Below are 144,179 nucleotides of genomic sequence, written 5' to 3'. Positions count from 1 at the left end.
CCGCCATCGACAGGCAATGCAGCGTGCGGCTGATCTCCAGTGCCTCGACCTCGGCGTCTGTCAGGGCCATCTCGTGTGGCGGGCCCCCTCCTGTGCATGCCCTATCGCGTGCGTTCCTGGCCCTCTTCTCCTGTGAGGGCAAAACACAAAAACGTTATTGAGTGATGATTACAATGTGAGACGCTTCAAGCATTGGTGTGATTGGGTTGAACGTGTGCCAGATGGATGGGAGGATGCGTGTGCCACATGGCCATCCCATTGTATGGGCATTGGGGTGTGTGGTAGTGGTCGAGTGGGGACAGGGACGGTGGGTACGTGCAGGCACTGTGAGGATGATAGTTGGGTGGCTGTGAGGATTGGTGCGGGAGCGCAGTACTGTCAGTGGAGATGGGGTTGTGAGGTGTTTGAGGTGATGTGGAAGACGGAGTGATGCAGAATGCGTTAGTGTACTCACTTTTCCGGACCTGGTGAGGTCATTGAATCTCTTGCGGCACTGAATCCAAGTGCGGGTGGTGTTTCCCCTGCTTGTGACCTCTGCGGCCACCTCCTCCCATGCCCTCTTGGTGGCGCTGGCAGGGCACCTCCTTCCATCCGTGGGGAACAGCGTCTCCCTCCTCATGCGGACCCCGTCCAGCAGCACCTGGAGGGCGTGGTCCGTGAAACGGGGAGCAGCCTTACCCCTGTGCTCCTCCATCCTTGATGGAGTGTAGTTTGTGGCTGGAGGGGCTTTGGTGGACTGCCCCTTTAAATAGAGCGCAACCATCGCTCAGACGTCAATGCGCATGCGCAGGCCGCCGGCACGCAGCTGAGAAGCGCGGAACCCGTAACTGCCGGCTAATCACATCAATCATCCCGCGATCGCGTGCGCAACGCACTCAATTTGGCCGGCGCGTTTTCCTCGAGCCCGCCCGACCACCCGCTGCCAACCCGCACCCCTGGTAAAATCGGGCCCTAAGTGTCACAAAACATATTTGAAACTTCTTTATCTGAATGCACGTAGCATTCGTAACAAAATGGACGAGTTAACGGCACAAATAACTACGTATGGGTATGATCTTGTGGCCATTACAGAAACATGGCTGCAGGGTGACAACGACTGGGAATTAAATATGCCAGGGTATTTAACAATCAGGAAGGACAGGCAGGAAGGAAGGGGAGGTGGGGTGGCTATGTTAATAAGGGAAGGAATCACTGTAATACAGAGAAAAGATATTGGGACAAAGGATCAGGATAATGAAACAGTTTGGGTAGAGATAAGGAATAATAAGGGGAAAAAAACACTCGTGGGCGTAGTATATAGGCCTCCTAATAGTTGCAACTCTGCTGGAAGAAGTATTAATCAGGAAATAGTCGGGGCATGTAATAAGGGAACAGCTATAATTATGGGGGATTTTAACTATCATATTAACTGGACAAATCAAATTGGGCAGGGCAGCCTTGAGGAAGAGAGTATTAGGGATGGATTTCTTGAGCAGTATGTAACTGATCCTACAAGGGGGCAAGCAACCTTGGACCTGGTCCTGTGTAATGAGCCAGGATTAATTAATAATGTCCTAGTTAAGGATCGCCTTGGAATGAGTGACCATAACATGGTTACATTCTATATCCAATTAGAGGGTGAGAAGGTTGGTTCTCAAACAAGCGTACTGAGCTTGAATAAAGGAGACTATGATGGTATGAGAGCGGAATTGATTAAAGTGGACTGGGAAAATAGATTAACGGGTAAGATGGTACATGAGCAGTGGTGTTCATTTAAGGAGTTATTTTACAACTTTCAAAAAATATATATTCCACTGAGGAAAAAAGGGTGTAAAAGAAATGACAGCCATCCGTGGCTAAGTAAAGAAATTAAGGACAGTATCCGACTAAAAACAAGGACATATAAGGTAGCCAAACTTAGTGGGAGGATAGAAGATTGGGAAGTCTTCAAAAGACAGCAAAAAGTAACGAAAGGATTGATTAAGCAGGGGAAGATAGATTATGACAGTAAATTAGCAAAAAATATAAAAACAGATAGCAAGAGTTTCTACAGTTATATAAAAAGAAAAAGGGTGGCTAAGGCAAACGTAGGTCCTTTAGAGGCTGAGACTGGGAAATTAATGGTGGGAAACATGGAGATGGCAAAAATGCTGAACAAATATTTTGTTTCAGTCTTTCCGGTAGAGGACACTAAGAATATCCCAACACTGGACAAACAGGGGGCTCTAGAGGGGGAGGAGCTAAATACGATTAAAATCACTAAGGAATTGGTACTCAGTAAATTAATGGGACTCAAGGCGAATAAATCCCTTGGACCTGATGGCTTACATCCTAGGGTCTTGAGGGAAGTGGCAGCAGGGATTGTGGATGCTTTGGTAATAATTTTCCAAAATTCTCTGGACTCGGCAAAGATCCCGGCAGATTGGAAAACTGCCAATGTAACACCCTTATTTAAAAAGGGTAGTCGGCAGAAGGCTGGAAATTATAGACCAGTTAGCCTAACATCTGTGGTGGGTAAAATTTTGGAGTGTATTATTAAGGAGACAGTAGCAGAATATTTGGATAAACATAATTTAATAGGACAAAGTCAGCATGGCTTTACAAAGGGGAAGTCATGTCTGACAAATTTGCTTGAGTTCTTTGAGGATATAACGTACAGGGTGGATAAAGGGGAACCAGTGGACGGAGTGTATTTAGACTTCCAGAAGGCATTCGACAAGGTGCCACATAAAAAATTATTGCTCAAGATAAAGAATCACTGGATTGGGGGTAATATTCTGGCATGGGTGGAGGATTGGTTATCTAACAGGAAGCAGAGAGTTGGGATAAATGGTTCATTCTCGGACTGGCACCCTGTCGCCAGTGGAGTTCCGCAGGGGTCGGTGCTGGGTCCCCAACTCTTTACAATCTATATTAACGATTTGGAGGAGGGGGCCGAGTGTAACATATCAAAGTTTGCAGATGATACAAAGATGGGAGGGAAAGTAGAGAGTGAGGAGGACATAAAAAACCTACAAGGGGATATAGACAGGCTGGGTGAGTGGGCGGAGATTTGGCAGATGCAATACAATATTGGAAAATGTGAGGTTATGCACTTTAGCAGGAAAAATCAGAGAGCAAGTTATTATCTTAATGGCAAGAAACTGGAAAGTACTGCAGTACAAAGGGATCTGGGGGTCCTAGTGCAAGAAAATCAAAAGGTTAGTATGCAGGTGCAGCAGGTGATCAAGAAGGCCAACGGAATGATGGCTTTTATTGCTCGGGGGATAGAATATAAAAACAGGGAGGTATTGCTGCAGTTATATAAGGTATTGGTGAGACCGCACCTGGAATACTGCATACAGTTTTGGTGTCCATACTTAAGAAAAGACACACTTGCTCTCGAGGCAGTACAAAGAAGGTTCACTCGGTTAATCCCGGGGATGAGGGGGTGGACATATGAGGAGAGGTTGAGTAGATTGGGACTCTACTCATTGGAGTTCAGAAGAATGAGAGGCGATCTTATTGAAACATATAAGATTGTGAAGGGGCTTGATCGGGTGGATGCGGTAAGGATGTTCCCAAGGATGGGTGAAACTAGAACTAGGGGGCATAATCTTAGAATAAGGGGCTGCTCTTTCAAAACTGAGATGAGGAGAAACTTCTTCACTCAGAGGGTGGTAGGTCTGTGGAATTTGCTGCCCCAGGAAGCTGTGGAAGCTACATCATTAAATAAATTTAAAACAGAAATAGACAGTTTCCTAGAAGTAAAGGGAATTAGGGGTTACGGGGAGCGGGCAGGAAATTGGACATGAATTTAGATTTGAGGTTAGGATCAGATCAGCCATGATCTTATTAAATGGCGGAGCAGGCTCGAGGGGCCGATTGGCCTACTCCTGCTCCTATTTCTTATGTTCTTATGTTCTTATGAGAGGCGTTCAGGGGGGGGTCTTGCTGGAGGGAGGGAGGGGGTGGGGTGAAGAGTCCAAGGCTGGGGAGGGGCGCTCAGAGGGTCTTGCCGGAGGGAGGGAGAGTCCAGGTCCGGGGATGAGCGCTCAGGGAGGGTCTTGCCGGAGGGAACGGAGGGGGGAGAGTCCAGGGCTGGGGAGGGGCACTCAGGGGGGGTCTTGCCGGAGGGAAGGGAAGGGGGAAGGGAGAGAGTCCAGGGCCGGGGAGGGGCACTCAGGGGGGGTCTTGCCGGAGGGAAGGGAAGGGGGGAGGGGGAGAGTCCAGGGCCGGGGAGGGGCACTCAGGGGGGGTCTTGCCGGAGGGAAGGGAAGGGGGGAGGGGGAGAGTCCAGGGCCGGGGAGGGGCACTCAGGGAGGGTCTTGCCGGAGGGAAGGGAAGGGGGGAGGGGGAGAGTCCAGGGCCGGGGAGGGGCACTCAGGGGGGGTCTTGCCGGAGGGAAGGGAAGGGGGGAGGGGGAGAGTCCAGGGCCGGGGAGGCCACGACTCTTCTTGTAGGACCCGGGGCAGGAGGAATACTTCTGCCCCTCCTGGCCCCACAAAGCAAAGTTACCGTCTCCAGACCAGCTGCCGAGCTGCTTCTGCATCGACGGTGATTCCCCACTCAGTCCCGGTTAAAACTGGGGTCCTAGTGACGGAATAGGAGCCCAATTTAAATAAATGTGTGAGGCTGCCACCTGCTTTAGGCGTCCGCCTTATCTGCCTGAAAAACCCTCCGGGTGAACATTGCAAACGGACATTGGCTGGGATCTGAGTGAGTCAGTAACCTGCTCGTCTTTAACTGCCCACCAAGTGGGTAGGGTGAAAATCGATCGACCATACTGTCTCCTTATCTCCGTTTCTGCATGTCTGTCTTTCTCTCTTCTCCTGTGTTTCTTTGTGAGTGAATGTTTTTCGGGCGCAGAACGGGGAAAAAAAGCACCAATTTGGCGGGGCTTTGTCCCGGGCCTGAACACTGCCTGAAGTACGTCCGACCCCATATTGGCTTGGCCAATATATAGGTGTCCCTGGCGACCGTCATGCATACGTTAATCAGGGGCCTAACACCAGTTTCACGGCCCCTATCTAAAATGCGGCATGACCAGGCAAACCGGCCTAACCAGCAGGCTATAAAGAGCCTTCAGGATGCTGCCAACAGAAATGGTATGTTTTGAATTTCAATTCACCTTAATGTTGAGGCAGGAGGAGCAGGCCTGCTCCACAGCAATAATGCGAGCTCCTATCGGCACACAATCACCCCACTCCTGTCCCCCTTCCCTCTCTCCCAGGACCGACCTCACAGCCGCTGTCCGTGTCGCAGCCAATCCAAATTGGTGTTCTCGAAACGGCCACATTGCATCAGGACGTCCGATCATCGTCCACAGCTCGCCGGAATTACGTTGATGAGGCCTGAGGCCCAAATTCAGACGAGCCTCGGGCCTTCGGCTTCTGTCATGATTTGTCCCTCTCACTCCCTCCTCTTCACATTTGTCTCTCTCACTCCCTCCTCTTCCCCTTTCTCTCTCTCACTCCCTCCTCTTCCCCTTTGTCTCTCTCACTCCCTCCTCTTCCCCTTTGTCTCTCTCACTCCCTCCTCTTCCCCTTTCTCTCTCTCACTCCCTCCTCTTCCCCTTTCTCTCTCTCACTCCCTCCTCTTCCCATTTGTCTCTCTCACTCCCTCCTCTTCCCCTTTGTCTCTCTCACTCCCTCCTCTTCCCCTTTCTCTCTCTCACTCTCTCCTCTTCCCCTTTGTCTCTCTCACTCCCTTCTCTTCTCCTTTGTCTCTCTCACTCCCTTCTCTTCTCCTTTGTCTCTCTCCCTTCCCCCCTCTTCCCCTTTGTCTCTCTCACTCCCCCCTCTTCCCCTTTGTCTCTCTCACTCCCCCCTCTTCCCCTTTGTCTCTCTCCCCCCTCTTCCCCTTTGTCTCTCTCACTCCCTCTTCTTCCCCTTTCTCTCTCACTCCCCCCTCTTCCCCTTTGTCTCTCTCACTCCCCCCTCTTCCCCTTTGTCTCTCTCCCTTCCCCCTCTTCCTCTTTTGTCTCTCTCCCTTCCCCCTCTTCCCCTTTGTCTCTCTCCCTCCCCCCTCTTCCCCTTTGTCTCTCTCCCTTCCCCCTCTTCCCCTTTGTCTCTCTCCCTTCCCCCTCTTCCCCTTTGTCTCTCTCCCCCCCCTCTCTTCCCCTTTGTCTCTCTCCCCCCTCTTCCCCTTTGTCTCTCTCACTCCCTCTTCTTCCCCTTTCTCTCTCACTCCCCCCTCTTCCCCTTTGTCTCTCTCCCCCCTCTTCCCCTTTGTCTCTCTCACTCCCCCCTCTTCCCCTTTGTCTCTCTCCCTTCCCCCTCTTCCTCTTTTGTCTCTCTCCCTTCCCCCTCTTCCCCTTTGTCTCTCTCCCTTCCCCCTCTTCCCCTTTGTCTCTCTCCCTTCCCCCTCTTCCCCTTTGTCTCTCTCACTCCCTCCTCTTCCTCTCTCTCACTCCCTCCTCTTCCCCTTTTTCTCTCTCACTCCCTCCTCTTCCTCTCTCTCACTCCCTCCTCTTCCCCTTTGTCTCTCTCCCTTCCCCCTCTTCCCCTTTTTCTCTCTCCCTTCCCCCTCTTCCTCTTTGTCTCTCTCACTCCTTCCTCTTCCCCTTTCTCTCTCACTCCCTCCTCTTCCCCTTTCTCTCTCACTCCCTCCTCTTCTCCTTTCTCTCTCACTTCCTTCACTCTCTTCTACTTTTGTTTCCTTCTCGCTCAACTCCAATTCTCTTCACTTTTGTCTTTCTCTTTTTCTCCTCTCCTTTTCCTGTTCTGTTTTCACCTCTCTCTCCCACTTTGTTTTGTGTATTAATTAATTCATTTACTGCTGTCAGTGTTGTCGGGGAGAGACTGCAGGGATGGTTCTGTCTCATGCCAATGATATGAAGAGAGAATTGTAACATTTTGTTTGTGTGTTGGAATCCATCTCCACTGGAATATATTATTCACACGACTAATGAACATGAATTAACAAATTAAACACCATGTTAAAATAATCACCACAATGCTGTCTGAGCCGATTTGCTGGGAGTTTTTGACACTGATCGATGAATTGACCGAGCAAGCCCCAGCCTTTGGTTCAGTCAAGCCTGGGTAATGTGTTTGATAATATGCACAAGGAGAATTACAAAGTTCTCGTTGGGTCACTGAAGAGAATAAATGAACAGCACAGACCACAGATCTCAGCTGATGGGATTTGTCAGGCCATCGGTCTTTTTCAGACGGTTAACGACAGGATCTTCGGCTGATGAGTACGTGCTTTCGTTACACGAGAAACAGTCATTTACATGTCTTCGGAGATCATCTATGAGTAAAACCGCTTGGCACCAAGAGTACAGGAGAAACTTAAAGTCACTGCATTAACGGTGTGCTTTCTCCGAACAAACTGCCCTTCCCACCTGAGGCAGAATTTATTCTTAATGCAGGTTCGGTGAAAAATACCTCACAAAATCACTGCGTGTATTTAGCAGATTTGACAACATTTATTTTGTATAAAGATTCTGGGGTAGGAATTGCATATGCTGTCCTGCCGGCACGAACCGGGCACAAGGTACAATCCCTGCACCGGAATGGATTGGCCTGGCCTGATCGAAATTGAGTCTCAGGCTTTATTTAAACTAGGCCGGCGAGCTGCAGACAGACACCTGCTGCACGATTATCCACTGTGACCATGACAGCCACAGACAGTGCTGTCCATGCCCTGGTGCGAGGCTCGAGTTCTGGCTGCAGCAGGTGATATAGCTCGGTGACAGCCTCCTTGGTGAAGCAAAGGCGCCTGAGACATTGCTGCTCAGTGAAGCTAATGTAGGAGAGGTGCTCCCTGAAGACCCACTGTGGGTACGGCCTCCTGCACACTGCCCTCCTCCTCCCTCGTTGCTTCTGCTCTCTCCCCTCTTCTTTGTTACTCCCCCTCGTCCTCCAGCCCCGAGGGCAGCCCTACCAGATCATCAATGATTAAAGTCACACCGTTTGAAAGCAAAAACAGTCCAGCACCAGGAAAAACTTCTCAGAAGTCAGAAAACAGGCACACGTCATATGTCCAGTAAGATTCAATCCTGTAGGAGCAACTGCTCTGTTTAAAGAGTGGTTCTAATAGCTCACCAGGCCATAAGCCTTTGTAATCGTGTTCTTCATCCTGGTCTCCGTTTCCAATTGATGGCAACATCCATTTGTATCTTTCATGTCCACTGTAGCCATTTTTGGGCTTTCAGGTTATCTTATCAAAAGATCGGGGGTGTCTGGAGGTCTTTGTTTCACTCCCCCTGCAGGGTCCCGATGTCTAGGGTGGTGGCCAGGCTATCAAATGCAGTTTCCTCATTGTTCAGTATAGGCAAGGACACAAATATCTCCAAGAGAAAGCTATCAATTACTACTCTCAACTATACTTTCCTGACTTTCACTGGATTGTACATTTATACCAGATTGATATCTTTTGGTAAATCATGACCAGGTGATTTATTTACCCATAATCACCCAGAGTGATGACTTTAGAGAAATTCCCATTGGATGGTGTAATTTCCCAGTTTCTATCCTCAATCACTCGCTCTGATCCAATTTTACACATCCCGTTATATTACCATATTATCTCATTCATGGGCCTCGGAGCAACTTTACGGTCCAACATAATATTTACAGTCTGGTCCAATATCCCAATTACATTTTTTTGTTTGTTTTACTTAAATTCTTCCTGGATCCGCTTTTCATTATCGCAATCCGAGAGCAGGATTGTCGGACTGACAGGACTTGTACAATTTTATTTCCCCCACAAAATACTTTCTTCATTGATACACAGCCTGGAACAGGAACCATTTAGACTGGACTCCTCATATTTTAAAATATAATTTGATTATCCCCTTAAATTACAGGTAAATTTTCCCTTCTCGAGTGCTTGAACAGCAACTCAGATCAATTTATCTTATCAATTCCAATTTCAGAAACAAATTATGTCCAGGCTTTGTGGTTTTACAGTGGAGACAGAAGAGCTTGTAATTACTTTCGGCAAAACGTTTTCTAAAGAGGAAAAGCAACTTGATCAAGGCTAATGATTGCTTTTCCTTCTCTGTGTAATTTTGAATTTTTGATAGGGCTTAAGTCTTGGTCCAAACCGTCACCCCACTGTGAGATTTGATATCTGCCGCTCTCTGCAGATAAGGTCATAAATTCTTCACACCACTGGGTGTTTCTGCACCAACATTCCTCCAGCAAAGGTCGCTCCGTGAAGCTTTGTGAAGCCATTTTTATGTCAAAGAACTACTCTCGGTAATCCTGCACCATCAACATTCACGCAATCCCAGAAACTCAAGGTCCCCTGTTTAAAAAATACACAGGAAATCCATTGTGGTTCTTCTTGAGAGCCCAAGGGGTTAAAAACAACAAACAATTCATTAACTTTCACTCTTTATCCCAGGACCAGACTCATGTTTTCATGAATTTCATAAGATTACCTCACTCGAGGAGGAATAGTCAGCAAAGGGACCACAAGATTATGCCCAATCTTTCCTTCTATCACATTGGGAAATAGAGTCATAGAGTTATACAGCACATCGTGTCCGCGCCGGCCATCAGCCCTGTCTACTCTAATCCCATATGGCATTTCAAGTGCTCATCCAAATGCTTCTTGAATGTTGTGAGGGTTCCTGCCTCCACAACCCTTTCAGGCAGTGAGTTCCAGACTCCAACCACCCTCTGGGTGAAAAAGTTCTTTCTCAAATCCCCTCTAAACCTCCCGCCTTTTACCTTGAATCTATGTCCCCTTGTTATAGAACCCTCAACGAAGGGAAAAAGCTCCTTAGTATCCATCCTATCTGTGCCCCTCATAATTTTGTACACCTCAATCATGTCCCCCCTCAGCCTCCTCTGCTCCAAGGAAAACAAACCCAATCTTCCCAGTCTCTCTTCATAGCTGAAGCGCTCCAGCCCTGGTAACATCCTGGTGAATCTCCTCTGCACCCTCTCCAAAGCGATCACATCCTTCCTGTAGTGTGGCGACCAGAACTGCACACAGTACTCCAGCTGTGGCCACAGGAAGGATGTGATCGCTTTGGAGAGGGTCCACTTACTTTAAGAAACTTATTTTAAATAAATACAAAGGATGTTGCTTTCTGAATTAAAACAGATGTCGGTGTCCTTAGAAAGGGTTAACTTCTTTGCAGAAATATAAATGACTCACGCAGCATGCGTCAACGCAGCATTCGCATAAATCTTTTTTAAAACTTTCATGTCAGGGAAGATAATATTTTAGTTCATTCACCTTATTTTTAGTTGGTCCAACATTTCCAGATGGTTGTCATAGAAATAGGCGATTAAGTTTTGTTTCTACCACTTTTAATCAAGGACACGTTAGCCTCCATAGCGAAACAAAATCTTTGTAACGTTATACAAAAGAGAACACAAAACAAACATTGCGAAAAGAAAGCACTAACACAGGCTTTTAAAACAAAAGACACATTCTGCAGCTGGTAACACTCTACTGATTTTTACATAATTCCTTTACAGCTTCTGTCTGCTGTGAAAGGACTCATATCTTAACTCCTCATCGTCCTGCACAATTTCTTTCCCTCATCTCTTTTGCTCAGAACATAAACTATTCGGGGTGCTCGTCATGGTTATTTCTTTCTCTTTCTCTCTCTCTCCATCTCTCTCTCTCTGACTGTCTCTCTCCGTCTCTCCGTCTTTGTCTCTCTCTTTCTCTGTTTCTCGACACTAGTTATTTTTAAACCTTTAAAACTTGGGCCCACTCAGTTAGCGGATTTCTCCTGTTACTGTCGCAACTATGGGTTGTTAATCCATCAAAAATAATCTCTGCTTGATTCGAGCCCGAGTGGTTATAAAATAGCAAGTTGAATAGATTGACTTACAACAGAATTACACTACAACTGTCTTCAATGTTACATTCAACAGTTATTACAGTGTACAACTGTCTACAGATTACATTAATGACAAACAATCAATACAAGCTGATCTGTCTGTGTATCCATGTACATCAGACCTGACCTCCACGGATTGCCTGTGGCCATGGACTTAAGACCGTTCCCTCTTGAGAGTTCTAACTTTTTGGAGGGAGCGTGCCCTATCTTCAGACTATTCGGCTGCGTTGTTCTGTATGTAAGCACTGCTGGCCTTATCTCCTGGTTGTAAACCATCAAACTGTGCTGACTCTCCAAAAACCACCAAGGATTGTTCAATGTCTCAGTCTTTATGTAGCCTTTTATCGTTATCAGGGATGTTTGTACCAGGTTAGGACACCCGGTCGCGTGAATCTTGCTGGTTTTCACTATTCAATGCCTCAGCACTCTTTCAGTGATCTCTTGGGTTTCTGTAAGTTATTTTCCTCAGAGATACTGACCTTTGCCCTCCTATTTTCTACGCTTGTTTTAATCCATATTCTTACAGATATCATTGAGAGTTCCACTTAGATTGTCGAACAGAACTGTCCCTTTTTAAATCCATGCTGTTTGTTTCTTATCAAGCTGCCTTTTTACAGGTCCTTCTCTAGACTACTCTGTTGAATTGCTTCCATTATTTGCTCACCCTTGCTGTTAGTAATGGGCCTGGGTCAGATTTGTGCCCTATTTTAAATGTTCTGCTATGTTTCTTTGCTTGCTGCCAGTCCTCAGTATTATTGCCCATTCCCACAGCACACATCAGAATGGTAGTTACATGTATTTAGTTTTGTAAATTCTGTCACATATTAAGAGAGTAACTTGAGTTGTACACTTTAAATTAATTGGATTTGCCCCAGCCTGATAATTGGCTTAATCGGTGATTTTAGTTCATCGGCATAAAGCCTTTCGCTAACCGTTCAAACCTACAGTGAAGCTTTTGAATTGATGTTAATACAGCTCAAAATAGCCTCACTAAACCTTCATGAAAACTGCCAGTTTTCTGGTCAGGGCATGGGAGGATTCTTGCCCCTCGGTAGGAAACAGTCACAAAGGGCTCGGGATTGGACCAGGTAAAGCTCCTCAGAAACTGTCAAGAGGGCTTGTGGTTGTTTTCCCTCATCTACTTCCAAATTAGCCATGTTGCAAAAGGGAGGGGAGGTGGGGCAGTGATAAACACAGCTCCCATCACTCACTGTATGACACTAGCACCATTCAACAACAAGGACTGAAGCAGGAAAACCAATCCTTATTCAAAAAGAATCACAAATAAAATTCTTCCTTGACAATATCGCTCTTTAACTTTAAGCGAGAAAGTCCCCAAATGGCTCTCATTAAGTAATAGGACCGGATTTTTACAGGAAATCTGTGCACAGAGACACCTGACATCAACTTGCATGTGATTTACGTTGTTGCATTCTCTTTTGGTGCAGATAAGCCATGCAGAAAGTTCAGGTGCAGTGTGGGGCAAAGGGATTATTGACCATTTTTTCTCTGCATCCATTTTTTGGGTGCCATTCGAGATTACACATGAACAGAGGTACGGCCAGACGATAAAAGACCAAGGCCAACCAGTTCACCTTCCACCATCCTGGTAGTCTCATGATATAACAATGGATTTGTTGATTAATCATAGCGATCAATCTCCATCAATTAGTCTCCAACAGACCCAGACATGAGTCGGGGAGATTGCAAACCAGTCATTATTTTCCTCGTTTTGGGAGGTGGCATAATCTAACATCTGATGTTAATATATTCACTATAATACTCTCATTCATTTGCTTGTTCATCTATTGTTAAATAATTCTCTGTTCAAGTCTAAACCAAAGTCTGAGGAGGATCCTGCTGAGCACAGGATAGATCCCGTAGCAAAAGCAATGCTAAAGAAAGGTTTTTCTGTTTGTAATCCTAGGCACACCTTCAAAACGTATCTAGATCTCAGAGCCAATAAAGATGCTAAGACTCACCTATGACAGAGTCTGAAATACAGAAGCCAAAATATCCAGAGATCAAAAGGCAGAAAATACCCAAAAACTTACCAGCCATTTAAAAGGTAAATGGACCAGTTCTCTGATAGGAGGGAGTTAGGGTCAGACCCGAACTAACCCTGCATCCCATAATAGTCTATGGGCAGATTGTCCTCTTCTGTGCTGGGAATTGATAGCTGGGCTGTGCACAAGGCCTTATCACAAGGCAAGGCCTTATCACAAGCAGCACATGGTTTTCAGTCCATTTATCTGCTATAAAGATTCCGCCCCCCCCCCCAGCTCCTAACCCCACGCACTGAAGAGGAAACTGCTCAATAATATTTGAATAAGGGGGGTCATTTTAACCTAACCCACCCCGGCGGGAATCTGACAGGATCGGATTGGCCCCCCACATTACACCGCCATTGGAAAGTAAAACAAAAACGGGGCCGGGTGTCAAATGGGGCAGGGTGTAAAGCAGGCCTGGGTATAAATCAGAGTGGGGTGCAAAACAAGCAGGGTGTAAATTGGAGTGGGTGTAAAACGGGTGGGGTGTACATTGGGTGGGTGTACATCGGGCGGGGTGTACATCGGGTGGGTGTACATCGGGTGGGGTATAAATCGGGTGGGTGTACATCGGGTGGAGTGTAAATCGGGTGGGTGTACATCAGGTGGGTGTACATCGGGTGGGTGTGAATCGGGTGGGTGTACATCGGGTGGAGTGTAAATCAGGTGGGTGTACATCAGGTGGGTGTACATCAGGTGGGTGTATATCGGGCGGGGTGTAAATCGGGTGGGTGTACATCAGGTGGGTGTACATCAGGTGGGTGTGAATCGGGCGGGGTGTGAATCGGGCGGGGTGTGAATCGGGTGGGTGTACATCGGCTGGTTGTACATCGGGCGGGGTGTGAATCGGGCGGGGTGTAAATCGGGCGGGGTGTAAATCGGGCGGGGTGTACATCGGGCGGGGTGTACATCGGGCGGGGTGTAAATTGGGTGGGCGTACATTGGCGGGGTGTACATCGGGTGGGTGTCCATCGGGCAGGGTGTACATCGGGCAGGGTGTACATCGGGCGGGGTGTGAATCGGGCGGGGTGTAAATCGGGCGGGGTGTACATCTGGTGGGTGTACATCGGGCGGGCGTACATTGGGCGGGGTGTAAATTGGGTGGGCGTACATTGGCGGGGTGTACATCGGGTGGGTGTACATCGGGCAGGGTGTACATTGGGTGGGTGTACATTGGGTGGGGTGTAAATCAGGTGGGTGTAAATCAGGTGGGGTGTAAAACGGGCAGGGTGTAAATCAGGCGGGGTGTAAAACGGGCAGGGTGTAAATCAGGCGGGGTGTAAAACGGGCAGGGTGTAAATCAGGCGGGGTGTAAAACGGGCAGGGTGTAAAATGGAGCGGGCTGTAAATCAGGGCGGGTGTAAATCGGGCAGGTGTAAAATGGAGCGGGCTGTAAATCAGGGCGGGTGTAAATCAGGGCGGGTGTAAATCAGGGCGGGTGTAAATCGGGCAGGTGTAAAACTAGCGGGGTGTGAAATGGACGGGGTGTAAATCGGGCAGGTTATAAAACGGGCGGTCGATCCAATCCCTTCAGTTTCCCACCAGGCAGGTTAGGTTAAAATTAACCCCCAAGGTATATGATGGAGAAAATGTTTTCAGGGTTTCATGGCAAAGAACAGAAAGTTTCCTGTAAACTTGGGCATTCAATGCTGGTTAATACCAATAGCCACCCACTTTATCACAAAGAATGCTCCAGTTGCCTCGTCAGCATGTCCAGTACTGGTAAGGAAAGAAGGAGCTATGGTATGTCTATTTCATGCGGATGGTGCATTTCTTGTTCTTGAGATAAGTTTAAGTCGAAGGGGTATAATAATAGAACATCTTTACTGAAACTTGAGGTATTAAACTGTAGACCACAGAAGCAGCTGAGAAATGCTGGTAGCCAAAGTGTAAACAATAATCATTATATGATGTTTCACCTCTATTTTAGTATAGGAACAGGAGTAGGCCTTTCAGCCCCTTGAGCCTGTTCCGCCATTCAATGAGATCATGGCTGATCTGTATTTTACCCGCCTTTGCTCTGTATCCATTGATATCCTGACCCAACAAAAATCTATCGATCTCAGTCTTGAAAATTTCAGCATTCACAGTTTTTTGGGAGAGAGTTCTAGATTTCCACTCCCCTTTGTGCAAAAAAATGCTTCCTGACACCACGCCTGGGCGGCCTCGCTCCAATTTTAAGGTTATGCCCCCTTGTTCTGGATTCCCCCACCAGAGGAAATAGTTTCTCTGTATCTACCTTATTAAATCCCTTTATCATTTTATACACCTTGATTAGATCACCCCTCAACCTTCTAAACTCAAGGGAATACAAACCAAATTTATGCAACCTGTCTTCATAATTTAACCCTTTTAGCCCCGGTATCATTCTGGTGAATCTGCGCTGCACCCCCTGCAAGGCCAATCTATCCTTCCCGAGGCGCGGTGCCCAGAACTGAACGCAGTCTCCAGATGGGGTCTGACCAAGTGTCTGAACAACTGAAGCATCACTTCCTCACTTTTGTATTCCAATCTCTTTGGATAACTTACTCTTTTAAATTGGGATGAGAAAAAAAATTGTCCAGTTTAATACAGATTGTGCGATACTCAATTCAAACTAAGTTGAAAGATAATTTGTTTTATTGTCACCATATGGACTGTAAAGCATCTCTTGCAATAAATAGCGAGCATATGTCTTTATTCAAAGCTTGATAAAAGTTTAGTAAAGTCATATATACAAAAAACTAATAGTTAAAATGAAGCTAAATCCTTCTCACCGCCCATTGCGATTTATTGGCTTCTTAATCATATTGTAAAATCCGATGTTACTTCCATAGATCAGTAGGTAGAAAACCTAGAATTTGAAAACCGAAACATGCAAGTTGATTTTTCAGACTTTGTTAGCTTTAGAAAAATCCAATAACTGAGCTGTAAATGGCATTACTGGTCGGCCAATGAAAGTGAAGAAGCTGCTGTACCTGGTGCTGAGGAGATGCAGGGCTGACAGCCACTTACATCCTGTAGCTCAGAATGCAAATTCCAAAGTGCAATTTCAACCAAGAATTGAAAGAGCAAGGGCTCGATGTTACCAGGCCTGCGGGTTTCCGGCGGGTTGGGTTTCGGGAGCGTGGTCAACACGCTCGGTGAAATTAGTGGGTTGCCCGCGTGATCGTAGCAGGCAGCCCACTAATAGGAATCAATTACCTGCTCCTCCGGGGTCCACGCTGCTGGTCTGCGCGTCGGGCGGGCTGCGCATGCGCATGCGCAGTACGATCTGTCAGCTGGAGGCTCTCTAGTTAAAGGGGCAGTCCTCCACTGACAGATGCTGCAACCAATGGAACAAATTTCAGCATGGAGCAGCCCAGGGGGAAGGCTGCTCCCAGTTTAATGATGCCTCACCCCAGGTATCATCAGATGGGGTGAGGAGGAGGGCCTACTGCACATATGTGATGCATGCCACAGGGCATGCATCACATATGTGCAGTAGGCAGCGTAAGGCAAATGTTTTGTGAGCATGAAGGGGGTGCACAAGGGTGTCTGAGGGTTTGTCATGGGTGTTACCCATATTGAATTTCAGAGCAACAAACAGCACACATTATATTGACACCACCACTGCCATGTCTCCGCGAATACTGTCTGTTGTGTCCAATAATGCCCGCTCCTGGGTATCACTATGAGGACCCACCACTGATGCCACCCATCGTGTTACTGCAGAGTAGGTGCAGGTGTATTTGCAGGGCTCGTCCGCGCAGACGACTGAGAGACATCGGCGGTGTAGCCGGCTGCACCCTGGAAGGATGCGGAGGAGAAGTTGTGGAGGGCAGTGGTGACTTTGACAGCGACAGGTAAGCAGTTGGTGCTGGGGCCAGCCAGGAGCCGCTCGGCATGCAAGAGCCTGCAGATCTCCACGACTACATGTCGAGCGAATCTGCGCCTCCGAGTGCACTGCTGCTCGAAGAGGTCCGGGGAGCTGCGCCTCGGTCTGTGGACCCTGTGGCGAGGGTAGTGCCCTCTGCGATGCGTCTCTCTCTGCGGTAGCCCTCCCTCCTGCTGTGCAGGTGGGCGTGCAACAACACCGTGTTGGGGGGCTCCACGTCTCTGTGGCGGACGGCGTGGACTGCGAGGCTGCTGGGGCTGGTCATGCTGTTCGTCCTCCGAGGGTGTCCACGCACCACCCATCTGGCAGGTGTTGGTCTGAGGGGTTGTGCAGGGTAGGTGGGTGGTTCCTCGGACTGGGGCTGCGGCTTCGTGTCGGTCTGTCCTCTGGCTTGGTGGGGGGTGGTGGGGGGGCAGGGGTTGCCCTATGTGACGCGGTGGCCTCCTGCGTGGGTGAGGGCTCTCCCCCGTGGGGTGCACCTTGGCACCTGCCACAGGCTGCTGGCTGCAACACGCCTGGTTGGAGAGAGACTGTTTCCCCCAGTGTGTGAAACAGTCTGCGATGCAGGTAAAATCCCACACTTCCTCTTTTGACAGCTGATTCAGCTCATTAACTGACCTCAACGAGCAAGTTAAGTACTCTCAAGTGGAACCCCGCTGGCTTTAATTGCCTGCGGGATTCCCACCAGCGGGGGCCACGCACGCAGCCCCGCACGTCATCGGGGAACCCGGAAGTGGTCGGGATCGCGGCGCGATCCGGTCACGTGACCTCATATCGGGATTTTCGGGGCCCCCCCGCTGGAAACCCGCAGGAAACCCGACCCTAAAATCGAGCCCCAAGTGTCAGGCTAGAATGCACAAAGTAGACATTGTGCTGAGTGAGGTAGGAGCAATTAGATGGAAAATAAAATATGTGTATTGCATTCACACTAGATAATTAACAGACTGACACACCAAAAGTAACATAATATAGAAAAATACAACTTAATTCCAGTAACTAACACACAGTTTGATGTTCCCTTTGGTAAAGTGATCTTAGTGCACTTATCACTATTCACACTGGTGGAATTTTGCACAGTATAAATGAATTGAAATAGAATGATACGATTACTATAATAGTAACTTTCAAAAGGAAATTAGGTAAATACTTGAAGGGAAAAAATTTACAGGACTATGGGGAAAGAGCAGGGGAATGGGACTAATTGGATAGCTCTTTCAAAGAGCCGGCACAGGCACGATGGGCCGAATGTCCTCCTTCTGTTCTGTACCTACTATGATACTATAATACTAAATAAAACATTGACATTGCCTGTGCCATTTTATGTGCAAATTGGCTGCCACATTGCCTACATTAGAACAGTGACTACACTTCAAAGTGCTTCATTGGCTGTAAAGTGCTTTGAGACGTCCTGAGGTTGTGAAAGGCGCGATATAAATGCAAGTCTTTTTCCTTCTATTGAACAAATGTCGTGATTGGGGAACTTAGGAAATGTAGGGGGAACTGCAGGTTGCTTTATGGGCTATAAATTGAGCTGCGTGGTGCCTGTTGTGCAGGCGCAACGCGGCCTCCTAAGGACACAAAATGGCGTCCGTAATGTGCAAGCACACTTCTAGCGTGATATGCGCCGGACTCCATATTGGTAAAAGCGTTCACGCACGTGCAAGTAACAAACACCGGCAGCATGTAAAGCAGGCAGAATACGCAGTAGATCAGTGTGCAACGCTGATTTAAAGGGACTGAGGTGATTTTGGAACTCCACGCTCCAGCCAATGCACTGTCTTAACCTCGCACAGCTGAACAGGTCCTAAACAACATGGAGGCCCACCCACCACCGCTATTTAAAGGGATCATGCAGGAGTTACAGGTCAACTGCTGGATTATTGCTTCTGGCTGCTGATGCATTTGTACCTGTCTTTGGAGGTTTCCTATACTTGAATACGAGGACTAGGGGACATAGCCTAAAAATTAGAACCAGGACTTGCAGGAGTGAAGTTAGGAAACGCTTTTACATGCAAAGGGTGGTAGAAGTTTGCAGAGCTCTTCTGCAAACGGCAATTGATGCCAGCTCAATTGTTAATTTTAAATTTGTGATAGACTTTTGTTAACCAAAGGTAATAAGGGATATGGAATCAGGGGGAAAACTCTCCAGTGGCTGGAGTCATACCTAGCACAAAGGAAGATGGTAGCGGTTGTTGGAGGCCAATCATCTCAGCCCCAGGACATTGCTGCAGGACTTCCTAGGCCCAACCATCTTTAGCTGCTTCATCAATGACCTTCCCTCCATCATAAGGTCAGAAATGGGGATGTTTGCTGATGATTGCACAATGTTCAGTTCAATTCGCAACCCCTCAGATAATGAAGCCGTCCGTGCCCGCATGCAGCAAGACCTGGACAACATCCAAGCTTGGGCTGATAAGTGGCAATTAACATTTTTCTTTATTCATCCACGGGATGCGGGCATCGCTGCCAAGGCCAGCATTTATTGCCTATCCCTAATTGCCCTTGAGGAGGTGGTGGTGAGCCGCCTTCTTGAACCGCTGCAGTCCGTGTGGTGACGGTTCTCCCACAGTGCTGTTAGGAAGGGAGTTCCAGGATTTTGACCCAGCGACAATAAAGGAACGGTGATATATTTCCAAGTTGGGATGGTGTGTGACTTGGAGGGGAACGTGCAGGTGGTGTTGTTCCCATGTGCCTGCTGCTCTTGTCCTTCTAGGTGGTAGAAGTCGTGGGTTTGTGAGGTGCTGTCGAAGAAGCCTTGGCGAGTTGCTGCAGTGCATCCTGTGGATGGTACACACTGCAGCCACAGTGCGCCGGTGGTGGAGGGAGTGAATGTATAGGGTGGTGGATGGGGTGCCAATCAAGCTGGCTGCTTTGTCCTGGTTGGTGTCGAGCTTCTTGAATGTTGTTGGAGCTGCACTCATCCAGGCAAGTGGAGAGTATTCCATCACACTCCTGACTTGTGCCTTGTAGATGGTGGAAAGGTTTTGGGGAATCAGGAGGTGAGTCACTCGCCGCAGAATACCCAGCCTCTGATCTGCTCTTGTAGCTACAGTATTTATATGGCTGGTCCAGTTAAGTTTCTGGTCAATGGTGACCCCCAGGATGTTGATGGTGGGGGATTCGGCGATGGTAATGCCGTTGAATGTCAAGGAGAGGTGGTTAGACTCTCTCTTGTTGGAGATGGTCATTGCCTGGCACTTGTCTGGCGCGAATGTTACTTGCCACTTATCAGCCCAAGCCTGGATGTTGTCCAGGTCTTGCTGCATGCGGGCAGGGACTGCTTCATTATTTGAGGGGTTGCGAATGGAACTGAACACTGTGCAATCATCAGCGAACATCCCCATTTCTCACCTTATGATGGAGGGAAGATCATTGATGAAGCAGCTGGAGATGGTTGGTCCCACGACACTGCCCTGAGGAACTCTGAATTTGTGCCAGACGAGTGCCAGGCAATGCACATCTCCAACAAGAGAGAGTCTAACCACCTCCCCTTGACATTCAACAGCATTACCATCGCCGAATCCCCCACCATCAATATCCTGGGGGTTACCATTGACCAGAAACTTAACTGGACCAGTCACATAAATACTGTGTCTACGAGAGCAGTCAGAGGCTGGGTATTCTGGGCGTGTGACTCACCTCCTGACTCCCCAAAGCCTTTCCACTATCTACAAGGCACAAGTCAGGAGTGTGATGGAATACTCTCCACTTGTCTGGATGAGTGCAGCTCCAACAACCCTCAAGAAGCTCGACACCATCCAGGACAAAGCAGCCCACTTGATTGGCACCCCATCCACCACCCTAAACATTCACTCCCTTCACCACCAGCGCACTGTGGCTGCAGTGTGTACCATCCACAGGATGCACTGCAGCAACTCGCCAAGGCTTCTTCAACAGCACCTCCCAAACCTGCGATCTCTACCACCTAGAAGGACAAGGGCAGCAGGCACATGGGAACAACACCACCTGCACGTTCCCCTCCAAGTCACACACCATCCCAACTTGGAAATATATCGCCGTTCCTTCACCGTCGCTGGGTCAAAATCCTGGAACTCCCTTCCTAACAGCACTGTGGGAGAACCTTCACCACACGGACTGCAGCGGTTCAAGAAGGCGGCTCACCACCACCTTCTCGAGGGCAATTAGGGATGGGCAATAAATGCCGGCCTTGTCACTGACGCCCACATCCCATGAACGAATAAAGAAAAAGGGCGGGTATATGGAGTTGGTCACATCAACCACGATCTCAATGAATGGCGGAACAGGCTCGAGGGGCTAAATGGCCTACTCCTGTTTCTATTTTCCTATGTTCCTATAATAAAGTTTCAATACTCTACAGGCAGTGAGCAGGCTAGCTGACAGGCAACAGCAAGGGCACTGGTGGAGTGGCAGGGGTGGGACAGGAATGCTGTAATTCTGAGAGAGGACAGCGGGTTCATGTTCCATGGAGCCACTGCCACTCGCTGCCTCCTGTTATGCGCCACTTTCGCCTGCAAGAAAGCAGGACGTGTGTCGGTGAGTGTATTGCAAAATGTTTGGGTGATGTGGCTCTCATGATTGAATAGCTGCCTTTGTGTGTGACCTGTGAGTTGTGGGTGTGCAGCTTGCAACAGTGGTAATGTGTGAGGGTGAGAGGAAGCATCTGATTGGAAGAGTTGAGTACTGATTGAGAGAGTTTGTTGGTAGATGGGTGATGGGGGGTGTAGTGTGTGGAGCAGTGGATGCGGCTAGTGGTGCAGTTGGTAGGAGACGCCACTTGACAGTTGACCTCACTCACCTTGACCACTCGTGTCAAAGCATTGAGCTTCTTCCTGCACTGCATCCATGTTCGTGGTGCTATGCGCCTGGCATTGACTTCGTCCCCTACTGCCACCCACTGCCTTAGGAGCATATGTCTGGAGGGCCTCTTTCCCCCTCACCCTGGATATAGGATGTCCCTCCTTCTGTCCACCTCCTGCACCAAGGCCTCTAGTGCATCATCAGAGAATCTTGGTGCACGCTCTCTCGCAGGCCTGGTACAAACTCAGATCGGCAGATTGCTGAGGTCTGGCGTGCAGATTGGAGGATGTGGGATTTAGTAATGCGCAGCCTTCATTCAATGTTTTAACAAAACTCAACAGTTTGTAAACGTAGGGACGGGACCTGCACCTGTGTTTTACATGTGCGATGTCTGATCTCCGTTCAGACTCCGTGTGGATCCGTATCTTATATTTTGCAAATAAGAGGTGCAGGCTGCCTTTAAGAGGTGCAGGCTGCCTTTAAGAGGTGCTAGCCTTTCGCGATATCGGGGCCTCCTGCTGGTGAGCAGCCACTCAACAGCGCAGGTAGGGCTGGCTGGACGCAGCAATCAGGTAAATCATCAGGCAGCACGAATGTTACCTGCTGCCTGCATCTCAACGACAGGGCGCTTGTTAATCTCGCACCGTGATCCCCGCGCCCGTTTTCGGGGGTTATCCAATATAACCCCAATGTGTTTAGTTGTGCCTAGAATGGTGTATGTTCCATTTAAAATATCTTTGACAAAATGAAATTACCATTTATGCATAGTAAAAGTGACAATATATTCAAACTGCCAATTTGTTTTGAATGATTGCACGCAGTGAGAGACTTCAATTTGTTTTTGTCTCAGTAGTTTGAAATCACCCCTTGGCACTTGTGCACTTTGTATGTTTCAATCCCGAGTGCCCCCTCCTCTCGCTGAGGGGTAACAGCAGTGCTTGATGCTGAGTCACCAGTCATTCAGAAGACCCACTGTCTACATGTGTGACCGACTCTCCTGTACTAGGAGTGCCCTGCGCTCTGCTCACTCGGGCTCATTGCTTTCTGAGGCGGGGCATGCAGCCATTAATCAATAACTCCCACTACGTTACGGTCACTCAACGGCTCTTGTGCTGCTCCACTGCTGGAGCTGTTTCCTCACTCGGCCCAATGATGTGTCTCAGGGTAAAACACTCAGCCTCTGTGAGGTCTCCAAATGCCTCCCTGAAAGTTCTCGAAACATTATCTAAGTGAGTTTTCACTGTTGGATATGGGACCCTAAATCAGCTACAGCAGTGGTGTCTTTAACTCGTGTGTTACTGCAGTTACCTGTAGTGTTGCTGTATGTTCAGGGTATGGTGTCAGTGCAGTCCATTATACATCCATCACTAACACTGTCGTGGGTATCAAGCCAAGTGCCTCCTCCACATAATCCATGTGTTTTAACAGTAGGTCCACCATGTCTGTATCGCGGGGCATCTGCCCCGTTACCTGCTGACCCCTGTGCAGTCACCACCTCTGGCAAACCTCCACTAGGATAAGGTGCTGCCTTATCTTAATCTCTAAATAATTTGATATAAAGTGGAGGTACCTGTGCTGCCAATGACTGCTGTAAGTGTGGGCAATGACACTTAGTGCTGTGGTCATTGTTCATCTGTGAGTTGAGCAGATGGGATATTATTGGTCCATTTGAGCATTCTATTTTCATTACATGGACCTTTGCACAGTCAGTGTATTTGGTTATATTGATGTAACGTATGGCACAAACTAGAGACTGTGGGCGCTAAATTGGGCCGTGTAGTGCCCGTTGTTTCGGCGCTACACGGCCTCTCCGATATCTAAGCTGGCGTGTATCCAGCGTGACGTGCGCCGGACGTCATCTTGGTATAGGAGTTAGTGCAGGTTGGAATCATGTAAAGAAGGGAGAAAATTGCTTCAATCAGTGAGCAACGCTGATTTAAAGTGATAGACACCATTTTGGGACTTAACGCACAGTCTTAACCCTGACCATCTGAACGTATCTTAGAATGCCTGGAGGACCCCCCACCAGCTCTATTTAAAGGGACCACACAGGATTTACAGGTTAGTGGCTGGATTATTGCTTCTGGCTGCCGAGACATTTGTAACTGTTTTTGGAGGTCTCCTAGACTTGAATACTAGGACACGGGGACATGGCCTAACCTTTAGAGCCAGGACATGCAGGAGTGAAGTTAGGAAATGCTTCTACACACAAAGGGTGGGAGACGTTTGGAATGCTCTTCTGCAAACGGCAGTTGATGCTAGCTCACTTGTGAAAGTTAAATCTGAGATTGATAGATTTCTGTGAACCAAAGGTATTAAGGGATATGGGGCTAAGTCGGGTATATGGAGTTAGGTCACAGGTCCACCATGATCTAATTGAATGGCGGAACAGGCTCGAGGGGCTAAATGCCACTGCCACTTGTCACCTCCTGTTATGCGCCACCTTCTCCTGTAAGAAAGCGGGACGTGTGCCTGGGTGATGTGCCTGTCATGGTTGAATAGCTGCCAGTGTGTGTGGCCTGTGAGTTATGGGTGGGCACCTTGAAACAGTGGTAATGTGTAAGGATGAGAGGAAGCATCTGATTGGAAGAGTTGAGGACTGATGGAAAGAGTTTGTTGGTATGTGGGTGATGGGGGTGTAGTGTGTGGAGCAGTTGGTGGGAGACACCACTTGACAGTTGACCTCACTCACCTTGATCACTCATGTCAAAGCATTGAACTTCTTCCTGCACTGCATCCGTGTTCATGATGCTGTGCGCCTGGCATTGACTTCTTTCCCCGCTGCCTCCCACTGACTTTTGGATATATGTCTGGAGGGCCTCTTGCCCCCCTGTGGATATAGGATGTCCATCTTTCTGTCCACCTCTTGCACCAAGGTCTCACAGCATCAGCACAGAACCTTGGTGCACGCACTCTCGCAGGCCTGGTACAAACTCAGATTGGTGAGGTTGGGCGTGCAGATTGGAGGATGTGGGATTTAGTAGTGCACAACCTTTATTCAATGCATTATTCAAGTCTTACATTAAATATAACAAATGTACAAATACGTCACAGGTGTTAATGTTTATCAAGCTCAATACGCTTGCTATTTCAATGAATAATTCAACAGTTTGTAAACATAAGGATGGGACCTGTATCTGTGTTTTACGTGCGCGATATCTGATCTCCATTCAGACTCCATGCAGACCCTTACCTTATATTTTGCTAATAGGAGGTGCAGGTTGCCTTTAAGAGGTGCGTGCAACTCACATGATATCTGGACCCTCCCCCGAAGGTGAGAAGTACGAACCTGGTGAGACCATCACAGTTTGGTCCCGATGCTGCGCTGCGATCAGTGACCAGGCAGCACGAATCTCACGTGCTGCCTGCATCGGAACCACCAGGCGTGGGTTAGTCACGCACTGCGATGCCTATGCCCAGATTCGGGGGTTAACCAATTTAACCCCCAAGGTTCCCAAAGCTCTCCACCAATGGGGTTTTCCTCGCCTCATGTCTGGGTCTGTTGGAGACTCATTGATAGAGATTGATTGTCATGATTAGTCAACAACTCCATTATCGTTGTATCATGTGACGACCAGGATGGTAGTGTAGATGGAGCTTGGTCTTTTATCGCCAGCAATTCCTATGTTCCATCTTAAAACAAAAGTTTTTTACACACCAAAACTGGCTGGACAATATCTTCATTTATGGACATGGAGCAGGTACATACGGCAATTTTCTTTCATACCAACTAAAGGATTTGAATTACATGAAAAAAAAGACTGCAAAATCCCATATATCCACCATCTTGATTTGGGTTCACTATTTTCTACAAAGTAAAGGAATAAATCCTTTATTTGGAAATAGAGGAAAATATGCCTCAAAATTTAATCTGCAGGAAGATGACTAAGGCACTGGCAATCTAAAGAAAGAACTTCACCTATATAGTATTGATTATGTCCTCAGGATGTCCCAAAGTGATTCACAGTCAATTACTTCTGAAGTGCAGCCAGTCTGCTCACAGCAGTGAGATAAATGACCCATTATTCTGTTGTTTGGTGGTGTTGGTTGAGGGGCTTTGGTAGAAGTCCCCTACTCCTCTTTGAATCGTACTGTGAGATCTTTTACATCCACTCAAACAGGCACACAGGGCCTTGAGTTAAGGTCTCATCCAAAAGACACTGGGGGGTGAAAATTGTCTTCAGCGATAGTGCGAAACGGGCGACAGCGAATCGGCAGCCTATTTTACACCTCACCCGGATTTCATTTCCATTGATGATTTACCTGCTCTGGAGGAGATGATGACAGTTCGACAGGGGACAAGTACTTTTCTTAATTTATTATGACAAGTAGTAGGAATTACTATTTCGCAAATTATAAATGTAGCCACTTCTGGAAGCTGCATTATGCGGCAATAAGTGAAAATTGTTGTCTCTAGGGAAAAAATAACAAGTGGTGTTCCAGTGGTATCTGTTCTGGGATCCCTGTCGTCGAAATGATTTGTGAATGAAATGGAACAGGATACCTGTAGTAGTATTAAATTTGCCAATGAAATGAGACTGTGTAGGAAGGATAAGAATGGAAAAGAGATTGATGATTAACTTCAGAGAGATTGGGCCAATTATGTCGATAGAAAGAGAGATGACAGATGGATTTTCATGTGAATGAATGTTAGGTAATGGATATAGGAAGAGTTAACAGTAAACATGTCTAACATGAGATGCTCAAAAGGCAATGGGGGAGGGGGATAATTTTGACTTTATGCAATAGTTTAAAATGGGTGATTGCGAATCAGCAGCCCGTTTTATATATCTCCCAATTTTTATTTCCATAGAAGTCACTAACTCCATCAAAAACAGATTATCTGATCATTATCACACTGCTGTTTGTGGGATCTTGCTGTGCACAAATTGACTGCTGCATTTCCTACATTACAACAGTAGCTACACTTCAAAAGTATTTCATTGGTGGAAAACGCTTTGGGACGTCCTGACATCATGGAAAGCTCGATATAAATGCCAGTCTTTCTTTTACATCACTAATGAAAGCAATAACTAGAATCAATGGGTGCTGTGTATTATACGTAATTCACATAGTATTAATCAACTTAGATTGAGAATACAGATGTTTGACTTATAGGGAGAGGTTGGATAGACTGAGACTTTTTTCCCTGGAGAGTAGGAGGTTTAGGGGTGATCTTATAGAAGTCTATAAAATAATGAGGGGCATAGATAAGGTAGATAGTCAAAATCTTTTCCCAAAGGTAGAGGAGTCTATAACGTGGGGGAAAAGATTTAAGGTGAGAGGGGAGAGATACAAAAGGGTCCAGAGGGGCAATTTTTTCACTGAAAGGGTGGTGAGTGTCTGGAACGAGCTGCCAGAGGCAGTAGTAGAGGCGGGTACAATTTTGTCTTTTAAAAAGCATTTGGACAGTTACATGGGTAAGATGGGTATAGAGGGATATGGGCCAAGTGCAGGCAATTGGGACTAGCGTAGTGGTATAAACTGGGCGACATGGACATGTTGGGCCGAAGGGCCTGTTTCCATGTTGTAAACTTCTATGATTCTATGATTTAAATCTGACAGGTGCAAGTAAAATTCTTCCTTACCGAATATTCAATGCGATACTCATAAAGAGGGAATGGTATTATGAAAATCTCTGACAGTAAGTCAATTGCTGTAGATTTTTGATAATGTAGTTTCGTTTTTACAAATAAAAACATAAGAAAGAAAAGTCAAGGATGAGAAAAGGCCATTCGTCCCATCAAAGCCCATCCCTGCAGTATCCTACCTCTCCCACCTTAGTGTCTTTGAGTCTCCCTGAAGTGTTTTGACTCTTTCTCTGCCTGTGAGATTATTTCAAACATTTATCATTCTTCGATAAAAGCTCTTTCTGGTAACTTCTTTAAATTTACTTGTCACTAAATTAAATTTATGCTCTCTGGTTCTACGCTCCTGACTCACGTGCAAGTAATAATCTAGATTTACCTTAATCTATCAATTATATTTAATGTTTTATATATCTTGATAGTTCCCCATTAATCATCATATTTTCATGCTGTAGAACTTTATATTTTCCAGTCTTTCCTCATAACTCAACGCCTTTACACTTGTTCCTCATCTCTGTACCTGTTCTGATTCCTGTGCATCTTTCTGGGGGAGTGCTGACCAAACCTGAACATAGGACTACAGGTCTGTATATAGCCTTACATTTCTTCATCGGTTTACATACAAATTTAAATACAATATATACAACTTGTTTTTGGATCCCAAGAATTTACATCTTTACTGGTAGCAAAACCATATTTGCAATAAACAATATTTTTCCAGGCATAATTTAGCTAATTTACCACTAAAACAAGTAAATAGGAACAAAGGAATAGGAGGAGGCCATTCAGCCCCTCGAGCCTGTTCCGTTATTCAATGAGATCATGGCTGATCTCTACCCTAACTCCATTACCTGCTTTAGCTCCATATCCCTTAATACCTTTGGCTAGCAAAAATCTCCGATTTAAGATTATGAATTGAGCGAGCATCGACTGCTTTTTGTGGGAGAGAGTTCCACACTTCAACCACCCTTTGTGTTTCCGACCTTCTCTCCTGAATGGCCTGGCTCTGATTTTAAGATTATGTCCCCTTGTCCTAGACTCCCCCACCAGCAGAAAAATTGTTCTCTATCTACCCTATCGATTCCTTTCAAAATCCAAAAAACATAATCAAATCACCCCTTAACCTTCTATGTTCCAGTTTATGTAATCTCTCCTCATAATCTAACCCTTGAAATCCTGGTAACATTCTGGTGACTCTGCACTGCACTCCTTCCAAGGCCAGTATATCCTTCCTATGGTGCGGTGTCCAGAACTGTACACAGTACTCCAGATGTAGTCTAACCAGGACTTTCTATAGCTGTAACAAAACTTCCTCCCCTTTACATTCTCGCCCTCTAGGTATAAAGGCTAACATTCTATTGGCCTTTTTGATTATTTTTTGTACCTGACTACTTCATTTTAGTGAACTGTGTATATGGACCCCATAATCTCTTTTGACCTCCACTATTCCTAGCTTTTCACCATTTAAAAAGTACTCAGATCTATCTTTTTGAACTCCATCTGCCACAGTTTTGCCCACTTATTTAATCCATCAATGTCCCTTTGTAATTTTATGCACCTGTCTACACTATTTATTACGCCACCAATCTTTGTGTCATCGGCAAATTTGGATATTTGGCTCTCTATTGTGTTATCTATGTCATTAATAAATATAGTGAACAGTTGAGGCCCCAGCACAGATCCTTGTGGGACATCACTAGTCACTTCCTTCCAATTCGAGTACATATCCATTATCCCTACTCTCTCTTCTACCGCCGAACCAATCTCCTGACCAGGTCAATAATTTGCCTTCAATTCTATGAGCATTAATTTTAGCTACCAGTCTCTTATGTGGAATCTTATCGAATGCTTTCTGGAAGTCTATATAAACTACATCCATAGACATTCCCCTGTTTACTACTTTAGTTACTTCCTCAAAAAATTTCATAGAATCATAGAAAGGTTACAGCACGGAAGGAGGCCATTCGGCCCATCGAGTCCGGGCTGGCTCTATGCAAGAGCAATCCAGCTAGTCCAACTTCCCCACCCTATCCCCGTAACCCTGCAAACTTTTTCCATTCAAGTACTCATCCAGTTCCCTTTTGAAGGCCATGATTGAATCTGCCTTCACCACCCTCTCGGGCAGTGCATTCCAGATCATAACCACTCGCTGTGTAAAAAAGTTTCTCCTCATGTCACCTTTGGTTCTTTTGCCGATCACCTTAAATCTATGTCCTCTGGTTCTTGAACCTTCCGTCAATGGGAACAGTTTCTCTCTATCTACTCTGTCTAGACCCTTCATGATTTTAAATACCTCAATCAAATCTCCTCACAACCATCTCTGTTCTAAGGAGAACAACCCCAGCTTCTCCAGTTTATCCACGTAACTAAAGTCCCTCATCCCTGCAATCATTCTAGCAAATCTTTTCTGCACCCTCTCTAAGGTCCTCACATCTTTCCTAAAGTGGGGTGCTCAGAACTGGACACAATATTCCAGTTGTGGCCAAACCAGTGTTTTATAAATTTAATTGGGTTTGTTAGACATGACCTACCTTTTACAAATCTATATTGGCTTGGATCAACTCAAATTTCTGACCTTGATGATTGCACAGTGTTCAGTTCCATTCGCAACCCCTCAGATAATGAAGCAGTCCATGCCCGCATGCAGCAAGACCTGGACAACATCCAGGCTTGGGCTGATAAGTGGCAAGTAACATTCGCGCCTCACAAGTGCCAGGCAATGACCATCTCCAACAAGAGAGAGCCTAAACACCTCCCCTTGACATTCAACGGCATTACCATCGCCGAATCCCCCACCATCAACATCCTGGGGGTCACCATTGACCAGAAACTTAACTGGACCAGCCACATAAATACTGTGGCTACAAGAGCAGGTCAGAGGCTGGGTATTCTGTGGCAAGTGACTCACCTCCTGACTCCCCAAAGCCTTTCCACCATCTACAAGGCACAAGTCAGGAGTGTGATGGAATACTCTCCACTTGCCTGGATGAGTGCAGCTCCAACAACACTCAAGAAGCTCGACACCATCCAGGACAAAGCAGCCCACTTGATTGGCACCCCATCCACCACCCTAAACATTCACTCCCTTCACCACTGGTGCACCGTGGCTGCAGAGTGTGCCATCCACAGGATGCACTGCAGCAACGCGCCAAGGCTTCTTCGACAGCACCTCCCAAACCAGCGACCTCTACCACCTAGTAGGACAAGGGCAGCAGGCACATGGGAACAACACCACCTGCACGTTCCCCTCCAAGTCACACACCATCCCAACTTGGAAATATATCGCCGTTCCTTCATCGTCGCTGGGTCAAAATCCTGGAACTCCCTTCCGAACAGCACTGTGGGAGAACCTTCACCACACTGACTGCAGCGGTTCAAGAAGGCGGCTCACCACCACCTTCTCAAGGGCAATTAGGGATGGGCAATAAATGCCGGCCTCGCCAGCAACGCCCACATCCCATGAATGAAGAAAAAAAAATTCTCTAAGTGCTTAGTCACTCTGTCCTTAATTATAGATTCCAATAACTTCCAATGAGGAACAAATTGAATGAATTGCAGGCGCAAATTCAACTTAGAGGGTGCGATATAGTAGCCATTACTGAGTCATGGCTGCAAGATGGTCAGGACTGGGAACTGAATATACCAGGTTATAAGGTCTATAGGAAGGATAGGGAAACTGGTAGAGGGGGAGGAGTAGCCTTAGTGATTAAGGGTGAAATTCAGTGATAAGATAGGATATAATGAGGCAGTGGAGACTTTATGGGTAGGATTAAGAAATAGAAAAGCATTTAAGACTGTAGTGGGAGTTGTGTATAAGCCCCCTGATAGCAGCTATGAAATGGCAGAATGTATAAATGCAGAGATTAGACAAGCATGTAGCAATGGCAGAGTGGTTTTAATGGGGGATTTTAACTTTCATATTGACTGGGATAAGCAGACGAGCTCATGTCAGAAAGGTAGCGAATTTTTTGAGTGTGTTCAGGGCAGCTTTCTGCAATAATATGTCCTAGAACCAACAAGTTTAGATTTAATAATGTGTAATGAGCCAGATTTAGTTAACAGCCTAACGGTGCGTGAACATTTATCAAATAGCGATCATAATATGATCAGGTTCAATGTTGTGTTTGAAAGGGAGAAAACCACATCAGCTGCTAAGATTCTAAATTTAGGTAAGGCCGACTTCAAGGGGATGAGACAGAGACTGTCCACAGTGAACTGGGGAAATCTGTTAATGGGTAAAATGACAGAAGATCAGTAGGAGGTGTTCAAAAAAGAATTTGACGTGATGCAGAACTAATTTATACCCTAAGGGGCAAGAGCTCCACTTGCCAAAAAAAACAGCCATGGACAACAAAAGAGGCAAGGGACAACATGAAACTAAAAGAGAAACCAGATAAAAATGCAAAAATAGCACAGAAGTGCTGGACATGTTAAATAATTACTTTGCGTCAGTATTTACAGTAGAGGAGGAGGATAGCATGCCAGACACCCCAAGGAAATTAATTTTGAATCAGGGATGGGGATTCACTATAATTAACGTAAGCAAATTAACAGTAATGAAGAAAATAATTGCACTAAAGAATGACAAATCCCAGGACCAGATGGTTTCCATCCCAGGGTTTTAAAGGAAGTAGGTGAGAACATTGCAGATAGCCTAACTCAATTCAAGAACCGTTCCTTTAGATTTGAAAATTGTACATGTCACTCTGCTATTTAAGAAAGGTGAGGGGGGGAAACTAAGGAATTATAGACCAGCTAACCTAACATCTGGTGTTGGGAAATTACTAGAGTCTATAATTAAGGATAGAGTGACTGAACACCGTGAAAATTTTCAGCTGATCAGAGAGAGCGAGCGTGGATGTGTAAAGGGTAGGTCATGCCTGACGAACCTGATTGATTTTTTTGAAGAGGTGACTAAAGTAGTGGTTAGGGGAATGTCTATGGATGTTGTTTATATGGACTTCCAGAAAGCATTTGATAAAGTCCCTCATAAGAGACTGTTAGCTAAAGTTGAAGCTCATGGAATTGAGGGCAAATTATTGACCTGGTTAGGAAATTGGCTGAGCAGCAGCAGACTGAGAGTAGGGATAATGGGCAGGTACTCAAATTGGCAGAATGTGACTAGTGGTGTCTCACAGGGGCCTCAACTATTCATTGTATTTATTAACGACTTAGATGACGGGAGAGAGCCACATATCCAAGTTTGCCAATGACACAAAGATAGGCAGCATTGTAAACAGTATAGATGGAAGCGTAAAATTACAGAGAGATATTAATAGATTAAGTGAATGGACAAAACTGTGGCAAATGGATTTCAATGTCGGCAAATGTGAGGTCATCCACTTTGGACCGATAAAGGATAGATCAGAGTACTTTCTAAATGATGAAAAGCTTGAAACAGTGGAAATCCAAAGAGACTGAGGGGTCCATGTACATAGATCATTAAAATGTCATGGATAGGAACAGAAAATAATCAAAAAGGCTAATGGAATGCTGGCCTTTATATCTAGAGGACTAGAATACAAGGGGATAAAAGTTCTGCTACAGCTATACAAAGCCCTGGTTAGACCATGCCTGGAGTACTGTGTTCAGTTCTAGGCACCGCACCTTAGGAAGGATATATTGTCCTCGGAGGGAGTGCAGCGTAGATTTATTAGAATGATACCTGGACTCCAAGGGTTAAATTACGAGGAGAGATTATACAAAGTAGGGTTGTATTTCCTAGAATTTATAAGATTAAGCGGTGAATTGATTGAAATTTTCAAGATATTAAGAGGAACTGATGGGGTAGATAGAGAGAAACTATTTCCGCTGGTTGGGGAGTCTAGGACTAGGGGACAGAGCCTAAAAATTAGAGCCAGGACTTTCAGGAGTGAAGTTAGGAAACACTTCTCCACACAAAGGGTGGTAGAAGTTTGGAACTCTCTTCCACAAATGGCAGTTGATGCTAGCTCAATTGTTAATTTTAAATCTGAGATTGAGAGATTTTTGTATTAAGGGATATGGGGCTAAGGCGGTTTTATGGAGTTAGGTCACAGATCAGCCATGATCTCATTGAACAGGCTCAAGAGGCTAAATGGCCTACTTTTATGTGTGTTAAAATTGGATAGCCATGTGATGAAGGTTAGACTACTAGGGCCTGGTCTTCAGTTGTTCCCACACTTTTATTCACAGAGATTCCCCTTACACACACCCGAGATAAGCTCTCCTATAAAAAGGATACAAGAGAGGCTCCAATTGATACCCATCACTTGAATACAATTAACACTTATTGATATAAATCATACAATTAACAATGTTCCTATAATCCCCACAACAGATGTTAGACTAACAGGTCTATAATTTCCTGGTGCTCGATATTAGGAGAGAGGCGGGTTGGCAGCGGGGGATCATAGGCTGTCAGCTGGAGGAGCCCTATTTAAAGGGGCAGTCCTCCACTGACTGATGCTGCAGAACGGAGCCAAAATTACAGCATGGAGCAGCCCAGGGGGAAGGCTGCTCCCAGGTTTAATGATGCCTCACTCCAGGTCCAACTGGATGGGGTGAGGAGGAGGGGGAGGACAGAGATCTTCTCCCCGGCGGGCGGGAGGAAGTGGACTGCCTCTGCCACCACGAAGGCCTGGCTCGAGGTGGCAGAGGAGGTCACCAGCACCACCAACATATCGCCCACCTGCATACAGTGCGGGAGGCACTTCAATGACCAATGAGTAAGTGAGTACACTTACTCATTCCCCTACACTCCGTCTGCCACATCACCGCCCCCACCCCACATCTCCTTCTGCACTGTCAACACTACTCTGTCACATCACCCCTCACACCCACTCAAAGCTCATCCTCATCTTACCTGCACTTACTCACCTCGCCAGTACTCATCCCGCCACTACCACTCAACCCAATCCTCATACAATCTCATGGCTCCGTCTCATACTCACCCTCTCATGCATCTCTTTCACAGTCAGCCTCACTCAACCTGCCACTACCTGTGCTGCAGCCACAGGGCATGCATTACATATGTGCAGTAGGAAGCGTAAGGCAAACGTGTCGTGAGCATGAAGGGGATGCACAAGGGTGTTTGAGGGTTTGTCATGGTCTTTATTTATATTTGATTTCTGACCAACTCACATTACATATTATATTGGCACCACTACTGCCACGTCTTTGCAAACCTTGTCTGGCTTGTGCAATAATGCCCTTTCCTGAGGATCACCATGAAGACCCACAACTGATGCCACCCATTGTGTCACTGCAGAGTGGGTGTAGGTGTATTTGCAGGGCTCTTTTGTGCAGACGACTGAGAGATGTTGGCGATGTCCCCGGTGGCACCCTGGAAGGATGCAGAGGAGAAGTTGTTGAGGGCAGTGGTGACTTTGACAGCGACAGGTAAGAAGATGGTGCTCGGGCCAGCCAGGAGCAGCTCGGCATGAAGGAGGCTGCAGATGTCCATGACTGCATGTCGAGTGACTCTGAGCCTCCATGTGCACTGCTGCTCAGAGAAGTCCAGGAAGCTGAGCCTCAGTCTATAGACCCTGTGGTGAGGGTAGTGCCCTCTGCGATGCATCTCTCTCTGCGGTTGCCCTCCCTCCTGCTGTGCAGGTGGATGTGTCACAGCACTGTGTTGTGGAGCTCCACGTGTCAGAGTTGGACGGGGTGGCCGGTGAGGCTGGTGATGCTGTTCGTCCTCCGAGGAGGTCATGACTGCAGCTACGGCGGCCCCCAGGAAGATGTACATCTGAGGAGGTCCGCAAGGTAGGTACATGTGTCTGGACACCAGGGTAAGTGTGCACGTTTGTGAATTTTAGTGTTAGGAGGAGGGTGGTGGAGGTCAAACTTTGTCCAAAGCGATAGAATGGCCTCCTGCAATGAGTGAGGGTCTCCCCTCCACCTGTCAAATGGACCTTTGCAGCTGCCACAGGCTGGTGGCTGCAACACGTCTGTTTCAACTGGGAGTGTTTCCCCCAGTACGGGAACAGTCTCAGTTGATATGAAAATCGCACCCCTCCTAAAATATCCTCCCAATCAGGTCTGCTAACGACTTGAACTATCAATTTAATTGCCTTAAGTTGGATCTCGCTGGCTTTAATTGCCGGCGGGGGTTCCGCATGCGGGGTCTGTGCGCGCATCTAAGCGCGTCACTGGGGAACCCGGAAGTGGGCGGGTTGGAGCCGGGCTCTGGACCCGCCCCGGGAATCCCCGATTTTCGGAGCCCCCCCACCACGAACCTACCCGCTCAGACGTCCAAAAATTGAGCCCCTGGGTTCTCTCTCTCACCTTTCTTAAATAATGGAGTTACATTTGCAATTTTCCAATCTAAAGGGGCAATTCCTGAATCTAGGGAGCTTTGGAGGATTCCACTTCCTTTATAAACCTGGGGTGGAACCCATAAGGTCCTGGGGATTGGTCAGTCTTTAGTGCCATTATTTTTTCTAATACTGTTTTCTTGCTTACGTTAACTTTAGTGTGTTCCAGTCCTTGATTCATTGTTAGTTTCCCTGGAATGTCGGGTATATTATCCTCTTCCTCTACTGTGAAGACTGACACAAAGTCATTATTCAACAAATCTACCATTTCCTTATTTTCATTTGCAATATTACCCATGTCTGTTTTTTAAAGGGCCCACGTTACCCCTGACTACACTTTTTCTCCTAATATAACAATAACACTTTTTGTGTTAATCTTGATATCCCTCGCAAGTTTCTTTTCATATTTCCTTTTTGCAGCTCTTACAACCTTTTTTTGTCTTCCTTTGCTGTTCTTTATATTTCTTCCAGTCCCCTGGATCTACACTATTCTTTGCATTATTGTATGCTTTGTCCTTTAGTTTTATGTTATCTCTCACCTCTTCTGTCGACCATGGCTGTTTTATTTGATAAGTAGAACTCTTGCCCCTTAGGCGTGTGTACTGGTCCTGTATTAAGCTAAATTCTTTTTTGAACACCTCCCACTGTTCATCTGTAGTTTTATCCAGTAACAAGTTTTGACCAGTTTGCTGTTGTCAGTCTCTGTCTCATCCTGTTAAAGTTAGCCTTACCAAAATCTCCTTTTCAGATTTAACATTGTTCCCTTACTGTTAGATTATTAACTAAGTCTGACTTATGAATCTAGCATGGCCGGTCCTCTTGTTGGTTCTAGAATATATTGCTCCAGAAAACTATCTAGAATGCACTCAAGAAATTCACTTCCTTTCTGACTTGAGCTACTCTGCTCCTCCCAACCTAAAATATCAAGAGTCTTGTGTATTGCTCACACTTCCTGTAATTGTAACACTTACTTCCTGTCATGCTTATCCTGTCATGTATTTTTCTCATGCTTTTATTTGGCCCAGTTTCTTCAAACCATTTAAAAACCACATACAGCATTAATTTTTCAGAGAGAGAGCACAAGTCAGAAACAGTGAGTCAGCTAAAGAGAGAGAAAGAAGAGAGAAATAAAGACTTGCATTTATATAGCACCTTTCACATCCACAGTCTCAAAGCGCTTTACAGGTAATGAAGTACCTTTGAAGTGTAGTCACTGTTGTAATGTAGGAAACACGGCAGCCAATTTGTGCACAGCAAGATCCCACAAACAGCAATGTGATAATGACCAGATAATCTGTCTTGGTGATATTGGTTGAGGGAAAACTATTGCTTAGGGCACTGGGGAGAACTCCTCTGCTCTTCTTCGAAATAGTGCCGTGGAATCTTTTACATCCGCCTCAGAGGGCAGACGGGGCCTCAGTTTAACATCGCATCCAAAAAACAGCACCTCTGACAGTGCAGCACTCCCTCAGTACTGTACTGGAATGTCAGCCTAGATTACCTACTCAAGTCTCTGAAGTGGGATTTGAACACATGACCTTTGGACTCAGAAATACCAACTGAGCCAAGGCTGGCAGAGAGAGGTGCAAAGAGGCTGTTAAACCTCCTGTAATTTATTTTGTTAGAATTCAGAAACAGTTCCTCTTTATTGCCTTTTTATAAATTCTTGGAATTTGAAAACAATAACTGTAAATAAAATATTTTATTCTTCTCATTATCTTTCAGTCAGGAAATGGTTAATTCTTAAATACTAACTTTTAAATTTTGCCTGTTAGGTAAGTTTCTGGTAGGACAGTTTCCAGTGGACAGTGTTTCAGCTGATAAGCTAAACGCTCCAAGTTAACTCTGTTTAAGGCAAGTGATAACTCGTGTGTAGGTATCGTGGGCCCCTGTAATTGTGTCCAGGTGAATAACTTGATTGGTAGTTCAATCAATGGGTTGTTATCCTTGTTAAAACTGAAGTCCAGCTAATGGACGAGATGATACTTTGAAACATGTGGATTTTCACGCAGCCAGAGTGAAAGAAAGGTCTCAAAAGAGGGGTGTTGGAGTAGGTAGTTCAGAGTTCGACAAGGCCTGGCCAACTGATAAACCTTCGAATTCAAAACCTGTGATGCAATGAATTCTCTGGTAACTAGTACTGTAAATATCTTAAGTATATGTGTAATTATTATTAGTAATGGTTATCATTGTATATGTTTAATTATTGGTAATAATGGTTATCATTGTATATGTTTAATTATTGGTAATAATGGTTATCATTGTATGCTTAATTCCAATAAATGCCTTTAAACCTTATGATCTTGTGGAATAACTTATAAACTTATAAGTAAGAACATCCATTCCCTAACATTTGCTCCTGTTGTAAAATGATTTCTGAGCTCTTTCTCATTATCCAGACAAATCAGAATTGAATTCTGAAGTTTTCAGGTAAAAGTTTCACGGACACTAAGACTGATTCCAGGCAGCGTGTTTGAATCTGAAAGAGCAAACATTTCACTGAAACTATCACTAATTTCGGGCGACTGAGGTGTGCCATTTCACACCAGAAACATTCTAATTAATATTGCTGTGTGGGTATGTGAGAGGATGGAGAGGGAATCCTGGAGCCATTTTCTTGAGGAGCAATGATTCAGATGGAAACTGCTACTGACCCCTGTCACTGTGCTGCCAAACTTCAGGACCCCCATCCCAGTTCTACCAAACCCTAAATCCACCCCCAACTCAGCACTTCCAAAATACAGGACCCCCCCTCACTAATGCTAAGCCCATGACCCCTCGCCAATCCTGCGGAATGCCAGATAGCTACCTTCAGCCTGGTACATATTGCCTACCATTTTGCTGTGTACTCTGTGTTTTAAAATTGGTAAGAGGTCAAATTGAGTACATGTTTAATAGAACATAGTCCTTACCCGGTCTGGCCTATATGTGACTCCAGACCCACAGCAATGTGGTTGATTCTTAATTGCCCTCTGAAATGGCCTAGCAAGCCACTCAATCTTGCTACAAAAAGTCATAATAAGAATAAAAACGGACGGACCACACGGCATCGGACCACTAGGCACCGGACACGACAAAGGCAAATCAAGCCCTGTCGACCCTGCAAAGTCCTCCTCACTAACATCTGGGGAATGTGCCAAAATTGGGAGAGCTGTCCCACAGACTAGTCAAGCAACAGTCTGACATAGCCATACTCACAGAATCATACCTTTCAGCCAATGTCCCAGACTCTTCCATCACCATCCCTGGGTATGTCCTGTCCCACCGGCAGGACAGACCCACCAGAGGTGGCGGTACAGTGATATACAGTCAGGAGGGAGTGGCCCTGGGAGTCCTCAACGTTGACTCTGGACCCCATGAAATCTCATGGCATCAGGTCAAACATGGGCAAGGAAACCTCCTGCTGATTACCACCTACCGTCCTCCCTCAGCTGATGAATCAGTCCTCCTCCATGTTGAACACCGCTTGGAGGAAGCACTGAGGGTAGCAAGGGCACAGAATGTACTCTGGGTGGGGGACTTCAATGTCCATCACCAAGAGTGGCTTGGTAGCACCACGACTGGCCAAGCTGGCCGAGTCCTGAAGTACATAGCTGCCAGACTGGGCCTGTGGCAGGTGGTGAGCGAACCAACATGAGGGAAAAACTTACTTGACCTCGTCCTCACCAATCAACCTGTCGCAAATGCATCTGTCAATGACAGTATTGGTCGGAGTGACCACCGCACAGTCCTCGTGGAGACGAAGTCCCATCTTCGCACTGAGGACACCATCCAACGTGTTGTGTGGCACTATCACTGTGCTGAATGGGATAGATTCAGAACAGATCTAGTAGCTCAAAACAGGGCATCCATGAGGCTCTGTGGGCCATCAGCAGCAGCAGAATTGTATTCCAGCACAATCTGTAACCTGATGGCCCGGCATATTCCTCACTCGACCATTACCAACAAGCCAGGGGATCAACCCTGGTTCAATGAGGAGTGTAGAAGAGCATGCCAGGAGCAGCACCAGGCGTACCTGAAAATGAGGTGCCAACCTTGTGAAGCTATAACTCAGGACTACATGCATGCTAAATAGTGGAAGCAACATGCTATAGACAGAGCTAAGCGATTCCACAACCAACGGATCAGATCAAAGCTCTGCAGTCCTGCCACATCCAGTCGTGAATGGTGGTGGACAATTAAACAACTAACAGGAGGAGGAGGCTCTGTAAACATCCCCATCCTCAATGATGGCGGAGTCCAGCACGTGAGTGCAAAAGACAAGGCTGAAGCGTTTGCAACCATCTTCAGCCAGAAGTGCCGAGTGGATGATCCATCTCGGCCTCCTCCCGATATCCCCACCATCACAGAAGTCAGTCTTCAGCCAATTCGATTCACTCCACGTGATATGAAGAAACGGCTGAGTGCACTGGATACAGCAAAGGCTATGGGCCCCGACAACATCCCAGCTGTAGTGCTGAAGACTTGTGCTCCAGAACTAGCTGCGCCTCTAGCCAAGCTGTTCCAGTACAGCTACAACACTGGCATCTACCCGACAATGTGGAAAATTGCCCAGGTATGTCCTGTCCACAAAAAGCAGGACAAATCCAATCCAGCCAATTACCGCCCCATCAGTCTACTCTCAATCATCAGCAAAGTGATGGAAGGTATCGTCGACAGTGCTATCAAGCGGCACTTACTCACCAATAACCTGCTCACCGATGCTCAGTTTGGGTTCCGCCAGGACCATTCGGCTCCAGACCTCATTACAGCCTTGGTTCAAACATGGACAAAAGAGCTGAATTCCAGAGGTGAGGTGAGAGTAACTGCCCTTGACATCAAGGCAGCATTTGACCGAGTGTGGCACCAAGGAGCCCGAGTAAAATTGAAGTCAATGGGAATCAGGGGGAAAACTGTCCAGTGGCTGGAGTCATACCTAGCACAATGGAAGATGGTAGTGGTTGTTCGAGGCCAATCATCTCAGCCCCAGGACATCGCTGCAGGAGTTCCTCAGGGCAGTGTCCTAGGCCCAACCATCTTCAGCTGCTTCATCAATGACCTTCCCTCCATCATAGGGTAAGAAATGTGGATGTTCGCTGATGATTGCACAGTGTTCAGTTCCATTCGCAACCCCTCAGATAATGAAGCAGTCCATGCCCGCATGCAGCAAGACCTGGACAACATCCAGGCTTGGGCTGATAAGTGGTGTTGGCCCAAATTGACTCTTCCTCTGTGTACTAAGCCAAAACCGTTAACCGGTGACTTCCGGTCAACAGTGGCAAGTAACTTTCACGCCAGACAAGTGCCAGGCAATGACCATCTCCAACAAGAGAGAGTCTAACCACCTTCCCTTGACATTCAACGGCATTACCATCACTGAATCCCCCACCATCAACATCCTGGGGGTCACCATTGACCAGAAACTTAACTGGACCAGCCACATAAATAGAATGGCTACAAGAGCAGGTCAGAGGCTGGGTATTCTGCGGCGAGTGACTCACCTCCTGACTCCCCAAAGCCTTTCCACCATCTACAAGGCACAAGTCAGGAGTGTGATGGAATACTCTCCACTTGCCTGGATGAGTGCAGCTCCAACAACACTCAAGAAGCTCGACACCATCCAGGACAAAGCAGCCCGCTTGATTGGCACCCCATCCACCACCCTAAACATTCACTCCATTCACCACCGGCGCACTGTGGCTGCAGTGTGCACCATCCACAGGATGCACTGCAGCAACTCGCCAAGGCTTCTTCGACAGCACCTCCCAAACCCACGACCTCTACCACCTAGAAGGACAAGTGCAGCAGGTACATGGGAACAACACCACCTGCACGTTCCCCTCCAAGTCACACATCATCCTGACTTGGAAATATATCGCTGTTCCTTCATTGTCGCTGGGTCAAAATCCTGGAACTCCCTACCTAACAGCACTGTGGGAGAACCTTCACCACACGGACTGCAGCGGTTCAAGAAGCCGGCTCACCACCACCTTCTCAAGGGCAATTAGGGATGGGCAATAAATGCTGGCCTTGGCAGCAACACCCACATACCATGAACGAATAAAAAAAAATAATGCCACTAATTTTTTAAAAATTTATTCTCGGGATGTGGGCATCGCTGGCAAGGCCAGCATTTATTTTCCTTCCCTCGTTGCCCCGAGAAGGTGGTGGTGGGTCTTCCCCTTGAATCTCTGCAGTCCGTGTGGTGTTGATGGTTCCACAATGGCGTTGGGTGTGGATTTCCAGGATATTGACCCAGTGATGGCGATGTCAGGATATTGTGTGTCCTGGAAGGGAATGTAGAGGTGATGTTCCCATGACATTGCTGCTCTTATCCTTATTGGTGGTAAAGGTCACAGCGGAGTGAGGTGCTGTTGAAGTAAGCATGATGAGTGGCTACAGTGCCTCCTGTAGATCGTACATACATGGTGGACGGGCTGGATATTGAGTCCAGTGGCAGGTGTACCTATGAAGTGAACTACTCTGTCCCAGATGGTGTCCAGATGTTTGAGTGTTGTTGTGGCTGCACCCATCCAGGTAGGTGGGTATTCCATTGCACTCCTAACGTCAGCCTTGAGGATGGTGCAGAGGATTTGAGGGATCACGAAATGTTACTCGTCACAGATTACACTGTCTCTACCCTGCTTGTGTTGATATGTCTGGTCCAGTTGAGCTTCTGGTCTTTGATGACCCTAAGATGTGGGTGGTGGGGGACTCAGCAATGGTGGCGCTATTGAAGTTCAGATGGGAGATAACTGGGCTTTCTCTTGTTTGAGATGGTCATTACCTGGAATTGATGTGTCGGGAATGTTATCTGCCGCTCATCAGCACAAAGCTGGATGGATGTCATCCAGGTCCTGCTGAAGGCTGGGATAGGCTGCTTCATTATCAGAGGAGATGTGATAAGGGCTGAAAACTTTTTAATCATCAGCGAACAGCCCCACTCCTTCTAACAAAGGGAAGGTCATTGATGAAGCATCTGAAGATAGTTGGGCCGAGGACGTATCCCTGAGAAACTCCTGCAGTGATGTCCTGAGGCTATGATGATTGGCCTCCAACAACCACAACCATCTTCCTTTGAATTGGCAATGACTCCAGCCAGTGGAGGGTTTTCCCATTGAGCTCTATTGACCAGTTGTTTTTCAGACTGGAGGGAAGTTACAGTGGTGTTCCCCAGAGGTCAGTATTAGGACCACTACTCTTTTTGATATATATTAATGACTTGGGTATAGAGGGCACGATTTCAAAGTTTGCAGGTGACAGGAAACTCGGAATGTAGTAAACAATGTGGAGGATAGCAACAGACTTCAGAAGGACATAGGCAGACTGGTGAAATGGGCAGACACATGGCAGGTAAAATTTAATACAGGGAAGTGTGAAGTAACACATTTTGGTAGGAAGAATGGGGAGAGGCAAAATAAACTAAATGGTACAATTTTAAAGGGGGTGCAGGAACAGAGAGACCTGGGGATGTGTGTACACAAATCTTTGAAAGTGGCAGGACAAGTTGAGGAGGCTGTTAAAAAAGGATATGGGATCCTGGGCTTAGAGTTATGCTAAACCTTTATAAAACACTGGTTAGGCCTCAGCTGGAGTATTGTGTTCAATTCTGGGCACCACACTTTAGGAAGGATGTCAAGGCCTTGGAGAGGGTGCAGAAGAGATTTACTAGAATGGTACCAGGGATGAGGGACTTCAGTTATGTGGAGAGACTGGAGAAGCTGGGGTTGTTCTCCTTAGAACAGAGAAGGTTAAGGGGAGATTTGATAGAGGTGTTCAAAATCATGAACAGTTTTGATAGAATAAATAAGGAGAAACTGTTTCCACTGGTAGAAGGGTCGGTAACCAGAGGTCACAGATTTAAGGTGATCGGCAAAAGAGCCAGAGGCAACATGAGGAAACATTTTTTTACACAGTGAGTTGTTACGATCGGGAATGCGCTGCCTGAAAGGGTGGTGGAAGCAGATTCAATAGTAACTTTCAAAAGGGAATTGGATAAATACTTGAAGGGAAAAGAATTACAGGGTTGTAGGGAAAGAGCAGGGGAATAGGACTAATTGGATAGCTCAACGAAGAGCCAGCACAGGAACGATGGGCTGAATGGCCTCCTTCAGTGTTTATCATATTATGATATTATGATAAGTTAGTCAAAGATGAGTTGCCGTTCAGAAATCCGTGCTGACTTTCATTTATTAGAGCTCATATTTTTTCAAGTGCCAATTAATTTTGTCCTGGATTATTGTCTCTAAAAGTTTCCCCACCACCGACGTTAGGCTGACTGGCCTGTAGTTGCCGGGTTTATCCCTCTCCACTTTTTTGAAGAGGGTTGTAACATTTGCAATCCTCCAGTCCTACGGCACCTCTCACATATCCAAGGAGGATTGGAAGATTGTGGTCAGAGCCTCAGCAATTTCCACCCTTACTTCCCTCAGTAACCTAGGATGCATTCCATCTAGACCCACCTACTTTTCTACTTTGAGTATTGCCAACCTTTTAAGTACCTCTTCTCTATCTATTTTTATCCTCTCCAATATCACTACTACCTCCTCCTTTACTGCGATATTGGCAGCATCCTCTTCTCTAGTGAAGACCGATGCAAAGTATTCATTTAGTGCCTCAGCCATACCCTCTACCTCCACAAGAAGATCTCCTTTTCTGTCCTTAATCGGCCCCACCCTTCCTTTGACTACCCTTTTACTATTTATATGTTTGTAAAAGACTTTTGGGTTCCCTTTTATGTTAACCACCAATCCATTCTCATACTCTCTCTTTGCCCCTCTTATTCCTGTTTTTAGATCTCCTCTGTACTTTCTGTATTCAGTCTGGTTCCCTATGAACTTTACACTTGTCATAATTGTCCTTTTTCTGTTTCATTTTAGAACATAAGAACATAAGAAATAGGAGCAGGAGTAGGCCAATCGGCCCCTCGAGCCTGCTCCGCCATTCAATAAGATCATGGCTGATCTGATCCTAACCTCAAATCTAAATTCATGTCCAATTTCCTGCCCGCTCCCCGTAACCCCTAATTCCCTTTACTTCTAGGAAACTGTCGATTTCTGTTTTAAATTTATTTAATGATGTAGCTCTATATCTCTATATCTTTAATCATCCAGGGAGCTCTAGCTTTGGATGCCATTCCTTTCCTCCTTGTGGGAATGTGTCTACTCTGTACCCGAACCATCTCCTCCTTGAAGGCCTCCCATTGTTCAATTACTGTTTTCCCTACCAATTTTTGATTCCACTCCACCTGGGTCAGATCCCTTTTTAACTCACTGAAATTTACCCTCCTCCAGTTAAGTATTTTTACACTTGATTGATCCTTGTTCTTTTCCATAACTATTCTAAACCTGATGATATTATGATCACTGTTCCCCAAATGCTCCCCCACTGAAACATGCTCCACTTGCCCCAATTCATTCCCCAGAACTAGATCCAGCACTGCTTCCTTCCTGATTGGGCTGGAAACTGATGAAGAAAGTTCTTTTGTACACATTTCAGGAATTCCTCCCCCTCTTTGCCCTTTACACTGTTACTGTCCCAGTCTATATTGGGATAATTGAAGTCAGCCATTATCACCACTCTATAGTTCTTGCATCTTTCTGTAATTTGCCTGCAAATTTGCTCCTCTATCTCCTTCCCACTATTTGGTGGCCTATAGTATATACCCAATAGCATAATAGCTCCTCTATTATTCCTTAATTCTAACCAAATAGATTCTGTCTTTTACCCCTCAACTACATCGTCCCTTTCCAGTGCCATAAATAGTTTCTTTGATCAATACTGCCGCTGCCACCTCCACCCCCCTTTCCTTTCCTTCCCTATCTTTCCTGAATATCTTGTAGCCAGGAATATTAAGTACCCAATCCTCCACTTCTTTGAGCCTGGTCTCTGTTATTCCCACTATATCATAGTCCCATGTGGTGACATGAGCCTGCAGCTCACCAGCCTTATTTACCAGGCTACCTGTATTTACACACATGCACTCCAATCTCAGCTTAGACTGCCTGGCATTTGCCCCCTGTCTGATCCCTCCTATTTCTGAACTATTCTTTATTCCAATGCTACTTGTCCCTCCCAGTCCTCTGTGCGCCTTGTTTCTCCTCTACTATTTCATCCTGGTGCACATCCCCCTGCCAAACTAGTTTAAACCCTCCCCCACAGCACTGGTTAACCTCCCCACTGGGACATTGGTCCTAGCTCTGTTGATGTCCAACTCGTCCATCTTGTTCCACTTATCACGGTGGTAGTGCCACACAAGATATTAGAGGATTTACAGTTTTAACTAAAAACAGAATCATAGAATTCCACCCAAAAAATATGGATAAATCTCCCAGAAAAATGTAATAAAAACACAATTTGACTTATTCAGTCACCCTAAATCAGACAATAGCTGCTGTGTTACTTGGTTCAGCATCCCTGTTGTTATAAAACATCACCAAGGGAGATCTATGTATAGAGACACGAGACAAAATTCTATGGGTAAATTTAATCATGCTTTTGTGCAAGGAAAATGGATTCTGAACCAACATAGTAGATATTAGGAGGGGTGATCAAAAAGTTTTGCCAAAGACGTGGATTTTAAGGAGGGTTTTAAAGGAGAAGAGGGAGGCAGAGGGTTTAGTGACAGAGTTCCAGAGAGTGGGGTCAAGACATCTGAAGACACATCCACAGCAATGATGGGGTGAAGGGAGGGGGGGATGCACCAGAGGGTGGGGTCAGAAGAATGGAGAGTTCGGGAGTGGGGTGGGGGAATCGCTGTTAGGCTGGTGGAGATTACAGAGATAGGGAGAGGTGAGGCCATGGCTGGATTTAAACACAAAGACAAGAATTTTAAATTTGCGACATTGGGGGACCAGTAGGTCAGAGAGAATGGTTGTGATGGGCGAGCATGACTTGGCATCGGACAGGACAGCTGAATGTGTGGATGAGATGATGTCCATGGAGAGTGGTGAATGGGAGACTGGCCAGGAGAGCATTGGAACAGTCCAGTCTGGAGGTGACTAAAGTATGAATGAGGGTTTCAGCAGCAGAGGCCGGGGCAGAGGCAGGGGCGGAGACGGGCGATGTTATGGAGGCGGAAGTAGGTGGTCTTTGTGATGAAGTGTATATAGGTTGAGAAGCTCAGCTCAGGGTTGATAGAATGCCGCAATTGTGAACAGTCTGGTTCAACCTGAGGCAATGACAAGAGGAGAATTTACTTTGTGACTGGGACGTTAGACGATTGTTACAGAAAGGTCAAGGAGGATGTGGTCACAGTCGCATAGAACCATTTTTATTCAAAAAAATAAATAAAGCCCTTTCTTGACAGACTGACCTCCTCTTTTCCTCCCTTTCCTCCTTTCTGAACCCTCCACAAAACCCACCTATCTGCCCAAGCTTTTGATCACCCTCCTAATGACTCTTACTGTCACTTTAAGAGTGAAAGTTCCTAAGCAGCAACTCAGGAAGTAGTAGCACCTAGATTCTTTGGGGATTGGGGCCGAGGTGGGTGGGAGAGGGGGGGTGGGGGGTGTGCGGGGGAGCAGTCTGCTCCTTATCTGCACCCAGTGCTATTACAAGAAATCTGTGTACAGAGCCCCCTGACCACCGTTTTCATGTGATTCACATTGCCATGCCCACTTCAGGTGTACATACCAGAACATCGATGGAGGAAGTTGAGGCACAGCACTATTCAGGTGCAGAAAGGGGGTAGAAGGACTGCCACCAATTCTTCCATTGCACTGCACCCATTTTTTCGGTGCTATTTGGGAGTCGGACAGAGAAAAAGTAACCTTTGCCTGTCTTCTTTCTATGCTTTTTATTATATTGTCGGTATTAATTTGGACGCTTGCTGTACCTGTGATAAATTCAGGGCATGATTTCAATTTTATTTTCTCCAAGTAAATCAGAACTCTCCAGATGCAGCCCAAGCTGTCAGAAGTGGTTTGGTGGGAAGTCTGTGATATTCCAAGTTCCGTGAAGCGACCGTCTACTGTAAACACCAAACATCAACTTCAAGATCCCTATCTGGATTGATTGCAGCAAGGTCTCTTTACTCACAATCAGTGTCTTGTATAACCAGGTGAAATATGACAGCCCACTGAAGTCAATGCATCATTCAGTTATACCAGAGCAATAGTCCAAAACACACTGGGGCATTGAAAAACCAGCCAAAGGTTTTCGAACTAAACTTTGTAAATTGGACGATTTCTAAATGAATGACTGTGTGCCGATGTCTGATCCCTTATGTGTGTGTCAGCCTTGGTTTAGTGGCGGCCCTCTCACCTTTGAGTCAGAAGGTTGTGGGTTTAAATCCCACTCCAAAGACTTGAGCACATAATCCAGGCTGACACTTCAGTGCAGTACTGAGGGAGTGCTGCACTGTCAGAGGTGCCGTCTTTCACATGAGGCGTTAAACCGAGGCCCCATCTGCCCTCTCAGGTGGATGTAAAAGATCCCATGGCACTATTCAAAGAAGAGCAGGAGAGTTCTCCCCAGTGTCCTGGCCAATATTTATCCCTCAACCAACATCATTAAAGCAGATTATCTGGTCATTATTATAATGCTGTTTGTGGGATCTTGCTGTGCGCAAATTGGCTGTCGTGTTTCCTACATTACAACAGTGACTAAACTTCAAAAATACTTCATTTCTTAGGACATCCTGAGGTCATGAAAAATGCTATGTAAATGCAGGCTTTTCTTTCTTCGCTTCTGTACACTTGTTAGTATTCTCACCAAATACCGAAGAGTGAATCTGTGGCATTATTGGCAAATCCAATTTTGAGTGGAAGCAGATTCAATAATAACTTTCAAAATGAAATTGGACATATATTTGAAAAGGAAGAATTTTCAGGGCTATGGGGAAAAAGCAGGGGTGTGGGACTAACTGGATTTTCAAAGAGCCGGCACAGGCATGATGGGCCGAACGGCCTCCTTCTTCACTGTATGATTCTATGAGTGCTAATGGTTATACAAAATACAGGGTCACGATGCTGTCATTGAGAAGTTACAACCATATAATTTTTTGTTAGATCAACAGCAAAAAAATGTCCTTACTCCAAAATTGAAATGTGAATGTTTGAAACATTTTTTCTCACAGGTCCAAATGCACATATTTTAAAGAAATGCCGGATAAATGGAAATACATTGATATTCACTGGAAACTTCATTTGGCAGGGAATTCAAAAGATAGTTCAAGATATTAGGCGCTAAATTGGGCCGTGTAGCGCCCGTTGTTTCGGCGCTACACGGCCTCTCCGACATCCAAGATGGTGTTTTGGATGAGCACGCACGTTTCCTGCGTGACATGCGCCAGACGCCATCTTGGTATATGAGTTTGCTCAGGCGCAGATAACGAACGCTGGAATCATGTAAAGTAGGGAGAAAATGGCTTCAATCAGTGAGCAACGCTGATTTAAAGTGATAGACACCATTTTGGGACTTAACGCTCAACTCAACGCACAGTCTTAACCCCGACCATCTGAACGTGTCTCAGAGTGCCTGCAGGACCCCCCACCGGCGCTATTTAAAGGGACCATGCAGGATTTACAGGTTAGTGGCCGGATTATTGCTTCTGGCTGCAGAGACATTTGTAACTGTTTATCGAGGTCTCCTAGACTTCAATACTAGGACACGGGGACATAGCCTAACATTTAGAGCCAGGACGTGCAGGAGTGAAGTTAGGAAATGCTTCTACACACAAAGGGTGGGAGACGTTTGGAATGCTCTTCTGCAGACGGCAGTTGATGCTAGCTCACTTGTGAATGTTAAATCTGAGATTGATAGATTTCTGTGAACCAAGGGTATTAAGGGATATGGGGCTAAGGCGGGTATATGGAGTTAGGTCACAGGTCAGCCATGATCTCATTGAATGGTGGAACAGGCTCGAGGGGCTGAATGCCACTGCCACTTGCCGCCTCTTGATATGCGCCACCTTCTCCTGCAAGAAAGCGGGACGTGTGTCTGGGTGATGTGCCTGTCATGGTTGAATAGCTGCCAGTGTGTGTGGCCTGTGAGTTGCGGGTGGGCGGCTTGAAACAGTGGTAATGTGTAAGGGTGAGAGGAAGCATCTGATTGGAAGAGTTGAGTACTGATGGAAAGAGTTTGTTGGTATGTGGGTGATGGGGGTGTAGTGTGTGGTGCAGTTGGTAGGAGACACCACTTGACAGTTGACCTCACTCACCTTGACCACTCATGTCAAAGCATTGAGCTTCTTCCTGCACTGCGTCCATGTCCATGATGCTGTGCGTCTGGCATTGACTTCGTCCCCCGCTGCCTCCCACTGTCTTTTGAGTATATGCCTGGAGGGCCTCTTGCCCCCACCCCCCTGTGGATATAGGATGTCCCTCCTTCTGTCCACCTCTTGCACCCAAGGTCTCTCGTGCATCAGCAGAGAATCTTGGTGCATGCACTCTCTCAGGCCTGGTACCAACTCAGATCAGCAGATTGGTGAGGTCTGGCGTGCAGATTGAAGGATGTAGGATTTAGTAGTGTGTAACTTTTATTCAATGTTTTAACTTAACTCATCAGTGTGTAAACATAGGGATGGGATCTGCATCTGTGTTTTACGTGTGCGATGTCTGATCTCTATTCAGACTCCGTGCAGACAGTAGACTGTTATTTTCAGCAAATAACAGGTACCAGCTACCTTTAAGAGATTTCTAAGAAACATCCTCCCTTTAAGAGATTGAGCTCCCCCTGGTGGTGGAAAGTGCAAATTGCATTGATTCCATGTGTAAGGCCCGGAATAGAACACTGATTGCAGGTAAGTGCTCCCTTGGGTCCAAACTTGCGTCCCGTCTGCCCAGGGTCCGTCGGGCGCAGGGAGTTAACGCATCGCGCTACCGTCGCCCAGAACGGACCATTATCCAATTATTCCCCCTATATGTTGCCTTGTATTGTCTGTGCAGATGTGACCACTGACTCGTTCACAATGATGGACACAGATTGTGTACCAAAAACATTCGCAACATTTCTCAAGTGTGGCGTAATCCTCGAGTACAGCGTAAACGGGTTTCCTCCGCACTTCCAGCGAAGCTATGAAGCTCCGAGGAGATTCACGGCCAATGATTTGGATGTAGGGAGTGGAGTCCAGATTTGCCGAAGATATTAAAATAGGAGGAACAGTAAATAATTCTGAAGACCAAAGGAAGCTGCAAAAGGATTTTGAAAAGATGGGAGAATGGACAAAATGGCCGCAGATGGAATTCAATGTCACTAAGAGTGAGATGGTTTGCAGATGATACAAGAATTGGCCATGTGGTTGATAGTGAGGAGGAAAGCTGTGGACTGCAGGAAGATATCAATGGACTGGTCAGGTGGGCAGAAAAGTGGCAAATGGAGTTCAATCCAGAGAAATGTGAGTTAATGCATTTGGGGAGGGCAAACAAGGCAAAGGAATACACAATAAATGGGAGGATACTGAGAGGTGCAGAGGAAGTGAGGGACCTTGGAGTACATGTCCACAGATCCCTGAAGGTAGCAGGACAGGTTGATAAGGTGGTTAAGAAGGCATATGGGATACTTTCCTTTATTAGGCGAGGCATAGAATATAAGAGCAGGGATGTTATGCTGGAACTGTATAAAACACTAGTTAGGCCACAGCTAGAGTACTAAGTACAGTTCTGGTCACCACATTACAGGAAGGATGTGATTGCCCTAGAGAGGGTACAGAGGAGATTTACGAGGATGTTGCCAGGACTGGAGAATTTTAGCTATGAGAAAAGATTGGATAGGCTGGGGTTGTTTTCTTTGGAACAGAGGAGGCTGAGGGAAGATTTAATTGAGGTGTACAAAATTATGAAGTGACTAGATAGAGTGGATCTATTTCCCTTAGCAGAGGGGTCAGTGATCAGGGGGCATAGATTTAAAGTAATTGGTGGAAGGATTAGAGGGGAGCTGAGGAGAATTTTTTCACCCAGAGGGTGGCGGGGGTCTGGAACTCACTGCCTGAGAGGGTGGTAGAGGCAGAAACCCTCAACTCATTTACAAAATACCTGGATGTACACTTGTGTACAGGGCTACGGACCAAGTGCTGGAAAGTGGGATTAAGCTGGATAACTCTTTTTCGGCCGGCACGGACACGATGGGCCGAATGGTCTCCTCCTGTGCCATAACTTTCTCTGATTGTATGATTGTATGAAAGGGGTAAGGCTGGGTTATATGGAAGAGCAGAGGGATTTGGGGGTTCAAATTCACAAGTTATTAAAAACAGCACCACAAGTGGACACAGCCATAGAAAAAGTTAATGGAATGGTGGAATACTGGGTGTTGTGGGGCGGTATAGAATATGAATCTATACTGGGGCCTCAATGTATTCGTGCCCCAAACTGAAGCACGCAGTGACGGCCGTCAGAACGGAGGGGCCCGCTGTCCTCAGAGAATTCATCCTCAGGCCTCGTCATCATAATTCAGGCGAGCTGAGATCACCAATCAGGTGTCCCGACACTGCTCGACAGTCAATTTCACCTGGTGCCGAGGCCCACGTGTAAGTTCGGAGTGGGGTCGGGGGCGGAGGGGGAGAGGCGATTGGGAGGGGGGGCGAGGGCAGATCGGGAGCAGCCTCCAGTTGTTTTATGGAGCCAGGTGGAGCTTTCTTACTGCTTCCCACTCCACAAAAAAACAGGAGTCTCATTTCAATATTCAGATAAGGCATACGTTCATTTCAGGCAGCCGCCAGGGTCGCCTATAAAAAAGGCCCCAGCCAACTTTGCAGTGGCTGGAACGGCCGTGTGGATCGGGCTCAAGCCCCTGCCCTGCTAAATTGTCGTTGCTCCTCTTGTATGTCCATAAAACAGGAGCAGTGATGTTGAATTTAGGCCTCATAAAACCTTAGTAAGACCACAGTTGGAGTACAATGTGCAGTATTGGGCCCGAGGCTATAGGAAGGATATTGAGACAGTAGGGAGCGTACAGCACAGATTCACCAGGATGCTGCCTGATATGGGGAAATACAAATACAAAGAGAGACTCGAAATACTGGGGCTGTTTTCATTAGCATAGCAATTTTATTTTAAATTCACAAGCTTTCGGAGGCTTCCTCCTTCGTCAGGTAAACGAAGGAGGAAGCCTCCGAAAGCTTATGAATTTAAAATAAAATTGCTGGACTATAACTTGGTGTTGTAAAATTGTTTACAATTGTCAACCCCAGTCCATCACCGGCATCTCCACTTCATTAGCATAGGGGAGATTACAGGGTGATTTGATAGAAGCGTTTAAAATTGTGAAGGGTTGGGACAGGGTAGATAGAAACAGAGGCCGAGAAATTGGACTTGCGCCCAAAATGGACAGTAAGTTCATTGAAGTGATTGCTCCATGCACCAATCCTAGCCAACCTGAGGCCAGACCGGGCCTGATGTGAAATAAGGCGAGCTGCGGATGCCAATCGTGTGTCCTGATGCAGCTCGCTGGTCATGGCCTGCTGAATTCTGGTCGGCTCCGATGCTGAAGCAGCCCACAGGTAGGTCCTGGGAGGGGAGGGGGAGTGGAGAGAAGACGTGAGGTGGAATGGAGGAGGGGGCAGCTTGGGCTGGAAGCAGCTCACAGTATATTTGTAGGCCCAGAAGAAGCTCTCCTGCTTCTCCTTGTTCCACAGAAATGAAACTTTGAAAAGGTTTAGTGCCCATTCCTTGAGCAGCCTCTAGTACCCTTTAGGGACTGCTGCTTCTGCTGCTCCAGACCTGGTACAGCTGCAGGGCACAAGCTCTGCCCATTTGTACACAGATTTTGTTTGGGGTCCTGCACCCAGTACTGGCAGATCACCAACGCTCAGTACTGGCAGATCACCGACCCCCAGTACTGGCAGATTACCAACGCCCAGTACTGGCAGATCACCAACGCTCAGTACGGGCAGATCACCGACCCCCAGTACTGGCAGATCACCGACGCCCAGTACTGGCAGATCACCGACCCCCAGTACTGGCAGATCACCAACGCCCAGTAATGGCAGATCACCGTTCTCTCAGTACTGGCAGATTACCGACCCCCAGTACTGGCAGATCACCGACCCCCAGTACAGACAGATCACCGACCCCCAGTACTGGCAGATCACCAACGCCCAGTACTGGCAGATCACCGACCCCCAGTACTGGCAGATCACCGACCCCCAGTACAGACAAATCACCGACCCCCAGTACTGGCAGATCACCGACCACCAGTACTGGCAGATCAATGACCCCCAGTACTGGCAGATCACCGACCCCCAGTACAGACAGATCACCGACCCCCAGGACTGGCAGATCACCGTTCTCCCAGTACTGACAGATCACCGACCCCCAGTACTGGCAGATCAACGACCCCCAGTACTGGCAGATCACCGACCCCCAGTACTGGCAGATCACTGACCCCCAGTACTGGCAGATCACCGTTCTCCCAGTACTGACAGATCACCGTTCTCCCAGTACTGGCAGATCACCGTTCTCTCAGTACTGAAAGATCACCGTTCTCCCAGTACTGGCAGATCACCGTTCTCCCAGTACTGGCAGATCACCGACCCCCAGTACTGGCAGATCACCGACCCCCAGGACTGAGAGATTACCATTCTCCCAGTGCTGACAGATCACCGACCCCCAGTACTGGCAGATCACCGACCTCCAGTACTGACAGATCACCGTTCTCTCAGTACTGACAGATCACCGTTCTCTCAGTACTGACAGATCACCGACCCCCAGTACTGGCAGATCACCGTTCTCTCAGTACTGACAGATCACCGACCCCCAGTACTGGCAGATCACCGACCCCCAGTACTGACAGATCACCGTTCTCCCAGTACTGACGGATCACCGTTCTCCCAGTACTGACAGATCACCATTCTCCCAGTACTGACGGATCACCGTTCTCTCAGTACTGACAGATCACCATTCTCCCAGCACTGACAGATCACCATTCTCCCAGTACTGACAGATCACCGTTCTCCCAGTACTGACAGATCACCATTCTCCCAGTACTGACAGATCACCATTCTCCCAGTACTGACAGATCACCGTTCTCCCAGTACTGACCGATCACCATTCTCCCAGCACTGACAGATCACCATTCTCCCAGTACTGACAGATCACCGTTCTCCCAGTACTGACAGATCACCATTCTCCCAGTACTGACAGATCACCGTTCTCCCAGTACTGACAGATCACCGTTCTCCCAGTACTGACGGATCACCGTTCTCCCAGTACTGACAGATCACCGTTCTCCCAGTACTGACGGATCACCGTTGTCCCAGTACTGACAGATCACCGTTCTCCCAGTACTGACGGATCACCGTTCTCCCAGTACTGACAGATCAGCATTCTCCCAGTACTGACAGATCAACATTCTCCCAGTACTGACGGATCACCGTTCTCCCAGTACTGACGGATCACCGTTCTCCCAGTACTGACAGATCACCGTTCTCCCAGTACTGACAGATCACCGTTCTCCCAGTACTGACAGATCACTGTTCTCCCAGTACTGACGGATCACCGTTCTCCCAGTACTGACAGATTACCGTTCTCCCAGTACTGACAGATCACCGTTCTCCCAGTACTGACAGATCACCGTTCTCTCAGTACTGGCAGATCACCGTTCTCTCAGTACTGACAGATCACCGTTCTCCCAGTACTGGCAGATCACCGTTCTCCCAGTACTGACAGATCACCGTTCTCTCAGTACTGGCAGATCACCGTTCTCCCAGTACTGACAGATCAACATTCTCCCAGTACTGGCAGATCACCGTTCTCCCAGTACTGACAGATCACCGTTCTCCCAGTACTGACAGATCACCGTTCTCCCAGTACTGACAGATCACCGTTCTCTCAGTACTGGCAGATCACCGTTCTCTCAGTACTGACAGATCACCGTTCTCCCAGTACTGACAGATCACCGTTCTCCCAGTACTGGCAGATCACCGTTCTCTCAGTACTGACCGATCACCGTTCTCTCAGTACTGACAGATCACCGTTCTCCCAGTACTGACAGATCACCGTTCTCTCAGTACTGACCGATCACCGTTCTCTCAGTACTGACAGATCACCGTTCTCCCAGTACTGACAGATCACCGTTCTCCCAGTACTGAAATATCACCGTTCCCCCAGTACTGACAGATCACCGTTCTCTCAGTACTGACAGATCACCGACACCCAGTACTGGCAGATCACCGACACCCAGTACTGACAGATCACCGACACCCAGTACTGACAGATCACCGTTCTCCCAGTACTGACAGATCACCGACACCCAGTACTGGCAGATCACCGTTCTCCCAGTACTGACAGATCACCGTTCTCTCAGTACTGACAGATCACCGTTCTCCCAGTACTGACAGATCACCATTCTCCCAGGACTGACGGATCACCGTTCTCTCAGTACTGACAGATCACCGTTCTCCCAGTACTGACAGATCACCGTTCTCCCAGTACTAACAGATCACCGACACCCAGCACTGGCAGATCACCGACACCCAGTACTGACAGATTACTGTTCTCCCAGTACTGACAGATCACCGTTCTCTCAGTACTGACAGATCACCGTTCTCCCAGTACTGAGAGATCACCGTTCTCCCAGTACTGACAGATCACCGTTCTCCCAGTACTGACAGATCACCGTTCTCCCAGTACTGGCAGATCACCGTTCTCTCAGTACTGACAGATCACCGTTCTCCCAGTACTGGCAGATCACCGTTCTCTCAGTACTGACAGATCACCGACACCCAGCACTGGCAGATCACCGACATCCAGTACTGACAGATCACCGTTCTGCCAGTACTGGCAGATCACCGTTCTCCCAGTACTGACAGATCACCGTTCTCCCTGTACTGACAGATCACCGTTCTCCCAGTACTGACAGATCACCGTTCCCCCAGTACTGACGGATCACCGTTCTCCCAGTACTGACAGATCACCGTTCTCTCAGGACTGACAGATCACCGTTCCCCCAGTACTGACGGATCACCGTTCTCTCAGGACTGACAGATCACCGTTCCCCCAGTACTGACAGATCACCGTTCTCTCAGGACTGACAGATCACCGTTCTCCCAGTACTGACAGATCACCGTTCTCCCAGTATTGACAGATCACCATTCTCCCAGTAATGACGGATCACCGTTCTCCCAGTACTGACAGATCACCGTTCTCCCAGTACTGACAGATCACCGTTCTCCCAGTACTGACAGATCACCGGTCTCCCAGTACTGACAGATAACCGTTCTCCCAGTACTGACAGATCACCGACACCCAGTACTGACAGATTACTGTTCTCCCAGTACTGACAGATCACCGTTCTCTCAGTACTGACAGATCACCGTTCTCCCAGTACTGACAGATCACCATTCTCCCAGCACTGACAGATCACCGTTCTCCCAGTACTGACAGATCACCGTTCTCCCAGTACTGACAGATCACCGTTCTCCCAGTACTGACAGATCACCGTTCTCCCAGTACTGGCAGATCACCGTTCTCTCAGTACTGACAGATCACCGTTCTCCCAGTACTGGCAGATCACCGTTCTCTCAGTACTGACAGATCATCGACACCCAGCACTGGCAGATCACCGACACCCAGTACTGACAGATCACCGTTCTCCCAGTACTGGCAGATCACCGTTCCCCCAGTACTGACAGATCACCGTTCTCCCTGTACTGACAGATCACCGTTCTCCCAGTACTGACAGATCACCGTTCCCCCAGTACTGACGGATCACCGTTCTCTCAGGACTGACAGATCACCGTTCCCCCAGTACTGACAGATCACCGTTCTCTGAGGACTGACAGATCACCGTTCTCCCAGTACTGACAGATCACCGTTCTCCCAGTACTGACGGATCACCGTTCTCCCAGTACTGACGGATCACCGTTCTCCCAGTACTGACGGATCACCGTTCTCCCAGTACTGGCAGATCACCGTTCTCCCAGTACTGGCAGATCACCATTCTCCCAGTACTGACAGATCACCGTTCTCTCAGTAATGACAGATCACCGTTCTCCCAGTACTGGCAGATCACCGTTCTCCCAGTACTGACAGATCACCGTTCCCCCAGTACTGACGGATCACCGTTCTCTCAGGACTGACAGATCACCGTTCTCCCAGTACTGACAGATCACCGTTCCCCCAGTACTGACGGATCACCGTTCTCTCAGGACTGACAGATCACCGTTCCCCCAGTACTGACAGATCACCGTTCTCTCAGGACTGACAGATCACCGTTCCCCCAGTACTGACAGATCACCGTTCCCTCAGGACTGACAGATCACCGTTCTCCCAGTACTGACAGATCACCGTTCTCCCAGTACTGACGGATCACCGTTCTCTCAGGACTGACAGATCACCGTTCCCCCAGTACTGACAGATCACCGTTCTCTCAGGACTGACAGATCACCGTTCCCCCAGTACTGACAGATCACCGTTCTCTCAGGACTGACAGATCACCGTTCTCCCAGTACTGACGGATCACCGTTCTCCCAGTACTGACAGATCACCGTTCCCCAGTACTGGTGGATCACCATTCTCCCAGTACTGGCAGATCACCGTTCTCCCAGGACTGACGGATCACCGTTCTCCCAGTACTGACGGATCACCGTTCTCCCAGTACTGACAGATCACCGTTCTCCCAGTACTGGTGGATCACCATTCTCCCAGTACTGGCTGATTACCGTTCTCCCAGTACTGACGGATCACCATTCTCCCAGTACTGACGGATCACCGTTCTCCCAGTACTGACAGATCACCGTTCTCCCAGTACTGGCAGATCACCGTTCTCCCTGTACTGGCAGATCACCGTTCTCCCAGTACTGACAGATCACCGTTCTCTCAGTACTGACAGATCACCATTCTCCCAGTACTGACAGATCACCGTTCTCCCAGTACTGACAGATCACGGTTCTCCCAGTACTGGCCGATCACCGTTCTCTAAGTACTGGCAGATCACCATTCTCCCAGTACTGACAGATCACCATTCTCCCAGTACTGGCAGATCACCGACCCCCAGTACTGACAGATCACCGTTCTCCCAGTACTGACAGATCACCGTTCTCCCAGTACTGACAGATCACCGTTCTCCCAGTATTGACAGATCACCGTTCTCTCAGTACTGACAGATCACCGTTCCCCCAGTACTGACAGATCACCGACCCCCAGTACTGACAGATCAACATTCTCCCAGTACTGACAGATCACCGTTCTCTCAGTACTGACAGATCACCGTTCTCCCAGTACTGAAAGATCACCGTTCTCCCAGTACTGGTGGATCACCGTTCTCCCAGTACTGACAGATCACCGTTCTCTCAGTACTGACAGATCACCGTTCTCTCAGTACTGACAGATCACCGTTCTCCCAGTACTGACAGATCACCGTTCTCCCAGTACTGGCAGATCACCGTTCTCCCAGTACTGACAGATCACCATTCTCCCAGTAGTGGCAGATCACCGTTCTCCCAGTACTGGCAGATCACCGTTCTCCCAGTACTGGCAGATCACCGATCCCCAGTACTGGCAGATCACCGCCCCCCAGTACTGGCAGATCACCGTTCTCCCAGTACTGGCAGATCACCGACCCCCAGGACTGAGAGATCACCGTTCTCCCAGTACTGGTGGATCACCATTCTCCCAGTACTGGCTGATTACCGTTCTCCCAGTACTGACGGATCACCATTCTCCCAGTACTGACGGATCACCGTTCTCCCAGTACTGACAGATCACCGTTCTCCCAGTACTGGCAGATCACCGTTCTCCCTGTACTGGCAGATCACCGTTCTCCCAGTACTGACAGATCACCGTTCTCTCAGTACTGACAGATCACCGTTCTCCCAGTACTGACAGATCACCGTTCTCCCAGTACTGACAGATCACGGTTCTCCCAGTACTGGCCGATCACCGTTCTCTCAGTACTGGCAGATCACCATTCTCCCAGTACTGACAGATCACCATTCTCCCAGTACTGGCAGATCACCGACCCCCAGTACTGACAGATCACCGTTCTCCCAGTACTGACAGATCACCGTTCTCCCAGTACTGACAGATCACCGTTCTCCCAGTATTGACAGATCACCGTTCTCTCAGTACTGACAGATCACCGTTCCCCCAGTACTGACAGATCACCGACCCCCAGTACTGACAGATCAACATTCTCCCAGTACTGACAGATCACCGTTCTCTCAGTACTGACAGATCACCGTTCTCCCAGTACTGAAAGATCACCGTTCTCCCAGTACTGGTGGATCACCGTTCTCCCAGTACTGACAGATCACCGTTCTCTCAGTACTGACAGATCACCATTCTCTCAGTACTGACAGATCACCGTTCTCCCAGTACTGACAGATCACCGTTCTCCCAGTACTGGCAGATCACCGTTCTCCCAGTACTGACAGATCACCATTCTCCCAGTAGTGGCAGATCACCGTTCTCCCAGTACTGGCAGATCACCGTTCTCCCAGTACTGGCAGATCACCGATCCCCAGTACTGGCAGATCACCGCCCCCCAGTACTGGCAGATCACCGTTCTCCCAGTACTGGCAGATCACCGACCCCCAGGACTGAGAGATTACCGTTCACCCAGTACTGGCAGATCACCAACCCCCAGTACTGGCAGATCACCGACCTCCAGTACTGACAGATCACCGTTCTCCCAGTACTGACAGATCACCGTTCTCCCAGTACTGGCAGATCACCATTCTCCCAGTACTGGCAGATCACCGTTCTCCCAGTACTGACAGATCACCGTTCTCCAAGTATGAAAGATCACCGTTCTCCCAGTACTGACAGATCACCGACACCCAGGAGTGACAGATTACCGTTCTCCCAGTACTGACAGATCACCATTCTCCCAGTACTGACAGATCACCGTTCTCCCAGTACTGACAGATCACCATTCTCCCAGTACTGACAGATCACCATTCTCCCAGTACTGACAGATCACCGACACCCAGTACTGACAGATTACCGTTCTCCCAGTACTGACAGATCACCATTCTCCCAGTACTGACAGATCACCGTTCTCCCAGTACTGACAGATCACCGACACCCAGTACTGACAGATTACTGTTCTCCCAGTACTGACAGATCACCGTTCTCTCAGTACTGACAGATCACCGTTCTCCCAGTACTGACAGATCACCATTCTCCCAGTACTGACGGATCACCGTTCTCTCAGTACTGACAGATCACCGTTCTCCCAGTACTGACAGATCACCGTTCTCCCAGTACTGACAGATCACCGTTCTCCCAGTACTGACAGATCACCGTTCTCCCAGTACTGGCAGATCACCGTTCTCCCAGTACTGACAGATCACCGTTCTCCCAGTACTGACAGATCACCATTCTCCCAGTACTGACGGATCACCGTTCTCTCAGTACTGACAGATCACCGTTCTCCCAGTACTGACAGATCACCGTTCTCCCAGTACTGGCAGATCACCGTTCTCTCAGTACTGACAGATCACCGTTCTCCCAGTACTGGCAGATCACCGTTCTCTCAGTACTGACAGATCACCGACACCCAGCACTGGCAGATCACCGACATCCAGTACTGACAGATCACCGTTCTGCCAGTACTGGCAGATCACCGTTCCCACAGTACTGACAGATCACCGATCTCCCTGTACTGACAGATCACCGTTCTCCCAGTACTGACAGATCACCGTTCCCCCAGTACTGACGGATCACCGTTCTCCCAGTACTGACAGATCACCGTTCTCTCAGGACTGACAGATCACCGTTCCCCCAGTACTGACGGATCACCGTTCTCTCAGGACTGACAGATCACCGTTCCCCCAGTACTGACAGATCACCGTTCTCTCAGGACTGACAGATCACCGTTCTCCCAGTACTGACAGATCACCGTTCTCCCAGTATTGACAGATCACCATTCTCCCAGTAATGACGGATCACCGTTCTCCCAGTACTGACAGATCACCGTTCTCCCTGTACTGACAGATCACCGTTCTCCCAGTACTGACAGATCACCGTTCTCCCAGTACTGATAGATCACCGTTCTCCCAGTACTGACAGATCACCGACACCCAGTACTGACAGATTACTGTTCTCCCAGTACTGACAGATCACCGTTCTCTCAGTACTGACAGATCACCGTTCTCCCAGTACTGACAGATCACCATTCTCCCAGCACTGCCAGATCACCGTTCTCCCAGTACTGACAGATCACCGTTCTCCCAGTACTGACAGATCACCGTTCTCCCAGTACTGACAGATCACCGTTCTCCCAGTACTGGCAGATCACCGTTCTCTCAGTACTGACAGATCACCGTTCTCCCAGTACTGGCAGATCACCGTTCTCTCAGTACTGACAGATCACCGACACCCAGCACTGGCAGATCACCGACACCCAGTCCTGACAGATCACCGTTCTCACAGTACTGGCAGATCACCGTTCCCCCAGTACTGACAGATCACCGTTCTCCCTGTACTGACAGATCACCGTTCTCCCAGTACTGACAGATCACCGTTCCCCCAGTACTGACGGATCACCGTTCTCTCAGGACTGACAGATCATCGCTCCCCCAGTACTGACAGATCACCGTTCTCTGAGGACTGACAGATCACCGTTCTCCCAGTACTGACAGATCACCGTTCTCCCAGTACTGACAGATCACCGTTCTCCCAGTACTGACGGATCACCGTTCTCCCAGTACTGACGGATCACCGTTCTCCCAGTACTGGCAGATCACCATTCTCCCAGTACTGGCAGATCACCATTCTCCGAGTACTGACAGATCACCGTTCTCTCAGTACTGACAGATCACCGTTCTCCCAGTACTGGCAGATCACCGTTCCCCCAGTACTGACGGATCACCGTTCTCCCAGTACTGACAGATCACCGTTCCCCCAGTACTGACGGATCACCGTTCTCTCAGGACTGACAGATCACCGTTCCCCCAGTACTGACAGATCACCGTTCTCTCAGGACTGACAGATCACCGTTCCCCCAGTACTGACAGATCACCGTTCCCTCAGGACTGACAGATCACCGTTCTCCCAGTACTGACAGATCACCGTTCTCCCAGTACTGACAGATCACCGTTCTCTCAGTACTGACAGATCACCGTTCTCCCAGTACTGACAGATCACCATTCTCCCAGTACTGACGGATCACCGTTCTCTCAGTACTGACAGATCACCGTTCTCCCAGTACTGACAGATCACCGTTCTCCCAGTACTGACAGATCACCGTTCTCCCAGTACTGACAGATCACCATTCTCCCAGTACTGGCAGATCACCGTTCTCTCAGTACTGACAGATCACCGTTCTCCCAGTACTGGCAGATCACCGTTCTCTCAGTACTGACAGATCACCGACACCCAGCACTGGCAGATCACCGACATCCAGTACTGACGGATCACCGTTCTCTCAGTACTGACAGATCACCGTTCTCCCAGTACTGACAGATCACCGTTCTCCCAGTACTGACAGATCACCATTCTCCCAGTACTGACAGATCACCGACACCCAGTACTGACAGATTACTGTTCTCCCAGTACTGACAGATCACCGTTCTCTCAGTACTGACAGATCACCATTCTCCCAGTACTGACAGATCACCATTCTCCCAGCACTGCCAGATCACCGTTCTCCCAGTACTGACAGATCACCGTTCTCCCAGTACTGACAGATCACCGTTCTCCCAGTACTGACAGATCACCGTTCTCCCAGCACTGGCAGATCACCGTTCTCTCAGTACTGACAGATCACCGTTCTCCCAGTACTGGCAGATCACCGTTCTCTCAGTACTGACAGATCACCGACACCCAGCACTGGCAGATCACCGACACCCAGTCCTGACAGATCACCGTTCTCACAGTACTGGCAGATCACCGTTCCCCCAGTACTGACAGATCACCGTTCTCCCTGTACTGACAGATCACCGTTCTCCCAGTACTGACAGATCACCGTTCCCCCAGTACTGACGGATCACCGTTCTCTCAGGACTGACAGATCATCGCTCCCCCAGTACTGACAGATCACCGTTCTCTGAGGACTGACAGATCACCGTTCTCCCAGTACTGACAGATCACCGTTCTCCCAGTACTGACAGATCACCGTTCTCCCAGTACTGACGGATCACCGTTCTCCCAGTACTGACGGATCACCGTTCTCCCAGTACTGGCAGATCACCATTCTCCCAGTACTGGCAGATCACCATTCTCCGAGTACTGACAGATCACCGTTCTCTCAGTACTGACAGATCACCGTTCTCCCAGTACTGGCAGATCACCGTTCCCCCAGTACTGACGGATCACCGTTCTCCCAGTACTGACAGATCACCGTTCCCCCAGTACTGACGGATCACCGTTCTCTCAGGACTGACAGATCACCGTTCCCCCAGTACTGACAGATCACCGTTCTCTCAGGACTGACAGATCACCGTTCCCCCAGTACTGACAGATCACCGTTCCCTCAGGACTGACAGATCACCGTTCGCCCAGTACTGACAGATCACCGTTCTCCCAGTACTGACAGATCACCGTTCTCTCAGTACTGACAGATCACCGTTCTCCCAGTACTGACAGATCACCATTCTCCCAGTACTGACGGATCACCGTTCTCTCACTACTGACAGATCACCGTTCTCCCAGTACTGACAGATCACCGTTCTCCCAGTACTGACAGATCACCGTTCTCCCAGTACTGACAGATCACCATTCTCCCAGTACTGGCAGATCACCGTTCTCTCAGTACTGACAGATCACCGTTCTCCCAGTACTGGCAGATCACCGTTCTCTCAGTACTGACAGATCACCGACACCCAGCACTGGCAGATCACCGACATCCAGAACTGACAGATCACCGTTCTGCCAGTACTGGCAGATCACCGTTCCCCCAGTACTGACAGATCACCGTTCTCCCTGTACTGACAGATCACCGTTCTCCCAGTACTGACAGATCACCGTTCCCCCAGTACTGACGGATCACCGTTCTCCCAGTACTGACAGATCACCGTTCTCTCAGGACTGACAGATCACCGTTCCCCCAGTACTGACGGATCACCGTTCTCTCAGGACTGACAGATCACCGTTCCCCCAGTACTGACAGATCACCGTTCTCTCAGGACTGACAGATCACTGTTCTCCCAGTACTGACAGATCACCGTTCTCCCAGTATTGACAGATCACCATTCTCCCAGTAATGACGGATCACCGTTCTCCCAGTACTGACAGATCACCGTTCTCCCAGTACTGACAGATCACCGTTCTCCCAGTACTGACAGATCACCGTTCTCCCAGTACTGACAGATCACCGTTCTCCCAGTACTGACAGATCACCGACACCCAGTACTGACAGATTACTGTTCTCCCAGTACTGACAGATCACCGTTCTCTCAGTACTGACAGATCACCGTTCTCCCAGTACTGACAGATCACCGTTCTCCCAGTACTGACAGATCACCTTTCTCCCAGTACTGACGGATCACCGTTCTCTCAGTACTGACAGATCACCGTTCTCCCAGTACTGACAGATCAACGTTCTCCCAGTACTGGCAGATCACCGTTCTCTCAGTACTGACAGATCACCGTTCTCCCAGTACTGGCAGATCACCGTTCTCTCAGTACTGACAGATCACCGACACCCAGCACTGGCAGATCACCGTTCTCTCAGTACTGACAGATCACCGACACCCAGCACTGGCAGATCACCGACACCCAGTCCTGACAGATCACCGTTCTCACAGTACTGGCAGATCACCGTTCCCCCAGTACTGACAGATCACCGTTCTCCCTGTACTGACAGATCACCGTTCTCCCAGTACTGACAGATCACCGTTCCCCCAGTACTGACGGATCACCGTTCTCTCAGGACTGACAGATCATCGCTCCCCCAGTACTGACAGATCACCGTTCTCTGAGGACTGACAGATCACCGTTCTCCCAGTACTGACAGATCACCGTTCTCCCAGTACTGACAGATCACCGTTCTCCCAGTACTGACGGATCACCGTTCTCCCAGTACTGACGGATCACCGTTCTCCCAGTACTGGCAGATCACCATTCTCCCAGTACTGGCAGATCACCATTCTCCGAGTACTGACAGATCACCGTTCTCTCAGTACTGACAGATCACCGTTCTCCCAGTACTGGCAGATCACCGTTCCCCCAGTACTGACGGATCACCGTTCTCCCAGTACTGACAGATCACCGTTCCCCCAGTACTGACGGATCACCGTTCTCTCAGGACTGACAGATCACCGTTCCCCCAGTACTGACAGATCACCGTTCTCTCAGGACTGACAGATCACCGTTCCCCCAGTACTGACAGATCACCGTTCCCTCAGGACTGACAGATCACCGTTCTCCCAGTACTGACAGATCACCGTTCTCCCAGTACTGACAGATCACCGTTCTCTCAGTACTGACAGATCACCGTTCTCCCAGTACTGACAGATCACCATTCTCCCAGTACTGACGGATCACCGTTCTCTCAGTACTGACAGATCACCGTTCTCCCAGTACTGACAGATCACCGTTCTCCCAGTACTGACAGATCACCGTTCTCCCAGTACTGACAGATCACCATTCTCCCAGTACTGGCAGATCACCGTTCTCTCAGTACTGACAGATCACCGTTCTCCCAGTACTGGCAGATCACCGTTCTCTCAGTACTGACAGATCACCGACACCCAGCACTGGCAGATCACCGACATCCAGTACTGACGGATCACCGTTCTCTCAGTACTGACAGATCACCGTTCTCCCAGTACTGACAGATCACCGTTCTCCCAGGACTGACAGATCACCGTTCTCCCAGTACTGACAGATCACCATTCTCCCAGTACTGACAGATCACCGACACCCAGTACTGACAGATTACTGTTCTCCCAGTACTGACAGATCACCGTTCTCTCAGTACTGACAGATCACCGTTCTCCCAGTACTGACAGATCACCATTCTCCCAGCACTGCCAGATCACCGTTCTCCCAGTACTGACAGATCACCGTTCTCCCAGTACTGACAGATCACCGTTCTCCCAGTACTGACAGATCACCGTTCTCCCAGTACTGGCAGATCACCGTTCTCTCAGTACTGACAGATCACCGTTCTCCCAGTACTGGCAGATCACCGTTCTCTCAGTACTGACAGATCACCGACACCCAGCACTGGCAGATCACCGACACCCAGTCCTGACAGATCACCGTTCTCACAGTACTGGCAGATCACCGTTCCCCCAGTACTGACAGATCACCGTTCTCCCTGTACTGACAGATCACCGTTCTCCCAGTACTGACAGATCACCGTTCCCCCAGTACTGACGGATCACCGTTCTCTCAGGACTGACAGATCATCGCTCCCCCAGTACTGACAGATCACCGTTCTCTGAGGACTGACAGATCACCGTTCTCCCAGTACTGACAGATCACCGTTCTCCCAGTACTGACAGATCACCGTTCTCCCAGTACTGACGGATCACCGTTCTCCCAGTACTGACGGATCACCGTTCTCCCAGTACTGGCAGATCACCATTCTCCCAGTACTGGCAGATCACCATTCTCCGAGTACTGACAGATCACCGTTCTCTCAGTACTGACAGATCACCGTTCTCCCAGTACTGGCAGATCACCGTTCCCCCAGTACTGACGGATCACCGTTCTCCCAGTACTGACAGATCACCGTTCCCCCAGTACTGACGGATCACCGTTCTCTCAGGACTGACAGATCACCGTTCCCCCAGTACTGACAGATCACCGTTCTCTCAGGACTGACAGATCACCGTTCCCCCAGTACTGACAGATCACCGTTCCCTCAGGACTGACAGATCACCGTTCGCCCAGTACTGACAGATCACCGTTCTCCCAGTACTGACAGATCACCGTTCTCTCAGTACTGACAGATCACCGTTCTCCCAGTACTGACAGATCACCATTCTCCCAGTACTGACGGATCACCGTTCTCTCAGTACTGACAGATCACCGTTCTCCCAGTACTGACAGATCACCGTTCTCCCAGTACTGACAGATCACCGTTCTCCCAGTACTGACAGATCACCATTCTCCCAGTACTGGCAGATCACCGTTCTCTCAGTACTGACAGATCACCGTTCTCCCAGTACTGGCAGATCACCGTTCTCTCAGTACTGACAGATCACCGACACCCAGCACTGGCAGATCACCGACATCCAGAACTGACAGATCACCGTTCTGCCAGTACTGGCAGATCACCGTTCCCCCAGTACTGACAGATCACCGTTCTCCCTGTACTGACAGATCACCGTTCTCCCAGTACTGACAGATCACCGTTCCCCCAGTACTGACGGATCACCGTTCTCCCAGTACTGACAGATCACCGTTCTCTCAGGACTGACAGATCACCGTTCCCCCAGTACTGACGGATCACCGTTCTCTCAGGACTGACAGATCACCGTTCCCCCAGTACTGACAGATCACCGTTCTCTCAGGACTGACAGATCACTGTTCTCCCAGTACTGACAGATCACCGTTCTCCCAGTATTGACAGATCACCATTCTCCCAGTAATGACGGATCACCGTTCTCCCAGTACTGACAGATCACCGTTCTCCCAGTACTGACAGATCACCGTTCTCCCAGTACTGACAGATCACCGTTCTCCCAGTACTGACAGATCACCGTTCTCCCAGTACTGACAGATCACCGACACCCAGTACTGACAGATTACTGTTCTCCCAGTACTGACAGATCACCGTTCTCTCAGTACTGACAGATCACCGTTCTCCCAGTACTGACAGATCACCGTTCTCCCAGTACTGACAGATCACCATTCTCCCAGTACTGACGGATCACCGTTCTCTCAGTACTGACAGATCACCGTTCTCCCAGTACTGACAGATCAACGTTCTCCCAGTACTGGCAGATCACCGTTCTCTCAGTACTGACAGATCACCGTTCTCCCAGTACTGGCAGATCACCGTTCTCTCAGTACTGACAGATCACCGACACCCAGCACTGGCAGATCACCGACATCCAGTACTGACAGATCACCGTTCTGCCAGTCCTGGCAGATCACCGTTCCCCCAGTACTGACAGATCACCGATCTCCCTGTACTGACAGATCACCGTTCTCCCAGTACTGACAGATCACCGTTCCCCCAGTACTGACGGATCACCGTTCTCCCAGTACTGACAGATCACCGTTCTCTCAGGACTGACAGATCACCGTTCCCCCAGTACTGACGGATCACCGTTCTCTCAGGACTGACAGATCACCGTTCCCCCAGTACTGACAGATCACCGTTCTCTCAGGACTGACAGATCATCGTTCTCCCAGTACTGACAGATCACCGTTCTCCCAGTATTGACAGATCACCATTCTCCCAGTAATGACGGATCACCGTTCTCCCAGTACTGACAGATCACCGTTCTCCCTGTACTGACAGATCACCGTTCTCCCCATACTGACAGATCACCGTTCTCCCAGTACTGACAGATCACCGACACCCAGTACTGACAGATTACTGTTCTCCCAGTACTGACAGATCACCGTTCTCTCAGTACTGACAGATCACCGTTCTCCCAGTACTGACAGATCACCATTCTCCCAGCACTGACAGATCACCGTTCTCCCAGTACTGACAGATCACCGTTCTCCCAGTACTGACAGATCACCGTTCTCCCAGTACTGACAGATCACCGTTCTCCCAGTACTGGCAGATCACCGTTCTCTCAGTACTGACAGATCACCGTTCTCCCAGTACTGGCAGATCACCGTTCTCTCAGTACTGACAGATCACCGACACCCAGCACTGGCAGATCACCGACACCCAGTCCTGACAGATCACCGTTCTCACAGTACTGGCAGATCACCGTTCCCCCAGTACTGACAGATCACCGTTCTCCCTGTACTGACAGATCACCGTTCTCCCAGTACTGACAGATCACCGTTCTCCCAGTACTGACAGATCACCGTTCTCCCAGTACTGACGGATCACCGTTCTCTCAGGACTGACAGATCACCGCTCCCCCAGTACTGACAGATCACCGTTCTCTGAGGACTGACAGATCACCGTTCTCCCAGTACTGACAGATCACCGTTCTCCCAGTACTGACAGATCACCGTTCTCCCAGTACTGAAGGATCACCGTTCTCCCAGTACTGACGGATCACCGTTCTCCCAGTACTGGCAGATCACCATTCTCCCAGTACTGGCAGATCACCATTCTCCTAGTACTGACAGATCACCGTTCTCTCAGTACTGACAGATCACCGTTCTCCCAGTACTGGCAGATCACCGTTCCCCCAGTACTGACGGATCACCGTTCTCTCAGGACTGACAGATCACCGTTCCCCCAGTACTGACAGATCACCGTTCTCTCAGGACTGACAGATCACCGTTCCCCCAGTACTGACAGATCACCGTTCCCTCAGGACTGACAGATCACCGTTCTCCCAGTACTGACAGATCACCGTTCTCCCAGTACTGACAGATCACCGACACCCAGTACTGACAGATTACTGTTCTCCCAGTACTGACAGATCACCGTTCTCTCAGTACTGACAGATCACCGTTCTCCCAGTACTGACAGATCACCATTCTCCCAGTACTGACGGATCACCGTTCTCTCAGTACTGACAGATCACCGTTCTCCCAGTACTGACAGATCACCGTTCTCCCAGTACTGACAGATCACCGTTCTCCCAGTACTGACAGATCACCGTTCTCCCAGTACTGGCAGATCACCGTTCTCTCAGTACTGACAGATCACCGTTCTCCCAGTACTGGCAGATCACCGTTCTCTCAGTACTGACAGATCACCGACACCCAGCACTGGCAGATCACCGACATCCAGTACTGACAGATCACCGTTCTGCCAGTACTGGCAGATCACCGTTCCCCCAGTACTGACAGATCACCGTTCTCCCTGTACTGACAGATCACCGTTCTCCCAGTACTGATAGATCACCGTTCCCCCAGTACTGACGGATCACCGTTCTCCCAGTCCTGACAGATCACCGTTCTCTCAGGACTGACAGATCACCGTTCCCCCAGTACTGACGGATCACCGTTCTCTCAGGACTGACAGATCACCGTTCCCCCAGTACTGACAGATCACCGTTCTCTCAGGACTGACAGATCACCGTTCTCCCAGTACTGACAGATCACCGTTCTCCCAGTATTGACAGATCACCATTCTCCCAGTAATGACGGATCACCGTTCTCCCAGTACTGACAGATCACCGTTCTCCCAGTACTGACAGATCACCGTTCTCCCAGTACTGACAGATCACCGTTCTCCCAGTACTGACAGATCACCGTTCTCCCAGTACTGACAGATCACCGACACCCAGTACTGACAGATTACTGTTCTCCCAGTACTGACAGATCACCGTTCTCTCAGTACTGACAGATCACCGTTCTCCCAGTACTGACAGATCACCGTTCTCCCAGCACTGACAGATCACCGTTCTCCCAGTACTGACAGATCACCGTTCTCCCAGTACTGACAGATCACCGTTCTCTCAGTACTGACAGATCACCGTTCTCCCAGTACTGGCAGATCACCGTTCTCTCAGTACTGACAGATCACCGACACCCAGCACTGGCAGATCACCGACACCCAGTACTGACAGATCACCGTTCTCCCAGTACTGGCAGATCACCGTTCCCCCAGTACTGACAGATCACCGTTCTCCCTGTACTGACAGATCACCGTTCTCCCAGTACTGACAGATCACCGTTCCCCCAGTACTGACGGATCACCGTTCTCTCAGGACTGACAGATCACCGTTCCCCCAGTACTGACAGATCACCGTTCTCTGAGGACTGACAGATCACCGTTCTCCCAGTACTGACAGATCACCGTTCTCCCAGTACTGACAGATCACCGTTCTCCCAGTACTGACGGATCACCGTTCTCCCAGTACTGACGGATCACCGTTCTCCCAGTACTGGCAGATCACCATTCTCCCAGTACCGGCAGATCACCATTCTCCCAGTACTGACAGATCACCGTTCTCTCAGTACTGACAGATCACCGTTCTCCCAGTACTGGCAGATCACCGTTCCCCCAGTACTGACGGATCACCGTTCTCTCAGGACTGACAGATCACCGTTCTCCCAGTACTGACAGATCACCATTCTCCCAGCACTGACAGATCACCGTTCTCCCAGTACTGACAGATCACCGTTCTCCCAGTACTGACAGATCACCGTTCTCCCAGTACTGACAGATCACCGTTCTCCCAGTACTGGCAGATCACCGTTCTCTCAGTACTGACAGATCACCGTTCTCCCAGTACTGGCAGATCACTGTTCTCTCAGTACTGACAGATCACCGACACCCAGCACTGGCAGATCACCGACACCCAGTACTGACAGATCACCGTTCTCCCAGTACTGGCAGATCACCGTTCCCCCAGTACTGACAGATCACCGTTCTCCCTGTACTGACAGATCACCGTTCTCCCAGTACTGACAGATCACCGTTCTCCCAGTACTGACAGATCACCGTTCTCCCAGTACTGACGGATCACCGTTCCCCCAGTACTGACAGATCACCGTTCTCCCAGTACTGACAGATCACCGTTCCCCCAGTACTGACGGATCACCGTTCTCTCAGGACTGACAGATCACCGTTCCCCCAGTACTGACAGATCACCGTTCTCTGAGGACTGACAGATCACCGTTCTCCCAGTACTGACGGATCACCGTTCTCTGAGGACTGACAGATCACCGTTCTCCCAGTACTGACGGATCACCGTTCTCTGAGGACTGACAGATCACCGTTCCCCCAGTACTGACAGATCACCGTTCTCTGAGGACTGACAGATCACCGTTCCCCCAGTACTGACAGATCACCGTTCTCTGAGGACTGACAGATCACCGTTCTCCCAGTACTGACAGATCACCGTTCTCTGAAGACTGACGGATCACCGTTCTCTCAGTACTGACGGATCACCGTTCTCCCAGTACTGGCAGATCACCATTCTCCCAGTACTGGCAGATCACCGTTCTCTCAGTACTGACAGATCACCGTTCTCCCAGTACTGGCAGATCACCGTTCCCCCAGTACTGACGGATCACCGTTCTCTCATGACTGACAGATCACCGTTCCCCCAGTACTGACAGATCACCGTTCTCTCAGGACTGACAGATCACCGTTCCCCCAGTACTGACAGATCACCGTTCCCTCAGGACTGACAGATCACCGTTCTCCCAGTACTGACAGATCACCGTTCTCCCAGTACTGACGGATCACCGTTCTCTCAGGACTGACAGATCACCGTTCCCCCAGTACTGACAGGTCACCGTTCTCTCAGGACTGACAGATCACCGTTCCCCCAGTACTGACAGATCACCGTTCTCTCAGGACTGACAGATCACCGTTCTCCCAGTACTGACAGATCACCGTTCTCCCAGTACTGACAGATCACCGTTCCCCAGTACTGGTGGATCACCATTCTCCCAGTACTGGCAGATCACCGTTCTCCCAGTACTGACGGATCACCGTTCTCCCAGTACTGACGGATCACCGTTCTCCCAGTACTGACAGATCTCCGTTCTCCCAGTACTGGTGGATCACCATTCTCCCAGTACTGGCAGATCACCGTTCTCCCAGTACTGACGGATGACCATTCTCCCAGTACTGACGGATCACCGTTCTCCCAGTACTGACAGATCACCGTTCTCCCAGTACTGGCAGATCACCGTTCTCCCTGTACTGGCAGATCACCGTTCTCCCAGTACTGACAGATCACCGTTCTCTCAGTACTGACAGATCACCGTTCTCCCAGTACTGACAGATCACCGTTCTCCCAGTACTGACAGATCACGGTTCTCCCAGTACTGGCCGATCACCGTTCTCTCAGTACTGGCAGATCACCATTCTCCCAGTACTGACAGATCACCATTCTCCCAGTACTGGCAGATCACCGTTCCCCCAGTACTGATGGATCACCGTTCTCCCAGTACTGACAGATCACTGTTCTCCCAGTACTGACAGATCACCGTTCTCCCAGTACTGATGGATCACCGTTCTCCCAGTACTGGCAGATCACCGTTCTCCCAGTACTGACAGATCACTGTTCTCCCAGTACTGACAGATCACCGTTCTCCCAGTACTGGCAGATCACCGTTCTCCCAGTACTGGCAGATCACCATTCTCCCAGTACTGACAGATCACCACTCTCCCAGTACTGACAGATCACCGTTCTCCCAGTACTGATGGATCACCGTTCTCTCAGTACTGACAGATCACCGTTCTCTCAGTACTGACAGATCACCGTTCTCCCAGTACTGACGGATCACCGTTCTCCCAGTACTGATGGATCACCATTCTCCCAGTACTGACAGATCAGCATTCTCCCAGTACTGACAGATCACCGTTCTCCCAGTACTAACAGATCACTGTTCTCCCAGTACTGACAGTTCACCGACCCCCAGTACTGACAGATCAACATTCTCCCAGTACTGACAGATCACCGTTCTCTCAGTACTGACAGATCACCGTTCTCCCAGTACTGACAGATCACCGTTCTACCAGTACTGGTGGATCACCGTTCTCCCAGTACTGACAGATCACCGTTCTCTCAGTACTGACAGATCACCATTCTCTCAGTACTGACAGATCACCGTTCTCCCAGTACTGACAGATCACCGTTCTCCCAGTACTGACAGATCACCGTTCTCCCAGTACTGGCAGATCACCGTTCTCCCAGTACTGGCAGATCACCGTTCTCTCAGTACTGACGGATCACCGTTCTCCCAGTTCTGGTGGATCACCGTTCTCTCAGTACTGACGGATCACCGTTCTCTCAGTACTGGCAGATCACCGTTCTCTCAGTACTGGTGGATCACCGTTCTCCCAGTTCTGATGGATCACCGTTCTCTCAGTACTGGCAGATCACCATTCTCCCAGTACTGACAGATCACCACTCTCCCAGTACTGACAGATCACCGTTCTCCCAGTACTGATGGATCACCGTTCTCTCAGTACTGACAGATCACCGTTCTCTCAGTACTGACAGATCACCGTTCTCCCAGTACTGACGGATCACCGTTCTCCCAGTACTGATGGATCACCATTCTCCCAGTACTGACAGATCAGCATTCTCCCAGTACTGACAGATCACCGTTCTCCCAGTACTAACAGATCACTGTTCTCCCAGTACTGACAGTTCACCGACCCCCAGTACTGACAGATCAACATTCTCCCAGTACTGACAGATCACCGTTCTCTCAGTACTGACAGATCACCGTTCTCCCAGTACTGACAGATCACCGTTCTACCAGTACTGGTGGATCACCGTTCTCCCAGTACTGACAGATCACCGTTCTCTCAGTACTGACAGATCACCATTCTCTCAGTACTGACAGATCACCGTTCTCCCAGTACTGACAGATCACCGTTCTCCCAGTACTGACAGATCACCGTTCTCCCAGTACTGGCAGATCACCGTTCTCCCAGTACTGGCAGATCACCGTTCTCTCAGTACTGACGGATCACCGTTCTCCCAGTTCTGGTGGATCACCGTTCTCTCAGTACTGACGGATCACCGTTCTCTCAGTACTGGCAGATCACCGTTCTCTCAGTACTGGTGGATCACCGTTCTCCCAGTTCTGATGGATCACCGTTCTCTCAGTACTGGCAGATCACCGTTCTCTCAGTACTGATGGATCACCGTTCTCCCAGTACTGATGGATCACCGTTCTCCCAGTACTGGCAGATCACCGTTCTCTCAGTACTGGCAGATCACCGTTCTCCCAGTACTGGCAGATCACCGTTCTCCCAGTACTGGCAGATCACCGACGCCCAGTACTGGCAGATCACCGACGCCCAGTACTGGCAGATCACCGTTCTCCCAGTACTGGCAGATCACCGTTCTCCCAGTACTGGCCGATCACCGTTCTCCCAGTACTGATGGATCACCGTTCTCTCAGTACTGATGGATCACCGTTCTCTCAGTACTGACAGATCACCATTCTCCCAGTACTGACGGATCACCGTTCTCCCAGTACTGACAGATCACCATTCCCCCAGTACTGACAGATCACCGTTCTCTCAGTACTGACAGATCACCGTTCCCCCAGTACTGACGGATCACCGTTCTCCCAGTACTGACAGATCACCGTTCCCCCAGTACTGACAGATCACCATTCTCCCAGTACTGGCCGATCACTGTTCTCCCAGTACTGGCCGATCACTGTTCTCTCAGTACTGGTGGATCACCGTTCTCTCAGGACTGACAGATCACCGTTCCCCCAGTACTGACAGATCACCGTTCTCTCAGGACTGACAGATCACCGTTCCCCCAGTACTGACAGATCACCGTTCCCTCAGGACTGACAGATCACCGTTCGCCCAGTACTGACAGATCACCGTTCTCCCAGTACTGACAGATCACCGTTCTCTCAGTACTGACAGATCACCGTTCTCCCAGTACTGACAGATCACCATTCTCCCAGTACTGACGGATCACCGTTCTCTCAGTACTGACAGATCACCGTTCTCCCAGTACTGACAGATCACCGTTCTCCCAGTACTGACAGATCACCGTTCTCCCAGTACTGACAGATCACCATTCTCCCAGTACTGGCAGATCACCGTTCTCTCAGTACTGACAGATCACCGTTCTCCCAGTACTGGCAGATCACCGTTCTCTCAGTACTGACAGATCACCGACACCCAGCACTGGCAGATCACCGACATCCAGAACTGACAGATCACCGTTCTGCCAGTACTGGCAGATCACCGTTCCCCCAGTACTGACAGATCACCGTTCTCCCTGTACTGACAGATCACCGTTCTCCCAGTACTGACAGATCACCGTTCCCCCAGTACTGACGGATCACCGTTCTCCCAGTACTGACAGATCACCGTTCTCTCAGGACTGACAGATCACCGTTCCCCCAGTACTGACGGATCACCGTTCTCTCAGGACTGACAGATCACCGTTCCCCCAGTACTGACAGATCACCGTTCTCTCAGGACTGACAGATCACTGTTCTCCCAGTACTGACAGATCACCGTTCTCCCAGTATTGACAGATCACCATTCTCCCAGTAATGACGGATCACCGTTCTCCCAGTACTGACAGATCACCGTTCTCCCAGTACTGACAGATCACCGTTCTCCCAGTACTGACAGATCACCGTTCTCCCAGTACTGACAGATCACCGTTCTCCCAGTACTGACAGATCACCGACACCCAGTACTGACAGATTACTGTTCTCCCAGTACTGACAGATCACCGTTCTCTCAGTACTGACAGATCACCGTTCTCCCAGTACTGACAGATCACCGTTCTCCCAGTACTGACAGATCACCATTCTCCCAGTACTGACGGATCACCGTTCTCTCAGTACTGACAGATCACCGTTCTCCCAGTACTGACAGATCAACGTTCTCCCAGTACTGGCAGATCACCGTTCTCTCAGTACTGACAGATCACCGTTCTCCCAGTACTGGCAGATCACCGTTCTCTCAGTACTGACAGATCACCGACACCCAGCACTGGCAGATCACCGACATCCAGTACTGACAGATCACCGTTCTGCCAGTACTGGCAGATCACCGTTCCCCCAGTACTGACAGATCACCGATCTCCCTGTACTGACAGATCACCGTTCTCCCAGTACTGACAGATCACCGTTCCCCCAGTACTGACGGATCACCGTTCTCCCAGTACTGACAGATCACCGTTCTCTCAGGACTGACAGATCACCGTTCCCCCAGTACTGACGGATCACCGTTCTCTCAGGACTGATAGATCACCGTTCCCCCAGTACTGACAGATCACCGTTCTCTCAGGACTGACAGATCATCGTTCTCCCAGTACTGACAGATCACCGTTCTCCCAGTATTGACAGATCACCATTCTCCCAGTAATGACGGATCACCGTTCTCCCAGTACTGACAGATCACCGTTCTCCCTGTACTGACAGATCACCGTTCTCCCCATACTGACAGATCACCGTTCTCCCAGTACTGACAGATCACCGACACCCAGTACTGACAGATTACTGTTCTCCCAGTACTGACAGATCACCGTTCTCTCAGTACTGACAGATCACCGTTCTCCCAGTACTGACAGATCACCATTCTCCCAGCACTGACAGATCACCGTTCTCCCAGTACTGACAGATCACCGTTCTCCCAGTACTGACAGATCACCGTTCTCCCAGTACTGACAGATCACCGTTCTCCCAGTACTGGCAGATCACCGTTCTCTCAGTACTGACAGATCACCGTTCTCCCAGTACTGGCAGATCACCGTTCTCTCAGTACTGACAGATCACCGACACCCAGCACTGGCAGATCACCGACACCCAGTCCTGACAGATCACCGTTCTCACAGTACTGGCAGATCACCGTTCCCCCAGTACTGACAGATCACCGTTCTCCCTGTACTGACAGATCACCGTTCTCCCAGTACTGACAGATCACCGTTCTCCCAGTACTGACAGATCACCGTTCTCCCAGTACTGACAGATCACCGTTCTCCCAGTACTGACAGATCACCGTTCTCCCAGTACTGACGGATCACCGTTCTCTCAGGACTGACAGATCACCGCTCCCCCAGTACTGACAGATCACCGTTCTCTGAGGACTGACAGATCACCGTTCTCCCAGTACTGACAGATCACCGTTCTCCCAGTACTGACAGATCACCGTTCTCCCAGTACTGAAGGATCACCGTTCTCCCAGTACTGACGGATCACCGTTCTCCCAGTACTGGCAGATCACCATTCTCCCAGTACTGGCAGATCACCATTCTCCTAGTACTGACAGATCACCGTTCTCTCAGTACTGACAGATCACCGTTCTCCCAGTACTGGCAGATCACCGTTCCCCCAGTACTGACGGATCACCGTTCTCTCAGGACTGACAGATCACCGTTCCCCCAGTACTGACAGATCACCGTTCTATCAGGACTGACAGATCACCGTTCCCCCAGTACTGACAGATCACCGTTCCCTCAGGACTGACAGATCACCGTTCTCCCAGTACTGACAGATCACCGTTCTCCCAGTACTGACAGATCACCGACACCCAGTACTGACAGATTACTGTTCTCCCAGTACTGACAGATCACCGTTCTCTCAGTACTGACAGATCACCGTTCTCCCAGTACTGACAGATCACCATTCTCCCAGTACTGACGGATCACCGTTCTCTCAGTACTGACAGATCACCGTTCTCCCAGTACTGACAGATCACCGTTCTCCCAGTACTGACAGATCACCGTTCTCCCAGTACTGACAGATCACCGTTCTCCCAGTACTGGCAGATCACCGTTCTCTCAGTACTGACAGATCACCGTTCTCCCAGTACTGGCAGATCACCGTTCTCTCAGTACTGACAGATCACCGACACCCAGCACTGGCAGATCACCGACATCCAGTACTGACAGATCACCGTTCTGCCAGTACTGGCAGATCACCGTTCCCCCAGTACTGACAGATCACCGTTCTCCCTGTACTGACAGATCACCGTTCTCCCAGTACTGATAGATCACCGTTCCCCCAGTACTGACGGATCACCGTTCTCCCAGTCCTGACAGATCACCGTTCTCTCAGGACTGACAGATCACCGTTCCCCCAGTACTGACGGATCACCGTTCTCTCAGGACTGACAGATCACCGTTCCCCCAGTACTGACAGATCACCGTTCTCTCAGGACTGACAGATCACCGTTCTCCCAGTACTGACAGATCACCGTTCTCCCAGTATTGACAGATCACCATTCTCCCAGTAATGACGGATCACCGTTCTCCCAGTACTGACAGATCACCGTTCTCCCAGTACTGACAGATCACCGTTCTCCCAGTACTGACAGATCACCGTTCTCCCAGTACTGACAGATCACCGTTCTCCCAGTACTGACAGATCACCGACACCCAGTACTGACAGATTACTGTTCTCCCAGTACTGACAGATCACCGTTCTCTCAGTACTGACAGATCACCGTTCTCCCAGTACTGACAGATCACCATTCTCCCAGCACTGACAGATCACCGTTCTCCCAGGACTGACAGATCACCGTTCTCCCAGTACTGACAGATCACCGTTCTCTCAGTACTGACAGATCACCGTTCTCCCAGTACTGGCAGATCACCGTTCTCTCAGTACTGACAGATCACCGACACCCAGCACTGGCAGATCACCGACACCCAGTACTGACAGATCACCGTTCTCCCAGTACTGGCAGATCACCGTTCCCCCAGTACTGACAGATCACCGTTCTCCCTGTACTGACAGATCACCGTTCTCCCAGTACTGACAGATCACCGTTCCCCCAGTACTGACGGATCACCGTTCTCTCAGGACTGACAGATCACCGTTCCCCCAGTACTGACAGATCACCGTTCTCTGAGGACTGACAGATCACCGTTCTCCCAGTACTGACAGATCACCGTTCTCCCAGTACTGACAGATCACCGTTCTCCCAGTACTGACGGATCACCGTTCTCCCAGTACTGACGGATCACCGTTCTCCCAGTACTGGCAGATCACCATTCTCCCAGTACCGGCAGATCACCATTCTCCCAGTACTGACAGATCACCGTTCTCTCAGTACTGACAGATCACCGTTCTCCCAGTACTGGCAGATCACCGTTCCCCCAGTACTGACGGATCACCGTTCTCTCAGGACTGACAGATCACCGTTCTCCCAGTACTGACAGATCACCGTTCCCCCAGTACTGACGGATCACCGTTCCCCCAGTACTGACAGATCACCGTTCCCTCAGGACTGACAGATCACCGTTCTCCCAGTACTGACAGATCACCGTTCTCCCAGTACTGACGGATCACCGTTCTCTCAGGACTGACAGATCACCGTTCCCCCAGTACTGACAGATCACCGTTCTCTCAGGACTGACAGATCACCGTTCCCCCAGTACTGACAGATCACCGTTCCCTCAGGACTGACAGATCACCGTTCTCCCAGTACTGACAGATCACCGTTCTCCCAGTACTGACAGATCACCGTTCCCCAGTACTGGTGGATCACCATTCTCCCAGTACTGGCAGATCACCGTTCTCCCAGTACTGACGGATCACCGTTCTCCCAGTACTGACGGATCACCGTTCTCCCAGTACTGACAGATCACCGTTCTCCCAGTACTGGTGGATCACCATTCTCCCAGTACTGGCAGATCACCGTTCTCCCAGTACTGACGGATCACCATTCTCCCACTACTGACGGATCACCGTTCTCCCAGTACTGACAGATCACCGTTCTCCCAGTACTGGCAGATCACCGTTCTCCCTGTACTGGCAGATCACCGTTCTCCCAGTACTGACAGATCACCGTTCTCTCAGTACTGACAGATCACCGTTCTCCCAGTACTGGCCGATCACCGTTCTCTCAGTACTGGCAGATCACCATTCTCCCAGTACTGACAGATCACCATTCTCCCAGTACTGGCAGATCACCGACCCCCAGTACTGGCCGATCACCGTTCTCTCAGTACTGACGGATCACCGTTCTCCCAGTACTGACAGATCACCGTTCTCCCAGTACTGACAGATCACCGTTCCCCCAGTACTGGCAGATCACCGTTCCCCCAGTACTGATGGATCACCGTTCTCCCAGTACTGACAGATCACCGTTCTCCCAGTACTGACAGATCACCGTTCTCCCAGTACTGATGGATCACCGTTCTCCCAGTACTGGCAGATCACCGTTCTCCCAGTACTGGCGGATCACCGTTCTCCCAGTACTGACAGATCACCGTTCTCCCAGTACTGACAGATCAACGTTCTCCCAGTACTGGCAGATCACCGTTCTCCCAGTAATGGGAGATCACCATTCTCCCAGTCCTGACAGATCACCACTCTCCCAGTACTGACAGATCACCGTTCTCCCAGTACTGATGGATCACCGTTCTCTCAGTACTGACAGATCACCGTTCTCTCAGTACTGACAGATCACCGTTCTCCCAGTACTGACGGATCACCGTTCTCCCAGTACTGATGGATCACCATTCTCCCAGTACTGACAGATCAGCATTCTCCCAGTACTGACAGATCACCATTCTCCCAGTACTGACAGATCACCGTTCTCCCAGTACGAACAGATCACTGTTCTCCCAGTACTGACAGATCACCGACCCCCAGTACTGACAGATCACCGACCCCCAGTACTGACAGATCAACATTCTCCCAGTACTGACAGATCACCGTTCTCTCAGTACTGACAGATCACCGTTCTCCCAGTACTGACAGATCACCGTTCTCCCAGTACTGGTGGATCACCGTTCTCCCAGTACTGACAGATCACCGTTCTCTCAGTACTGACAGATCACCATTCTCTCAGTACTGACAGATCACCGTTCTCCCAGTACTGACAGATCACCGTTCTCCCAGTACTGACAGATCACCGTTCTCCCAGTACTGGCAGATCACCGTTCTCCCAGTACTGACAGATCACCATTCTCCCAGTACTGGCAGATCACCGTTCTCCCAGTACTGGCAGATCACCGTTCTCCCAGTACTGGCAGATCACCGATCCCCAGTACTGGCAGATCACCGCCCCCCAGTACTGGCAGATCACCGTTCTCCCAGTACTGGCAGATCACCGACCCCCAGGACTGAGAGATTACCGTATTCCCAGTACTGGCAGATCACCGACCCCCAGTACTGGCAGATCACCGAACTCCAGTACTGACAGATCACCGTTCTCCCAGTACTGGCAGATCACCGTTCTCCCAGTACTGACAGATCACCGTTCTCCAAGTATGAAAGATCACCGTTCTCCCAGTACTGACAGATCACCGACACCCAGGAATGACAGATTACCGTTCTCCCAGTACTGACAGATCACCATTCTCCCAGTACTGACAGATCACCGTTCTCCCAGTACTGACAGATCACCGACACCCAGTACTGACAGATCACCGTTCTCCCAGTACTGACAGATCACCATTCTCCCAGTACTGACAGATCACCATTCTCCCAGTACTGACAGATCACCGACACCCAGTACTGACAGATTACCGTTCTCCCAGTACTGACAGATCACCATTCTCCCAGTACTGACAGATCACCGTTCTCCCAGTACTGACAGATCACCGACACCCAGTACTGACAGATTACTGTTCTCCCAGTACTGACAGATCACCGTTCTCTCAGTACTGACAGATCACCGTTCTCCCAGTACTGACAGATCACCATTCTCCCAGTACTGACGGATCACCGTTCTCTCAGTACTGACAGATCACCGTTCTCCCAGTACTGACAGATCACGGTTCTCCCAGTACTGACAGATCACCGTTCTCCCAGTACTGACAGATCACCGTTCTCCCAGTACTGGCAGATCACCGTTCTCTCAGTACTGACAGATCACCGTTCTCCCAGTACTGGCAGATCACCGTTCTCTCAGTACTGACAGATCACCGACACCCAGCACTGGCAGATCACCGACATCCAGTACTGACAGATCACCGTTCTGCCAGTACTGGCAGATCACCGTTCCCCCAGTACTGACAGATCACCGTGCTCCCTGTACTGACAGATCACCGTTCTCCCAGTACTGACAGATCACCGTTCCCCCAGTACTGACGGATCACCGTTCTCCCAGTACTGACAGATCACCGTTCTCTCAGTACTGACAGATCACCGTTCTCCCAGTACTGACGGATCACCGTTCTCCCAGTACTGACAGATCACCGTTCTCCCAGTACTGACAGATCAACGTTCTCCCAGTACTGGCAGATCACCGTTCTCCCAGTAATGGGAGATCACCATTCTCCCAGTACTGACAGATCACCACTCTCCCAGTACTGACAGATCACCGTTCTCCCAGTACTGATGGATCACCGTTCTCTCAGTACTGACAGATCACCGTTCTCTCAGTACTGACAGATCACCGTTCTCCCAGTACTGACGGATCACCGTTCTCCCAGTACTGATGGATCACCATTCTCCCAGTACTGACAGATCAGCATTCTCCCAGTACTGACAGATCACCATTCTCCCAGTACTGACAGATCACCGTTCTCCCAGTACGAACAGATCACTGTTCTCCCAGTACTGACAGATCACCGACCCCCAGTACTGACAGATCACCGACCCCCAGTACTGACAGATCAACATTCTCCCAGTACTGACAGATCACCGTTCTCTCAGTACTGACAGATCACCGTTCTCCCAGTACTGACAGATCACCGTTCTCCCAGTACTGGTGGATCACCGTTCTCCCAGTACTGACAGATCACCGTTCTCTCAGTACTGACAGATCACCATTCTCTCAGTACTGACAGATCACCGTTCTCCCAGTACTGACAGATCACCGTTCTCCCAGTACTGACAGATCACCGTTCTCCCAGTACTGGCAGATCACCGTTCTCCCAGTACTGACAGATCACCATTCTCCCAGTACTGGCAGATCACCGTTCTCCCAGTACTGGCAGATCACCGTTCTCCCAGTACTGGCAGATCACCGATCCCCAGTACTGGCAGATCACCGCCCCCCAGTACTGGCAGATCACCGTTCTCCCAGTACTGGCAGATCACCGACCCCCAGGACTGAGAGATTACCGTATTCCCAGTACTGGCAGATCACCGACCCCCAGTACTGGCAGATCACCGAACTCCAGTACTGACAGATCACCGTTCTCCCAGTACTGGCAGATCACCGTTCTCCCAGTACTGACAGATCACCGTTCTCCAAGTATGAAAGATCACCGTTCTCCCAGTACTGACAGATCACCGACACCCAGGAATGACAGATTACCGTTCTCCCAGTACTGACAGATCACCATTCTCCCAGTACTGACAGATCACCGTTCTCCCAGTACTGACAGATCACCGACACCCAGTACTGACAGATCACCGTTCTCCCAGTACTGACAGATCACCATTCTCCCAGTACTGACAGATCACCATTCTCCCAGTACTGACAGATCACCGACACCCAGTACTGACAGATTACCGTTCTCCCAGTACTGACAGATCACCATTCTCCCAGTACTGACAGATCACCGTTCTCCCAGTACTGACAGATCACCGACACCCAGTACTGACAGATTACTGTTCTCCCAGTACTGACAGATCACCGTTCTCTCAGTACTGACAGATCACCGTTCTCCCAGTACTGACAGATCACCATTCTCCCAGTACTGACGGATCACCGTTCTCTCAGTACTGACAGATCACCGTTCTCCCAGTACTGACAGATCACGGTTCTCCCAGTACTGACAGATCACCGTTCTCCCAGTACTGACAGATCACCGTTCTCCCAGTACTGGCAGATCACCGTTCTCTCAGTACTGACAGATCACCGTTCTCCCAGTACTGGCAGATCACCGTTCTCTCAGTACTGACAGATCACCGACACCCAGCACTGGCAGATCACCGACATCCAGTACTGACAGATCACCGTTCTGCCAGTACTGGCAGATCACCGTTCCCCCAGTACTGACAGATCACCGTGCTCCCTGTACTGACAGATCACCGTTCTCCCAGTACTGACAGATCACCGTTCCCCCAGTACTGACGGATCACCGTTCTCCCAGTACTGACAGATCACCGTTCTCTCAGGACTGACAGATCACCGTTCCCCCAGTACTGACGGATCACCGTTCTCTCAGGACTGACAGATCACCGTTCCCCCAGTACTGACAGATCACCGTTCTCTCAGGACTGACAGATCACCGTTCTCCCAGTAGTGACAGATCACCGTTCTCCCAGTATTGACAGATCACCATTCTCCCAGTAATGACGGATCACCGTTCTCCCAGTACTGACAGATCACCGTTCTCCCAGTACTGACAGATCACCGACACCCAGTACTGACAGATTACTGTTCTCCCAGTACTGACAGATCACCGTTCTCTCAGTACTGACAGATCACCGTTCTCCCAGTACTGACAGATCACCATTCTCCCAGCACTGACAGATCACCGTTCTCCCAGTACTGACAGATCACCGTTCTCCCAGTACTGACAGATCACCGTTCTCCCAGTACTGACAGATCACCGTTCTCCCAGTACTGGCAGATCACCGTTCTCTCAGTACTGACAGATCACCGTTCTCCCAGTACTGGCAGATCACTGTTCTCTCAGTACTGACAGATCACCGACACCCAGCACTGGCAGATCACCGACACCCAGTACTGACAGATCACCGTTCTCCCAGTACTGGCAGATCACCGTTCCCCCAGTACTGACAGATCACCGTTCTCCCTGTACTGACAGATCACCGTTCTCCCAGTACTGACAGATCACCGTTCTCCCAGTACTGACAGATCACCGTTCTCCCAGTACTGACGGATCACCGTTCCCCCAGTACTGACAGATCACCGTTCTCCCAGTACTGACAGATCACCGTTCCCCCAGTACTGACGGATCACCGTTCTCTCAGGACTGACAGATCACCGTTCCCCCAGTACTGACAGATCACCGTTCTCTGAGGACTGACAGATCACCGTTCTCCCAGTACTGACGGATCACCGTTCTCCCAGTACTGACGGATCACCGTTCTCTGAGGACTGACAGATCACCGTTCCCCCAGTACTGACAGATCACCGTTCTCTGAGGACTGACAGATCACCGTTCCCCCAGTACTGACAGATCACCGTTCTCTGAGGACTGACAGATCACCGTTCTCCCAGTACTGACAGATCACCGTTCTCTGAAGACTGACGGATCACCGTTCTCCCAGTACTGACGGATCACCGTTCTCCCAGTACTGGCAGATCACCATTCTCCCAGTACTGGCAGATCACCGTTCTCTCAGTACTGACAGATCACCGTTCTCCCAGTACTGGCAGATCACCGTTCCCCCAGTACTGACGGATCACCGTTCTCTCATGACTGACAGATCACCGTTCCCCCAGTACTGACAGATCACCGTTCTCTCAGGACTGACAGATCACCGTTCCCCCAGTACTGACAGATCACCGTTCCCTCAGGACTGACAGATCACCGTTCTCCCAGTACTGACAGATCACCGTTCTCCCAGTACTGACGGATCACCGTTCTCTCAGGACTGACAGATCACCGTTCCCCCAGTACTGACAGGTCACCGTTCTCTCAGGACTGACAGATCACCGTTCCCCCAGTACTGACAGATCACCGTTCTCTCAGGACTGACAGATCACCGTTCTCCCAGTACTGACAGATCACCGTTCTCCCAGTACTGACAGATCACCGTTCCCCAGTACTGGTGGATCACCATTCTCCCAGTACTGGCAGATCACCGTTCTCCCAGTACTGACGGATCACCGTTCTCCCAGTACTGACGGATCACCGTTCTCCCAGTACTGACAGATCTCCGTTCTCCCAGTACTGGTGGATCACCATTCTCCCAGTACTGGCAGATCACCGTTCTCCCAGTACTGACGGATGACCATTCTCCCAGTACTGACGGATCACCGTTCTCCCAGTACTGACAGATCACCGTTCTCCCAGTACTGGCAGATCACCGTTCTCCCTGTACTGGCAGATCACCGTTCTCCCAGTACTGACAGATCACCGTTCTCTCAGTACTGACAGATCACCGTTCTCCCAGTACTGACAGATCACCGTTCTCCCAGTACTGACAGATCACGGTTCTCCCAGTACTGGCCGATCACCGTTCTCTCAGTACTGGCAGATCACCATTCTCCCAGTACTGACAGATCACCATTCTCCCAGTACTGGCAGATCACCGTTCCCCCAGTACTGATGGATCACCGTTCTCCCAGTACTGACAGATCACTGTTCTCCCAGTACTGACAGATCACCGTTCTCCCAGTACTGATGGATCACCGTTCTCCCAGTACTGGCAGATCACCGTTCTCCCAGTACTGGCGGATCACCGTTCTCCCAGTACTGACAGATCACTGTTCTCCCAGTACTGACAGATCACCGTTCTCCCAGTACTGGCAGATCACCGTTCTCCCAGTACTGGCAGATCACCATTCTCCCAGTACTGACAGATCACCACTCTCCCAGTACTGACAGATCACCGTTCTCCCAGTACTGATGGATCACCGTTCTCTCAGTACTGACAGATCACCGTTCTCTCAGTACTGACAGATCACCGTTCTCCCAGTACTGACGGATCACCGTTCTCCCAGTACTGATGGATCACCATTCTCCCAGTACTGACAGATCAGCATTCTCCCAGTACTGACAGATCACCGTTCTCCCAGTACTAACAGATCACTGTTCTCCCAGTACTGACAGATCACCGACCCCCAGTACTGACAGATCAACATTCTCCCAGTACTGACAGATCACCGTTCTCTCAGTACTGACAGATCACCGTTCTCCCAGTACTGACAGATCACCGTTCTACCAGTACTGGTGGATCACCGTTCTCCCAGTACTGACAGATCACCGTTCTCTCAGTACTGACAGATCACCATTCTCTCAGTACTGACAGATCACCGTTCTCCCAGTACTGACAGATCACCGTTCTCCCAGTACTGACAGATCACCGTTCTCCCAGTACTGGCAGATCACCGTTCTCCCAGTACTGGCAGATCACCGTTCTCTCAGTACTGACGGATCACCGTTCTCCCAGTTCTGGTGGATCACCGTTCTCTCAGTACTGACGGATCACCGTTCTCTCAGTACTGGCAGATCACCGTTCTCTCAGTACTGGTGGATCACCGTTCTCCCAGTTCTGATGGATCACCGTTCTCTCAGTACTGGCAGATCACCGTTCTCTCAGTACTGATGGATCACCGTTCTCCCAGTACTGATGGATCACCGTTCTCCCAGTACTGGCAGATCACCGTTCTCTCAGTACTGGCAGATCACCGTTCTCCCAGTACTGGCAGATCACCGTTCTCCCAGTACTGGCAGATCACCGACGCCCAGTACTGGCAGATCACCGACGCCCAGTACTGGCAGATCACCGTTCTCCCAGTACTGGCAGATCACCGTTCTCCCAGTACTGGCCGATCACCGTTCTCCCAGTACTGATGGATCACCGTTCTCTCAGTACTGATGGATCACCGTTCTCTCAGTACTGACAGATCACCATTCTCCCAGTACTGACGGATCACCGTTCTCCCAGTACTGACAGATCACCATTCCCCCAGTACTGACAGATCACCGTTCTCTCAGTACTGACAGATCACCGTTCCCCCAGTACTGACGGATCACCGTTCTCCCAGTACTGACAGATCACCGTTCCCCCAGTACTGACAGATCACCATTCTCCCAGTACTGGCCGATCACTGTTCTCCCAGTACTGGCCGATCACTGTTCTCTCAGTACTGGTGGATCACCGTTCTCTCAGTACTGACAGATCACCGTTCTCCCAGTACTGACAGATCACCGTTCTCCCGGTACTGGCAGATCACTGTTCTCCCAGTACTGATGGATCACTGTTCTCCCAGTACTGGCCGATCACCGTTCTCCCAGTACTGGCCGATCACCGTTCTCCCAGTACTGACGGATCACCGTTCTCCCAGTACTGGCCGATCACCGTTCTCCCTTTACTGGCCGATCACCGTTCTCCCAGTACTGACAGATCACCGTTCTCCCAGTATTGACAGATCACCGTTCTCTCAGTACTGACAGATCACCGTTCCCCCAGTACTGGCAGATCACCGTTCCCCCAGTACTGATGGATCACCGTTCTCCCAGTACTGACAGATCACCGTTCTCCCAGTACTGACAGATCACCGTTCTCCCAGTACTGATGGATCACCGTTCTCCCAGTACTGGCAGATCACCGTTCTCCCAGTACTGGCGGATCACCGTTCTCCCAGTACTGACAGATCACCGTTCTCCCAGTACTGACAGATCAACGTTCTCCCAGTACTGGCAGATCACCGTTCTCCCAGTAATGGGAGATCACCATTCTCCCAGTACTGACAGATCACCACTCTCCCAGTACTGACAGATCACCGTTCTCCCAGTCCTGATGGATCACCGTTCTCTCAGAACTGACAGATCACCGTTCTGTCAGTACTGACAGATCACCGTTCTCCCAGTACTGACGGATCACCGTTCTCCCAGTACTGATGGATCACCGTTCTCTCAGTACTGACAGATCACCGTTCTCTGAGTACTGACAGATCACCGTTCTCTCAGTACTGACAGATCACCGTTCTCTCAGTACTGACAGATCACCGTTCTCTCAGTACTGGCAGATCACCGTTCTCTCAGTACTGACGGATCACCATTCTCCCAGTACTGACAGATCAGCATTCTCCCAGTACTGACAGATCACCATTCTCCCAGTACTGACAGATCACCGTTCTCCCAGTACTAACAGATCACTGTTCTCCCAGTACTGACAGATCACCGACCCCCAGTACTGACAGATCACCGACCCCCAGTACTGACAGATCAACATTCTCCCAGTACTGACAGATCACCGTTCTCTCAGTACTGACAGATCACCGTTCTCCCAGTACTGACAGATCACCGTTCCCCAGTACTGGTGGATCACCATTCTCCCAGTACTGGCAGATCACCGTTCTCCCAGTACTGACGGATCACCGTTCTCCCAGTACTGACGGATCACCGTTCTCCCAGTACTGACAGATCTCCGTTCTCCCAGTACTGGTGGATCACCATTCTCCCAGTACTGGCAGATCACCGTTCTCCCAGTACTGACGGATGACCATTCTCCCAGTACTGACGGATCACCGTTCTCCCAGTACTGACAGATCACCGTTCTCCCAGTACTGGCAGATCACCGTTCTCCCTGTACTGGCAGATCACCGTTCTCCCAGTACTGACAGATCACCGTTCTCTCAGTACTGACAGATCACCGTTCTCCCAGTACTGACAGATCACCGTTCTCCCAGTACTGACAGATCACGGTTCTCCCAGTACTGGCCGATCACCGTTCTCTCAGTACTGGCAGATCACCATTCTCCCAGTACTGACAGATCACCATTCTCCCAGTACTGGCAGATCACCGTTCCCCCAGTACTGATGGATCACCGTTCTCCCAGTACTGACAGATCACTGTTCTCCCAGTACTGACAGATCACCGTTCTCCCAGTACTGATGGATCACCGTTCTCCCAGTACTGGCAGATCACCGTTCTCCCAGTACTGGCGGATCACCGTTCTCCCAGTACTGACAGATCACTGTTCTCCCAGTACTGACAGATCACCGTTCTCCCAGTACTGGCAGATCACCGTTCTCCCAGTACTGGCAGATCACCATTCTCCCAGTACTGACAGATCACCACTCTCCCAGTACTGACAGATCACCGTTCTCCCAGTACTGATGGATCACCGTTCTCTCAGTACTGACAGATCACCGTTCTCTCAGTACTGACAGATCACCGTTCTCCCAGTACTGACGGATCACCGTTCTCCCAGTACTGATGGATCACCATTCTCCCAGTACTGACAGATCAGCATTCTCCCAGTACTGACAGATCACCGTTCTCCCAGTACTAACAGATCACTGTTCTCCCAGTACTGACAGATCACCGACCCCCAGTACTGACAGATCAACATTCTCCCAGTACTGACAGATCACCGTTCTCTCAGTACTGACAGATCACCGTTCTCCCAGTACTGACAGATCACCGTTCTACCAGTACTGGTGGATCACCGTTCTCCCAGTACTGACAGATCACCGTTCTCTCAGTACTGACAGATCACCATTCTCTCAGTACTGACAGATCACCGTTCTCCCAGTACTGACAGATCACCGTTCTCCCAGTACTGACAGATCACCGTTCTCCCAGTACTGGCAGATCACCGTTCTCCCAGTACTGGCAGATCACCGTTCTCTCAGTACTGACGGATCACCGTTCTCCCAGTTCTGGTGGATCACCGTTCTCTCAGTACTGACGGATCACCGTTCTCTCAGTACTGGCAGATCACCGTTCTCTCAGTACTGGTGGATCACCGTTCTCCCAGTTCTGATGGATCACCGTTCTCTCAGTACTGGCAGATCACCGTTCTCTCAGTACTGATGGATCACCGTTCTCCCAGTACTGATGGATCACCGTTCTCCCAGTACTGGCAGATCACCGTTCTCTCAGTACTGGCAGATCACCGTTCTCCCAGTACTGGCAGATCACCGTTCTCCCAGTACTGGCAGATCACCGACGCCCAGTACTGGCAGATCACCGACGCCCAGTACTGGCAGATCACCGTTCTCCCAGTACTGGCAGATCACCGTTCTCCCAGTACTGGCCGATCACCGTTCTCCCAGTACTGATGGATCACCGTTCTCTCAGTACTGATGGATCACCGTTCTCTCAGTACTGACAGATCACCATTCTCCCAGTACTGACGGATCACCGTTCTCCCAGTACTGACAGATCACCATTCCCCCAGTACTGACAGATCACCGTTCTCTCAGTACTGACAGATCACCGTTCCCCCAGTACTGACGGATCACCGTTCTCCCAGTACTGACAGATCACCGTTCCCCCAGTACTGACAGATCACCATTCTCCCAGTACTGGCCGATCACTGTTCTCCCAGTACTGGCCGATCACTGTTCTCTCAGTACTGGTGGATCACCGTTCTCTCAGTACTGACAGATCACCGTTCTCCCAGTACTGACAGATCACCGTTCTCCCGGTACTGGCAGATCACTGTTCTCCCAGTACTGATGGATCACTGTTCTCCCAGTACTGGCCGATCACCGTTCTCCCAGTACTGGCCGATCACCGTTCTCCCAGTACTGACGGATCACCGTTCTCCCAGTACTGGCCGATCACCGTTCTCCCTTTACTGGCCGATCACCGTTCTCCCAGTACTGACAGATCACCGTTCTCCCAGTATTGACAGATCACCGTTCTCTCAGTACTGACAGATCACCGTTCCCCCAGTACTGGCAGATCACCGTTCCCCCAGTACTGATGGATCACCGTTCTCCCAGTACTGACAGATCACCGTTCTCCCAGTACTGACAGATCACCGTTCTCCCAGTACTGATGGATCACCGTTCTCCCAGTACTGGCAGATCACCGTTCTCCCAGTACTGGCGGATCACCGTTCTCCCAGTACTGACAGATCACCGTTCTCCCAGTACTGACAGATCAACGTTCTCCCAGTACTGGCAGATCACCGTTCTCCCAGTAATGGGAGATCACCATTCTCCCAGTACTGACAGATCACCACTCTCCCAGTACTGACAGATCACCGTTCTCCCAGTACTGATGGATCACCGTTCTCTCAGTACTGACAGATCACCGTTCTGTCAGTACTGACAGATCACCGTTCTCCCAGTACTGACGGATCACCGTTCTCCCAGTACTGATGGATCACCGTTCTCTCAGTACTGACAGATCACCGTTCTCTGAGTACTGACAGATCACCGTTCTCTCAGTACTGACAGATCACCGTTCTCTCAGTACTGACAGATCACCGTTCTCTCAGTACTGGCAGATCACCGTTCTCTCAGTACTGACGGATCACCATTCTCCCAGTACTGACAGATCAGCATTCTCCCAGTACTGACAGATCACCATTCTCCCAGTACTGACAGATCACCGTTCTCCCAGTACTAACAGATCACTGTTCTCCCAGTACTGACAGATCACCGACCCCCAGTACTGACAGATCACCGACCCCCAGTACTGACAGATCAACATTCTCCCAGTACTGACAGATCACCGTTCTCTCAGTACTGACAGATCACCGTTCTCCCAGTACTGACAGATCACCGTTCTCCCAGTACTGGTGGATCACCGTTCTCCCAGTACTGACAGATCACCGTTCTCTCAGTACTGACAGATCACCATTCTCTCAGTACTGACAGATCACCGTTCTCCCAGTACTGACAGATCACCGTTCTCCCAGTACTGACAGATCACCGTTCTCCCAGTACTGGCAGATCACCGTTCTCCCAGTACTGACAGATCACCATTCTCCCAGTACTGGCAGATCACCGTTCTCCCAGTACTGGCAGATCACCGTTCTCCCAGTACTGGCAGATCACCGATCCCCAGTACTGGCAGATCACCGCCCCCCAGTACTGGCAGATCACCGTTCTCCCAGTACTGGCAGATCACCGACCCCCAGGACTGAGAGATTACCGTATTCCCAGTACTGGCAGATCACCGACCCCCAGTACTGGCAGATCACCGAACTCCAGTACTGACAGATCACCGTTCTCCCAGTACTGGCAGATCACCGTTCTCCCAGTACTGACAGATCACCGTTCTCCAAGTATGAAAGATCACCGTTCTCCCAGTACTGACAGATCACCGACACCCAGGAATGACAGATTACCGTTCTCCCAGTACTGACAGATCACCATTCTCCCAGTACTGACAGATCACCGTTCTCCCAGTACTGACAGATCACCGACACCCAGTACTGACAGATCACCGTTCTCCCAGTACTGACAGATCACCATTCTCCCAGTACTGACAGATCACCATTCTCCCAGTACTAACAGATCACCGACACCCAGTACTGACAGATTACCGTTCTCCCAGTACTGACAGATCACCATTCTCCCAGTACTGACAGATCACCGTTCTCCCAGAACTGACAGATCACCGACACCCAGTACTGACAGATTACTGTTCTCCCAGTACTGACAGATCACCGTTCTCTCAGTACTGACAGATCACCGTTCTCCCAGTACTGACAGATCACCAGTCTCCCAGTACTGACGGATCACCGTTCTCTCAGTACTGACAGATCACCGTTCTCCCAGTACTGACAGATCACGGTTCTCCCAGTACTGACAGATCACCGTTCTCCCAGTACTGACAGATCACCGTTCTCCCAGTACTGGCAGATCACCGTTCTCTCAGTACTGACAGATCACCGTTCTCCCAGTACTGGCAGATCACCGTTCTCTCAGTACTGACAGATCACCGACACCCAGCACTGGCAGATCACCGACATCCAGTACTGACAGATCACCGTTCTGCCAGTACTGGCAGATCACCGTTCCCCCAGTACTGACAGATCACCGTGCTCCCTGTACTGACAGATCACCGTTCTCCCAGTACTGACAGATCACCGTTCCCCCAGTACTGACGGATCACCGTTCTCCCAGTACTGACAGATCACCGTTCTCTCAGGACTGACAGATCACCGTTCCCCCAGTACTGACGGATCACCGTTCTCTCAGGACTGACAGATCACCGTTCCCCCAGTACTGACAGATCACCGTTCTATCAGGACTGACAGATCACCGTTCTCCCAGTACTGACAGATCACCGTTCTCCCAGTATTGACAGATCACCATTCTCCCAGTAATGACGGATCACCGTTCTCCCAGTACTGACAGATCACCATTCTCCCAGCACTGACAGATCACCGTTCTCCCAGTACTGACAGATCACCGTTCTCCCAGTACTGACAGATCACCGTTCTCCCAGTACTGACAGATCACCGTTCTCCCAGTACTGGCAGATCACCGTTCTCTCAGTACTGACAGATCACCGTTCTCCCAGTACTGGCAGATCACCGTTCTCTCAGTACTGACAGATCACCGACACCCAGCACTGGCAGATCACCGACACCCAGTACTGACAGATCACCGTTCTCCCAGTACTGGCAGATCACCGTTCCCCCAGTACTGACACATCACCGTTCTCCCTGTACTGACAGATCACCGTTCTCCCAGTACTGACAGATCACCGTTCTCCCAGTACTGACAGATCACCGTTCTCCCAGTACTGACGGATCACCGTTCCCCCAGTACTGACAGATCACCGTTCTCCCAGTACTGACAGATCACCGTTCCCCCAGTACTGACGGATCACCGTTCTCTCAGGACTGACAGATCACCGTTCCCCCAGTACTGACAGATCACCGTTCTCTGAGGACTGACAGATCACCGTTCTCCCAGTACTGACATATCACCGTTCTCCCAGTACTGACAGATCACCGTTCTCCCAGTACTGACGGATCACCGTTCTCCCAGTACTGACGGATCACCGTTCTCCCAGTACTGGCAGATCACCATTCTCCCAGTACTGGCAGATCACCATTCTCCCAGTACTGACAGATCACCGTTCTCTCAGTACTGACAGATCACCAGTCTCCCAGTACTGACGGATCACCGTTCTCCCAGTACTGACAGATCACCATTCTCCCAGTACTGACAGATCACCGTTCTCCCAGTACTGACAGATCACCGACACCCAGTACTGACAGATCACCGTTCTCCCAGTACTGACAGATCACCATTCTCCCAGTACTGACAGATCACCATTCTCCCAGTACTAACAGATCACCGACACCCAGTACTGACAGATTACCGTTCTCCCAGTACTGACAGATCACCATTCTCCCAGTACTGACAGATCACCGTTCTCCCAGAACTGACAGATCACCGACACCCAGTACTGACAGATTACTGTTCTCCCAGTACTGACAGATCACCGTTCTCTCAGTACTGACAGATCACCGTTCTCCCAGTACTGACAGATCACCAGTCTCCCAGTACTGACGGATCACCGTTCTCTCAGTACTGACAGATCACCGTTCTCCCAGTACTGACAGATCACGGTTCTCCCAGTACTGACAGATCACCGTTCTCCCAGTACTGACAGATCACCGTTCTCCCAGTACTGGCAGATCACCGTTCTCTCAGTACTGACAGATCACCGTTCTCCCAGTACTGGCAGATCACCGTTCTCTCAGTACTGACAGATCACCGACACCCAGCACTGGCAGATCACCGACATCCAGTACTGACAGATCACCGTTCTGCCAGTACTGGCAGATCACCGTTCCCCCAGTACTGACAGATCACCGTGCTCCCTGTACTGACAGATCACCGTTCTCCCAGTACTGACAGATCACCGTTCCCCCAGTACTGACGGATCACCGTTCTCCCAGTACTGACAGATCACCGTTCTCTCAGGACTGACAGATCACCGTTCCCCCAGTACTGACGGATCACCGTTCTCTCAGGACTGACAGATCACCGTTCCCCCAGTACTGACAGATCACCGTTCTATCAGGACTGACAGATCACCGTTCTCCCAGTACTGACAGATCACCGTTCTCCCAGTATTGACAGATCACCATTCTCCCAGTAATGACGGATCACCGTTCTCCCAGTACTGACAGATCACCATTCTCCCAGCACTGACAGATCACCGTTCTCCCAGTACTGACAGATCACCGTTCTCCCAGTACTGACAGATCACCGTTCTCCCAGTACTGACAGATCACCGTTCTCCCAGTACTGGCAGATCACCGTTCTCTCAGTACTGACAGATCACCGTTCTCCCAGTACTGGCAGATCACCGTTCTCTCAGTACTGACAGATCACCGACACCCAGCACTGGCAGATCACCGACACCCAGTACTGACAGATCACCGTTCTCCCAGTACTGGCAGATCACCGTTCCCCCAGTACTGACACATCACCGTTCTCCCTGTACTGACAGATCACCGTTCTCCCAGTACTGACAGATCACCGTTCTCCCAGTACTGACAGATCACCGTTCTCCCAGTACTGACGGATCACCGTTCCCCCAGTACTGACAGATCACCGTTCTCCCAGTACTGACAGATCACCGTTCCCCCAGTACTGACGGATCACCGTTCTCTCAGGACTGACAGATCACCGTTCCCCCAGTACTGACAGATCACCGTTCTCTGAGGACTGACAGATCACCGTTCTCCCAGTACTGACATATCACCGTTCTCCCAGTACTGACAGATCACCGTTCTCCCAGTACTGACGGATCACCGTTCTCCCAGTACTGACGGATCACCGTTCTCCCAGTACTGGCAGATCACCATTCTCCCAGTACTGGCAGATCACCATTCTCCCAGTACTGACAGATCACCGTTCTCTCAGTACTGACAGATCACCGTTCTCCCAGTACTGGCAGATCACCGTTCTCTCAGGACTGACAGATCACCGTTCTCCCAGTACTGACAGATCACCGTTCCCCCAGTACTGACGGATCACCGTTCTCTCATGACTGACAGATCACCGTTCCCCCAGTACTGACAGATCACCGTTCTCTCAGGACTGACAGATCACCGTTCCCCCAGTACTGACAGATCACCGTTCCCTCAGGACTGACAGATCACCGTTCTCCCAGTACTGACGGATCACCGTTCTCTCAGGACTGACAGATCACCGTTCCCCCAGTACTGACAGGTCACCGTTCTCTCAGGACTGACAGATCACCGTTCCCCCAGTACTGACAGATCACCGTTCTCTCAGGACTGACAGATCACCGTTCTCCCAGTACTGACAGATCACCGTTCTCCCAGTACTGACAGATCACCGTTCCCCAGTACTGGTGGATCACCATTCTCCCAGTACTGGCTGATCACCGTTCTCCCAGTACTGACGGATCACCGTTCTCCCAGTACTGACGGATCACCGTTCTCCCAGTACTGACAGATCTCCGTTCTCCCAGTACTGGTGGATCACCATTCTCCCAGTACTGGCAGATCACCGTTCTCCCAGTACTGACGGATCACCATTCTCCCAGTACTGACGGATCACCGTTCTCCCAGTACTGACAGATCACCGTTCTCCCAGTACTGGCAGATCACCGTTCTCCCTGTACTGGCAGATCACCGTTCTCCCAGTACTGACAGATCACCGTTCTCTCAGTACTGACAGATCACCGTTCTCCCAGTACTGACAGATCACCGTTCTCCCAGTACTGACAGATCACGGTTCTCCCAGTACTGGCCGATCACCGTTCTCTCAGTCCTGGCAGATCACCATTCTCCCAGTACTGACAGATCACCATTCTCCCAGTACTGGCAGATCACCGTTCCCCCAGTACTGATGGATCACCGTTCTCCCAGTACTGACAGATCACCGTTCTCCCAGTACTGACAGATCACCGTTCTCCCAGTACTGATCGATCACCGTTCTCCCAGTACTGGCAGATCACCGTTCTCCCAGTACTGGCGGATCACCGTTCTCCCAGTCCTGACAGATCACTGTTCTCCCAGTACTGACAGATCACCGTTCTCCCAGTACTGGCAGATCACCGTTCTCCCAGTACTGGCAGATCACCATTCTCCCAGTACTGACAGATCACCACTCTCCCAGTACTGACAGATCACCGTTCTCCCAGTACTGATGGATCACCGTTCTCTCAGTACTGACAGATCACCGTTCTCTCAGTACTGACAGATCACCGTTCTCCCAGTACTGACGGATCACCGTTCTCCCAGTACTGATGGATCACCATTCTCCCAGTACTGACAGATCAGCATTCTCCCAGTACTGACAGATCACCATTCTCCCAGTACTGACAGATCACCGTTCTCCCAGTACTAACAGATCACTGTTCTCCCAGTACTGACAGATCTCCGACCCCCAGTACTGACAGATCAACATTCTCCCAGTACTGACAGATCACCGTTCTCTCAGTACTGACAGATCACCGTTCTCCCAGTACTGACAGATCACCGTTCTCCCAGTACTGGTGGATCACCGTTCTCCCAGTACTGACAGATCACCGTTCTCTCAGTACTGACAGATCACCATTCTCTCAGTACTGACAGATCAACGTTCTCCCAGTACTGACAGATCACCGTTCTCCCAGTACTGACAGATCACCGTTCTCCCAGTACTGGCAGATCACCGTTCTCCCAGTACTGGCAGATCACCGTTCTCCCAGTACTGACAGATCACCGTTCTCCCAGTACTGACAGATCACCGTTCTCCCAGTACTGACAGATCACCGTTCTCCCAGTACTGGCAGATCACCGTTCTCTCAGTACTGACGGATCATCGTTCTCCCAGTTCTGGTGGATCACCGTTCTCTCAGTACTGATGGATCACCGTTCTCTCAGTACTGGCAGATCACCGTTCTCTCAGTACTGGTGGATCACCGTTCTCCCAGTTCTGATGGATCACCGTTCTCTCAGTACTGGCAGATCACCGTTCTCCCAGTACTGGCCGATCACCGTTCTCCCAGTACTGATGGATCACCGTTCTCTCAGTACTGACAGATCACCATTCTCCCAGTACTGACGGATCACCGTTCTCCCAGTACTGACAGATCACCGTTCCCCCAGTACTGACAGATCACCGTTCTCTCAGTACTGACAGATCACCGTTCCCCCAGTACTGACGGATCACCATTCTCCCAGTACTGGCCGATCACTGTTCTCCCAGTACTGGCCGATCACTGTTCTCTCAGTACTGACAGATCACCGTTCTCCCAGTACTGACAGATCACCGTTCTCCCGGTACTGGCAGATCACTGTTCTCCCAGTACTGATGGATCACTGTTCTCCCAGTACTGGCCGATCACCGTTCTCCCAGTACTGGCCGATCACCGTTCTCCCAGTACTGACGGATCACCGTTCTCCCAGTACTGGCCGATCACCGTTCTCCCTTTACTGGCCGATCACCGTTCTCTCGGTACTGACAGATCACCGTTCTCCCAGTACTGGCAGATCACCGTTCTCTCAGTACTGGCAGATCACCGTTCTCCCAGTACTGACAGATCACCGTTCTCTCAGTACTGACAGATCACCATTCTCCCAGTACTGGCAGATCACCGTTCTCTCAGTACTGACAGATCACCATTCTCTCAGTACTGACAGATCACCATTCTCTCAGTACTGACAGATCAGCATTCTCTCAGTACTGATGGATCACCATTCTCCCAGGACTGACAGATCACCGTTCTCTCAGTACTGACAGATCACCATTCTCCCAGTACTGACAGATCACCATTCTCCCAGTACTGACAGATCACCATTCTCCCAGTACTGACAGGTCACCGTTCTCTCAGTGTTGACAGATCACCGTTCTCCCAGTACTGACAGATCACCGTTCTCCCAGTACTGACAGATCACCGTTCTCCCAGTACTGACAGATCACCGTTCTCTCAGTACTGACAGATCACCATTCTCCCAGTACTGACAGATCACCGTTCTCTCAGTACTGACAGATCACCATTCTCCCAGTACTGACAGATCACCATTCTCCCAGGTGGCCCTGTGCTCGAGGCAGCTCCCCCAGGTGGCCCAGTGGTCGATGGACGCAACCTTTTAAATCGTTGAGACCCGGGTTCCAATCCCGGTCGGGGGGATGATTTTCCAGGGGATATAGACTGGCTGGGTGAGTGGGCGGAGATTTGGCAGATGCAATATAATATTGGAAAATGTGAGGTTATGCACTTTGGCAGGAAAAATCAGAGAGCAAGTTATTTTCTTAATGGCGAGAGACTGGAAAGTACTGCAGTACAAAGGGATCTGGGGGTCCTAGTGCAAGAAAATCAAAAAGTTGGTATGCAGGTGCAGCAGGTGATCAAGAAAGCCAACGGAATGTTGGCTTTTATTGCTAGGGGGATAGAATATAAAAACAAGGAGGTATTGCTGCAGTTATATAAGGTATTGGTGAGACCGCACCTGGAATACTGCATACAGTTTTGGTCTCCATACTTAAGAAAAGACATACTTGCTCTCGAGGCAGTACAAAGAAGGTTCACTCGGTTAATCCCGGGGATGAGGGGGCGGACATATGAGGAGAGGTTGAGTAGATTGGGACTCTACTCATTGGAGTTCAGAAGAATGAGAGGCGATCTTATTGAAACATATAAGATTGTGAAGGGTCTTGATCGGGTGGATGCAGTAAGGATGTTCCCAAAGATGGGTGAAACTAGAACTAGGGGGCATAATCTTAGAATAAGGGGCTGCTCTTTCAAAACTGAGATGAGGAGAAACTTCTTCACTCAGAGGGTGGTAGGTCTGTGGAATTTGCTGCCCCAGGAAGCTGTGGAAGCTACATCATTAGATAAATTTAAAACAGAAATAGACAGTTTCCTAGAAGTAAAGGGAATTAGGGGTTATGGGGAGCGGGCAGGAAATTGGACATGAAGCTGAGTTCGGATCGGTCAATGCCCTGTGGGTGGCGGAGAGGGCCCAGGGGCTATGTGGCCGGGTCCTGCTCCGACTTCTTGTGTTCTTTAGATTTGTGGTTGGGATCAGATCAGCCATGATCTTATTGAATGGCGGAGCAGGCTCGAGGGGCCGATTGGCCTACACCTGATCCAATTTCTTATGTTCTTATGTTCTTATCACCGTTCTCCCAGTACTGACAGATCACTGTTCTCTCAGTACTGGCAGATCACTGTTCTCCCAGTACTGACAGATCACCGTTCTCCCAGTACTGACGGATCACCGTTCTCCCAGTGCAGACAGATCACCGTTCTCCCATTACTGACGGATCACCGTTCTCCCAGTACTGACAGATCACCGTTCTCCCATTACTGACAGATCACCGTTCCCCCAGTACTGGCAGATCACCGTTCTCCCAGTACTGACAGATCACCGTTCTGTCAGTACTGGTGGATCACCGTTCTCTCAGTACTGACAGATCACCGTTCTCCCATTACTGACAGATCACCGTTCTCCCAGTACTGGCAGATCACCGTTCTCCCAGTACTGGCAGATCACCGTTCTCCCAGTACTGGTGGATCACCGTTCTCTCAGTACTGACAGATCACCATTCTCCCAGTACTGGCAGATCACCTTTCTCTCAGTACTGACAGATCACCGTTCTCCCAGTACTGGCAGATCACCGACGCCCAGTACTGACAGATCACCGTTCTGTCAGTACTGGTGGATCACCGTTCTCTCAGTACTGACAGATCACCGTTCTCTCAGTACTGACGGATCACCGTTCTCCCAGTACTGACGGATCACCGTTCTCTCAGTACTGACAGATCACCGTTCTCTCAGTACTGACGGATCACCGTTCTCCCAGTACTGGCAGATCACCATTCTCTCAGTACTGACAGATCACCGTTCTCCCAGTACTGACAGATCACCGTTCTCCCAGTACTGACGGATCACCGTTCTCCCAGTGCAGACAGATCACCGTTCTCCCAGTACTGATGGATCACCGTTCTCCCAGTACTGGCAGATCACCGTTCTCCCAGTACTGACAGATCACCATTCTCCCAGTACTGACGGATCACCGTTCTCCCAGTACTGACGGATCACCGTTCTCCCAGTACTGGCAGATCACCGTTCTCCCAGTACTGACAGATCACCATTCTCCCAGTACTGACAGATCACCGTTCTCCCAGTACTGACAGATCACCGTTCCCCCAGTACTGACAGATCACCGTTCTCTCAGTACTGACAGATCACCGTTCTCTCAGTACTGGCAGATCACCGTTCTCCCAGTACTGACAGATCACCGTTCCCCCAGTACTGACAGATTACTGTTCTCCCAGTACTGACAGATCACCGTTCTCCCAGTACTGACGGATCACCGTTCTCCCAGTACTGACGGATCACCGTTCTCCCAGTACTGACGGATCACCGTTCTCCCAGTACTGACGGATCACCGTTCTCCCAGTACTGACAGATCACCGTTCTCCCAGTACTGACGGATCACCGTTCTCCCAGTGCAGACAGATCACCGTTCTCCCAGTACTGACGGATCACCGTTCTCCCAGTACTGGCAGATCACCGTTCTCCCAGTACTGACAGATCACCGTTCTCCCAGTATTGGCAGATCACCGTTCTCCCAGTACTGACAGATCACCATTCTCCCAGTACTGACGGATCACCGTTCTCCCAGTACTGGCAGATCACCGTTCTCCCAGTATTGGCAGATCACCGTTCTCCCAGTACTGACAGATCACCATTCTCCCAGTACTGACGGATCACCGTTCTCCCAGTACTGGCAGATCACCGTTCTCCCAGTACTGACGGATCACCGTTCTCCCAGTACTGGCAGATCACCGTTCTCCCAGTATTGGCAGATCACCGTTCTCCCAGTACAACAGATCACCATTCTCCCAGGACTGACGGATCACCGTTCTCCCAGTACTGGCAGATCACCGTTCTCCCAGTACTGACAGATCACCGTTCTCCCAGTACTGACGGATCACCGTTCTCCCAGTACTGGCAGATCACCGTTCTCCCAGTACTGACAGATCACCGTTCTCCCAGTATTGGCAGATCACCGTTCTCCCAGTACTGACAGATCACCATTCTCTCAGTACTGGTGGATCACCGTTCTCTCAGTACTGACAGATCACCATTCTCCCAGTACTGGCAGATCACCTTTCTCTCAGTACTGACAGATCACCGTTCTCCCAGTACTGGCAGATCACCGACGCCCAGTACTGACAGATCACCGTTCTGTCAGTACTGGTGGATCACCGTTCTCTCAGTACTGACAGATCACCGTTCTCTCAGTACTGACGGATCACCGTTCTCCCAGTACTGACGGATCACCGTTCTCTCAGTACTGACAGATCACCGTTCTCTCAGTACTGACGGATCACCGTTCTCCCAGTACTGGCAGATCACCATTCTCTCAGTACTGACAGATCACCGTTCTCCCAGTACTGACAGATCACCGTTCTCCCAGTACTGACGGATCACCGTTCTCCCAGTGCAGACAGATCACCGTTCTCCCAGTACTGACGGATCACCGTTCTCCCAGTACTGGCAGATCACCGTTCTCCCAGTACTGACAGATCACCATTCTCCCAGTACTGACGGATCACCGTTCTCCCAGTACTGACGGATCACCGTTCTCCCAGTACTGGCAGATCACCGTTCTCCCAGTACTGACAGATCACCATTCTCCCAGTACTGACAGATCACCGTTATCCCAGTACTGACAGATCACCGTTCCCCCAGTACTGACAGATCACCGTTCTCTCAGTACTGACAGATCACCGTTCTCTCAGTACTGGCAGATCACCGTTCTCCCAGTACTGACAGATCACCGTTCCCCCAGTACTGACAGATTACTGTTCTCACAGTACTGACAGATCACCGTTCTCCCAGTACTGACGGATCACCGTTCTCCCAGTACTGACGGATCACCGTTCTCCCAGTACTGACGGATCACCGTTCTCCCAGTACTGACGGATCACCGTTCTCCCAGTACTGACAGATCACCGTTCTCCCAGTACTGACGGATCACCGTTCTCCCAGTGCAGACAGATCACCGTTCTCCCAGTACTGACGGATCACCGTTCTCCCAGTACTGGCAGATCACCGTTCTCCCAGTACTGACAGATCACCGTTCTCCCAGTATTGGCAGATCACCGTTCTCCCAGTACTGACAGATCACCATTCTCCCAGGACTGACGGATCACCGTTCTCCCAGTACTGGCAGATCACCGTTCTCCCAGTATTGGCAGATCACCGTTCTCCCAGTACTGACAGATCACCATTCTCCCAGTACTGACGGATCACCGTTCTCCCAGTACTGGCAGATCACCGTTCTCCCAGTACTGACGGATCACCGTTCTCCCAGTACTGGCAGATCACCGTTCTCCCAGTATTGGCAGATCACCGTTCTCCCAGTACAACAGATCACCATTCTCCCAGGACTGACGGATCACCGTTCTCCCAGTACTGGCAGATCACCGACGCCCAGTACTGACAGATCACCGTTCTGTCAGTACTGGTGGATCACCGTTCTCTCAGTACTGACAGATCACCGTTCTCTCAGTACTGACGGATCACCGTTCTCCCAGTACTGACGGATCACCGTTCTCTCAGTACTGACAGATCACCGTTCTCTCAGTACTGACGGATCACCGTTCTCCCAGTACTGGCAGATCACCATTCTCTCAGTACTGACAGATCACCGTTCTCCCAGTACTGACAGATCACCGTTCTCCCAGTACTGACGGATCACCGTTCTCCCAGTGCAGACAGATCACCGTTCTCCCAGTACTGACGGATCACCGTTCTCCCAGTACTGGCAGATCACCGTTCTCCCAGTACTGACAGATCACCATTCTCCCAGTACTGACGGATCACCGTTCTCCCAGTACTGACGGATCACCGTTCTCCCAGTACTGGCAGATCACCGTTCTCCCAGTACTGACAGATCACCATTCTCCCAGTACTGACAGATCACCGTTCTCCCAGTACTGACAGATCACCGTTCCCCCAGTACTGACAGATCACCGTTCTCTCAGTACTGACAGATCACCGTTCTCTCAGTACTGGCAGATCACCGTTCTCCCAGTACTGACAGATCACCGTTCCCCCAGTACTGACAGATTACTGTTCTCACAGTACTGACAGATCACCGTTCTCCCAGTACTGACGGATCACCGTTCTCCCAGTACTGACGGATCACCGTTCTCCCAGTACTGACGGATCACCGTTCTCCCAGTACTGACGGATCACCGTTCTCCCAGTACTGACAGATCACCGTTCTCCCAGTACTGACGGATCACCGTTCTCCCAGTGCAGACAGATCACCGTTCTCCCAGTACTGACGGATCACCGTTCTCCCAGTACTGGCAGATCACCGTTCTCCCAGTACTGACAGATCACCGTTCTCCCAGTATTGGCAGATCACCGTTCTCCCAGTACTGACAGATCACCATTCTCCCAGTACTGACGGATCACCGTTCTCCCAGTACTGGCAGATCACCGTTCTCCCAGTATTGGCAGATCACCGTTCTCCCAGTACTGACAGATCACCATTCTCCCAGTACTGACGGATCACTGTTCTCCCAGTACTGGCAGATCACCGTTCTCCCAGTACTGACGGATCACCGTTCTCCCAGTACTGGCAGATCACCGTTCTCCCAGTATTGGCAGATCACCGTTCTCCCAGTACAACAGATCACCATTCTCCCAGGACTGACGGATCACCGTTCTCCCAGTACTGGCAGATCACCGTTCTCCCAGTACTGACAGATCACCGTTCTCCCAGTACTGACGGATCACCGTTCTCCCAGTACTGGCAGATCACCGTTCTCCCAGTACTGACAGATCACCGTTCTCCCAGTATTGGCAGATCACCGTTCTCCCAGTACTGACAGATCACCATTCTCCCAGTACTGACGGATCACCGTTCTCCCAGTACTGGCAGATCACCGTTCTCCCAGTACTGACGGATCACCGTTCTCCCAGTACTGACAGATCACCGTTCTCCCAGTACTGGCAGATCACCGTTCTCTCAGTACTGGCAGATCACCGTTCTCCCAGTACTGACAGATCACCGTTCTCTCAGTACTGACAGATCACCATTTTCCCAGTACTGGCAGATCACCGTTCTCTCAGTACTGACAGATCACCATTCTCTCAGTACTGACAGATCACCATTCTCTCAGTACTGACAGATCACCATTCTCTCAGTACTGACGGATCACCATTCTCCCAGGACTGACAGATCACCGTTCTCTCAGTACTGACAGATCACCATTCTCCCAGTACTGACAGATCACCATTCTCCCAGTACTGACAGATCACCATTCTCCCAGTACTGACAGATCACCGTTCTCTCAGTGTTGACAGATCACCGTTCTCCCAGTACTGACAGATCACCGTTCTCCCAGTACTGACAGATCACCGTTCTCTCAGTACTGACAGATCACCATTCTCCCAGTACTGACAGATCACCATTCTCCCAGGTGGCCCTGTGCTCGAGGCAGCTCCCCCAGGTGGCCCAGTGGTCGATGGACGCAACCTTTTAAATCGTTGAGACCCGGGTTCCAATCCCGGTCGGGGGGATGATTTTCCAGGGGATATAGACTGGCTGGGTGAGTGGGCGGAGATTTGGCAGATGCAATATAATATTGGAAAATGTGAGGTTATGCACTTTGGCAGGAAAAATCAGAGAGCAAGTTATTTTCTTAATGGCGAGAGACTGGAAAGTACTGCAGTACAAAGGGATCTGGGGGTCCTCGTGCAAGAAAATCAAAAAGTTGGTATGCAGGTGCAGCAGGTGATCAAGAAAGCCAACGGAATGTTGGCTTTTATTGCTAGGGGGATAGAATATAAAAACAAGGAGGTATTGCTGCAGTTATATAAGGTATTGGTGAGACCGCACCTGGAATACTGCATACAGTTTTGGTCTCCATACTTAAGAAAAGACATACTTGCTCTCGAGGCAGTACAAAGAAGGTTCACTCGGTTAATCCCGGGGATGAGGGGGCGGACATATGAGGAGAGGTTGAGTAGATTGGGACTCTACTCATTGGAGTTCAGAAGAATGAGAGGCGATCTTATTGAAACATATAAGATTGTGAAGGGTCTTGATCGGGTGGATGCAGTAAGGATGTTCCCAAAGATGGGTGAAACTAGAACTAGGGGGCATAATCTTAGAATAAGGGGCTGCTCTTTCAAAACTGAGATGAGGAGAAACTTCTTCACTCAGAGGGTGGTAGGTCTGTGGAATTTGCTGCCCCAGGAAGCTGTGGAAGCTACATCATTAGATAAATTTAAAACAGAAATAGACAGTTTCCTAGAAGTAAAGGGAATTAGGGGTTATGGGGAGCGGGCAGGAAATTGGACATGAAGCTGAGTTCGGATCGGTCAATGCCCTGTGGGTGGCGGAGAGGGCCCAGGGGCTATGTGGCCGGGTCCTGCTCCGACTTCTTGTGTTCTTTAGATTTGTGGTTGGGATCAGATCAGCCATGATCTTATTGAATGGCGGAGCAGGCTCGAGGGGCCGATTGGCCTACACCTGCTCCAATTTCTTATGTTCTTATGTTCTTATCACCGTTCTCCCAGTACTGACAGATCACCGTTCTCTCAGTACTGGCAGATCACTGTTCTCCCAGTACTGACAGATCACCGTTCTCCCAGTACTGACGGATCACCGTTCTCCCAGTGCAGACAGATCACCGTTCTCCCATTCCTGACGGATCACCGTTCTCCCAGTACTGACAGATCACCGTTCTCCCAGTACTGACGGATCACCGTTCTCCCAGTGCAGACAGATCACCGTTCTCCCAGTACTGACGGATCACCGTTCTCCCAGTACTGGCAGATCACCGTTCTCCCAGTACTGACAGATCACCATTCTCCCAGTACTGACGGATCACCGTTCTCCCAGTACTGACGGATCACCGTTCTCCCAGTACTGGCAGATCACCGTTCTCCCAGTACTGACAGATCACTATTCTCCCAGTACTGACAGATCACAGTTCTCCCAGTACTGACAGATCACCGTTCTCCCATTACTGGCAGATCACCGTTCTCCCAGTACTGACAGATCACTATTCTCCCAGTACTGACAGATCACCATTCTCCCAGTACTGACAGATCACCGTTCTCCCAGTACTGACAGATCACCGTTCTCCCATTACTGACAGATCACCGTTCTCCCAGTACTGACAGATCACCGTTCTCCCAGTACTGACAGATCACCGTTCTCCCAGTACTGACAGATCACCGTTCCCCCAGTACTGGCAGATCACCGTTCTCCCAGTACTGACAGATCACCGTTCTGTCAGTACTGGTGGATCACCGTTCTCTCAGTACTGACAGATCACCGTTCTCCCAGTACTGACAGATCACCGTTCTCCCATTACTGACAGATCACCGTTCTCCCAGTACTGGCAGATCACCGTTCTCCCAGTACTGGCAGATCACCGTTCTCCCAGTACTGGTGGATCACCGTTCTCTCAGTACTGGTGGATCACCGTTCTCTCAGTACTGACAGATCACCATTCTCCCAGTACTGGCAGATCACCTTTCTCTCAGTACTGACAGATCACCGTTCTCCCAGTACTGGCAGATCACCGACGCCCAGTACTGACAGATCACCGTTCTGTCAGTACTGGTGGATCACCGTTCTCTCAGTACTGGCAGATCACCGTTCTCTCAGTACTGGCGGATCACCGTTCTCTCAGTACTGACAGATCACCGTTCTCTCAGTACTGACGGATCACCGTTCTCCCAGTACTGGCAGATCACCATTCTCTCAGTACTGACAGATCACCGTTCTCCCAGTACTGACAGATCACCGTTCTCCCAGTACTGACAGATCACCGTTCTCCCAGTACTGACGGATCACCGTTCTCCCAGTGCAGACAGATCACCGTTCTCTCAGTACTGACGGATCACCGTTCTCCCAGTACTGGCAGATCACCATTCTCTCAGTACTGACGGATCACCGTTCTCCCAGTACTGACAGATCACCGTTCTCCCAGTACTGACGGATCACCGTTCTCCCAGTACTGGCAGATCACCGTTCTCCCAGTACTGACAGATCACCATTCTCCCAGTACTGACAGATCACCGTTCTCTCAGTACTGACAGATCACCGACACCCAGTACTGACGGATCACCGTTCTCCCAGTACTGGCAGATCACCGTTCTCCCAGTACTGACAGATCACCATTCTCCCAGTACTGGCAGATCACCGTTCTCTCAGTACTGACAGATCACCGTTCTCCCAGTACTGACGGATCACCGTTCTCCCAGTACTGATGGATCACCATTCTCCCAGTCCTGACGGATCACCATTCTCCCAGTACTGACAGATCACCGTTCTCCCAGTACTGACGGATCACCGTTCTCCCAGTGCAGACAGATCACCGTTCTCCCAGTACTGACGGATCACCGTTCTCCCAGTACTGACGGATCACCGTTCTCCCAGTACTGACGGATCACCATTCTCCCAGTACTGACAGATCACCGTTCTCCCAGTACTGACGGATCACCGTTCTCCCAGTGCAGACAGATCACCGTTCTCCCAGTACTGACGGATCACCGTTCTCCCAGTACTGACGGATTACCGTTCTCCCAGTACTGACAGATCAACGTTCTCCCAGTACTGACGGATCACCGTTCTCCCAGTGCAGACAGATCACCGTTCTCCCAGTACTGACGGATCACCGTTCTCCCAGTACTGGCAGATCACCGTTCTCCCAGTACTGACAGATCACCGTTCTCCCAGTACTGGCAGATCACCGTTCTCTCAGTACTGACAGATCACCATTCTCTCAGTACTGACAGATCACCATTCTCTCAGTACTGACAGATCACCATTCTCCCAGTACTGACAGATCACCATTCTCCCAGTACTGACAGATCACCGTTCTCTCAGTGTTGACAGATCACCGTTCTCCCAGTACTGACAGATCACCGTTCTCCCAGTACTGACAGATCACCGTTCTCTCAGTACTGACAGATCACCATTCTCCCAGTACTGACAGATCACCGTTCTCTCAGTACTGACAGATCACCATTCTCCCAGTACTGACAGATCACCATTCTCCCAGGTGGCCCTGTGCTCGAGGCAGCTCCCCCAGGTGGCCCAGTTGTCGATGGACGCAACCTTTTAAATCGTTGAGACCCGGGTTCCAATCCCGGTCGGGGGGATGATTTTCCAGGGGATATAGACTGGCTGGGTGAGTGGGCGGAGATTTGGCAGATGCAATATAATATTGGAAAATGTGAGGTTATGCACTTTGGCAGGAAAAATCAGAGAGCAAGTTATTTTCTTAATGGCGAGAGACTGGAAAGTACTGCAGTACAAAGGGATCTGGGGGTCCTAGTGCAAGAAAATCAAAAAGTTGGTATGCAGGTGCAGCAGGTGATCAAGAAAGCCAACGGAATGTTGGCTTTTATTGCTAGGGGGATAGAATATAAAAACAAGGAGGTATTGCTGCAGTTATATAAGGTATTGGTGAGACCGCACCTGGAATACTGCTTACAGTTTTGGTCTCCATACTTAAGAAAAGACATACTTGCTCTCGAGGCAGTACAAAGAAGGTTCACTCGGTTAATCCCGGGGATGAGGGGGCGGACATATGAGGAGAGGTTGAGTAGATTGGGACTCTACTCATTGGAGTTCAGAAGAATGAGAGTCGATCTTATTGAAACATATAAGATTGTGAAGGGTCTTGATCGGGTGGATGCAGTGAGGATGTTCCCAAAGATGGGTGAAACTAGAACTAGGGGGCATAATCTTAGAATAAGGGGCTGCTCTTTCAAAACTGAGATGAGGAGAAACTTCTTCACTCAGAGGGTGGTAGGTCTGTGGAATTTGCTGCCCCAGGAAGCTGTGGAAGCTACATCATTAGATAAATTTAAAACAGAAATAGACAGTTTCCTAGAAGTAAAGGGAATTAGGGGTTATGGGGAGCGGGCAGGAAATTGGACATGAAGCTGAGTTCGGATCGGTCAATGCCCTGTGGGTGGCGGAGAGGGCCCAGGGGCTATGTGGCCGGGTCCTGCTCCGACTTCTTGTGTTCTTTAGATTTGTGGTTGGGATCAGATCAGCCATGATCTTATTGAATGGCGGAGCAGGCTCGAGGGGCCGATTGGCCTACACCTGCTCCAATTTCTTATGTTCTTATGTTCTTATCACCGTTCTCCCAGTACTGACAGATCACCGTTCTCTCAGTACTGGCAGATCACTGTTCTCCCAGTACTGACAGATCACCGTTCTCCCAGTACTGACGGATCACCGTTCTCCCAGTGCAGACAGATCACCGTTCTCCCATTACTGACGGATCACCGTTCTCCCAGTACTGACAGATCACCGTTCTCCCAGTACTGACGGATCACCGTTCTCCCAGTGCAGACAGATCACCGTTCTCCCAGTACTGACGGATCACCGTTCTCCCAGTACTGGCAGATCACCGTTCTCCCAGTACTGACAGATCACCATTCTCCCAGTACTGACGGATCACCGTTCTCCCAGTACTGACGGATCACCGTTCTCCCAGTACTGGCAGATCACCGTTCTCCCAGTACTGACAGATCACTATTCTCCCAGTACTGACAGATCACAGTTCTCCCAGTACTGACAGATCACCGTTCTCCCATTACTGGCAGATCACCGTTCTCCCAGTACTGACAGATCACTATTCTCCCAGTACTGACAGATCACCATTCTCCCAGTACTGACAGATCACCGTTCTCCCAGTACTGATAGATCACCGTTCTCCCATTACTGACAGATCACCGTTCTCCCAGTACTGACAGATCACCGTTCTCCCAGTACTGACAGATCACCGTTCTCCCAGTACTGACAGATCACCGTTCTCCCATTACCGACAGATCACCGTTCCCCCAGTACTGGCAGATCACCGTTCTCCCAGTACTGACAGATCACCGTTCTGTCAGTACTGGTGGATCACCGTTCTCTCAGTACTGGTGGATCACCGTTCTCTCAGTACTGACAGATCACCATTCTCCCAGTACTGGCAGATCACCTTTCTCTCAGTACTGACAGATCACCGTTCTCCCAGTACTGGCAGATCACCGACGCCCAGTACTGACAGATCACCGTTCTGTCAGTACTGGTGGATCACCGTTCTCTCAGTACTGGCAGATCACCGTTCTCTCAGTACTGGCGGATCACCGTTCTCTCAGTACTGACAGATCACCGTTCTCTCAGTACTGACGGATCACCGTTCTCCCAGTACTGGCAGATCACCATTCTCTCAGTACTGACAGATCACCGTTCTCCCAGTACTGACAGATCACCGTTCTCCCAGTACTGACGGATCACCGTTCTCCCAGTGCAGACAGATCACCGTTCTCTCAGTACTGACGGATCACCGTTCTCCCAGTACTGGCAGATCACCATTCTCTCAGTACTGACAGATCACCGTTCTCCCAGTACTGACAGATCACCGTTCTCCCAGTACTGACGGATCACCGTTCTCCCAGTACTGGCAGATCACCGTTCTCCCAGTACTGACAGATCACCATTCTCCCAGTACTGACAGATCACCGTTCTCTCAGTACTGACAGATCACCGACACCCAGTACTGACGGATCACCGTTCTCCCAGTACTGGCAGATCACCGTTCTCCCAGTACTGACAGATCACCATTCTCCCAGTACTGGCAGATCACCGTTCTCTCAGTACTGACAGATCACCGTTCTCCCAGTACTGACGGATCACCGTTCTCCCAGTACTGATGGATCACCATTCTCCCAGTACTGACAGATCACCGTTCTCCCAGTACTGACGGATCACCGTTCTCCCAGTGCAGACAGATCACCGTTCTCCCAGTACTGACGGATCACCGTTCTCCCAGTACTGACGGATCACCGTTCTCCCAGTACTGACGGATCACCATTCTCCCAGTACTGACAGATCACCGTTCTCCCAGTACTGACGGATCACCGTTCTCCCAGTGCAGACAGATCACCGTTCTCCCAGTACTGACGGATCACCGTTCTCCCAGTACTGACGGATTACCGTTCTCCCAGTACTGACAGATCACCGTTCTCCCAGTACTGACGGATCACCGTTCTCCCAGTGCAGACAGATCACCGTTCTCCCAGTACTGACGGATCACCGTTCTCCCAGTACTGGCAGATCACCGTTCTCCCAGTACTGACAGATCACCGTTCTCCCAGTACTGACAGATCACCGTTCTCCCAGTACTGACAGATCACCATTCTCCCAGTACTGACAGATCACCGTTCTCCCATTACTGACAAATCATCGTTCTCCCAGTACTGACAGATCACCGTTCTCCCATTACTGACAGATCACCATTCTCCCAGTACTGACAGATCACCGTTCTCCCAGTACTGACAGATCACCGTTCCCCCAGTACTGACATATCACCGTTCTCCCATTACTGACAGATCACCGTTCTTCCAGTACTGGCAGATCACCGTTCTCCCAGTACTGGCAGATCACCGTTCTCCCAGTACTGACAGATCACCGTTCTGTCAGTACTGGTGGATCACCGTTCTCTCAGTACTGACAGATCACCGTTCTCCCAGTACTGACAGATCACCGTTCTCCCATTACTGACAGATCACCGTTCTCCCAGTACTGGCAGATCACCGTTCTCCCAGTACTGGCAGATCACCGTTCTCCCAGTACTGGTGGATCACCGTTCTCTCAGTACTGGTGGATCACCGTTCTCTCAGTACTGACAGATCACCGTTCTCTCAGTACTGACAGATCACCATTCTCCCAGTACTGGCAGATCAACTTTCTCTCAGTACTGACAGATCACCGTTCTCCCAGTACTGGCAGATCACCGACGCCCAGTACTGACAGATCACCGTTCTGTCAGTACTGTTGGATCACCGTTCTCTCAGTACTGGCAGATCACCGTTCTGTCAGTACTGGTGGATCACCGTTCTCTCAGTACTGACAGATCACCGTTCTCTCAGTACTGGTGGATCACCGTTCTCCCAGTACTGACAGATCACCGTTCTCCCAGTACTGACAGATCACCGTTCTCTCAGTACTGGTGGATCACCGTTCTCTCAGTACTGACAGATCACCGTTCTCTCAGTACTGGTGGATCACCGTTCTCTCAGTACTGACGGATCACCGTTCTCCCAGTACTGGCAGATCACCGTTCTCCCAGTACTGACAGATCACCGTTCTCCCAGTACTGACGGATCACCGTTCTCCCAGTACTGACAGATCACCGTTCTCCCAGTACTGACGGATCACCGTTCTCCCAGTACTGACGGATCACCGTTCTCCCAGTACTGGCAGATCACCGACCCCCAGTATTGGCAGATCACCGCTCTCCCAGTACTGGCCGATCACCGTTCTCCCAGTACTGGCCGATCACCGCTCTCCCAGTACTGACGGATCACCATTCTCCCAGTACTGACAGATCACCGTTCTCCCAGTACTGGCCGATCACCGCTCTCCCAGTACTGACAGATCACCGCTCTCCCAGCACTGGCCGATCACCGCTCTCCCAGTACTGGCCGATCACCGCTCTCCCAGCACTGGCCGATCACCGCTCTCCCAGCACTGGCCGATCACCGCTCTCCCAGTACTGACAGATCACCGCTCTCCCAGTACTGACAGATCACCGCTCTCCCAGTACTGACAGATCACCGTTGTTCCAGTACTGACAGATCACCGTTCTCCCAGTACTGACGGATCACCGCTCTCCCAGTACTGACGGATCACCGCTCTCCCAGTGTGAGTTCTCCCAGTATGAATGTTAGCCGTGGCTCAGTGGGCAGCACTCTCACCTCTGAGTCAGAAGGTTGTGGGTTCATTGTCCCGCTTCAGAGGCTTGAGCATAAAAATTAGGCTGAAACTCCAGTGCAGTACTGAGGGAGTGCTGCACTGTCGGAGGTGATGTCTATCAGATGAGATGTTAAACTGAGGCTTCGTCTGCCCTTTCAGGTGGACATAAAAGATCCCACGGCACTATTTGAAGACGAGCAGGGGAGTTCTCCCTGGTGTCCTGGCCAATATTTATGCCTCAACCAACATCACTAAAACAGATTATCTGGTCACTATCACATTGCTGTTTGTGGGATCTTGCTGTGTGCAAATTGACTGCCGCGTTTCCTACATTACAACAGTGACTGCACTTCAAAAGTACTCCATTGACTGTAAAGCACTTTGGGACGTCCTGAGGTCATGAAAGGCGCTATATAATGCAAACTTGCATTTATATAGCACCTTTAACAAGGCGCTTCACAGGAGCAATTATCAAACCAAATTTGATACTGACTCTGATAAGGAGATATTAGGACAGCTGAACAAAAGCTCGGTCAAAGAGGCAGGTTTTAAGGAGCTTCTTAAAGGAGGAGAGGTAGACAGACGGAGAGGTTTAGGGAGGGAATTCCAGAGCTTAGGACCTAGGCAGCTGAAGGCACGGCCACCAATGGTGGAGCGATTAAAATCAGGGAAGCGCAAGAGGCCAGAATTGGAGGAGCGCAGAGATCTCGGAGGGCTACAGGGCTGGAGGAGGTTACAGAGATAGGGAGGGGCGAGGCCATAGAGGGATTTGAAAAGACGGATAAGAATTTTAAAATTGAGGCGTTCCCAGAGCGGGAGCCAATGTAGGTCAGTGAGCACAAGGGTGATGGGTGAATGGGACTTGGTGCGAGTTAGGATACGGGCAGCAGAGTTTTGGATGAGCTCAAGTTTGTGGAGGGTGGAAGATGTGATGCTGGTGAGGAGAGCATTGGAATAGTCCAGTCTAGAAGTAACAAAGGCATGGATGAGAGTTTCAGCAGCAGGTGCGCTGAGACAGGAGCGGAGATGGGGTCTGAAGCTCATCTCGGGGTCAAATAGGATGCTAAGGTTGTGAACGGTCTGGTTTAGCCTCAGACAGCAGCCGGGGAGAGGGGTGGAGTCGATGGCGAGGGAACGGAGTTTGTGGTGGGGACCAAAGACAATGGCTTCGGGCTTCCCAATATTTAGTGAGAGGAAATTTCTGCTCATCTAGTACTGAATGTCAGACAGGTAGCGTGACGAATCAGAGACAGTGGAGGGGTCGAGGGAGGTGGTGGTGAGGTAGAGCTGGCTGTCGTTAGTGTACATATGGAACCTGACGTGTTTTCAGATGATGTCACCGAGGGGCAGCATGTAGATGAGAAATAGGAGGGGGCCAAGGATGGATCCTTGGGGGAGTCCAGAGGTAACAGTGCGGGAGCGGGAAGAGAAGCCATTGTAGGTGATTCTGTGGCTACGACTGGATAGATAGGAATGGAACCAGGCGAGGTCAGTCCCACCCAGCTGGACAATGGAGGACAGGCGGAGGAGGAGGGTGTGGTTAACCGTGTCAAAGGCTGCAGACAGGTTGAGAAGGATGAGAAGGGATAGTTTACAACAGTCACATAGAATCATGGAAAATTTACAGCACAGAAGGAGGCCATTTGGCCCATCGTGTCCGTGCCGGCCGAAAATGAGCCACCCAGCCTCATCCCACTTTCCAGCAATTGGTCCGTAGCCCTGTAGGTCTCGGCACTTCAGGTGCACATCCAGGAACTTTTTAAATGAGTTGAGGGTTTCTGCCTCTACCACCCTCTCAGGCAGTGAGTTCCAGACCCCCACCACCCTCTGGGTGAAAAGATTTTTTCCTCAGCTCCCCTCCAATCCTTCTACCAATCACTTTAAGTCTTTGTCCCCTGGTTATTGACCTCTCTGCTATGGGAAATAGGTCCTTCCTATCCACTCTATCTAGGCCCCTCATAATTTTATACACCTCAATTAAATCACCCCTCAGCCTCCACAGAAAACAACCCCAGCCTATCCAATCTTTCCTCATAGCTAAAATTCTCCAGCCCTGGCAACATTCTCGTAAATCTCCTCTGTACCCTCTCTTGTGCAATTACATCCTTCCTGTCATGTGGTGACCAGAACTGTGCGCAGTGCTCAAGCTGTGGCCTAACCAGTGTTTTGTACAGCTCTAGCATAACCTCCCTGCTCTTATATTCTATGCCTCGGCTAATAAAGGAAAGTATCTTGTGTGCCTTCTTAATCATCTTATCTACCTGTCCTGCTCCCTTCAGGGATCTGTGGACATGCACTCCAAGGTCCCTCACTTCCTCTACATCTCTCAGTATCCTCCCATTTATTGTGTATTCCTTTGCCTTGTTTGCCCTCCCCAAATGCATTACCTCACACTTCTCTGGATTGAACTCCATTTGCCACTTTTCTGCCCATCTGACCGGTCCATTGATATCTTCCTGGAGTCTACAGCTTTCCTCCTCACTATCAACCACATGGTCAATTTTTGTATCTTCTGCAAACTTCTTAATCATTCCCCCTACATTTAAGTCCATTTAAGTTCATAGGATATCTTTTGTGACAGGAGTCAGCACTGACACCAATATTATGGCTAATTCATAGTAACGTTTCTCACTCGGACTGTCGAATTGGGGAATCAGCCGTTATATATCAATTTCGTTCCAAAAGTCTATATTAATTGTCACAGCATTTACAAACAGCCAGGGGTCAACTACAATGATGTCAAATGTTTCCAGATTTGGTGGTCCGCGGAAGTGCAGGTAAACTTGGTGATGTTGTGCTGGGGGCCCCTGTGGACAAGTCATAGTTTTACAGCAGATTAAAGCCCAATTTAGCTCTCCTGGTTCAGCAGGTCATAATTCTCCTCAAACTTAGATTTGCATTGGTCTATAAATCTTCTGAAGTGCTTATATGCCACTAGGCTTATTTCCAAGTGACTTACAGTAATTAGAACTCTCTCATGAGATGAGCATGAAATAATGCAATATGTTCGGAAATGCCCATGTCTGTAAAGCGTTCGAAAGCTCAGAGTGCTTTGTCTTCGGGAATGTTCTCACTTGTGCCCAAAGTACACTTAAGGAAATACACTGCAGTTAAGGATCAGTATTCATTGCTAACAAAATAGCTTATTTTCCTGTCGGGATTATGGTGCTGATTTCACATTCATCTTCAAAGCTGGAACTCGATAATTAAATAAATGACATTACTGATGACAGTAGTAAGAAGACAGTGAGAAGTGGAGAGTTCCAGTGATCAATGCAATTTGCTCAGCCTTAATGGGTTCCTGAAGTACGAGGAACACTGTGACCTGACTGCATGGCTTGACCATCTAATGTGTTGTTGTAAGGCTGTGAAAGGAGCAGCACGACAAGGCTTTGTATCTTGTGGACGACTGATGTGAACTTGTGGTCTTCAAAGTCATTGTGCATAAAGTCACTCTTCTGAATGACATCACATATGAGGCTGGACGGGTTTGTGTTAACTGATTGTGAAAAGCTCAGTGCTACAAAAAGTGCTCCTTGTTCTGGGCCGGAGGCTGTCCTGTTTTGCTGGATGAGAACAGTGGAACACTCAGCGTGTGGGATTAATTGGAGAAATAAAACCTTTTGGCTGCACAAACATCCCTCAGAGCAATGAAACACATGGTAAGGACTGAATAATCCTCTGTAGCATTGTTGTTACCTAAATTGAAGTCTTTATTAAAACTAAAACCAGCTAAAGTCTGAAAGTAGAATTAAAGCATAGCCAGTGGCAATTTTTTTCTCTGATTTTTGTCCTATTAGCTTTATTCTTTAAATATATTTTATCTAACTTTGGTTTGCAGTACTAAAATGTGTGTGTGAGCTGGATGGCCAAATGACACTTTTCAAATGAATATATTGGCCGGGTACGTGGGCTTTCAGCAAGTCTTTGACCAGGTACCTCACAGGAGACTATTGGAGAAGGTCAAGGGGTATGGAATTAGGGGGAGGATTGCGAATTGGACTAAAAGCAGGTTCGAAGGGAGTAAGCAGAGAGCAGGAGCTACGGGCAGTTTCTCAGAGTGGTTGGACGTGGGTAATGGGGTCCCACAGGGCTCAGTTCTGGGACTCCCTTCTGTTCACTTTGAACATCAATGGACGAGACTTTCCTCAAAGCTGCTCCCGCTTCTCTGCTGTAACTTACCCGGAAGTGTGACGGAAGCCCCGTTTACGGAGCGACGGCCGGAATGGAGAGGCCTGAGGACCAGGATAAACTGGGAGAGCTGCAGGTGGCAATCAGGCACCCCGACAATGCTCGCCTCTCGGGGCCTCACGGATTTCACCCCACGCCAAGGGCCAGAGGTAAGTCGGGAGGGGGAGGATCTTAGGAGGGGGTGATCGGAGGGGGGAGATCGGGGGGAGATGATCGGGAGCGGGGTGATCGGGAGGAGGGGAGATGGGGAGTGATCGGGGGGATCGGGAGGGGGGAGATCGGGGGGATGATCAGGAGCGGGGTGATCGGGAGGAGGGGAGATGGGGAGTGATCGGGGGGATCGGGAGGGGGGAGATCGGGAGGGGGGAGATTGGGTGGGATGATCAGGAGCGGGGTGATCGGGGGGGGGAGATCGGGGGGGATGATCAGGAGCGGGGTGATCGGGAGGAGGGGAGATGGGGAGTGATCGGGGGGATCGGGAGGGGGGAGATCGGATGGGATGATCGGGAGCGGGGTGATCGGGAGGAGGGGGGATGGGGGGTGATCGGGAGGATGGGGACGGGGGGATTGGGGGGGATGATTGGGATGGGGGATTGGGGGGGGTGATCGGGAGCGGGGTGATCGGGAGGAGGGGGGATGGGGAGTGATCGGGAGGATGGGGACGGGGGGATCGGGGGGGATGATTGGGATGGGGGATTGGGGGGGGGTGATCGGGAGCGGGGGGATCGGGAGGAGGGGGGATGGGGAGTGATCGGGGGGATGATCGGGAGGGGGGAGATCGGGGGGGGGAGGCGGTGTGATCGGGAGGGGGTGATCTGGAGGGTGATCAGAGGGGGTGATGGGGGCAGTGGGAGGGAATGATTTGGGGCGGGGGGTGATCGGGAGAGGGGGTGAGCAGGGGGGACAGGGGGTGATTGGGAGAGGGGGTGAGCAGGGGGGACAGGGGGTGATCGGGAGAGGGGGTGAGCAGGGGGGATGGGGGGTGATCGGGAGGGGGGGATGGGGGTGATTAAGGGGATCGGGAGGGAGAGATCGGTGGGGGGAGGTGGTGTGATCGGGAGGGGGTGATCTGGAGCGTGATCAGAGGGGGTGATGGGGGTGGTGGGAGGGAGTGATTGGGGATGGGGGGGTGATCGGGAGAGGGGGTGAGCAGGGGGGACGGGGGGTGATCAGGAGGGGGGGGTGATCTTACAATTTATCTCATTCCATGGATTAAAAATCTGAGAGGGAAAGGTCCTTCTACCTACTTGTTTGGCTCTTGAATTCTTAATTGTAGAAACAAGTCCTCATCCCAAAATCTTGATTATTGCAAATCCTTTACTGGAAAGTAACTGTTGCTAATGAGACAACATGGAGCCAAACACAGAACAACTCAACACCGTACGGAGAAAGCCGGAACAAAAATGTCCCCTTTCAATATAGGAACACAAATGTTCCTCAAATCCTGCTGACACCTCCACCAGAACCAAACATCTCTGAAACTCACAAAAACAAGCCACACATTAACGCACAGACACTACTCACATCGTAACCCAATTACGTTCAATAATCACTCACATAACCTTTAGATAAAATGAAATATATATGCGCACATTTCTTTCAGACAAAGCCAGGTGCGGCAGATAATTCCACCTTGGCAAAGGCGGCTTTACTCAGACAATGAAATCCAAGTTTAGTACGTTGCTTTCATTTTTCAAAAAGATAGAAAGCATTTTCCCAATCTGATATGCAGTGTTTTAAATAAATAAAAAGATATAAAGCAAATGCCTTTATTGTTTCTAATGCCCGGTTAGAGATAGACAACAGGGAAATATTTACAACAAATTTATCTCAGTTAAGGAGCCGTAAATTTGAAGACGAAACAATAATGATTTCCTCCTTACTTTTTATTTTCTTTCTCGGTTAATCTGTTTAGATTCCTCTTTTCCTTTAAGGGTATGTTTTGCAGAAGTAGACTTTTACAAATGCTTCTCTAATTACCCTTGCCCTGTTTACTCCATCGAGAAGCAATCTCTTTCACAAAGTTATACCACATTAAAACAGAGAAATCCTCCTGCTCCAATCTCCTTTGTTAAATGTATTTGAATTTATTTTGCAGCTTAGTGATCCATTCACGTCAATATTGCACTATAAAGGCTGTCGGTCGCAAGCAGCAATATAGAGTCAATGGTGCCACATCTAGATTGTGTAGCATAGTGGCTGTGGTTCTGGAGCAGTAACCCAGAGACTGTGGGGTCTAAAGTTAACATTGTTGTGCTGTTCTATGGGCTGAAAACGGGCGCAGCACTAACCAATATAGAAGGGCAGAGACTCCCGGCCAATCTGCACGGGCGTTCAGCCACTGGTAAATTTTTGCGGCCTTTTTTTAGGCAGCCATGGTGGCCGCCTGCAATAAATGAAGGCCTCATTTCAGACCCGGACTCCTAAATGAGTTTGCCCCAGTCGGAGTTTGCCCCAGTCGGAGTTTGCCCCAGTCGGAGTTTGCCCCAGTCGGAGTTTGCCCCAGTCGGAGTTTGCCCCAGTTGGAGTTTGCAATGCCTGAGGTCCGACTGACATTTCCAGGTCTTGAACGTCCTAACCAGGGGGTCCTTAAAGGGATCACTGGAACCGCTCCAAAAAAGGCCCAAAAACCTGGAAAATGTTAAGTATTTTGTGTGCTTGGAAGGAGCAGGAGATTCCCCCCCAATCATCCCCCCCTCATCACCCCCCCTCATCACCTCTCCCTCATCACCTCCCCCTCATCACCCCCCCATCACCCCCATGACCCTCATCACCCATCCTGATTGCCCCCTCATCAACCCCCAACACCCCCTCCCCATCACCCCCCATCACCCCCTCACCTATCACCCCATCATCCCCCCATCACCACCTCCCCCATCACCCACCAACAACCCCTCCCCATCACGCCCATCACCCTCATCGCTCCCTCCCAATCACCCATCACCCCCTCCCTATCACCCCCTCCCCATCACCTCCTAGCACCCCCATCTTACCCCCATTAACCCCTCCCCATCACCCCCTCTCCATCACCCCTATTATCTCCTCTGCATCACCCCCCTTACCCCAATCACCCCCCTCCAGATCACCCTCTTCCCACCCCCCCACTGATCCCCTCGTGTCCCAATCCACCCTCCCGATCCTCCTCCTGATCACCTCCTCCCCTCTCCCCATCCCCCCCCTCTCCCCATCCCCCACTCTCCCCATCCCCCCGTCTCCCCAGCCCCCCCTCTCCCCATCCCCCCCTCTCCCCATCCCCCCCTCTCCCCATCCCCCCCTCTCCCCATCCCCCACTCTCCCCATCCCCCCCGTCTCCCCATCCCCCCCTCTCCCCTTCCCTCCCCCCCTCCTAATCACCTCCCTGTAGATTCTTTCAAAAGGAAACTTATTCAATGTTTGTTACTGGTTAACATGGAGCAAGAGAGTGACCGAGTTTGGTCAAGGTGGCTGATTGTAGAGTCAGTCCATTGGGTGGGTTGGACTTTTCCTAAACTCACAGGTTAGTTTGAATATCATTCTTAAAAAATATATATTTTCTTCTATTTAATGTGCCCATTAAGAGAATAAGATAATACAGAAGGCCTCTGCCAACGCAACTTTATAAGCTACGGTCAGAGGTATATCAGAGTGGCCCAGGGCCAGCCTCTTAGAACCTCATCCTGGTGCCTCCATTGAGACCGACAAACCAACATGGCCCTCCATTTCTCCAACATTCCTGTGATATGATTAAAATGATTTAAAATTTGGAAATGGATCAATTTGTGCCAGTTTCTTTAGAGGTCCAAGTTGTTGTCTAATCATTTGTCTGGATTTGGACACAGCTGAAAAATAGAATCAAGGACCAAATTCCATCGATCCTGGGCATTCTTAGTTTGGGCCCAGATGAACTTTTACCCCAGGGTGCTTTAGTTTATGTAATACAGGTCAGATACATGTCGATTCTTATATTAATAGTGATTTCCGGAGAAAATGTCTTCTTTACGAATGTGACAGGTGGCTGTGTTTGCCTGGTCTCAATGAATTAACCTTTGGCCAAATAAAGCAACTGTCTTAGCTACAACTAGTGAACTCTTGTGCCTCATATTTATATGCTAAAAATATGAGATGCTCAACAGAAGGCAGTGTGGAAAGCCAAGTGCCTGGATTTGTAATAGGAACACAGCAGAGCCTTTTCCCCTGTGATAAACATGGAATTTCAGGCTCAACCTCAGTCCGCAGTGAAGTGCCACTTTACAGCTGACCATTTCAACTCAGTTTATTAAAAAGTTCACTTTATTTCCTACTGGTCTGCCCGTGTTTTCCGACTCAGCTCCTGGTTAGCGCATGTGAGCAACACCACAGGAGATCCCAAAGTCTATAATAATTTTTAAAAATTAATTCTGAGGATGTGGGCATTGCTGGCGAGGCCAGCATTTATTGCCCATCCCTAATTGCCCTTGAGAAGGTGGTGGTGAGCCGCCTTCTTGAACCGCTGCAGTCCGTGTGGTGAAGGTTCTCCCACAGTGCTGTTAGGAAGGGAGTTCCAGGATTCTGACCCAGTGACGATAAAGGAACAGCGATATATTTCCAAGTCGGGATGGTGTGTGACTTGGAGGAGGACTTGGAGGGGAACTTGGAGGCGATGGTGTTCCTATGTATCTTGTCCTTCTAGGTGGTGGAGGTTGCGGGCTTGGGAGGTGCTGCCGAAAAAGCCTTGGCAACTTGCTGAAGTGCATTATATTAAATATAATATATTAAACTTCTTACATGGGTCATGCACTCCATTGAAAACTGCTATATAAAATTTCCTGTGGGAATTCCCATGTAAAAATGCCCACACTTGCCTGTTACATTTTCCTGTAACACCAGTAAGTTGTGCTCCAATTGGAGTTCCAATGTTAACCTTATGATCTACCTGTAACAGCTCCTTGCACCACCACATGGTGCTGTATTATGGGATGGGGCGGTGAAGTGACTTTGCGACCACCTCATGCTGCACCCCTTCACTTTGGAAGACTGCCGACTCATGTTGCACCTTGCATCTCCTATCTATTTTTACCTGCCCATTCAGCCTTAGGAAAGGCTGCTAATGCATTCATAGTAGTTGAGATGCCTTTTGAGGCTCTCCAGGGGGCCTTCAGAATTTTTGTTACCTTTTTCTGACATTCCCTTTAATTGTCCTTATCCCTTTAAATGCCACTGTACACAATTTTCCGCTCCCACCATAAGTGTGGTCTTTAGAAGCTGTGCTCATAAGCTGACCCATGAAAACTGGGGGCGAACTGCAAGTTTCCATTTGTCCATCATTGCCCACCAATTGTCAGTGATGTCCCTCAGTTTATCCATGTACCTCATTCTATCTGCCCTCTACTGGGTTACAGAGATGTGCAGAGATATAGTTAGGTTTGTCTTCACCACCATCCAGTCACATCTCCGAGGAGCCAGACATCCATTGTCCCTCCTCCTTCAAAGATCTGTACAATGGTTGCCTCAGATTGGGACAATCATTTGTGCTCCTTGGGGAGTGTGCACTGATACACTTCATTGTCTCGGAATGGATACTAACCATTTGCACTGCAATGGAATGGCTTCCTGTTGAGCCGTGTCATAGGATTTCTAGCAGGCTTACAGATGGCGACCAGTGTACAGCCAATGCCCTGTACCTTGGGGAAACATCAATGTGGTAGGACATGAGCTGTCTCTGCTGCTCTCTGATGCCGACGTGTATGTAAGTGGGCATGTGGTGAAACAGGAATTCAGTAACCTCCTTACTGTGAGCAGTGGATGGTGAAGTAGCTCACGCCTGATACATCTCCTGTTGGGTGTCTATTGGAATAAAAATTGAGGAACAAGGGAACACAATCTTAAAATTAGAACTAGGCCATTCAGGAGTGAAATCAGGAAACACTTTTTCACACAAAGGGTAGTGGAAATCTGGAACTCTCTCCCCCCAAAAGGCTGTGGGTTCTGGGGGACAATTAGAGCTTTCAAGACTGAGATCGATAGATTTTTATTATGTAAGGGTATCGAGGGATATGGAGCAAAGGCAGAAAGTGGAGTTGAGATGCAGATCAGCCATGATCTAATTGAATGGCGGAGCAGGATCGAGGGGCTGAATGGCCTCCTCCTGTTCCTATGACAGTTTTGACTCCACTGTCTCTAGGCGTGCAGTGCAGGTGGTTGACTGTTCCTTCAGGTTTTTGTAGATGAGATGAGATCATGCATTGACCCTTCATCATGTGCAGGTAGCTGACTCTGGGGTTGATGATCTGCTTCTTGGGATGGCTTGTTCTATGAGTTCTGTGCCTCTCCAGACAGGTACTCTCTGTACTCCTGGCCGTCCTTTACTCCTGCTCTTGTGGCACTGAGCAATACCAGTGGTCACTGCACCCATAGAGTGGGGCTGCAAACTCCTGTGTGCTACTCACTGCCACCAGTACGGTGCTGACACTTCTGACTAATGCCACTTCAGACTCACTTTCCATTGATATTCCACCATGGAACAAACCAACTGTTAATATCTGGCATGAGCTGTTGTCGGGGAGAAAAATGAAGGCAAAGCCAAGTAAAAGAACCACCATGACCTCTACAGTATGTTAATAAAAATAATTGATATCCTGAACTGGGGTCAGGGTTGCAAGCTCATTTTGAGGTTCAGATTAGGTTCATGATCCACAGCCCACTGTTTATGAAATCTGAATTCCTCAACAATATCACCACCTTCTAGGACTGATGACCTGCCGTGGGCAGCTGGGCACAGTGTAAAAGTCTTCAGTAGCTACTCTTTGACCATTGTAGACAGCTCGCCGTCACAGAAGGCCATAGTAAAGCTTGACTTAGGAGTGCCTGTGTTTAATCCAGTGACTAAGAATGAGCGCATTGAGCCTTGCTTGGACTCTTGGGTCAGTTTGACCCAAAGTGACCCCTCCCCAGTCTATTGAATTCAAACATAAAATCTAATCACTATAACTGATGTCTCTGGTTCAATAGTACAAGAGAAAATATGGCTACGGTTATTGTTAGTCTAAATTAACATTTCCTGCAGAAATAAATCAATTTGTTTAAGGAAAATCAGCCACGAAACTCACCCCATTCAAACTGGCTGACCTTGGGTTTGATTCAACTTTTGCCATGTGTTGTGTTTGGCCCCATTACTCATCTGCTGTGAAGTTAAAAATTACCTATTCACTAGCCTTTCCAGCTTCTACCCTCATTAGCAACACAACATTTGGATAAAGTCATCACTTTTCAAAAACAACCCTGAGAGATTGGTGGCTGAAGATTCCTTTGTGGGGTAATGTTAACCCATGGTCAAATTGAGCTGTGAACACTTGTCTCGTGTCTCACACTTGCCTCGTGTCTCACCCTTGCCTCGAGTTTCACACTTGCCTTGAGTCTCACCCGTGCCTCGAGTCTCACCCGTGCCTCGAGTCTCACCCGTGCCTCGAGTCTCACCCGTGCCTCGTGTCTCATCCTTGCTTTTTAAGAAAGGATAGAGAGGGAAACCAGGGAATTATAGACCAGTTAGCCTAACATCTGTTGTGGGGAAAATGCTGGAGTCTATAATTAAGGATAGGGTGACTGAACACCTCGAGAATTTTCAGTTAATCAGAGGGAGCCAGCATGGATTTGTGAAAGGTAGGTCGTGCCTGACAAACCTGATTGAATTTTTTGAAGAGGTGACTAAAGTAGTGGACAGGGGAATGTCAATGGATGTTATTTAAATGGACTTCCAGAAATCTGATAAGGTCCCACATAAGAGACTGTTAGCTAAGATGGAATGGAAAGCCCATGGAATCGAGGGAAAAGTACAGACTTGGTTAGGAAGTTGGCTGAGCGAAAGGCGACAGAGAGTAGGGATAATGGGAAGGTACTCACATTGGCAGGATGTGACTAGTGGAGTCCTGCAGGGATCTGTCTTGGGGCCTCAATTATTCACAATATTTATGAACGACTTAGATGAAGGCATAGAAAGTCTCATATCTAAGTTTGCGGATGACACAAGGATTGGTGGCATTGTAAGCAGTGTAGATGAAAACATAAAATTACAAAGCGATATTGATAGATTAGGTGAATGGGCAAAACTGCGGCAAATGGAATTCAATTTAGACAAATGTGAGGTCATCCACTTTGGATCAAAAAAGAATAGAACAGGGTACTTTCTAAATGGTAAAAAGTTAAAAACAGTGGATGTCCAAAGGGACTTAGGGGTTCAGGTACATAGATCATTGAAGTGTCATGAACAGGTGCAGAAAATAATCAATAAGGCTAATGGAATGCTGGCCTTTATATCTGGAGGACTAGAGTACAAGGGGGCAGAAGTTACGCTGCAGCTATACAAAACCCTGGTCAGACCGCACCTGGAGTACTGTGAGCAGTTCTGGGCACCGCACCTTCGGAAGGACATATTGGCCTTGGAGGGAGTGCAGCGTAGGTTTACTAGAATGATACCCGGACTTCCAGGGTTAAGTTACGAGGAGAGATTACACAAATTGGGGTTGTATTCTCTGGAGTTTCGAAGATTAAGGGGTGATCTGATCGAAGTTTATAAGATATTTAGGGGAACGGATAGGGTGGATAGAGAGAAACTATTTCCGCTGCTTGGGAATTCTAGGAGTAGGGGGCACAGTCTAAAAATTAGAGCTAGAACTTTCATGAGCGAGATTAGAAAACATTTCTACACACAAAGGGTGGTAGAAGTTTGGAACTCTCTTCCGCAAACAGCAATTGATACCAGCTCAATTGCTAAGTTTAAATCTGAGATAGATAGCTTTTTGGCAACCAAAGGTATTAAGGGATATGGGCCAAAGGCAGGTACATGGAATTAGATCACAGATCAGCCATGATCTTATCAAATGGCAGAGCAGGCACGAGGGGCTGAATGGCCTACTCCTGTTCCTATGTTGCCTCGTGTCTCACCCGTGCCTCGTGTCTCACACTTGCCTCGTGTTTCCCGCTTACCTTTCCACCTCGGAACCATGACCTTCCAGTATGTGCGTGTCTGAGCTGCTGGCTGCTTTGAGTGTTGATGGTGGAGGGTGTTCGCTGTGAGGCTGCTTTGAGTGTTGATGGTGGAGGGTGTTTGCTGCGAGGTTGCTTTGAGTGGTGACGGTGGAGGGTGTTTGCTGTGAGGCTGCTTTGAGTGGTGATGGTGGAGGGTGTTTGCTGTGAGGCTGCTTTGAGTGGTGATGGTGGAGGGTGTTTGCTGTGAGGCTGCTTTGAGTGTTGATGGTGGAGGGTGTTTGCTGTGAGGTTGCTTTGAGTGGTGATGGTGGAGGGTGTTTGCTGTGAGGCTGCTTTGAGTGTTGATGGTGGAGGGTGTTTGCTGTGAGGTTGCTTTGAGTGGTGACGGTGGAGGGTGTTTGCTGTGAGGCTGCTTTGAGTGGTGATGGTGGAGGGTGTTTGCTGTGAGGCTGCTTTGAGTGGTGATGGTGGAGGGTGTTTGCTGTGAGGCTGCTTTGAGTGGTGATGGTGGAGGGTGTTTGCTGTGAGGCTGCTTTGAGTGGTGACGGTGGAGGGTGTTTGCTGTGAGGCTGCTTTGAGTGTTGATGGTGGAGGGTGTTTGCTGTGAGGTTGCTTTGAGTGTTGATGGTGGAGGGTGTTTGCTGTGAGGTTGCTTTGAGTGTTGATGGTGGAGGGTGTTTGCTGCGAGGTTGCTTTGAGTGGTGATGGTGGAGGGTGTTTGCTGTGAGGTTGCTTTGAGTGGTGATGGTGGAGGGTGTTTGCTGTGAGGCTGCTTTGAGTGGTGATGGTGGAGGGTGTTTGCTGTGAGGTTGCTTTGAGTGGTGACGGTGGAGGGTGTTCGCTGCGAGGTTGCTTTGAGTGGTGACGGTGGAGGGTGTTTGCTGCGAGGTTGCTTTGAGTGGTGACGGTGGAGGGTGTTTGCTGCGAGGTTGCTTTTGAAGTTCCAGTCTGAGGCTTTGAAAAGAAAAGGAATAGGATTTTGACCCCATGTGCCCCATCGCTCCTATTGCAGCTGCATTCACAGGACGTACTGTACTTTATCTTGTTTTATTACTGTATGTGCTCTGGTTAATGTTCCACTTACTGACAGTGTTACAAAAGCCGAGCATTGTAGTACAAAGATTGATTTGGGACACCTCCTCCTGTTCCACCATTCACCAGGCCCTCCAGCGCTCTCAGCTACTGATGCTCATTGACGTAACGTAAGCTTTCCACGCTGGGTGCCCCAATTGAAAGTCGACCAGTGTGCGTTGTTCGATGGGATACATTCCACTGGGAATAAATGCATAAATGCATGCTCCTGAGTGCCTTTAATATCACACACCATGATGGTAGATTGCCATTACCATGCTGACTGCATATCCTACATTTAACAGCCTAAAATGGCACTATCGGGTCCAGCTCGGCAGTCAGGAGTCACAATCGTACAACTCGGTCAGTGTAAACTTTGAAATAGAATGCTTCACTTTAATTGCATTGTGCAATTCCTTTCTGTCCTTTACCCCCTCCACTCACCCACTAATTTGCTCCAGCAATGGGGTGTAGTAATGTAGTGGTTATATTACTGGATGCCCACATCCCCAGAACGAATAAAAAAAACAGGTGCATTTAAAGCCCATGCACTAAATCCACCAGGTAAGCGGTTGTTTACCTCATTAAAGAATGCACGAGCTGCATTAGTGCAGCTATGATGCAGTTGGATGTTCAGTTGTAGATCTCTCATTACTCACCCAAACTCCCACAGATCAAAGACAGCAACATTAGAATGTCCCAGAGTGTGAGCTATAAAACAAGATCCCAAACTCACTGAGATATATTAAAGACCTGGACCTGGGCATAGGGGTCATAATTTCAAAGTTTGCAGAAGACACGAAACTCAGAAATGTAGTAAACAATGTGGAGGATAGTTACAGACTTCGGGAGGACATAGACAGACTGGTGAAATGGGCAGACACAAGGCAGATGAAATTTAATACAGAGAAGTGTGAAGTGATACATTTTAATAGGAAGATTGAGGAGAGGCAATATAAACTAAATGGTACAATTTTAAAGGGGGTGCAGGAACAGAGAGACCTGGGGGTGCATGTACACAAATCTTTGACGGTGGCAGGACAAGTTGAGAAGGCTGTGAAAAAAGCATATGGGATCCTGGGCTTCATTAATCGAGGCATAGAGTACAAAAGCAAGGAAGTTACGCTAAACCTTTCTAAAACACTGGTTAGGCCTCAGCTGGAGTATTGTGTTCAATTCTGGGCACCACACTTTAGGAAGGATGTGAAGGCCTTAGAGAGGGTGCAGAGGAGATTTACTAGAATGGTACCAGGGATGAGGGACTTCAGTTATGTGGAGAGACTGGAGAAGCTGGGATTGTTCTCCTTAGAACAGAGAAGGTTAAGGGGAGATTTGATAGAGGTGTTCAAAATCATGAAGGGTAAATAAGGAGAAACTGTTTCCAGTGGCAGAAGGGTCGGTAACCAGAGGACACAGATTTAAGGTGGTCGGCAAAAGAGCCAGAGGCGACATGAGGAAACATTTTTCATGCAGCGAGTTGTTATGATCTGGAATGCACTGCCTGAAAGGGCGGTGGAAGCAGATTCGATAATAACTTTCAAAAGGGAATTGGATAAATACTTGAAGGGAAAATATTTACAGGGTTATGGGGAAAGAGCAGGGGAGTGGGACTAATTGGATAGCTCTTTCAAAGAGCTGGCTCAGGCACGATGGGCTGAATGGCCTCCTTCTGTGCGGTAATATTCTATGATTCTATGTATTCTCTACTTGTTGACTGAATTTGGATGAAATATTAGCAGTTGACCATTTCTAAAACTTGCCTCCAGAAATCCTGCAAAGCGTTCATATCAAGTGATGGTCCCCTTTTAAACTGACCTCCCTCACGCCTGCCATTCATGCTGCAACGTAAATGTCTTGAAGATTGCTGTTGTAATTAAAACACGATGAAAACCTTATCTCCTGTTTGCCACCAGCCCGTGACGTGTGCTCGAAGCACTCACCTCCCACACTGACATCTCCCACCAGCTGCCAGACTGTACAGCAGTCCCGTATCGCATTGCGTGCAGCAGCCTTCCTTCGCAATAAGTGCTCAAGTGTTGAATTGTTATGTTGTTTCATTCTTTTAAAAGTAACTTGACAACTTAGAAAATCTATCAGCGTCTGGTTTTATAATGAAACATCACAGGACTCGCTGGTGAGACCACCAAGTCCCATGGCGTATCTTGTTATACCACACACACTAACAGAGTGTTCCAAAGTATTGAAGTATTATTCCTTAATTTATTACAGTACGGTAGCATTGAGGACTTGTGATCCAGAGACTGTGAGTTACAAATCCCACCATGGCAGTTTGAGCATTTGAATTGAGTTTTTAAAAATATGCAAATAAAAATCTGACATCACCCTTGCTTTTTGTGGTATATATCAATGATTTAGATTAAATGTAGGGGGCATGATTAAGAAGTTTGCAGATGATACAAAAATTGGCCGTGTGGTTGATAGTGAGGAGGAAAGCTGTAGACTGCAGGAAGATATCAATGGACTGGTCAGGTGGGCAGAAAAGTGGCAAATGGAATTCAATCCAGAGAAGTGTGAGGTAATGCATTTGGGGAGGGCAAACAAGGCAAGGGAATACACAATAAATGGGAGGATACTGAGAGGTGTAGAGGAAGTGAGGGACCTTGGAGTGCATGTCCACAGATCCCTGAAGGTAGCAGGACAGGTAGATAAGGTGGTTAAGAAGGCATATGGGATACTTTCTTTTATTAGCCAAGGCATAGAATATAAAAGTAGGTAGATTACGCTTGAACTGTATAAAACACTAGTTAGGCCACAGCTAGAGTAGTGCGCACAGTTCTGGTCACCACATTACAGGAAAGATGTGATTGCACTAGAGAGGGCACAGAGGAGATTTACAAGGATGTTGCCAGGGCTGGAGAATTTTAGCTATGAGGAAAGATTGGATAGGCTGGGGTTGTTTTCCTTGGAACAGAGGAGGCTGAGGGGAGATTTAATTGAGGTGTATAAAATTATGAGGGGCCTAGATAGAGTGGATAGGAAGGACCTATTTCCCTTAGCAGAGGGGTCAGTGACCAGGGGGCATAGATTTAAAGTAATCGGTAGAAGGATTAGAGGGGAGCTGAGGAGAAATTCTTTCACCCAGAGGGTGGTGGGGGTCTGGAACTCACTGCCTGAGAGGGTGGTGGAGGCAGAAACCCTCAACTCATTTAAAAAGTACTTGGATGTGCACCTGAAGTGCCGTAACCTGCAGGGCTACGGACCAAGTGCTGGAAAGTGGGATTAAGCTGGATAGTTGTGTATTGGCCAGCACAGACACGATGGGCTGAATGGCCTCCTTCTGTGCTGTAAGTTTCTATTATTCTATGAGTTGATCAGTAAGAGTGACCATGAAGCTGTCGGATTGTCTTAAAAACCCAAATGGTGCACTGATATGTGAAAACAAGCAGTTACACGGCTCCGTATCAGAGCTCACACTCTCCCCACTCTGCTCACACTCTCTCCACTCTGCTCACACTCTCTCCACTCCGCTCACACTCTCTCCACTCCGCTCACACTCTCTCCACTCTGCTCACACTCTCTCCACTCTGCTCACACTCTCTCCACTCTGCTCACTCTGTCTCCCCACTCTGCTCACACTGTCTCCGCACTCTGCTCACTGTCTCTCCACTCTGCTCACTGTCTCACCTGTCTGCTCACTGTCTCTCCTCACTGTCTCTCCACTCTGCTCACACTCTTCACTCTGCTCACTGTCTCTCCACTCTGCTCACACTCTTCACTCTGCTCACTGTCTCTGCACTCTGCTCACACTCTTCACTCTGCTCACCGTCTCTGCACTCTGCTCACTGTCTCTGCACTCTGCTCACACTCTTCACTCTGCTCACTGTCTCTGCACTCTGCTCACCGTCTCTGCACTCTGCTCACTGTCTCTGCACTCTGCTCACACTCTTCACTCTGCTCACTGTCTCTCCACTCTGCTCACACTCTCCCCACTCTGCTCACAGTCTCTCCACTCTGCTCACACTCTTCACTCTGCTCACTGTCTCTCCACTCTGCTCACCGTCTCTGCACTCTGCTCACTGTCTCTGCACTCTGCTCACACTTTTCACTCTGCTCACTGTCTCTCCACTCTGCTCACACTCTCCCCACTCTGCTCACAGTCTCTCCACTCTGCTCACACTCTTCACTCTGCTCACTGTCTCTCCACTCTGCTCACTGTCTCTCCACTCTGCTCACACTCTCCCCACTCTGCTCACACTCTCTCCACTCTGCTCATTGTCTCTGTTGCAGTCAAGACCAGAGATTGAATGGAGTGGGACTGAAACCTGCCCCATCCCCAGTCCTGAGCACTGACCATTATTGTTCAGCCTCATTACATCACTCAGCTGCCATGTATTTCAAAAATCGTCAGTTTGTGTTCCCCGTGTAATGGAACTGTGCTGTCATTGGACACTGCAGCAATCAGCACTCCTGGTGACACAACCTACTAAACAAATATCTTCTGTTTATTATTGACTCAAATAGCATTTTAGTAAAATAAATGTTTATGTTAATATTAAAATAAAATATCACAAAAATGAAATTTCACTTACCTTACCCTGTTGGATTCAAAGTTTGGTCCCATATACAACAAGGCAAGATGAATGAATACATGCTACTTCTGTATCAGAAGATCATATTAGATTGTAGATCCTAAAACCTTTATGTTACTATAACTTCTGGTAATTGAAGCATATACATTATAATGTTTATCCAGGGAGGCTCTGATGTGGATCATTGATTAAAGGAGATAAGTGTGATCCCAATATTCAGTCCATAGTAATAGTACAAAAGGCAGCTGTGATTTATTTTTACATACAGTATATGCGTGACCCATGCCTTTGTTACCTCTAGACTCGACTATTCCAATGCTCTCCTGGCCGGCCTCCCATCTTCCACCCTCCATAAACTTGAGCTCATCCAAAACTCTGCTGCCCGTATCCAAACTCGCACCAAGTCCCGTTCACCCATCACCCCCTGTGCTCACTGACCTACATTGGCTCCTGGTCCAGCAATGCCTCAATTTTAAAATTCTCATCCTTGTTTTCAAATTCCTCCATGGCCTCGCCCCTCCCTATCTCTGTAACCTCCTCCAGCCCTACAACCCTCCGAGATCTCTGCGCTCCTCCAATTCTGGCCTCTTGCGCATCCCCGATTTTAATCGCTCCACCATTGGCGGCTGCACCTTCAGCTGCCTAGGCCCTAAGCTCTGGAATTCCCTCCCTAAACCTCTCCGCACTCCACCTCTCTCTCCTCCTTTAAGATGCTCCTTAAAACCTACCACTTTGACCAAGCTTTTGGTCACCTGTCCTAATATCTTCCCTGAATAAAACCCACTGAAAAGGTTATGTCTTTTATTTTTTATTTTAACTCCTGTGTCAAATTTTGTTTGAGAATCGTTCCTGTGAAATGCCTTCGGATGCTTTACTACATTTAAGACACTATATAAATGCAAATTGTTGTTGTTGTCGATTATACAAATTGGGATTTGGTACATTCCAGTGACCCCTGTCTGGTTGAGGAGTAATAGAATGTACCAGTCAGGAATGCATTTTATAAAAGGGGAGTGCTGACCGTAATTGCCTCTCTTGCTGTCTTACTTTTCCATTGTGAGTAATTAATGGAATGAAGAAGTTTTTCTTTCAGAAAGGCTTGGCTCTGTGTTTGGGCTAAGTTTGCAGTGTACGATTGGAGTCCGGCCAAGGAATTACTTAGTTACTCCTAAGTAGGAGTTTTGTCAAAATAACAAGACTATAAGCAAATCCCTCACTTAAAAAAAACAATATTGATGGAAGAGCTTAAAGCAGAAAGATAATAGGCAATTATATCTGAGCTGGCATCGATGGTATGGGGATATTCACAGCAGCACTGTAAGCACACAATTGGTTACTTATTAAAAATCACTATAAATTACAAAACACTGGTTGGAGCTAATATGCTGCATGTTGACAAATGCCGATTTTCTTTGGGTGTTGTAAGCATGGAATGGGAGTCAGGATAGTTGATCTGTGGAGAGTGCAGCAGGTGCTGGAGGGAGGGAGGTTATTCCTACATTGGTCCTCACACTGGAAGCTCTGGACTCTTGGAGATCTGCAGGTCAATGCCAGGGAGTCGGAGAGGCCACCCTTTTACTGTGCGTTGATTTGCTGGCATCTTATTTCTGCTGCGTTAACACTAAGATGAGGGCTTTCTGCAGTGATATCCTTGTCTGCCGATTTAAGTAGCTGATACAGTCTTTCAGAAGTTAGGGAAGTGATTCTCTGGCGGGGGGTTGATATTTTCAGGGTGGTCTTCCACACAGAAGCATTTAAAAACCAAGTGTTTGTACCGCAGTGAATCTACTCTGGAATGTGCAGAGTGCTGGTGTACATCTGGAATCCACTGCCTCAGAGGGCGGTGGAAGCAGATTCAATAGCAACTTTTAAAAGGCAATTGGATAAATACTTGATGGGAGCAAATTTACAGGGGAATGGGAAGAGCAGGGGAATTGGATAGCTCTTTTAAAGAGCCGGCACAGGCACTATGGGCCGAATGGCCTCTTCCAGTGCTGTACCTATTACAATTCTATGATACTGGTGGAAGTTCCACACTGAGCTGAATCACAATAAATGAAACTCACTGAAAAGGTTATGTCTTTTGTTTTTTATTTTAACTTCATTTTCAAGTTGCAAGCAGGGGCCTTAAAGTTCATTCAATTTCCATTTGTAACTACTGTGGAGAGATTTCAAGATGGTGGACTGTCCCTTCAGGAGAGAGGGGATAGTTGAGAGGTACAGTGCAGTAGGCAATGCCCATTCACTTTTGGGACCTGGGTGAAATCCAGCATCAAACTGTTTCGCTGTCTGCAGGAGAGCTCTGTGAAATGAGGCGACAGACCAAACCCGCAAATAGTTAGATAATAAATTGACAGTTGTACTCAGCTAGGCCACAGGCTGATGGGCCTGGTGTATGGAGTAATGACATACTGGCACAATAGGAGTGCTCACATCAGGTGGGGACACAGGATTGGGAGCTTTGACACTGGGTGCTGTCTTTACCTGGTAGTTGTTATAAATTGGATAGCCTGGTGGTGAAGGATGGAACACTAGAGCCTGGTCTTCAGTTGCTTCCAATCCTTTATTCACAGAGCTCCACATTACACACCTTACATCCACACCCTAGATCAGCTCTTATAAATGGATACAAAAAAGTTCTCACTTGATACACACCACCTGAATACAATTAACACTAATTGATATAAATCACATGGATATGATTAACAGATTCCCTTCTCTCTCTTTAAATAACAAAACAAACAAAAATTTCAAAAATCAAAAACTTCCATACTCTGTACAACTTACACTATTCACAGCATTACATTGTGAGGTGACCCTTCTCCAGGACCCCTAATAATTTCTTTGTACATGTACCTCTTTTAGTAAAACAATCCGACAGTTGATGGCTTGAATCCACCCATTTAATTTTCGAGATTTCCCTTCTCTCCTGCATTTGTTTCAAGCCAGCACGGCCAATCCTTAATCTTTTCTTTCACATTTTTTGTAGAGTGTACATTATCCCACAATGAACAATTGTCTACATAACATTCAATGAGTATACTATCTTCAGTCCTCCCATTGTAAAGGATGTCACTCAAGATATTTGTCAACTAGAATCCAAAATCCACTGCGTCTACAAGAGCCAGTGTTTCAGAAGCCAGAGTACTTTTAACAACCTTTTTTATTTTCTTAGCTTCCCAAACTAAAGGACAACATTTCCCATTCTCACCCATAAGAAACACCATGAAACCAGCTGCACTAGAATACCCATCAGGAAGATTAGCATGTGAAGCATCGCTAAAGATAACGAGCTTCATTTCCTTTGGGTCACCTAATGTTGGGAACTAAAGTACACATTTATCGATATTTAGTTTCCGTAATGTTTTATTTGCCCTTAAAACATTCTCTACTATGGGGTGTTTCATTGAAGTACTTAACTCCAACACTTCAGAACTAGCATCTGGTTTAGTCTGAATGCACAACCAGTTCAACTGACCAATGAAGCTTTGTAATTGCTCTGTCTTCTTTAGATATAATATCACCTTTCTGTGATGACCGAGTACGATTCATTGGGATGGGAGTAATGCTCCCATGAATATGTTTCCAAAAGAGCCAAAAAGATTTTTAAGATTACGTTTCCAGCAGTGGGAGAATCCACTCGAACATCTGTATCACCCAGTTTCTCTTCAAAACCCTGAGCTACCAACCTCGCATGCAGCCTTGTAAGTCCCATCGGCAAGGTCTTTATCAGTATAAACCCATCTAAGCGACAAAACTGGTCGACTCTTATCTGTTACCTCAGAATAAACTCCAAATTATTTCCAACTCTCTAACTCCCTTTGTTTTGCCTCTTGCTCATTTATCTTCAAGTTTATTGGCAGCTACCAAAACTTCACGATTGTGAGGACTTCTGCTTCTAGTTCTGTTTCGTGGCTGTTCTGTGGTCTTTGTTTCATTGTCTGACCTAGTCAATCTACATCCTCTATTTTCACTTCTATGTCTCTAGGGATTACTACTGCGAGATCGCCCTCTTTCATCTCTAGTTCGTGATCGTTTTCTGACGTGAGATTCACTTCCAGACTCCATCGCTAATTATACTCCACTTTCATACTCTCCACTCTTTTACCCCATTCTGCCAGTCCATGGACCTCAATTCATGGCCATCATCCTGAACATTCAACCAAAATTTAAACTTATCACTAGCCTTTCCCGCACTTCCCAAAATTGTTGCATCCCTCCATTCATTAGTCCCTTCTGGAATATATGTTACCCGTGTACCCACTTTGGGTAATTGTTCTGTGGATGAGCTCTGTCATGTGTTTCTTGATCACTGACATTACCACTGTCTGACCCTTGATCTACCTCAGCCTGTACCTCAGGTACCTCATCAAAAGAATGATGAACGCCTGAGGCACAAGGTACCTTGTTCACTTCTATCAACTGCTCAGAGTCTGAGATTTTATAATTAATTCCAATTAATTGTGAGTAATGAACCTTAACAGTTTGATTACCATTTTGGACAATTACAATCTTACAATCATGACCTATTACCATACCAGGGCCTTTCCATTCCTTATGACCCTCTCTTTCATAGTTTACCAAATCTCCTGAATTGAACTCTGTCTCAGATGGTCTAATATGATGCCTCAGTCCTCTACGAATTTTCTCTGATACCTCAGCCTTGATAAAAGCCTGACTCCCTGCTTGCATTGCATTTAAATGCTCAGAAAAAATGGCACTAATTGTAGAACTTTCTAGAGCAGGAGGATTATCACAAAGAACAGAAGGCTAGTTGGTAAGGACTATATCCTCCAACCATCTGAAGAGAATTCTTTGCATCAATTGTTGACAATTTACATTGTGCTACACTGTGTTCGATCAGCCAAAATTTTATGCACCATGCTATCAATCACAGCATGATTCCTTTCACAAAGACCATTGCGAAAGGGGCTCTCAGCTGTTGTATTCATTGACAATTATATTCATAGTCTCACACATATCTCTGAACTCCACATCAGCAAATTCACCTCCATTATCGGACAAAACTTTGCTGGTGTCCCAAGTCCAGTCCCTATCCATTTTCCATAATTTTATCTAGAATAACCTTCTTCTCCTTACTATATATTAGTGTAGAAATACTAAATCTAGTAGCCAGGTCAATAAAATGTAATTTGAAAACATTTCTCTCTTTGTCCCATACCTTTAGATCCATGGCAACTACCTCGTTAAAATCATGTGTTAATGGAACCCTTACAATAGGTCGTGGGAGCGTCTGTCTATACTTCTTACAGATTTCACAGTATCACTAATCTCTTCCATGAGCCTCGTATATTCCAACTACACCTACATCTTTTAGCAGGATCTTTAAACGTTGGCAAGTAGGGTGGGCATTGTCTATGTAACTTTAAGACAATTTGGTATTTTTCTCTCTGATCCTTGTCGCCTGATGTCATTAATACTTGCCTGACCCTCTGATGAGAGACATCAGGTTTTATTCAGGGGATACAATAATACCCTGACTGGGTAAACTGCAGATCAACCGATGTCCCAACAATGATTGCCTCATATGTTCCATGTCAAGTTTCATTTTTGCCTTTTTCATGGAAGCTTTACCCAAAAGCAGCGCTATCTCACTAGAGACTATATCCGTACTTAGAAAATGGCTTACTCCAGCTACCTTACATGGAATTACCACTCTCGAGTGACCTCAAGGTGTTGTCATTTCCAAACCTAAAACATGTAGAACTTTTATATTCTTTAACCTTGCGTCGATCTTCACTGCTTCGTGAATCAAGAAAACATTTTACCCAATCTACCCCGTGTACAGTTGAAGTACATGTACTATCTAACAATTAAAGGAATGCATGACTAATACATTCATCACAGGATTAAAACTCCTTGTGACCAGTATAATCTGTTGATATTCCTCATTATCTTCATCCTCTCCCTCAGAACTACTTTTTCCATGCATCATTTCAAAGACCCTGGGTCTTTGCTCTGGGCAATTCGCCTCATAATGACACTTAGAGTCACATCTAAAGCATCTCCTGATTTTCCCTTGGGCATTCCTGGGATTAATTCCCCGTTATTACTGTCCCAATGTTGTCTTCTGTTGCTATAACTGGATTTGCTGTATCTGCTTTCATCACCAATCTGGCTGTCTTTAATCCTTCTGTCATATTGGCACCTGTGCCAGTCTCTTGAAAATTTTGAAACCTGGACTGGCGTCTGCGTCTGGTATCTGGAACATTTCAAAACCTGGTAACCATCGAATCTTCTATTCTTCGTGTCGCAGCGGAAGATCCCATTTGTTCCATGAAGGCTGAAGGAAACAACTATTTCCCCAGGAATTCCTTTAAGGCAGCAGACATTTGATCCAACAGAGTCTCCTTTTCTGAGAACTGGACAACAGTTAGGACCAGTTGCCTGTCCATATGGGACACCTTAGCACAATCTAGTAATTTAAACGCTAGTACCGATCCAGGGATTCCCAATTGGAACTTTGACAACCTAAGTTTTCAAGTTTTGTTTTAAGTCCAAAAAAACCAGTAGTTTCCAACCTCCACCTTTAGGGAACCATTCTCTGCTCTCATGTTATAAATTGGATAGTCCGGTGGTGAAGGATAGAACACTAGAGCCTGGTCTTCAGTTGCTTCCAAGCCTTTATTCACAGAGATCCACATTATATACACCACACCCTCAATCAGCTCTCTTATAAATGGATACAAGAGAGTTCCCAATTGATACGCACCACCTGAATACAATTAATACTAATTAATATAAATCACATGGATACGATTACCAGTAGTGTCTGAGACTGACACTGGGTGCTGTCTGTACCTGGTAGTGTCTGAGACTGACACTGGGTGCTGTCTTTACTGATAGTGTCTGAGACTGACACTGGGTGCTGTCTTTACTGATAGTGTCTGAGACTGACACTGGGTGCTGTCTTTACCTGGTAGTGTCTGAGACTGACACTGGGTGCTGTCTTTACCTGGTAGTGTCTGAGACTGACACTGGGTGCTGTCTTTACCTGGTAGTGTCTGGTGTTGACACTGGGTGCTCTGTTTGATGAGCATAAAATTTGGTAATAAACCAAGCCATAAAGCATGAACTTTAACAAGTACTGAACAAATTGAGAGATGACCTTGTGTGGTGGGGGAGGCAGAAATGCAAAAACAGGGAAGAAAAGGCAAGAGGCAAAAAAAGAAAAGAAGGGAGCAGAAAACACTGGAGAAAGAGGATCTCCCACCAACATGCAGAGTAGGACCATCCAGTCCAACCCACAGTAGCCACAATGGGAATGCATCGTGAAGCTCGCCTGGACATTATAACGTAGAAAAGCAAACCGCACCCAGATAAATGTACCTGAAGGAGTTGTGGGATGGGGGCGGTGATGTGGAAGACGGAGTGTAGGAGAATGAGTAAGTGTACTCACTTTTGCTGACCAAGTTAGATCATTGAAGTGCTTCCTGCACTGTATCCAGGGTCGGGAGATGTTGCTGCTGCTGGTGACCTCCTCTGCCACCTTGAGCCAGGCCTTCTTGGTGGCAGAGGCAGGCCATTTCCTCCAGTCCGCTGGGTAGAAGATTTCCCTCCTCCTCCTCACCCCATCCAGTAGGACCTGGAATGAGGCATCGTTGAATCTAGAAGCAGCTTTCCCCTGTGCTGCTCCATTGTGGTGTGTGGGTGTTTGCTCCAGGAGCAGCCATTGGAGGACTGCCCCTTTAAATACAGCTCCTCCAGCTGACAGCCTGTGATGCGGGTACGCAGTCCGCCCACTGCGCAGCTTTCGGACGGCAAACCCGGAAGCCACGTTAAGTGGCTCCAATTGACCCGCGATCGTGTGGGAAATGGAAGGGTTTTACTGGGCGAATTACCCAATCACCCCCCCGCCCCCACCGCTGCCATCCCACCTCCCCGCTAATATCGGGACCAAAGACATGAAAGCAGTGTGTCCAAACATGGGAGAAAAGCTTTCAAGGTTGACACCTGGCCACAGATTGAACAAGAGCATTCAGGCGTAGTCAGAAAATGGCAGACTTGGAGGTGTTGTAAACGGTCACCTTCTTTAAGGGGGAAATTGTGTTCATAGAGTCATAGAGTTATACAGCACGGATAGAGGCCCTTCGGCCCATCGTGTCCGCGCCGGCCATCAAGCCCTGTCTACTCTAATCCCATATTCCAGCATTTGGTCCGTAGCCTTGTATGCTATGGCATTTCAAGTGCTCATCCAAATGCTTCTTGAATGTTGTGAGGGTTCCTGCTTCCACAACCCTTTCAGGCAGTGAGTTCCAGACTCCAACCACCCTCTGGGTGAAAAAGTTCTTTCTCAAATCCCCTCTAAACCTCCCGCCTTTTACCTTGAATCTATGTCCCCTTGTTATAGAACCCTCAACTAAGGGAAAAAGCTCCTTAGTATCCATCCTATCTGTGCCCCTCATAATATTGTACACCTCAATCATGTCCCCCCTCAGCCTCCTCTGCTCCAAGGAAAACAAACCCAATCTTCCCAGTCTCTCTTCATAGCTGAAGCGCTCCAGCCCTGGTAACATCCTGGTGAATCTCCTCTGCACCCTCTCCAAAGCGATCACATCCTTCCTGTAGTGCGGCGACCAGAACTGCACACAGTACTCCAGCTGTGGCCTAACCAGTGTTTTATACAGCTCCATCATAACCTCCTTGCTCTTATATTCTATGCCTCGGCTAATAAAGGCAAGTATTCTAAAATTGAATGACAACCCTATAAAAAAGGTAGAAAAGGGCAGCAAAGAACCAACATTGAAACCCCCCCCCTCCACTTCCCACAGAGGGGGTGGTCTTTTTTTATTCATTCTCAGGATGTGGTTGTCACTGGCGAGGCCGGCATTTATTGCCCATCCCTATTTGCCCTTGAGAAGTTGGTGGTGAGCCGCCTTCTTTCTAGTGGTTTGATACAACTGAGTGTCTTGCTAGACCACATTAGTGGGCAACCACATTGATGTGGTTGTCAATGGGAATCAGGGGGAAAACTCTCCAGTGGCTGGAGTCATACCTAGCACAAAGGAAGATGGTAGTGGTTGTTGGAGGCCAATCATCTCAGCCCCAGGGCATTGCTGCAGGAGTTCCTCAGGGCAGTGTCCTAGGCCCAACCATCTTCAGCTGCTTCATCAATGACCTTCCCTCCATCATAAGGTCAGAAATGGGGATGTTCGCTGATGACTGCACAGTGTTCAGTTCCATTCGCAACCCCTCAGATAATGAAGCAGTCCGAGCCTGCATACAGCAAGACCTGGACAACATCCAGGCTTGGGCTAATAAGTGGCAAGTAACATTCGCGCCAGATAAGTGCCAGGCAATGACCATCTCCAACAAGAGAGAGTCTAACCACCTCCCCTTGACATTCAACGGCATTACCATCGCCGAATCCTCCACCATCAACATCCTGGGGGTCACCATTGACCAGAAACTTAACTGGACCAGCCATATAAATACTGTGGCTACGAGAGCAGGTCAGAGGCTGGGTATTCTGCGGCGAGTGACTCACCTCCTGACTCCCCAAAGCCTTTCCACCATCTACAAGGCACAAGTCAGGAAAACATTTGCCTGAGGAAGGAGAAAATCTCCGAAAGCTTGTGAATTTAAAATAAAATTGCTGGACTATAACTTGGTGTTGTAAAATTGTTTACAATTGTCAACCCCAGTCCATCACCGGCATCTCCACATCAAGTCAGGAGTGTGATGGAATACTCTCCACTTGCCTGGATGAGTGCAGCTCCAACAACACTCAAGAAGCTCGACACCATCCAAGATAAAGCAGCCCGCTTGATTGGCACCCCATCCACCACCCTAAACATTCACTCCCTTCACCACCGGCGCACTGTGGCTGCAGTGTGCACCATCCACAGGATGCACTGCAGCAACTCGCCAAGGCTTCTTCGACAGCACCTCCCAAACCCGCGACCTCTACCACCTAGAAGGACAAGGGCAGCAGGCGCATGGGAACAACACCACCTGCACGTTCCCCTCCAAGTCACACACCATCCCGACTTGGAAATATATCGCCGTTCCTTCATTGTCGCTGGGTCAAAATCCTGGAACTCCCTTCCTAACAGCACTGTGGGAGAACCGTCACCACACGGACTGCAGCGGTTCAAGAAGGCGGCTCACCACCACCTTCTCGAGGGCAATTAGGGATGGGCAATAAATGCCGGCCTTGCCAGCGACGCCCACATCCCGTGAACGAATAAAAAAAAAAGGACTGGAGTCACATACAGGCCAGACCGGGTAAGAACGGCAGGTTTCCTTCCCTAAAGGACATTAGTGAATCAGTTGGGTTTTTACGATAATCCGACAGCTTCATGGTCACTTTTACTGATACTTTACTGTCACTTTTATTTCCAGATTTTTTTAAATGAACTCAAATTCTCAATCCACCCTGGTGGCATTTGAACTCACATCCTCTGGGTTATTAATCCAGGCGTCAGGATTACTGGTCCAGTGACATAACTGCTCATGTGGAGCATAAATACCGTTATTGTCGTCATTGTTTTCACAAAGCATTCGTTCCTGCATCAAGGGATAAATATACATCACATTGTATGTTATCGTTAGAAATGTTAATGATTAAATATCGCAATAAATTACAATGCAAACATATTGTATTGAAGTGACACTAAAATATTCTCAACACAATGCCAAGCACCATCTGGCCACACAGCTCAGTCT

The sequence above is a fragment of the Heptranchias perlo genome, chromosome 24, assembly GCF_035084215.1.
Source record: "Heptranchias perlo isolate sHepPer1 chromosome 24, sHepPer1.hap1, whole genome shotgun sequence".
Taxonomy (NCBI): domain Eukaryota; kingdom Metazoa; phylum Chordata; class Chondrichthyes; order Hexanchiformes; family Hexanchidae; genus Heptranchias; species Heptranchias perlo.
This window is presented reverse-complemented; position numbering follows the sequence as displayed.